Source organism: Malus sylvestris, chromosome 9 (genome assembly GCF_916048215.2).
Source record: "Malus sylvestris chromosome 9, drMalSylv7.2, whole genome shotgun sequence".
NCBI lineage: Eukaryota > Viridiplantae > Streptophyta > Magnoliopsida > Rosales > Rosaceae > Malus > Malus sylvestris.
In genome coordinates, this window is record NC_062268.1 from 29865394 (window position 1) to 30009572 (window position 144179).

Genomic DNA, 144179 nt, shown 5'->3' on the forward strand with positions numbered 1-144179 from the left:
TTGATACCACTGGGATCCACCGGCTGAATGTGGCTAATAAGGCATAGAACCTCCCTGATACTGAGGGTAACCACCATGATAATGAGGATCTTGAAAGTACTGATATTGTCCTGAAGTATAAGGAGCGGCGTCGCCCTGATAATGATAAGCACATCCTCGTCCAGTCTGGGCATAACCACTAGATCATGAAGCTTGCTAGTTCGGTAAGGGTGGTAGTAAGGAAGACTGTTGGGGCCTCTGCTGATTCTGAGAGCAATGAGCAGCCCTATGCCCCATTTGTCCACAAGTATAGCATGCACTGTTGCCTCTCTTACACTCCCCATAATGCCTATTATTACACCTGCGGCATAAAGGAGCACCTGATCCACTTGAACCACCAAAATCCCTCTGCCTCTGAAATCTCTGGTTTTCAGAAAATCTACCACCTCTCATCTGCAAATTAGAGCTCAAACTTCCACTAGAAGAGCTGGAACTGCCACCGCTTCTTTTAAAACTCTGGGTCTTACGAGGTCATTGAGATGATTGACTTTTACCTTTATCATCTCGCCTCTGGTTCCCATTCTTTTCTTCTCTTCTTCATCTTCACTTTCACTAGGCATGTTTTCTGAGTCCTCAATCCTAAGTAAAACCTCATAAAACTCCTAGTAACTGGCACAGGGAGTCGATGTCGCTATAGAACGCCATTTCTTCTTAGCACCCAACCTGAAGCGACGGAGCATCTCAACTGGATTAACAGCAACCTCCGGATCATATCGAGATAAATCAGTGAACTTCCTGTAATACTCATTGGCCGACATCTTTCCTTGTTTCAAATGGGTAAACTTTTGTTTCTTGCGATCAGTGTACTCAAGAGGAATGAACCTTTTCCGAAACAACTGCTTAAACACTTCCCAATCTGCTACAACCTCTGGTGTCATCTAATATGACTTCTGTCTCCACCAGGATGCAGGCTTCGGACCCAAAAACCAGGTAGTCGTCTCGACCCACCTATCAGAAGGAAGATTCCCCTGACTCTGCATCACAAGGAAAATCTTCTCGACATAATTAAGCCACTTCTCCGTTCCCTTATGTCCTTCATTTCCTATGAAGTGATTCAGCTTCAGATTATACACAGTCTCAAGAGGTGTCCTTTGAGGAGGACGGAGTGAAGACTGAATTGCATTAGCTATAGCTTCCCCTCATTGAGCAATATCAGGGAAAATAGGCTCAGCTGAGTGACATGACTCTCTAAAAGGCGGCATAGTTCTGACAGAAGACATCACAAGAATTAGAATATTCATGAACCATACAAGACTGCTAAACCTAGGCTCTGATACCGAACTGACACACTCTGACCGGGATCGAGGCATGATGGCCGTCACGTGAGCCATGTGCACAGTGTGGAAGCAATAAAGATAAGAGTTATAAGAATAAATAAAAACCGAAAGCTACTAAAGTGCACAAAATAATCGGAAGTGCTAAAAGTGAAATGCAAGTGTAAATACACCTAATCAGAGCGTAGAAAGTCTAGGTGCAGTCCAGTAGGACAAGTACTAGTCATACAATACCATAAGTTGTCCTCCAATTATTTTAATATGTCAGAACCGCTTGAATCCTCGTACGTCACCAACAGCTGCCTACCTAAAACCTGGAGGGGCGCAAAACAAAAAACGTGAGTGGGCAAAAACAAATGTTTTACAAAACCATTTCATTTCTCAACAGTTCTAACCCCTCGCCGTAAAACATGTATAATTTTTCCCATAAATAGAATATAAATATATGCATAAATGTATATATAATTATCTCAATTCAAATCTTGTTTCACATAATCATATAAATAAGTATGCCATGCCAAGATATAAACAAAATAAGTAATTCAAGTGAGAATAAATTCATGGAAGATAAAATATTAGCTGGAACCTCTGCATAAGTCTGTACGGCTGAATTCATAGCTCATTAGTCAATCTAGCCGGAGTCACTACTATGACCTATACGGCACTACACTGCACATAAGTCAGAACCACTAAAAAGGATTGTACACCTAAATTGGATCCAATGTGAGTATATGGAGCGGGAGGTGACATTATACTAACATGTTTGTACCATATCTTTGGCTAATCATTAACACCCTAGGTGCAGGTTTATGAGCTCAATGCTTCTCAAATAATCACAACCGTTAATCACATTCACAATTCATAACTCACCTGGGCTTACCTGAGCGTCCACAGCACCACAATTTTATATTATGCATCATATACTAATTCATATACAAAATATAATTTATATGCATGGCATTCAAGGCATACTTTCATTTAAATGCATTTTCTGGGAAAATATCAAGTATATAAGTATATACTGAAAACCAAAAGCCCACTCACTGGTATGTCGAAGGGTCGTAGACCCCGAGTCACCCTTGACTGCGCTCGTCCTCGGGATAAGCCTCCCCTATATGCGAAATAACTATAAAAACTTTATTTAAACCACATAAACAAAACTAGCTAATAACTTCTCATACAATGCTCAAATGGGGTGTTTGAATATACCAACGTGATCTATGCAACCTCACGAACATCCCCATATTTTAAAAATAATTTTCCGACCACCCACGTGCCGTCACGCGCCAGTGAGTGCACGGCAATACGCGCCACCACGCGCAGGGAACCCTAACGGAAACTCTAACTACCGTTAGGAATATTCCGTTAAATAGTAACAGAATCCTTTAGTTTTACATGATGACGGAATATTCTATCTTCTTCTCCGGCTAGCCTAGCCGGTCGCCGTCGTCGTTCGCCGGAAACTGGAAAATTTTATAAACCTTTATATCTCAGTCGATTTTCATCCAAATTCCATGAAACTAGAACCAAAATGATCTTTATAACAAGTAGAACAAAATCTTACCAATTTTAGAACCCAAAGCTCACGGGATCTCGCCGGAAAAGCTTCGATAATCATGCCACATTTTCAAGCTTGCAAATCTCCAGTTCCCGATGTCCAAATCGCTTGGTTTTTCTTCTCTGAGCTTCGTGGAGATGATCTAAAGCTCCCTAGAAGCTTAAAACTTCCTAAAATCCCCACAATAATTAGTGCATGAACAGTGCATGAAATCTGGGGTTATGGTTTCTAGGGATTTTGAGGGTTTCAAGATCTAAAAATGGTACGAATGGACTCAGGAGCTTGTAGGGAACAAGAATATTACCTTTTGAACGTCGATCCGTGCGTGAAAGCTTGGGTTCGAAGTTCGTCCGTATAGGGAGAAAGGAGAGAGAGTGAGTCCGAGGAAGAGAGAGCATAGGAGAGAAGAGAGGGAGAGTTTGTGTGTGTGTGTGGTCCACATGGGTCACCAACCAACCAAGGAAAACACTTTAAGTCCTAAGTGTTCCAAAACTTAGGGAAATTTTAGAATTTGTCCAAAAATTAAGGAAAAACATAAGTTTGGAGCACCTCTAACATGCCTAATACACACCACAACACTCATGTCCAAGGGTAAAATAATCAATTCACGTCATCGATAATTTATTTCGGGACGGGCTGTGACAACAGATCTTAACAAGAAAAACATCCTTTAGGACTAGGTCCCCACATAAACTCATAAATTCAGTTTTTAATTTAAATAAATAAATAAATATAGACATACACACACACAATGAAAACTGAAAGTAAAAGTTGAAAACATTTTTATGAGTTTTTCTTTATAATTTAAATTGATTTTGATTTCAATTAAAATAGTTATCAAACAAGTTTTCATAAAATTAAAAATTGAGAGCTGAAATATAATAAAACTACGATAAATTAAGGTGTAGATCAAAATATTTGAAGGGTGGTGCTTGTACCTTATTTATAAACTCTTGTTGTATGGAGACCCATTCAACCATTATTTAGACTATGTATAAGTCGACATTGTAAGCTTAGCCACTTTGATTTTTTTTTCTTGATCCAACATTACTTTCATTAATAAACTAGCTAGTAACAAGAAAGAGAGACCAAAAGGCCTCCCATAAACAACAGTAGGTAAGGTAAAAGACTCAAGCAAGATGAGTGCTGCAACCTAAGATACAGTTGAAGGCTCACACAAACTTTGGCCCGTAGGTAGAAAAACAAACAACAAAAAGACCCTAATATGGAGCAACATAAACCAAACCACTACAGTTGTCACATCCTCAAAAGAAGCCAACTCCGAACAGAGAAAGTAGACACCAGATCCAAATCCTCTTCACGAACCCCTGTAAATATATGCAAGCAAAGTACCATATAGATAGAAGGTGAGGCTAAGGGGTATGTGAAATACCTTTACTATGACAGAGGCTACATAACACTTGGCCTCGATGAGGATCCAGCATATGTCGATTAGGAAAGGGGAAGTGAGGGAGGGAAATGACACTGATATTCAATTTTGAATCAGGGCCTGCAGATCCGAGCACATGATGGGGAAGGGAAGGAATATCACGGCTAAAAAAGAGGGAGAAAGGAAAAGTAATAGATAGAAAACAATAAAAATGATAAGGGGCATGAAGCCCAAATCTAAGACAAGATCAGGGTCATTGAGACCAAACTCAAGGAAGCCTGGAAAATGGGAAGGGAGAGGGGATGGGAAGCTGTAAGAAGAAAGAGGCAAAGGAGATGGGAGAGAAGGAAAATAGGGAAATGGCAAAGGAGAAGGGAAATGAGGAAAAAAGGGAAAAGGCAGAGGAGATGGGAGGGAATGAGGAGGAGTAGTGGGAAGGTGTAGAGGGCTGTGAGAAAGAGGAAAGTAAAAGAACATAAGGGTGGGTTGCCACTGGCATCGAAGCCAAAGGCTAGAGCCGCCGACAAAGGAGGAACTAAGTTGGTGTTTTAAAGAGAGAGCTTTCCTAGAGAAAGAATGAGAAAATGCATTTCTAGCCTGGTCTCATACAAGAGAATTAACCACTTCGATTGATTAGTCATTTAGATAGACATGCAATACCCGTGGAAGATTGTGAAATTATTATGTCATTACAAACATTAATCATGGTTCATTTACCTTGTCTTTAACATGATAATTTTTATTTTACTAACCTCAATTTTTCAAAAAACGCACTTTATTATTCTCACATTTTTTTCGTCTCTTTCATACCTAAAATTTGATTTTTCTACCATTTTGCTACCTCTTTTAGTATTTCCATCAGATGCTTCATTATCTGATATCATGGTGTATGTGTTTGGCTCAAAAGCCTCAAATGATTTGGCATGTGAAGTACAAATTTAAGTAAATATTAAAACCAATTAACTGATAATTTTTTTTTTAGAAAAGAAAAGAATAATCCAATGTGCCACCCTCACCTTCTCCCCCGACCATAGTTCCTTCTTTTTCTCCTCCCTCTCCTATCCTGTGCCGCCTCCCTTATCCAACATCCCCATATCCCACCCTAGAAAATCCAACACCATATCCCCACCTTATCCTCGTCCACTGCAAACCCGAACTATACCTTCTCCATCGTCTTTCCCCATAGACGACTTCATGCCCCTTTTCCAATTGGAACCACCATAGGCCGTGCCTCTCAAATTACAAATCCCACCACAACCTCAATCCCAACAAACCCATTCAATGTCGCCCTCATTAACTTACGGTGAAAAGTAGCATTCGCTCCATAGCAGAAACCTCAAGGCCACACTGCAAAACAAGGTCAATATTGTATGTCGGTGATGCCCAACTGCTTCTTCGACGAAGATCGTCATCCAGTACTGTCGCAAGCAGATGAACCTTCTCCAATAGTTGGGAAAAAGGAAAACGAGTCTTGGCAAAGAGGGAAAACGAGTCTTGGCAAAGAGGATGAGAATGAGGAGAGTGATATGTATTTTTACCCCTGCAAAGTAGGGATAAAAACACTTTAAAATACTTGCAAGAATACAAGGTTATCGTAGCATAGCAGCTCAAACAAGGTCGTTTTCCGTAGGGGTTGAATGAATAATTTATGTTAAAATCAAATCTTAATTAATTATTTGAAAAAAAAAAGTTTGGAAGAAGGTGATTAAATGACCTAAAATATTAAAAATGAATTTAATTAAAAACAATTAAATAAATTGTGAAAGTAAAGAAAATAAAAAGAAAATAGTTTTGCAATCTATTTAAGCACTAGAGTTCCACCGTCACCTTAACAATCATATGTAGTTCTTCCAACTATTTATGACTTACACATGCATATTTTGAAGATTAGGTTTTCCTAATATATATTCTACTTGGAACCTCCAACATAGAATGTATATCTAACATGCAACCCATCAGTGGCATCTAGATCGAATGTGAATATGCAAGACGCATTAAGTTTTGTGAAATCCTTTTGAAAAACCATATAACCTTTAAGACGTGTCGTCCATCATAAGAAGCTACACATATTAACCACAAGAAGCCAACGCCAATTCCAATGACAACACTCCGCCAAAATTGCATCAAATTACTTTTCTAAATATCGTAATGGTGGCCAATCATCAAGACAATTAGATAGTTTAAAGCACAGTGATTAATAATTCAAAACTTGCATGCATAATATCATAAGCAAATTGAAAAGAAACTACATATTCTTACTAAGGCTCGTGGCCTCGCCCTAGCAAACGAAACTAGTTATGAATAATCATAAAATAAAATATTATTAAGAACATGGATAGAAAACACCTTGAAAATAAACTTGAATCGTCAAAAGCTCTCTAAAGCCAAAATGCATGCGTTCTCCCCTCTTTAACCCTAATAGATAAATATCTTATTTATAGTAATACAAAATAAAACCATAAAAGGTCTTAGAATAAAACTAGGAAACATAATAAAATAATAAAACAGAAAATAAAAGGTTTCCTATTTGAACTGAAATTCGGACTTCTCAGAAAATAACACTTTTTACCAACCAAATCAACTCCGATTTGGTCTCAAAAAATCTCTTTTTAAAGCTGAAGACGTCCCCTACAAATCCTCAGAAGGAATTTCCTCAAAATATGTCATCTTGACCTCCAAAATGCCCAAAACATCCAGAGACGTCAATCTGGAAAAGCTGCACGCTGAGCCTTTATTTCATCACCACGGTCAAATGGCTTGGTAGAAAAATTTGGAATCTTGACACAATCATCTTGAAAGGTACATGAACATCCTCCAATTTGAATCACTCCAAAATTCATCCGTTTGATTCAGAGGAAGTCGAATGTCCTACATTGAAAATATAATCCAAAGTATCAAAATTCTACCAAAATAACCGATAAATTAATACTAAGATTAAGGTAAAATATATAGTATGTTTGTACCATACTTAGGGCCTCTGTATTTAGATCTCATATAAATACTTGGGGGACTTAAATGTAATTATGTAATAAAGCAAGGGGTAAATATGTAATAAGTGAAGAGCCCTTATTCTATAAAAGGACTCCTCACCCTCACAATTAGGGGAGCCAAACCTTAAGCCTCTCCTATCTAGAGCAAAGCTCTCACACTCTCTCCCTCATAAATACTCTCAGAGAAATACAATCAGTGTGGACGTAGCCCAAACCTTGGGATGAACCACGATACATCTTGTGTTATTTACATTTCTTGTAGATTTACGATCGGATTTACGTTGTTCCAAGACCTCTGGTTTTGTGCATCAACATTTGGCGCCGTCTGTGGGAAACGATACAAAAAGCTGTGTCGGTTCTCTTTCATTTTTTTCACCTCCATCGTGAATCTGCAAAAAACCCCACTTCCCCAAGCTCAAACAAAAGGCCCCTCCCCTAGATAACCCATCAAATCCTCCATGGAAAACCGCACCTCGGACCTCCAAGCTGCACCGGTTGACACCACTTCTACGACAATCACCATCAAAGGCATCCTCAGCTTGCTGCTGCAGAATGTCGATGAAAACGACAGTAGACAACTGATTTCTTTGGGCATGGGCGACCCGACTGCTTTCTCTTGCTTCCACATGATGCATGTTTCGCAAGAAGCTGTAGTCGACGCCCTTTAGTCTGACAAGTTCAATGGCTATGCACCAACTGTTGGTCTTCCTCAAACCAGAAGGCCACGAAGCGTCGGATTCAGGGCAGTACCCTGTGGTGGTGAACACATGGCCATTCGTAGAGGCTGTTAGAGTAGCATGGACGGCTGCGGATAATGGGTTCTCCGCCGTGGATGCCGTCGTTGAAGGTTGCTCGGCTTGCGAGAAGCTCAGATGTGATGGTACAGGGTGTTGGTCTCTGTTATCATCGGTGATCCCAGAGTTGGGACTGACCTTCCAGCAAATTTTTGTCAGTTTGACGGCGTCGCGGTTTCGACTGTTGTCGGACAAGTTAAATTGAACTCAGCATGCTTCCTCTCGCCGTCTCCACAACCGACTTCACCCAGCTCGATTCATCGTCTCAACCACCACCTCAACATCGACCACGAGACCTTCCAACGCTCAAGACACCTCAACAATGCCTGCTGTTGGTATCGCCACTGGCGGGAACGGCAAGGCCTATGCCGAAAATCTCACTCCCTACGTTCTTGTCACATGTATCGTTGCAGCCATGGGTGGTTTGATTTTCGGCTACGATATTGGAATTTCTGGTGGTGTAACGTCCATGGATTCGTTCCTGAAGAAGTTCTTTCTGTTTATGTACCACAAGAAGGAGAAAGACAAGACAAACAACTAGTACTGTTAGTATGATAGTCAAATGTTGACCATGTTCACATCGTCGCTGTACTTGGCTGCCCTCATATCCTCGATCGTGGCCGCCACCGTGACGAGAAAATTCAGCCGGAAACTGTCTATGTTTTTCAGCGGTCTACTGTTTTGCTCCGGTGCTATCATCAATGCCGCTGCCAAAGCTGTCTGGATGTTGATCTTCGGCCGCATGTTGCTCGATTTCGGCATCAGATTCTCCAATCAGGTAGACTACTGCTTCATAGTCAACGCCATCTTAGATGCCGACATCAGCTCAGTGAGGATAGTAAAGAAAAATGGTAAAACTGCATTACATACAGCTGGAAGATATGGCTTGCTTGATATTGCGAAAGCACTTATAAAATGAGATCCAAGAACTGCACTCCATATGGCTGTAAAAGGTCAGTGTACTCTAGTTGTAGATGAGATATTGGACACTGACAAATTCCATACTGAATGAATGTGACAAGAAGGGAAATACAGCTGTGCACATAACCACAAAGGTTAAGCATCGATCCACGAGCTCACTGCTCTGTTGCTTTGAGTTGTCATCCGGAGCTTTACCCATCAACCATGTGATAAGTTCAGCACACTCAATAATATTTTGACCAAACTTTCTTGGTCTCTGGGATTGTTGTTGGTGCAGTCATGTGAGATGGATATGCTCATATGTCGGAAAAGAAACAATAAAACCAACAACGAGCATCACCTCTGACCCAATATGTCAGGAAAGCTTCGGATCCCATGCCCATTTGGCACAGTGCTAATAATGATGACAACTTACAGGACCTAGGGAGGCTCACTCAAGTCAAAGAAGGCAGCATGCCAAAGCTTCGGACCCGAGCAGTTTTTTTTTTAGACATTTTTTGAATGATGTAATTTATTTTTCGGAGACATCTGTATAACCCCATCAGAGGGTAATAAAAAAAATTTAAAAAAAAAGACAAAGCCCAAAATAAACGGGCTGGAATGTTGTGTGGAGAGCGAAGGTCCATAAGCCCAAAATAGCACCAACCAGGTGATCAAAAGTACGCCCAGTACTCCACAATTATTCGGCAACCTGCCATTATTACCACCAACCAGGTGATGAAATGTACAACCCGTACTCTAATATCATTTGGCAACTAGCCATTCATGCCACCAACCAGGTGATGAAATGTACAACCCGTACTCTCCTTCATGCCACCAACCAGGTGATCAAAAGTACGCCCATTACTCCAAATTATACATGACCATTACTCATGTCATTCATACATAAACATTCATGAGCATCACTCATGACAATCATACATAAACATTTATGACCATCATTCATGAGCATCACTCATGACAACATCCATGAGCATCACTCATGTCAATCAACATAAACATTCATGAGCATCACTCATGTCAATCAGCTTCAAAAGCTTCATTTACAGAGTTCTAGCTTCAAAAGCTTCATTTACAAAAGCTCTAGCTTCGAAAGCTTCATTTACAAAGCTCTAGCCTCAAAGCTTCACTTGCAAAGCTTCACCTACAAAGCTTCAGTGCAGGGTATACAAATACCACCTCCGAACAACCGCCACTTCAGCCCATACATGGATTTAATTTGAAATCTCCAGCCAACAGACTCTATTGATCGAAGTCTTTGGGGACTACACTATACACCATATATTGGGCCTCAACTGGGCCCCATGAAAAATACTTAGGGGACTTAGCCCATTATTTATGTATTGAGGAGCGAGCCCTTATTCTATAAAAGGGACTCCCCCACTTTCATTAAAGAGCACTCATGAAAAATACTTGGGGGACTCTAACCCATCATTTATGTATTGAGGAGCGAGCCTTTATTCTATAAAAGGGACTCCCTCACCATCATTAGAGAGCATTAACTCTAGCCCATCATTCATGTATTGAAGAGCGAGCCCTTATTTTTATAAAAGGGACTCCCCCACCTTCAACGCCACAAGCTGAGCCAACCAAGGTAACATAAGCGACATGCCGAGCAGCCTCGCAACATGTGCCACATCTAGTTGAGCCTCATTTCACATTGAGCGCCGTCTTATATCAAGTATTCAGCTCTAGACGACATCTAGTTACTTCGGCCCACACATGGACTGAATTTCAAGTCTCCAGCCAAAAGACTCTCTTGACTAAAGACTTGGGGGACTACTGTTTGTACCATACTTAGGGCCACCGTATTTAGATCTCGTATAAATACTCGGGGGACTTAAATGTAATTATGTAATAAAGAAAGGGGCAAATATGTAATAAGTGAGGATCCCTTATTCTATAAAAGGACTCCTCACCCTCACAATTAGGGGAGCCAAACCCTAAGCCTCTCCTATCTAGAGCAAAGCTCTCACACTCTTTCCCTCATAAATACTCTCAGAGAAATAAAATCAGTGTGGACGTAGCCCAAACCTTGGGGTGAACCACGATACATCTTGTGTTATTTACATTTCTTGCAGATTCACGGTCGGATTTACGTTGTTCCAAGACCTCCAGTTTTGTGTATCAACATAGTATAATATGGCATCATCAGAGAGGAGAATGAAGAGAACGATCAGGTTCACTGGAAGTAATGGTAGTTCAGGAAAAATTATTTGGAGGTCACATGTAAAGTTCACAAACAATTCTTAGACATTGTTTAGGTTAATATTTGAACATTGGGCTGCAAGTGTGAGGAAGCCCAGAGATACCAATTAAAATAAGACGGGCCCGAAGCCCAACTCCAGGCCCAGAGATAAATTGGCACCTCCCCATTAATGCATAGACCATGTGTCTATGATTTAAATGTCAAGTGATGGAGACTAACTCACAATTAGCCAAAAAACACTTTTTAGTGGCAATACAAGTAAAAAGATGATGAGTCACTACCCTTCAAATGCTTTCAGGCAAGAGCAAGGTCACAGCAGTCAGGCTAATTGCCTATAAAAGGAGGAAGAGACCCCAAAGATAAGGACACTCAACCAATCAAACAAACAAACATACAAACTCCATTCTCAAGCCATATTTGCATCCAAAAGCTGAAATCTACCTAGATTCAGTCCTTTTTAGCGACAAGCTATCTCTTTCTCTAGTTTAAAAGCTCTGATATCTCTCTCAGTGGCGTAGTATTGATTCCCTTGTGTAAACTTGTTTATCATCCATCCATTTTTAGCATATAAACCCATGTAATCACAAAGAGAAGTGACTGCAAGAAGTTCAACCTTGACACACAAGGTGAAATCTTGCCTGAAGTTCTTTGTTTGTTTTCTAAATTTATAGTTCTATTACGTAATGCATTCTCTAGTACGTATTCAAGTCATATCCACCTATTTTCCTACTTTAAGAGTCTCATTTACGCTTGGATCTGGTTAGTTTAATAGATATGTTATCCTTAAAATCAATCAAGAACCAATCAAACGGCTAAATGGCTTAAAGGGGATCTGGACTCCCTACACCTAAGGCCCGACAAAGGCACCTTTTAGAACTAACTTAGTTTGTTTTGATTGTTAGGTGTGCAACTATTATCTCTGTATAGCAGATGTAGAACAAGTGTGTTTTAGTCGATTACTTGACCCCAAGTTACTCGGACTTCTTGTTATCAAAGGATTGTCGTGGATGGTTAAGTCCACATTAAATTCTTTTTCTTGCCTTGTGACCAAAGACTTTTAGTTCATAGTCTTGTATGTTTGAATGAAGGGAGTCTAAATCCCCTTTAAGCCATTTAGCCATTGATAGGAGCATATTTATGCGACTTAGTTAGCTTGTTTCTTGGCATTTATGTTGTTAGTTCGTAGTTATTTTAGTATTTTAAGCTATTTTTGTGTGTTTGTAGGTCCAAAGGGTTAATATGGCAAAGAAGTGCATTTTGGAGCATTTTGGGCATGGAATGGATAGCATATGCTTGGAGCAAAAGGAATGGACGAAATTTGAAGTTTGTGCATCATCCTCTCCCTATAAATAACCATTTTAGCACACTCATTTCACCCAACACATCCATTCACCTACCACTACATCCACTCATTTCACACAACACATTCACCTACCACTACATCCACTCATTTCACCCAACACATCCATTCTCCAAACATCCATCTACTACACCCATTACATCCACTCATTACCACAACCCACTACACCCATTACATCCACTCATTACCAAACATTCACCCACTACACTCATTACATCCACTCATTACCAAACATTCATCCACTACACCTATTACATCCACTCATTACCAAACATCCACCCACTACACCCATTACATCCACTCATTACCACAACACTCACCCACTACACCCATTACATCCACTCATTACAACTCCATACACTCCTCTCCCTAGCCTATAAATACATCTACCCTTCACCATAATTTGAGGATTCCATCTCCATCCAAAGACACTACATTTTCACATCTCACAACTCCATACACTTACACTTTCATCCCTTGCCATGACCTCCATTTAGCCACTCCCCTTTCTTGTGCCGCAACAAGGTGGTGAAAAAGAAGGTCCTTGGCGTTTCAAGCTTGAAGATTGGAGCGTTTTAGGTGTACTTCGTTCTTGCTTTCAATGTCTACTTTGTTATTTTTTTTATTTTGTTGCAACTATGAGTGGCTAAACCCCTATTTAGTTAGGGGGAAGTTTGAAGCCATGAACATGCTTGAGATATGAATTGATTTCTTCCAATTGTGATTTGATAAATTGTGATTGCAATTCAATTATCTATTTTATTCATAACTTATTCTTGTATGTTTATTAAGGATGCATACTTAGTTTTCATGCATGAATTAGATGCTAGAATATAAATGAGTTTCACCTAATCGTTACAAGTTTATATTCATGAGTAGTGAAGGTTGTTTATCACAATCGTGTTAATTGAATTCTTGGCAAATGTATCATGCATTCATAGTTATAATTGCCTCGTCAACACTTATGATTTTCATTGAACGTAATGATCTCTGATTGTATCTCTCTTATGCATTCATATAGGGGACTTTTAGAGAATGATTTGGGTTGTCGCATGCATTCATCCAATTCAATGAGTAAAGGAAAATCTGAGGGTTAATTTGTGCATCACGGTTAATCTGGGGTGTTGAGCATCATAGTTTATTGAAAAGCAATTGGAAATCGATTCATGTACAAGTGTGTCATGTGTGAAGAACAGACCTCTAACTAATCCATCCATCATCGTATTCCTCAAATTTGTTTTACAATCTGCCTAGTTTTATAACTTGTTTGTTTGTTTCAAATTCATTAAAACCAAAATTCCCATTTTACTTTCTTGTTTCAAAGTGTTTAAAATCTATTTTGTTTGTGTTTTAGAGTGTTTTGAGTCAAGTCAAAACCCAAATTTCGTCCAAAGTTGTGTCAGAGTCAGAAACTGCCTAGTTTGTGTTTTTAGGCAATTTTGAGTGTTTTTAAGTTGTTTTGAGTCTTGTAAACCTGTTTTGAGTCCTTTAAGTCTATTTAAACATTTTTAACTTTGTTTTTATGTTTTTGAGTTAGTTTAGAGGTTTTAGCAAGCCCTCCTAATCCCCGATTTAGAACGATCCCTACTTGCATTTATACTACAATTTGACAACAAGAGGGTTTAATTTGAGTGCTTAACTATCATCGCATCAAATTTTGGCGCCGTTGCCGGGGATTAGCAATTTTGCTAATCCTTTGTTATTTCTTTTTGTTTATTTTCATGTGTTTTTGTTCCTAGTTGATGACTTTACTTGTTTTCTTGTTTTAGGTGGTTTATGACTCGAAGTTCTCAACCTATTCATAAGCACATCTGTGACTTTGACGACGATTTTGAACTACCTTTGAAACGAGCAAGGAATCAACAAGAACCCCAACCATCTCAACTTGCACCAGATCTTGGAGAAGACAAAGTAGAAGAGCAAGAGGAGCCCACGACACAGGTTGTAGAGGAAGATCCCAACATGGCAGCGGACAATCGAACAATCAAGGAGCTTTCCGCTTCAGGATTGGACAATGTTGCTCCCCTATGCATCCAATACCCCATGGCTGCCCTAGGGAAGACGAACGAGTTCGAATTGAAATCAAGTTTGTTGCATCACATTCCTAAGTTCCACGGGATGTCCATGGAAGATCCTAATAAACACTTGAAAGAGTTTGAGGTTGTTTGCTCAAGCATGACCCATGTGAACGTTGATGGGAGCATTCTGAAAATGAAGGTTTTTCCCTTTTCTCTCTTAGAAAAGGCTAAAGATTGGTTGTATGAGCTAGCCCCCGGAACTGTCACATCATGGGAGAGTATGAAACGGGCATTTTTGGAGAAGTTTTTCCCAACTTCTCAAGTCATTCTACTACGCAAAAGGATTAGTGGCATTCAGCAAAACCAAGGTGAATCATTTCCCACTTACTATGAGCGTTTTAAAACCCTTGTTGCTTTATGTCCACATCAGCAGATGAAGGAGGAGCTTCTTCTTCAATATTTCTACGAAAGGCTTCTACCAATTGAACGCCAAATGCTAGACGCCTCAGCGGGAGGAGCTTTGGTGGACAAAACACCTATGGCTGCCAAGACCTTAATTGCTAACCGAGCATTGAATGCTCAACAATATAAAGGCGTTGGTCAAAGGGACACCCCACGGAAGCAAGTGAATGAGGTAAGTTCTATATCCGACATTCAATCGCAATTAGCTAATCTTACTTCCATTGTGTCTCAGATGGCCGAAGGAATGAGGATGAAAGAACCAAGTGTATGGGGTGTGTGTTATGTCCAAGGACATGCCTCGGAAAAGTGCCCATAATTGATTGAAAATGGTGGATGGGAAAGTGCTAATGCAATTAGATTTCAAGGCCAAAACCAACCAAGGAACGATCCATATTCTAATACGTACAATCCAGGTTGGAGAGACCATCTAAATTTCAGGTGGAGGGAGCCCCAACAACCCCAACAACAAGGAGGCTTTAGGCAGCAACCTCCGGGCTTCTATACCAAGCAATATGCACCAACACAAGCCCCACAACAACCTGCCCAAAATACCTCAGGTACATCTTTAGATAATGAGACACTTTTTAAGTTACTCACAAATTTGTCTTAGGGGCAAGAAAATCAAGCCAAAGCAATGCAAAACTAAGAAAAAAGGGTGGACCAAATAAAGAAGCAAATTGGGCAGATTGCGGAGTTTGTAGGACAGTTCAGAGAGCAAGGTAAGTTGCCTAGTTCAACCGTTGTCAACCCGAATGGATGATTCGAATCTGCAAAAGCCATAAGTTTACGAAGTGGAAAACAAGTTGGATCTGATCCCCAACCGTCCAATTCAAGTTCCAATGAGGTTGAAGAGTTGATAATTGAAGAGGAAGAGCAAAGCACCCCCACGGAAAGGGTGGAAACACCTTTGCCGCAGGCCCCAAAAGCTCTTAAACCATCCAATTCGGCCAACAAAGGTAAGGAAGTTCCAATTTTGATTAATTCTAACGTTGTTCCTCCAAATGTACCCTTTCCTCGTAGGTTTATGCAATCAAAGAAGGATGATGCTGAAAAGGATATTTTGGAAACGTTTAGAAAAGTTCATGTTAATATACCACTTTTGGATGCAATTAAGCAAGTTTTAAGGTATGCCAAGTTTTTAAAAGAACTTTGCACAACTAGGAAGAGAATTTCAAGCAAGTAGGTTGTCAAGGTAAGTGAAAATGTCTCAGCTATTTTACAACGTAAACTGCCCACTAAATGCAAGGATCCGGGAAGTTTTACCATTCCTTGTGTAATTGGTAATACTCGTTTTGAATAGGCCATGTTAGACTTAGGTGCATCTATAAATATCATGCCTTATTCAATCTATGCATCTATGCACTTAGGCAAATTGAAAAATGATGGTGTGATTATACAATTGGCCAATCGTTCTAATGCCTATCCAAAGGGAGTTTTGGAAGATGTTTTAGTGCAGGTCAATCACTTAATCTTTCCGACGGATTTCTACGTGCTTGAAATGGACGAGTCGGACCACTCCCCTACATTGCCCATCCTCCTTGGACGGCCATTCATGAAAACGGCTCAAACCAAGATTGATGTAGCCAAAGGATCAGTAACTATGGCATTTGGTGGTGATATGATTAGCTTTAATATTCCTGAATCTGTTGAGAATACTAATGATGTTCATTTTTGTTGTGCCATTGATGTGATTGAAAATATAGGGCAAAAACGTTCAACACTAATAAAAAAGAAAGTACCTCGAACCACCATCGAGGAGGAAATTGGAGTGAACAACAAGGAGTGCACGACCACACCTCTCAAAACTCCAATTCTGACCGAGAGCAATCCTTCTGCATTTGTTGATAGTGCTGCCACTTCATTGCAGCACATTGGTACGTCACCTAACCCAATTTCAATTCCCATTTCAACTAATAGGTTGTTACCTTCTATGGTGCAGGTACCTAGTCGAATGCAAGGTAATAGGGAAGGGTACATCGATTGTTGGAAGCAACACACCAAAATCAGGAAGGACTACTATCCCGTTCCGTTCAAGGATTCAATGTGTGAGCACTTTGAGGAGCATGTCGTGGAGAATGTACCCCTCAATGTCATGGGCCCTGTACAAGCTTAAATGGAGGTATCGTTCGGCTGGAAGACGTTAAAGCAAGCGCTTCTTGGGAGGCAACCCATGTATTCAAATAAGGAAGATTTTTGAATTGCTCCACAATCAGTTTTGCGTTTCTAAAAACCTTCCCTTTTCTGTAGTTTTATTTTGCCATGATTGTCATTTTTATTTGTTGCTTGTTTAATTGTTTTTGGTGTGGGTTTATTTTTGAAACACTGACAGTTATGCAAGGTATTTTTACATTCATAAAAAAGGAAAGGAACATTAAGCAGATAAATACAAGAAGGAGCCTTCACAAAGGCTGCTTAGGAGAAGTCTCAGTAGTCGGCGGAGCCCCAGAAGGAGGAGGCATCGGAGATTGATCATTTGGAGCTTCATTACGCGGTACAGCCCCATAAGACGAAGGCAAATGCTGTTGGAACAAACCCACAAACCTCTGATGATCAAGTAAAATCTGACCATCAGATTTCTGGATCTGGTCAATCTTCCTTTTCATGTTTGTAGCATAATTATGTGCGAGCCTGTGCAACTGTTTATTCTCATGCTAAAGCCCTCTAATCTCCTGCTTGAGACTCATCACTTCAACCGCCAATGATTTAACTTGACGGGTTCGGGCAAATAGGCGTTGTGCCATATTAGACACGAAACCTGCGCACTGCACACTAAGAGCCAAAGAATCCTTAACAGCCAACTCATCAGACCGTTTGGCAAGTAGTCTGTTATCTTTGTGAGTGACAAGGTTTCTGGCCACCACCGCAGCTGTCATATCATTCTTCATCACCGAATCTCCAACGGTAAGGGGACCAGTAGGGGATATGAAGGATGGGCACCATATGTTGTCTGGAGAAGGCGGGACTGCCTCTTCACCAAGGTTCAAGTCAAAACAACGGTCGGAGGGGTCAGACATTTTCAGAGGTGTTAAAGAAAGAAGAGGTCGAACAAGTCAAGATCGTAGAAGTGCAAGAAGGGAGTTTTTACAGGCAGAAATTCCAGTGTGCTTTGAACGTCCTGCGTACTTATATAAAAATCAGCACTCGATGAGATTTCAGAGATCGAAGAGGCGAGCTCAGAAATCGAAGAGGCCAACTCAAAAATCAAAGAGGCGCTAGCTTTCTTAAAAGCTGGGCTTGCTCAGAAACCACAACCAATCTTCTTTTCCAGATTTGTCCGCACTTGTCACATGCAACCTCTGCACTCGACGGGATTTCAGAGATCAAAGAGGCAATTTCAGAAATTGGAGAGGCATATACTTTTCCAGACGTGTCAGCATTTGTCACATGCAGAGTCAGCTTTGCGGAAATCACGGGCAGTTTGTCGAAGCGTAGATTCCAGATATCGGAGAGGCATCTGCTTTTCCAGACATGTCAACATCTGTCACATGTAGAGTCAACTTTGCGAAAATCACGGGCAGTTTGTCAAAGCGCTTTTCCAGACGTGTCAGTATCTGTCACATGCAAAATCAGCTTTGCAGAAATCACGGGCAGTTTGTCGAAGCGATGATTTCAGATATCAAAGAGGCACTTGTTTTTCCAGACGTGTCAGCGCCTGTCACATGCACACTCAGCCTTGCAGAAATTACGGGCAATCTGTCGAAAATCTCTTGTGAAGTAGAAAGCACGTGAAGTTTACTATTAAATCATCCAACGGTTGCTGACAAGAGTGAAAGAATAGTACTGGTTATTAATTTCTATAAATGTCACCCCTCACCCTCCATTGCAAGGCAGACATACATAACCCTTCTTCTTCTCCGAGAATGCCTTTCCAAAAAACCCTCTTGAGTTACTCAGTGTTCCTTATTCCTTGGGGTACCTCTGCAAACAACTTATCCAAAGCAAAAGTATTTCATATCATGAAGGTTGAAAGCAAGAGTATTTCGTATCATGCTTTCTCCCAGTCCTTCTCCTTGTCGTTGTTTTGGGACAAGGAGAAAGAAAGCAACCAGCCAGCACTTGGTATCAATCTTCCGATCTGGAACCGACTGCTTGGAACCCCTTCCTGATTGCTTACCTAGCCTTGCTCTCGAGTACTCATCTTCATCATTTTATGCTTCCTCTTCGTCTACCACATCTGCCTGGGGAATAGATAAGGGAAGTGAAAATGATACCTCGAAGCATGTGGAGACAATTTGCCAATTCATCCTCAGCTAGGGACAAGGAGAAAGAAAGCAAGAGGTGGGCACTTGGAAAGATTGAAGAAAGAAACAGACCAACACCTTTACATCGTGCCTGCCTGCCGTGCAAAAGAAACAAGCAAAGAAGAATGCAGACTGCACAATCAAATCAACCTAGCAGAAGGAGTCTGATTTGAAACCAAGGAACTCTAATATTCCTCGCTCAGAATTCCAAACCAGTTCGAGATCAAAGCTGTGGAAAGTCAACAAGATCATCTATCTCCAAAACCAGATTTGCGTTCTTAAACTCTACTCTGTCTGTTTTTTTTTTTTTACTTTGCTATACTTGTCATGTTTATTCGTTGTTTGTTTATTTTCTTGTTTTTGTGTGAGTTTATGCTTGAAACATTGAGGACAATGTTTGATTTAAGTGTGGGGGGGGAGGGTAACCACTGTTTTGCATGAAATTCGTAGGAGCTTATCACCCATTACTTCTAATGTTGTTCCTTGCTGTTTTAAGTGTTTTTAAGCTGTTTTGACATAAAAATTTGAAAAATTGTTTTGAAAAATCCAAAAAGAGTTGTTTTTGTATGTTTATTTGTGTCTTAGGGTACCTTCCAACACAATGATGAGGATTTGGTTTTTAATTACATGACTGTTAAAGAGAGTTATAAACATGGATGAAAATTTGATTTACTCTTTGGTGTATTCTTGGTTGTGGTTATTATTTATGAATTCACATGCAATCATAAAGGAAAAATCAATTTTTGTAACATGCTTGAAGGAAGGAACTCAAATGAACGCTACAACCTTGTGAGACTTGAGCCTAAACATTTATTTGGAGAGTTAATAATCTATGCACTATTGTTTTCTAAAGTCGTTGCATGATCTCATTATTCTTTGCTTGGTTGATACTTAGAAGGCGTTTCATCATTTAGTTCCAAATGCTAGAACTCATGCTAGTTTCATTCAAAGCATGCTATTGATTTGCATAACACATATTCAAGATGAAGATGTGTAGTGACCACCACAGCCAAATTGACGTGCCCTATTTCATTATGTGTTTAAGTTTAACCCCGTTGAGCCTTTTGTAGCCTATGTTCTTTGTTAACCCACACTATCCTCACCTAGCCTAGATTAGGACCATCCATACCCTTGTTCTTGAAGCATAGTAAAACATAATTTAGAAGAAATTCCTTTTGTTGAACTTTTGCACTCAAATTAAACCCTCTTGTTGTTAAATTGTAGTATAAATGCAAGTAGGGATCGTTCTAAACCGGGGATTATGAGGGCTTGCTAAAACCTCTAAACTAACTCAAAAACATAAAAACAAAGTTAAAAACGTTTAAATAAACTTAAAGGACTCAAAACAGGTTCACAAGACTCAAAAGAACTTAAAAACACTCAAAACTACCTAAAAACACAAACTAGGCAATTTCTGACTCTAACACAACTTTGAACGAAATTTGGGTTTTGACTTGACTCAAAACACTCTAAAACACAAACAAAACAGATTTTAAACACTTTGAAACAAGAAAGTAAAATGGGGATTTTGGTTTTGATGAATTTGAAACAAACAAACAAGTTATAAAACTAGGCAGATTGTAAGACAAATTTGAGGAATACGATGATGGATGGATTAGTTAGAGGTCCGTTCTTCACACATGACACACTTGTACATAAATCGATTTCCAATTGCTTTTCAATAAACTGTGATGCTCAACACCCCAGATTAACCGTGATGCACAAATTAACCCTCAGATTTTCCTTTACTTATTGAATTGGATGAATGCATGCGACAACCCAAATCATTCTCTAAAAGTCCCCTATATAAATGCATAATAGAGATACAATCAGAGATCATTACGTTCAATGAAAATCATAAGTGTTGACGAGGCAATTATAACTATGAATGCATGATACATTTGCCAAGAATTCAATTAACACGATTGTGATAATCAACCTTCACTACTCATGAATATAAACTTGTAACGATTAGGTGAAACTCATTTATATTCTAGCATCTAATTCATGCATGAAAACTAAGTATGCATCCTTAATAAACATACAAGAATAAGTTATGAATAAAATAGATAATTGAATTGCAATCACAACTTATCAAATCACAATTGGAAGAAATCAATTCATATCTCAAGCATGTTCATGGCTTCAAACTTCCCCCTAGCCACTCATAGTTGCAACAAAATCAAAAAAAATAACAAAGTAGACATTGAAAGCAAGAATGAAGTACACCTAAAACGCTCCAATCTTCAAGCTTGAAACGCCAAGGACCTTCTTTTTCACCACCTTGTTGCGGCACAAGAAAGGGGAGTGGCTAAATGGAGGTCACGGCAAGGGATGAAAGTGTAAGTGTATGGAGTTGTGAGATGTGAAAATGTAGTGTCTTTGGATGGAGATGGAATCCTCAAATTATGGTGAAGGGTGGATGTATTTATAGGCTAGGAAGAGGAGTGTATGGAGTTGTAATGAGTGGATGTAATGGGTGTAGTGGGTGGATGTTTGGTAATGAGTGGATGTAATGGGTATAGTGGATGAATGTTTGGTAATGAGTGGATGTAATGGGTGTAGTGGGTGAGTGTTTGGTAATGAGTAGTGTTTGGTAATGAGTGGATGTAATGGGTGTAGTGGGTGGATGTTTAGTAATGAGTGGATGTAATAGGTGTAGTGGGTTTTGGTAATGAGTGGATGTAATTGGTGTAGTGGGTGGATGTTTGGTAATGAGTGGATGTAATGGGTGTAGTGGATGGATGTTTGGAGAATGGATGTGTTGGGTGAAATGAGTGGATGTAGTGGTAGGTGAATGGATGTGTTGGGTGAAATGAGTGTGCTAAAATGGTTATTTATAGGGAGAGGATGATGCACAAACTTCAAATTTCGTCCATTCCTTTTGCTCCAAGCATATGTTATTCATTTCATGCCCAAAAATGCTCCAAAATGCTCCAAAATGCACTTTTTTGCCACATTAACCCTTTGGACCTACAAACACACGAAAATAGCTTAAAATACTAAAATAACTACGAACTAACAACATAAATGCCAAGAAACAAGCTAACTAAGTCGCATAAATATGCTCCTATCAGCCATCTGCTTGGTTTTTAATTGATTTTAAGGATAACATATCTATTAAACTAACCAGATCCAGGCTTCAATGAGACTCTTAAAGTAGGAAAATAGGTGGATATGACTTGAATACATACTAGAGAATGCATTCGTAATAGATCTATAAATTCAGAAGAAGAAAAACAATAAACTTCAGGCAAGATTTCACCTTGTCTGTCAAGGTTGAACTTCTTGCAGTCACTTCTCTTTGTGATTGCAGAGGTTTATATGCTAAAAAGGGATGAATGATAAACAAGTTTACACAAGGGAATCGATACTACGCCACTGAGGGAGATATCAGAGCTTTTAAAATAGAGAGAAAGATAGCTTGTCACTAAAATGACTGAATCTGGGTAGATTTCAGCTTTTGGATGCAAATCTGGTTTGAGAACAGAGTTTGTATGTTTGTTTGTTTGATTGGTTGAGTGTCATTGTCTCTAGGGCCTCTTCCTTCTTTTATAGGCCAATTAGCCCTACTGTTGTGACCTTGCTCTTACTCAAAAGCATTTGGAGGGTGATGACTCATCATCTTTTTACTTGTATTGCCACTAAAAAGTGATTTTTGGATGATTGTGAGTTAATCTTCATCACTTAACATTTAAATCATAGACACATGGTCTATGCATTAATGGGGAGGCGCCAATTTATCTCCTAGGCTTGATGCTGGGCTTCGAGCACATCTTTTTTTAATTGGCATCTTTGGGCTTCCTCATACTTGCAGCCCAATGTTCAAATATTAACCCAAACAGACATATAATAGTCATAAAAGTTAAACTATAGTTTCATCAATCAAAATTTATAGAACAAATGACAATATAAATTATAATTATCCACAAGGCATTGTTCATATTTTGAAGATGCATTAATTTATAGTTTTATTATCAATGGAAGAAAAAACATTGCATTCAATAGAAACCACCATGCTCCATTCATTTATGCAATTGACTTTTAACAATATTCATAGCGAAAAATGATCTCTCCACTAATGTAGTAGCAACTGGTAGAATCAAAGTCAATGTGATTAGCCAATACATAGGCCTGGCAATTCCTGACACGACCCGATAACCCGACACGACACGACACAAAATTAACAGGTGCTCGGGTTGACACGATAACGAAACGGGTCGTTATCGGGTAACTCGATAAGCACCTGTTAAGATAACGGGTTGGTTCGGGTATACACGTGGGTAATACGATACACGATAAGCAGAATATTAATTTAATAATTTTATAACCCTAAAAAAAATACTATAATAAATATATATATTAATTTAACAATTTTATACCCGTAAAAACTATAATAATTATATATATATATATATATATATATTAAATTAACTATAATAATTATAATAATTATATATACTATAATAATTATACTCCCTAAATATTAACTATAATAATTATATTTATATATATATATTAAATTTTAAATTAAATTTTATACCCCTAAAAACTATAATAAATATACATACAAAATAAATAGATTTAAATCTACTTAATAAATAAATATATATATACACACACACACACACAATTGAACTTCATGGGATACGAATTATACGAAACTAATTTCAACGATCCAACCATCAAACTTGTTTGTATATGCTTCGAGATCGCATCAGCAAAAAATTACAAAAAAAAAACATTCACAGATCAAGTAACGGGACAAAACTTTTCAACGGTTATAAACAAAAAATCACGATTTAACGGTTATTTTAACTCCGATTTTGATGATTTTTTACAGCTACACTCCTTGACCCTATATGAATACAATGAATGAATTTGATCTTCAATTTAAAATATTTACACCAGTGGATATCACAAAATCTTATGTTATACTTAATGAAAGTATGAATAAACTCTTAAGTGTTAGTGAATCTATTGTTCTAATGGGATACACATTCTACGAAACTAGTTTCAATAATCCAACCGTCAAACATGTTTGTATATACTTCGAGATCGCATACGCCAAAAATTGCAAAAAACAAACATTTAGAGATCAAGTAACGGGACAAAACTTTTCGACGGTTATAAACGAAAAATCACGATTTAACGGTTATTTTAACTCCGATTTTGATGATTTTTTATAGCTCCACTCCTTGACCCTATATGAATACAATGAATGAATTCGATTTTGAATTTAAAATATTTACACTAGTGGATACCACAAAATCTTATGTTATACTTAATGAAAATATGAATAAACTCTTAAGTGTTAGTGAATCTATTGTTTTGATGAGATACGCATTTTGTGAAACTAGTTTCAACAAACTTGTTTGTATATGCTTCGAGATCGCAGACATCAAAAATTGCAAAAAACAAACATTCAAAGATCAAGTAACGGGACAAAACTTTTCGACGATTATAAACGAAAAATCACAATTTAACGGTTATTTTAACTCCAATTTTGATGATTTTTTACAGCTACACTCCTTGACCCTATGTGAATACAATGAATGAATTTGATCTTCAATTTAAAATATTTACACTAATGGATACCACAAAATCTTATGTTATACTTGATGAAAGTATGAATAAACTCTTAAGTGTTAGTGAATCAATTGTTTTGATGGGATACGCATTCTACGAAACTAGTTTCAACGATCCAATTATCAAACATGTTTGTATATACTTTGAGATCACGTACGCCAAAAATTGCAAAAAACAAACATACAGAGATCAAGTAACGAGACAAAACTTTTTCGACGGTTATAAACGAAAAATCACGATTTAACGGTTATTTTAACTCTGATTTTGATGATTTTTTACAGCTACACTCCTTGACCCTATATGAATACAATGAATGAATTTGATCTTCAATTTAAAATATTTACACTAGTGGATACCACAAAATCTTATGTTATACTTGATGAAAGTATGAATAAACTCTTAAGTGTTAGTGAATCTATTGTTTTGATGGCATACACATTCTACGAAACTAGTTTCAACGATCCAACCATCAAACATGTTTATATATACTTCAAGATCGCATACACCAAAAATTGCAAAAAACAAACATACAGAGATCAAGTAACGAGACAAAATTTTTTGACGGTTATAAACGAAAAATCACGATTTAACGGTTATTTTAACTCCGATTTTGATGATTTTTTTACAGCTACACTCCTTGACCCTATATGAATACAATGAATGAATTCGATTTTCAATTTAAAATATTTACACTACTGGATACCACAAAATCTTATGTTATACTTGATGAAAATATGAATAAACTCTTAAGTGTTAGTGAATATATTGTTTTGATGAGATACGCATTCTACGAAACTAGTTTTAACGATCCAACCGTCAAACATGTTTGTATATACTTCGAGATCGCATAAGCCAAAAATTGCAAAAAAAAAACATTCAGAGATCAAGTAACGAGAAAAAACTTTTCGACGGTTATAAACGAAATATTATGATTTAACGGTTATTTTAACTCCGATTTTGATGATTTTTTACAGCTACACTCCTTGACCCTATATGAATACAATGAATTAATCCGATCTTCAATTTAAAATATTTACACTAGTGGATACCACAAAATCTTATGTTATACATAATGAAAATATGAATAAAGTCTCAAGTGTTAGTGAATCTATTGTTTTGATGGGATATGCATTCTACGAAATTAGTTTCAACGATCTAACTGTCAAACTTGTTTGTATATGCTTCGAGATCGCATACGCCAAAAATTGCAAAAAACAAACATTTAAAGATTAAGTAACGGGACAAAATTGTTCGACGGTTATAAACGAAAAATCACAATTTAACGGTTATTTTAACTCCGATTTTGATGATTTTTTACAACTGCACTCCTTGACCCTATATGAATACAATGAATGAATTTGATCTTCAATTTAAAATATTTAAACTTTTGAGAAAGGCTTCACAACCTTGAAAACAAAAACGCTTTCATTTTGCATATCCTTGAACATTTAATATTTGTAATAGATTAGTAGTGTATGGATGTATTTTTTATGAGGCTCTTATTTTCGAGTATAGATGTAGTACTTAAACGACAAATGTGTTTTCATGTTTTGAAGTAATATTTATGTGACAATGTGTGGTATGTGCAAATTTAAGAAAAACAAATATTTTTCTTAACGGGTCATAACGGGTCGGGTCGGTAAAGTGACCCGACCTGTTAAGGACCCGTTAAGATAACAGGTGTGACACGACACGTTTGCCAGGCCTACCAATACATATGATTATATACTATATTACTTCCCGTCTCCACCATTTTTTTGCAAGACTACTAATTCTTTTCAATTGAGAAAATTCACTATTTGAACGCATATATAAAATCTAATGCCCAAGTTAATATTTTTTTTTAAATAATAAGAACGGCAACTAATCATTTTGTCAAATAGTTGAATGGCATGTATGAATAACAATTTCTTAAAAAAAAATAGCACCCAAGTTATCTATAGATATTCATTGAAACTCCAAAGGTCAACTACCTTTTGCCCCTTAATATCCGCCCGTGGGAGGAAGAAAGAGTGAGATTCAAGAGGGGGCAGTGTGCGAGGTGGGGTTTTTTTTTTTTTTTTTAAATAGTTTATTTAAATTAATTATTCTTTAAAATTTATTTAAATTATGTAGTAAATTTGGTAAGCCAAAGTTACACCGGTTCATCGCTTAATGGAGTAGTTCTTTTTTTTTTTTTTTTTTTGGGTAGAACATTTAATGGAGTAGTTGACATATGTTCCAATCAAGGAATAAAATATCAATGATATCAGAAATATCGGTAGTCCAAAAACACGGAAATTTCGATGGAAATATCGAGATATTATCGATATCGATAAAAAATGAATAAAAACCAAGGAAATTGTAAGAAAAACTTGAAAATTTTTATTGAAACTTTGCAGGATGTTTATTTAGACAATTATCTATTAGTTTATCACAAAAAATTGGAAGAAAATGCATTGCATGATAGATATAACTGATTTAAGTTGATTATATAGCAAGCTGACAAACATTGTGAGTGTAGAAAACATGTAGTAATTAATTAAAGAAGTTTAAACACACCATAATCATTTATATATAATGAATTAGTACAATATTTTACATTTTATACATTGCATGGTAAGATACATAAGTGACTTAGCAAGGTCTAAAATATCGATGATATCGGAAATATTGGTAGTCTAAAAAAATATTTGTAGTCCAAAAACACGAAAATTTCGATGAAAATATCGGGATATTATGAATATTTTAGACTATGGTTCCAACGAACGTATGGTGACCTTAAAACCAAATCATAGGTATGAGCGGGAGACGAGAAAAGTAAAAATAATAAAATGCAATTTTTGTAGGACTTGAGTGTAGGTATTGAAACTTACCTTTTTCAATAACGTAATATAAGTCATAATATTTAGTTGACTGAATCACAGAGCTAGATCAAGACATCACTTTTCTTTTCTTTTTTTCTTTTTTTAATAATCGATAGTTTAATATAAAGAGAGATAATGTATTTAGTCTCACAATTGGTTAACAATAATACGGTTCAAATTCGTTTTTAGGAAAAATGAAACCTAAGATTTCACACGTACAAGTGAAGAAAAATGACAATAGATCGTAATACTAAATGATAAGATATAAATTATATAAACTAAAACTCAGTTTCCCAACACTGTTTATTAACAGTGATTTGACGAATTTGCCCTTCCATCTGTTACCATCTTCAGCCCATTTCCCTGGGTTACACAGTAAATTTACTAATTTGCCCTTGATGTACGCGTGTTGGTATCGTGGCTTTTCCATTTGTTTCCAGAACAAAGCTTTTTCATTTGTTCCCAGACGCCTGAAATTGAAACAAAAGCCTGCGTTCATCCAAATCAACCCTACGATCCCAAAACCAAAATTTATCCGGATCGTTCCAATCTTCAACCTCAAATGGAAATCATAGAGTATCGAGAATGGCTCGCCTTCCCTATCTCAAAAACAAAAACGGATTCGAGGAAAATTTTGAAACCCAAAAAAAGCTTGGGTTTCCTGGTGAGTTCTCCCATTTTAGGAAAGATTGATGGGTTTGGTTTTTGGGTTCTCTTTTATTTGTTGGAATTTTTTATGATTTTAATTTTTGAAATTTGGGTTTTGTTTTTTGATTGGGATAAATTCTGATCGGGGAAGCCCCCTCTGCGTTTCTCGCTTCTCATCTCTCATATCACTTCTCTCTCTTCTATCCCTCCCACTGTCTCCGACTCTTGACCTTTTGCATGTGTATTTTGTTGGAACTTTTGTGAATATGTGGGACTGGAGTCCCACATCGTCCGTTTTCCATCCTAAAGTCATCTTTATAAGTGTGTGTTCGTCGCAGGAATCTCCTGGCGGACGAGCACACAGCTCCCCTGGGAGAATGGCGTCGGTTGAGGGTATCTGTCGTACTTCTGCTTTCTTCTCGGGCTCGCTCAGGCAAGCCTTTGTCGGGCAGATCTTGGTCGGGCAAGACACACTTCAGGCAAGGCTCGTCGGGCAGTTCTGAAAGAGAAGGACAGAGTTAATTTGAAAGGGTGCCTTTGTGGGGCCTTAGGTGTAGGCCTTAAGGCTCACAATCAAGATTAACTTTGTCGTGCTCAGGCGTGCCACTGCCATCTTCAGTATGGCAGATGTTGAATGGGTGTTAAGCTTTGATTGAATATGTATACGCCCGAGAAACCAAGTTAGATATAACAGGTGCCTTTGTGGGGCCTTAGGTATAGGCCTTGAGGCTTCCTGTCAAACTAAACCAGCGCTTGGATGTATCATATTTGGTCTTTTATGGTTGCCAGAGTTTTATCACTATTATACCTTTGATTATCTGAATCCAAGAGGTAGGACGAACCCAAATGAGTGCCTTTGTAGGGCCTTAGGTATAGGCCTTGAGGCTTCCCATCAGAGTTAATCCTTATACTCGGACCAACTAGACCGCAACATGAAATGAAGCTAAATAGATGCCTTCGTGGGGCCTTAGGTGTAGGCCTTGAGGCTTTCTATCAGAATTCACTCCATGCTTAAGCCTTTTCTACGAATCAAGATATAATAGCAACAAAACGGAGAAATAGATTGATTACTTACGCCCCAAGTAACTTCGGACTTCTCGCTTATCAAGGATTGTCGTGGATGGGTTGAGTCCACATAGAGTTCTTTTTTATGCCTTGAGGCCAAGGACTTTTAAACTGATCTTTAAATTACATGCCCGCCGGGCTTAAGACTTAGATCTGATTTGAACTCTGACGCGATTCAGATCGGATTCAAGTGCTGAAGACTCATTTTCATTATGACTTTGCTAGAAATAACTTGTATATAACTGGGAATATATAACATGTTATTGTGCTTTTAAAAGAAAGAAAAGACAAAGACAGAGCAAAGATAGTCGGGTAAGTTTGAACCTTATCGGCCAAGGCTGAACTTCTTACAAAATCTATCTTTGTGGCTCTGTCAGAGGTCTGAAAGCTTTTAGAGGGGTTGACGGGGGAGAAGAGGATACAAAATGAATCGATACCACCATGAACAAGGTAGCAGAGCTATTACAGGGGTTTGGGAAGGTTTATCCCGAATGGGATGAAGGCTTGTGCTGACTACAGCTTCGTTGAAGGCAAATCTGGCTTGAGCAGAGTTTTGGCTTTTGTTTGTTTGTTTGAGTGTCTCTAATTCTGTCTTCTCTTCGTCCTTTTATAGACGACTTCAGCTTGGGTTCCTGTAGCAATAGCGGTGCCCGAATGCGGTTTGGTGATGACTCACTAGCTTTTTTACATGAATGCCACCAATAAAGTACTTTATTGGGCTGTGTAGTGACTGAATAGCCTACCCCCTGTGGTCTTTGAGCAGGTAAGCAGGTGGCCTTTGTAACTTGTGCCCAGCCGAAAGCCTCTTTCCTGCCTCCTAAGTTTTCCTCTGGGCCTTGGGTTTGGGCCGACTTTCTCTCTGGCCCAAAGTTCAGATTTTATCCCAAACAGTGTGTCCTCACACTTATGGTTTGAAAAGAATTAAGCCTAGACCATGGACCTTTGGCCTTAGACTTGGAGGGTTTAGGTGTATATATTAAAATGTCAAAGATGGGCCTTAAACTGGAGCTCTTGGGCTCGGATGGACGAAAACACAAGTTTATGTTTTTGACTTTTTTGATTCAGTTTTTTCTGAAAGGATAAAACTGATTGAACAGAGAATTCAGTTTTTTTTGAAAGGATAAAACTGATTCAACAGTTATGTCTGTTCAATTTATGCCATTATATATATGGCAATAAGAAACTTAACATAGAATTTCCAACGCTTCCTTTTCATCTTACACAGAGAAACACACAACCAATTCACCAAGAATCCAAGTTCGAGTGCAAGAACTTGGATTAGATAGTTGTATCCGGCAAGATAGACGTCCGTTGAACTACTGCACGGGTGTCGGGGTGAATTTCTGTCTTAGGTGATTGCATTTGCAAGCCTCTATCTTCAAGAACAAGTCAGTGATTTATGATTTTATATGCAATTTACTTAAGTGTTTGTATTTTGATATTTATAGTATTTGTTATTGAATTTCACATTCGAAATAAACTGTGCAAAATATATATTGTGTCAGTGACATTTGATTGGTTTCTAACATATTTTATTGTGGAAAAGTTTGAACTTGAATGAATATTTTTAGTTATTTCTGGCAATATTGCATAATGGTTTGAATGTTTGCTTGATTTTGCACTTCCATTTTATACTTTTGTTCGTTTTCTGGATGGTTGGTTCTGTTTTGTCATTTATTTATAAATGCATGCATATATCTGTGCTTTTAAAGGTATGCGCGTTTGGGCACGAACACCCTCTCTTACATAGTTATCCTTGAGCAGATGCATATGAATTAAATTGCAGCTGAGGCAACTATTTTTTCGCTGTCCCAAACTCCCCAACCATGCCAGACATGTAAATTCATTATTGGTAAGTTAAAGTATGTTATGCATGTTAAACACAAGTTTTGGTTTTTTTGTTCCGTAATTAGCTATGTATTTGCCTTAATCTGCATGTGTGTAGTGTAGATAATTTTAACCAACATTGTAGAATTCATGTTCTGTTGAAACATTTGAATGTTCTAAGATGGAAAAGGTTACGATAAATTGGAAGGTAGAAATTCTATTATGAGTTCTCCAGTTGATTTGGGACGGGTAATATAAACTTTTTATGTAAAGTTGATTTGTATTTTGTTTTTTTTTTTTTTGGGGGATGCTTAATTTCATCTGGAAACAAATAGTGTTTATCATCACCAAGTGGTACAAAGAGTATTTACTGTATTTTAAAGTGTTTTTTAACCAATCTATTGTCAAGTTTTCTGGCGGGTTTCTTATTTTATTTTCCGTTGTTTTGCAAGAAACCAGAGCCTTTCCATGCTCGAGAGTTCCACAGGTATGTCACCACTCTTTTACATATTTCTACTTTGATTTCCAACACGAGGTTAAAGCCTTTGATTTCGAACAAATTTCAGTTAGGTAATTTGATTTCCCTTAAAAGTCATAAATTATGTGTTTTCTTTAATCATTGTGTTATAATATTCAACCCATTTCAATTTAATACCAACCGAATCCTAATTTGTTCAATTTCTTTTCATCAGGCGATTGAGTGTGGTTGTTTGCCGTTCTCTTTGAGGTGAGATAAAGTTTATATCTGTAGATATATGTATCTTAACAACAACCATGGGGATTGCTAATGACTTTTTTTTTTCCTCTAATTTTCTTTTTTTTTTCAAGTACTTCTAAAGAATTTAATCATTAAATTACAAGCTATGCTACAATCCCAGTTAGTATTTTAAGTTGTTAACTTACTATTTAAACTTTCAATTTTCCAGCCCCATTACGAAAATTTGCTAGGCTTTTTAGTGTTCCTAGTGCTGTACATCCATTGACGACTAGGGTCGCCTGTGCATCAAAGATACATATTTTTGTGTGTCTATTTACTTACCCTTTTCGAACATTATACTTCTCGAGTGATATGGTAATTTAATTTCTTAAGCTTACTGTTTCTCGCTGTAAAAGATGGCCTATTTGCTGAGCATTATAATGTCTACGTTTACACATTATCCAACTTGCTTCTAGGAAATTAAGATAATTAAATGCATGTATAGAATTTCGTTTTAGGGGAGAAAGAATTTTGAATTTTAGTCTTTATTTGAATCTTCTCAAATATATGTATAATTCAAGGAAAGAACATGTATGCTTCTTTGGTGGATTTGATTCAAATTGGTGGATTTCGGTAAGAAAGAAACTTTAATATTTTCTTTTGGTTTTAAGAACTGAAATGGACATGCAAGAGATTGAAGAATTTTTTGTTTATCGTACTGGGATGAGAGGGTATTGTCAAAACAATTGTTTAGCATGACAATATTAAATAATCAATTTGATAAATTAAAATGGTGTGATTAAATAAGATCATTTGTTGGGTGAACATATATATGCTTAATAAATTGTTTAATGAGTTTTCAATATGTGTATTTGAGATTGCTTTTTTTTTTCTTTTTTTCTTTTTAATTTAAATTTTATTTGTGTATGGTTAACGAAAATTCTGGTAACCTAATCATTTGACTTAATTTTGTTTCCACTTCTAAAAGGTTTTCCTGTAATTTTCTGTAATAAAAGGATTGTTTTGTTGCAAAAAGCAGGGCTACTCTGTTTAGGGCTTGAAGATTTCTACATTCATCAGGTTTATCTTCGACTTCAGGTATTTTGTTCCATTGATGACTTAAAGTCAACTGCAACTACATCGTTTGGTTATGATTGGGTAAAATAGGCTGATTATTTACATATTTCATGAGGATATCAATAGGGACAATCTACCAAATTTTTGTGTGTAAATAGTATGTATATACACATCAAATATTATTTTTTGTATGTAAATAAAATTACATACTAAAAATTTTGTACAATTAAGGACAGTTAAGAGTTTAATTTGTAAAAAATGTAAATATTAGAACAATAGCAATAGAACCGCCAAACCATATGGTTGTAAATAGATTTCTACATGTAAATAGTATTGCATATTGTATGTATTTAGAACTTTCTGCATATTTTATACAGTTTTAAAACTCGTAGCATCGCACGGACACCATTGCTAGTTATAATCTATTTGGCGACTAATTCCAGTTATTAAAGAAAGAAGTAGACAATCCCATAAGTACTGAAAGAATATTTCTTATAGTGACAAGGACCTCAATATCTATTTGACCAAATAAAATCTTCTGGAGTTGGGCCCTTATATTTTATTGAGAAAAATACAAAATTTGGCGTTTTGGGAATCTCCATCTTTTGGAGGGTTGGCACGTACCTGTCGCCTTCAAGGAAATCAGAAAGAAAGAAAAGAGAAGCAAAGGAACAACAAAAGACAAAAAGATATCGGTTGGAATTATATGCAAGGTTTAAAATATCGATATTATTTTGATATTTTCATTGAAATTTTCGTGTTTTTGGATTACCAATATTTCTGATATCATCGATATTTTAGACCTTGATAGGAACTTTATATGGTACTAAGTTACTCATGTATCTTACCATGCAATGTATAAAGTGTAAAATATTGTACTAATTCATTATATATAAATGATTATGGTGTGTTTAAACTTCTTTTATTAATTAGTACATATTTTCTACACTCACAATGTTTGCCAGCTTGCTATATAATCAACTTAAATGAGTTAAATCCATTATGCAATGCATTTCCTTCCAATTTTTGTGATAAACTAATAGATAATTGACTAAATAAATATTCTGCAAAGTTTCAATAAAAATTTTCAAGTTTTCCTTACAATTTTCGTGGTTTTTATTCAATTTTTATCGATATCGATAATATCTCAAAATTTTCATCGAAATTTATGTGTTTTTAGATTGCTGATATTTCCGATATCATCGATATTTTAGATCTTGATTATATGTCATCGAAATTTCTGTGTTTTTAGATTGCTGATATTTCCGATATCATCGATATTTTAGATCTTGATTATATGTGATTTGCAAGTGCAGCACTACAACTTAGCTTATATTAGCCCTGGTTCGATTTGTATTTATTTCTTTGAACTAGCAAAAGCCCAGTTACGAGCAACATCCATAATTGGATTGAGGGCATTTCCACAGATCCAAATTATTAGCCCTGGTTCAATGACATCCTAAATTAGGGATTGGTATGATTTGGTTTGACACAAAAAAAATTAACCAATACAATTAGCATTTAGCGGTTTGGTTTGGTTCAATTTTGACCAATACTAACATTAAAATTAAATCAAACCATACTTAATTGATTTGATTTGGTTTAATTTAGTCAGTTTAAACCTATTCAACACATAAATAAAAAAAGGTTCAACATTTCAAGAGTTTTAACCTTCTAGACATCCACACATCTAACGCATTCTAATTCAATTGATTTTTTTTTTTTTGGAATATAAAAAGTTCATCAAGCGGATAGAAAGAAGTTCCAATTAAATAAAGTCTCATGCCAGCAAACGATTTTTTAATTATAACATCACATAAAATACATACAAATCACCTAACAACTTATAATATGTTGAGTTGAATCAGTAATAAATCACGGAATTATTTATGTTCGATTCAAGTTAAATCCAAACTTGTATCCAAATGAATTTAAAAAAATAAAAAATAATAAAAATAAAGAGAAAAGTAAAACGAGATCTGTGGATAGCATCACCACCTTATTTTAATGGGGTTTGTGCGCGGGAAAAGACTTCTTTTTTAGACATAAGTCTTCTTGGGCATGCACTTTGATTACAATTTCACAAGTTCTCAATCTTCCTCACGAGCTTAGCCCGATATACGGCGGACAACCGGGCAGAGGCCGGTGAGGGCACCGTCATCGTAGGTTGCACCCAAGAGAGGGAGAGATGGCAGCGGGAGGTAGGAGATTTGTTGGAGTCGGAAAAGATTGCATAGAGCGATTGTGGGAGCAAAGCTCGTAATCAACACAGTAAAGAACAAGCATGGCAATAAAGATATAACTCTATCACAAGCAATCAAAGTCAAATGCCATAAGATACTATCTATACTTCAGCGCAGACACTGAACGCTGCCGGCCATAAACCTGCAGATCCAGATTCCACCATCTTATGGCATTTCTAGGAAATTATCACTGTTTGCTCCAAACCAGTGCATTTTGATTAGGAGGAGTTTCACAAATCATAACAATCTAATCTCAAAGTTCAGCCTCATGAAAACATCAACGAAATGAACGGGATACTGAAGGGCGTTCATCGCTACAATTAAAGATCCAATCAAACCACGTATCTAACAGCAACATAACATGCTAGATTCAGTAAAGATGCATAAGTAAGAATGCACGAGTATAATATGCATACGCTCCAAACGCTGAGAAACATTTAGATTTCACATTACCTACTACTTCTCAACATTTGTTCATCATACACGCACAGAATAATAAGTTGAAGGCACTACAAAGACGAAACTTTTGAACAAAGAAGAGTAAAGGAAATTAATTTTGTTAGACATCAGAGCATGACATAAAACAACCCCTAAAGTCTTGGACGAGAGCGGAGAGAGAGATCTAACTCAAGTGTTTCTATTGCTAGACAGCCAAGTATGGCATAAAAGCGCCATTAGTCTAGGAATTAGGTTTACAAATATACAAAAACCTTAGCATCTCTCAAACCATATATATGAGGACACCATACACATCATATAAGCCTTTATTCAATGCGTAATAATAAAACACACGCATAACAGTCACCCAATTCGAAGATAGATAGTTAAGTAATTCCTTTACCCTGACCATCCTCTCTGGGGACCCCCAGATGGATGTGCATTCAACCTGTCAATCACTGCATTAAAATCAACGGGTTGACCACTTTCTTCCATCCTCTGAATCACACTCACAACGTGATCACTCCTGAACCCCATGGGAACCAATTTCTCAATCAACTCATTGTAAGGGTGGTTGCCCGGGAATTGTGGATTCCGAGCCATAACATTTGGAGCTGTTGTTGGCTGTGGCATATGGTGAGAGATACTCGTAGGAGGATATCCATAATGGGCAGAATATTGAGTTCTACCCCCTTCACTGTCATAGACCGTATATGTACTCCCTGGAGGAAATGCAGGGTGAGGGCCAGCAGCACCATATCCCTCACCAGGTTGAGCTCCAAAAGCCCCCTTGATTTGCTGAGGTGGAGGCTGCTGTTGCATTGTTCGACCAGCTCCACCATATCCAAAAGGCATGGGATCAGAACGACCAGATCCTGGTTGAGGAATGTTGGAATATGGCACTTGCATCGGCATGCTGTTTGGTACAGACTCTGGAGGAGATGGATTTGTTTGTTGACCAGGAGGATAGGGGTAGACATTTGTTGGTGGTGGCCTCATCTGGGGTTGCATAGAGGGCTGTTGTGGAAATTGCACCTGCTGACTCTGTGGTAATTGCTGCTGATACTGAGGGAACGACTGGACTTGTTTCTGATTCACTTGCGATTGTGTTGGCTGTGGTGTCACCCTTGGCATTTCTTGCACTTGGGGGTTTTGATACTGAGAATCAGGAGGCAAATATTGATTCTGCGGATGTGCCTGAGGTGGTGGATTTTGTAGCTGGGTTGGTAAATAATAGGATTGTTGCTGAGTCACATTCTGTGGTGGGGGCTGCGTGGGAGCTGCCACAGGCTGCTGCTGTGGCGCCACTTGATGGGGCAGGGCTAGAGCTAATTGCTGGTTATGTGTTTCAGACGGGTTGTCAGCCTTTTGAGCATCAGAGGTATGTGGTGAAGCTCTCTCCTCATTGGATTGGGAATGGGTTGATGATCCAGATCCTTTCTGTGCAAGCTGAAGCTTAGCTAATTCTTTCTGAGTCTCTGCAAGTTCTTGCTTGTCCCTTAGGATCTGGACAGACCTATGGACCTGAAGTCGGCATCAGAAAAAGTTCAAAGAATGCTAAAATCATCTCTAGAAAGCCAAACTGATAAACAGTGGGTGGAAAGATACACTGCATGTTAAGAAGATGAGAACGGCCTGGCCCAGGTACTAACAACATAATAAAGTGTGCGAGAAGTAAAATATGCAAAATCCTTGGGTACAGAAGAGAAAAATCAAGATAAGATATACTGGGCAGGATGAATAAGACTAGTGCTCATAAATTGACTTTGAAGATCTCACATTCAGATTTCACACTCTATTCCGAACTCTTATTCCTAAAAGAGCTAAGAAAAAGGATGGTTGCATCCAAATCATAGGGCTACAGGATTACCCTCCTGTTCCCAACAAAATACTTTTCTACAACTCCCTTTTATGCCCAAGAAACGTATAGTAGAACCACTTTAGTAGAACACCAAAGCATCGTATCCCTAAACAAAAGTGGGTTAACGAAAACCTATAAATATTGGAAAACAGAAAGACCTATAAAATCACATTCCAAGCCAAACAAATTGACCATAATACCATCTGAAATGCTTAATTTAGAATTGCAACTCACTTCTTGAAGATGTTTCTCAAGAGACTTGAGCTTTGAATCTGCTTCTCCATGATCACGACCTAAATCAGTTCGCATCTCACCAATTGACTTATCAAGATTGTAGCAATACAATTCCAGCTGCGAAAGCCGTGAACTAATTCCTTCAAGAAAGCGCATGAGATTGTCGGCATACTTTTTCATGCTCTTTTCAACAGTAGCAATTACATCTTGGTGAAGAGATTCTTCCGGCTGGCTATAGGCAGGAGAAGAGAACATTGATTGTCTCGACATTCTACTTTTATGAAAATCCTGCCATTGGTATAGTGCAACAGCCACTAGTTAGCAAATCGAATAGGTTCAAACCATTTCAAAAGATTTATGATTACAATATATCAACACGGAACTTCGAATTTAAAGCGTCGTCGAACAATAAGTTTGTTAATAACGAATGGTTTCCCAATGTGCAAAAATTAATCTTTTGAAGGGAAATCAAATAATTTTCAAAAATATTAAATTCCTTTCCTTCTTTTGGGATTGAGTTACAACTTCAAAATTCAGAGCCTTACCAATCCAATTCATACCCATTTAATAAAGTTCAAAAAATTAAAAAGTAGAAACAAGAACCATCTAAAAAGATTAAACAAAACCCAGAATTTACCCAATTCCGCATACGATCCGAAACCCTAAATTAACAAAAATATAAACCTTAAAATCCCACAAAATTACTGCTCGGTCAGCTAATCTCTAGATCCATCCAAAAGGTAAGGGCAGTAAAAGTACCTTCCCGGGATTATTCCCCATGACTGGTTCGCTGTGGTTGCCATTGGAGGAGTCCTGGTTGCCGTAGTCCTCGTAGGAGCAGAGAATGTCGTCCGACCCGAAATCGAATCCCTGTGACACCGGGTTGCCCCGACCCGATGATCCAGTCGCCATATTGGAAATGATCGCAAGTGTAGAGAGAGAAAGTTAGGGTTTTTGTGGAGAGAGAAAATTCGAGATGGAGAAGAAGATAGGAATGATAAAAGAGTCAGAGACTTGGGCGTTTGGTTTTGGGTTAGCCTGCAGAACCAAGTTTCGTAGAAATAATCCAAATAATAAATATGATTTAATAAAAAATTATCCATTACTTTTATTTTATTGATATTTTAATTTTATTTAATTAAAAATCAGAAACACGAGGAGGATGGTGTTGGAGTTTACGGTAAGATAAGGATGAGCTGAACCGACCATGCTTTTTTATTTTGCAGATATGGGTTTATATAAAGTCCACTTTACAATATGGTCCTTTTATTTTCTGGAAATCCCAAATCTCTCTGTTACTCGAGTTTCTAGACTTCCACTAGTTACGGCCCACAAAGCACGAAACTCAGCAGGCTTTAGACAAACCATTAATTCAGCCCAATTTGATCCAAATGGGCCGTTGAACTAAGGGTAGGCCAGCATTCAGCCTATTTCCGTTAGGGTTCCGACCGTTTTTATTCGAAAAATTCTAATTCTTATCTCTGGACGTCCTAAATTTTTTAATAACCATTTTATCTCAATGTCAAATGGAAATTTGAAAGATTTTAATAAAATTTATAATTCATGAATTTTTATGGAGTTTAATTGATTTATAGAGATTTCATATAAAAGTTTTGATTTAATTCTCTCACAATCTCATGAGAATATGTGAGATTTGTGGATGCTTAAAATACACTATGAAATATTTCTAATTCCCTCGAATTCCTCAACTTTTTCAAATTATTTAAAATTAGTTTATGATTGAATACACCTGGAATGTTATAAACTTATTTAAAATTCTAATTGAATGTACCCGGATTTCTAAGGATTTTAATAAATTATCTTTAAATCCTGATTAAATACACTTTGAATTTCAGATAATTACTTAAAATCCTGATTGAATACCTTAGATTCATTAAAAAAAATTAAAATCCCTCAAAATTTCAATTGAATAGACCTTTTAATATTTTTTAGTATTTAGCAAAATAGAAAATGTAAAATTAAAAAATGAAAAGAAAAGAAAGAGGGAGGAAGTTGGTGTCTTCCCGTTCTCACTCTCAAAGTTAGGTTTTCCTTATACATATTTTATTCGTGACATTCAAGCTAGAACGTATATCTAACATGCAATCCATCTGTAACATCCAGATCAAATAGAAAGATGCAAGACTCATTAAGCTTTGCGAAAACCTTATGAAAAACCACACAACCCTTGAGAGCGTGACATTCGTCATAAGTGAACTTACAATTCTGAACCACAAGAATCACTAGTCAATTTCAGAGTGACATTACAACAAAAATTGCATCTAGTTAATTGTCTAAACATCCTAATAATGATCAAGCACTAAGATGTCAAGATGGTTTAAAATGGTGATTGATATTTGAAGTATGCATGCATAACAACATAAGTAAATTGAAAAAAAAAAAATTACATATTCATGCTAAAACTCGTAGCCTTGCCCTAAAATAGAGAATTAGTTAGACATAATTATAATGGAATATCAAAAAGGAATTGTTATTAGTACTCCAAAAATCTCATTTGGCACTTCAAACTTTCTATAATTCGAAAGAAAAATACATTTGTGAAGAGTGTAGAATAAGATTTTTGAAGTACTAATAACAATTCCCTATCAAAATTGTTATTGCTACTAATTATTAAAACCCTCTTTGTCAACCAAAAGAGGGTGAAAAGACAAATTAGTCTTCTATCACACAAAAAAAATGATGGGCAATAATGTAATTTCACAGGTCCAAATTTTACTGTTTTTTATTGAAACCTCACCTACAGATGATATTAAAATATCTTCAATATTAAAAAAAACAAAACAAAACAAAAAACAAAAAAACAAAAAAACAAAACAAAAAAAAAAAACCAAAAACAAAAACCTCCAACTCCCCCCACATTCTCTCTCTCCTTCTCTCCTTCTCATTTTCTAAAAAAATGTTTTCATACACATAAAATGTGTAGGTAAATTCTAGTTAAGATGAAAAGAGGAAAAAACCCCGTAGTGGTATAAAGTTGCAAATCGCCAAAGCTCTCCTCTTCCTAAGCCGAATTCCAAATTAAATCTGCATTGGCTGACAAACTTCAGTAATATATAATGGACTAGAGAATTTAACTCCTACATAAATTCGGTTCCCCACAAAATTTGGAAAAATCAGTAAAATAATGTTACATAATAATAAATCATAATTCAATGCATACTCAAACTATGAAGATTCTTTCTTTTGAATGATCAAATCTCCATAGATTTGGTCTCAATGAGGTGTCATCGGAAATCTTAAGACGTCCTCTTTAAAGTTGTAGAAAAAAAATTTCCCAAGAAAGACATTCAATAAATTTTCGCCCAAACAAGCCCAAAAGGTCAATCTGTCAATTACTTCACGCGTGCACTTTCTTAATCACCACAACCAAACGACTTGGATTTACTTCAGAGATTTTGACGCAATCAACTTCAATGCCTCGAGAATAGGCTCCAATTTGAATTACACAAGACCTCCTTAGTTTCCCCAAAAAAAAAAAAAAACCCTCCATTTTTTATCACTTTTCCACCAGAATAAATTCTCCTACACCTGTAATAAATTTACAAAAAGAAATTATCAAAAATCTCCAAAAGTATATATATAATTCATCTAAAAATAGGATAATATATAGTATAATAATGACTCATCAATAAGTATAAAATCTTCTTCCTTTATGTCCAATTTTAGATAGAGTTTTCTTCTTCATCATCTCTGTTTGTACTATACTTGACCAATCCCGAAACTACTGAGCATCGGTCAACGTTATACTGTCAAGGACCCAGAAGAGTTTCCCTCCAACCAGGAGGCCAATCACAGTGCGACACGTGTCGACATCAGAAGCCAATCATAGCATGACATGTGTCAACATCAGAAGCTAATTACAACACGACACGTGTCAATGTCACAATGAAACTAGAAACTTTCTTCTATAAATAGAGATCATTCTCTCACAATATTTCCTAATGTCATTTGTACTAAATCATTCACTAGTACCCACTAAAGGAGAGCTTGAACCTATGTACTTGTGTAAACCCTTCACAATTAATGAGAACTCCTCTACTCCGTGGACGTAGCCAATATGGGTGAACCACGTGCATCTTATGTTTGCTTCCCTGTCCCTATCTTATCCACACTAGTGACCGGAGCAATCTAGCGAAGGTCACAAACTTAACACTTTCTGTTGTACCAAAGTCCTCACTGATTTTGTGCATCAACATTTGGCGCCGTCTGTGGGAATGACACTTATTTCCACTCTCTTCAGCTTCGTCAAGATGTTTCCACCATTCGTACACTCTTTTTTGACCAGGCATCCCTCTCCAACATGGGGAGCGAATGAAGCCATAGCACGCAGAATGACACCCCTCTTGCACCTAGTGCAAAGCAACGAAGGAATGAACAAAAGAAGTTTGCTCTTCAGGCTAAAGTCGATGAGCTGGAAGCTCAGAATAACAAGATAGCGATGAAGAATAAGATCATCCAAGAGCAGTATGAGAAGGTCTTTGAGATGCTCCACGAAGCTAGATATACTAAAACACACGAGCTCATCACCCATGTGGAAGTCAACCATAAACTGGGTGCCCCCAACACGGAAGGTCATTTGCCCTCGACATGGGTATTCCTGTTGAGGAGCGAGATGCTCATCGAAATGGCAACCAGCATGAGACTTCTCTTAACCCAGCTGCTTCGACCCGAAGCATAAGGAGTGGAGGAATGCACCTCCTTACAGAAGGAGTGGAAGGATCGAAAACCGTTTTTCACGACTGTCCAGACTTTCTAAAGCAACGTCGAGACAATCTCATCCATGTAAGCTCAAAGATCAATGACCCAGGGGTCTCTGAAAGACTAGATCCACTTCCATGTCCCAAGCCAGCTACTAATTTGAAAAAGGGGAAACAAGTCTTAGAGGAACACGAAGGTATAAGGGACTCAAAGATGTTCCGATAGACATACCTTGTAAGTCAGTACAGCGAGTCCAGGGAAAAATCACATGCTCTTGATCAAACCTTCCTACTTCCAAGAGGAGATGGAGATTTACGAAAGAAAGCTCCAGTGGTACATGACTCCACTCAGGACCCTCTTGTCTTACAGCTCCTTAAGGAAGTAAACAAGTTGAAGGCCGAACGACAAGCTGAGATACATGATTGAAACCAACCTAGGCCTGGCCCTCTTACAAAGAGGATCCTCGACACCCCCATCCAAGCAAAGACAAAGCAGAAGTTTGGCTTGCAACTCTATACTGAAAATGAGGACCTGATTGAACACCTTAACCTTTTTAATTCCACCATAGCATACCGGATGCACACCAATGAAGAGCGATGTCTTCTCTTCCCCTCTACCCTCTCTGGTGGAGCTCTAAACTGGTATTTCCGTCTTCCACCTGAGACGGTAGACTCATTTGAGGAATTGATGAAACTGTTTGTTTCTCAACACATTTTCCAGACTGATTGCTTGCACTCTGCGGATGACTTGTACAATATTCGCCAGAAGCCAGACGAGTCATTACGTATGTATACTAGCCGCTTCAGCCATGAGTATTCCCGTTGTGCCGAGGCAAACGACAAAACTGCCCTCAAAGCCTTCACGGCAGGCGTACGTGACTGTTTCTTTAAGTACATGATCAATGCCAACACTTGGAAGACTTATTCTGAGGTAATGGCCCATGCTTATAACCATGCCTCCGTCGAGGCAAGAACATACCAAGGGAAACCCCACACAACCACCTTTTATCAGCAAGTAAGAGTGGAAGCCAGATCCAACCATATGAGAAGACCTCGACCTTCCAAACAGCAGCGGTGCCTCCCCCTACCTTACTTAATACTTCGCCAAGTTAACAGACATATCAATCTCAGGGAAAAATGAAAGATTTACATCCTCACCAGTCTCATTTTAGTAAAAGGAGTAAGGGACACTATCGCAATAACCAAGGGTATCGCCACGATAATGCCCACCCCCAGGCAGTCAACACAGTGGGCCAAGCACATGTCAGGACATGCCCTTTCCTGAGGTATGAGACATACACACCTTTGAACGTCACATGCGTGGCCATTTACCCCAGCATATCACATCTGATACCGAAGACAATGCTGATGCAGTCGGGTTACAAGCCCACAAAGAACACGGGCACGTTTTGCTGCTACCACGAGCATAACGGCCATGATGGCGAAAAGTGTATCACCCTTCGTGATCATATTGAAGCTTTGGCGCGTGAAGGAAAAATTGATCAATTCCTCCTTCACCCTTCAAGGGATAACCGTAACCAACGTCAAGTGAATGTGATATATTCCATAAGCGGCGACACACTCATATCTGAATCTTCCAACAGAGCCATGAAAAACAGCGAACGAGCTATAAGGCCTAGTCACCAAGTGTTTCACATGGAAGACATCAGGGGAGACAAGTGTCAAAAGCCTAACTGGGATCCAATATGTTTCAACCCTGAGGAAGAAAGAGGTATCATCTACCCTCACAATGACCCACTGATCGTGGAAGCTCACATAGCCAACTTTGAAGTACGACAAATCCTGGTAGACACGGGGGCTTCGGTCAATATCATGTTTGTTGAAGCTTTCAAGGCACTTAATGTAGCTGAACACTTGCTCGATCGCTCGATTTCTCCTCTGATAAGCTTCTCCGGTGATATCGTGCAACATTTAGGGAGCATACACTTACCTTTCACTATTGGTACAGGCCCTTACACAGCTACCATTACCACTAACTTCCTGATGGTTGATTGCCCAATGGCATACAATGTCATTTTTGGACACACAAGCATCAATGATCTCAAGGCCATGGTATCCACGCATATGTTGTTGATGAAATTTCCAACCCCTTATGGCAATGGTTACATCAGAGAATATCAACTTAGTGCACGATCGTGTTACAACACTTCGGTCAAGCAACAACATTTGCATGTGCCCAAGGAAACCCTTTCTATACATGACCAAGTCATAAAGACCAGCCTAGACGAAGCCAACTTGGATCTTCACGGTGGCAGCAGTCAACCCGACGATCGTCGAGATGACTCTTTCACCTAGCAAGCATAACCCGCTAAAGAGTTGGAGAAGGTCTCTATCTCAAAAGATTATCCGGATCGCATGGTGAAGATTGGCACCACCTTGTCACCACCCATTCAGTTGGCATTGATCTCTTTTTTGCAAGAGAACACCGAGGTCTTCGCTTGGTCATACGAGGACATGTCAGGCATTTCTCCCGATATCATCTGTCATCGCTTAAGTATTGACCCTAAGACCAAGCCAGTGAGACAAAAGCGAAGATCTTATAACGCTGAACGGTACGAGGCAATGAAAATAGAAGTTGAAAAACTCAAAGGCATAGGCTTTGTCCACAAAGTTAATTATCCAATGTGGGTAGCAAATGTTGTCTTTATTAAGAAGAATCCGACCAAGGAAAGTCTCATGCTCCAAAAGGTCTTGTGGAGAATGTGTGTCGATTACACTGACCTAAACAAAGGATGCCCGAAGGATAGCTTTCCTCTTCCTTTCATAAATAGACTTATAGACTCTACAGCATGGTGTGAACTCCTAAGCTTCATGGATGCTTACTTAGGATACAACCAAATCTTCATGAACCCTTCGGACCAAGAACACACAACCTTTACTACTGACAGGGGACTATATTACTATAAAGTCATGCCCTTCGGCCTAAAGAATGCAGGAACGACTTATCAGAGACTAGTCAATTCAATGTTCACCGAACAGATTGGGAAGAGCATGGAAGTTTACGTTGATGATATGCTAGTCAAGAGCAAACATGCTGACCAACACATTACCAACCTATCTGAAACTTTCACCATTCTGAAAATGTATCGAATGAGGTTGAACCCCAACAAATGTGCCTTCGACGTAGGCTCTAGCAAATTCTTAGGCTTCATGATAAGCCAACGAGGCATTAAGGCTAATCCTGAGAAGATCAAAGCAATCATCGACATAAAGGAACGAGTAACTTCAAAAGACATCCAGAGCCTTACTGGCAAGGTGGCAGCCTTAACTAGGTTCATCTCTAAGGCCACAGACAGATGTGCTCCTTTCTTCAAAGCACTTAAGGGAAGTAAGAAGTACATTACATGGACTGATGAATGTGCTGATGCATTCAAGAACCTCAAAGACTACATGAGTAAAGCCTATTTGCTCTCCAAACCTAAGGTTGGTGACACTCTCATTATCTATCTGTCAGTATCGGCGTCAGCGGTAAGTTCCGTTCTCATTCGAAAGGATGGTAATGTCGAACAACCTGTCTATTATGCTAGCAAGGCCTTACAAGATGCGGAGACACGATACTCCAACATTGAGAAATTGGCTCTAGCATTGGTCATGTCTGCTCGAAAACTTCGCCCTTACTTCCAAGCACAGTCCATCATCGTGCTTACCAATCATCATTTTCGACAGATACTCCAAAGTCCTGACACTTCCGGGCGAATGATCAGATGGGCGATAGCATTGGGTGAGTTTGACATCTCTTACCAACCAAAGCCAGCTAAGAAGGGCCAAGCAGTGGCAGACTTCATCGCCGACTTCACATATCATGTTGACATTGTTTCTACGCCTAAAGAAGTGGTCTCATTACCCTCAGAAGCTCAGAAAATAGAACCAACAGCCCCAACATGGAGTGGTCTCATTACCCGCGGAATTGTGCAACTTACAACAGGGGGATAGTTGGATTACCCCGATTTATAGATTCCTTGCTCATGGCACCCTTCCAAATGACAAAGTCCAAGCTAAGCAGATTCGATACAAGGCTACTCGTTACTTGATCATTAATGACCAACTCTACAAGCGGGGTTTTAACCAACCATACCTAAGATGCCTTACGCCCGCAGAGGCGAAAACTGTCTTTCGGGAAATACATGAAGGAGTCTGCGGAGATCATGCTGGATCTCGATCCCTAGCACACAAGGCTTTTCGCCAAGGATATTACTGGCTAACACTCCACCAAGATGCCATCAGAATATCTTGCTCATGTGATAAGTGTCAACGTTACGCAACTATTCCTCACTCCCTCCCGAGCTGTTCACTCCTATGATCAGCCCTTGGCTATTGGCCCAATGGGGACTTGATTTGATCGGCTCAATGCCTGCAGGGAAGGGCAAGGTTCGCTATGCAATCATTGCAGTTGACTACTTCACAAAGTGGGCTGAAGTAAAACCATTGGCAACCATTACTGAGGCAAAAATAGAAGACTTCGAATGGAAGAACATCCTTTGCAGATTCGGCATTCCCAATACGATAGTCACTGACAACGGGCGACAGTTTAACAACAATAAGTTCAAGATGTTCTGCTTTAAGTTCAACATCAACTTATGTTTTGCCTCCCCAGCTCATCCCCAGTCTAATGGACAACTTGAAGCCATCAACAAAATAATCAAGCGAACTTTGAAAACCAACTTGGACAAGGCTAAAGGTTGTTGGCCAGAATTTGTACCCCAAGTTCTTCGATCATACCGCACTTCGTATCGGACATCAACAGGAGAAACCCCATTCTTACTTGTCTTTGGTACAGAGGCAGTTGTCCCAGTTGAGCTTGAGCAAGCAACGTTCTGAGTCCAGAACTACGTGCAAAGTGAAAATGACAAACAACTTACCCTCAACTTAGATCTAGTCGTGGAACACAAAAACCAGGCTCACTTGAGGACTGTCGCCTACAAGCAGCGCATCTCCAACTATTATGACTCAAGGGTCAAACCTCATTCTTTCAAAGTGGGGGACTGGGTATTGAAGAAAAGATTACTCTTGCTACAATGTGTCTCGACACCTTGCCTTTATTCTCAGAAACCAAGTGATGAAATGTGAAGAAGAAACTCATCTTCATCTCACCAACCAGGTGATGAAATGTACAACCCGTACTTTCCTTCATGCCACAAACCAGGTGATGAAATGTACAACCCTTACTCTAATATCATTTGGCAACTTGCCACTCATGCTACCAACCAGGTGAAGAAGGAACTCATCTTCATGCCACCAACTAGGTGATGAAATGTACAACCCGTACTTTCCTTCATGCCACCAACCAGGTGATGAAATGTACAACTCGTACTCTAATATCATTTGGCAACTTGCCATTCATGCCACCAACCAGGTGAAGAAGGAACTCATCCTCGTACCACCAACCAGGTGATGAAAAGTGATGAAAGGTGATGAAGGAACTCACCTTCGTACCACCAACCAAGTGATGAAAACAACTCACCATTCATTCCACCTACCAGAAGACGAGTGGTACAACTTGTACATGTGAACTCTTAGCATTCACAAATAATCAAAAACCCTCAAGCTTGACAACTCAACTAGGGGATCACTTATACCCGACTAGAGTTATAGTCACCAACAAAGTCTTATTACAACAACTTCAATGCATGTCATACGAAGATCAAGCTATTCAACCCTCTTGCATCTGCTTTAAACATTTCTCCTCTGTAACAATGCAAACACTACAACTTGTAGAAAGCTTCACACATTCTTGATCAAGACAGTGTGAAGCAAAACCAATTTATGGTGCCAACAAGAGCTTCATCAAAGGAGTTCAACAACAATTCTCAAAAGCTTCACACACTCTTGATCAAGACAGTGTTAAGCAAAACCAATTTATGGTGCCAATAAGAGCTTCATCAATGGAGGGCAACCACAATTCTCAAAAGCTTCACACACTATTGATCATGACAATGTGAAGCAAAACCAATTTATGGTGCCAACAAGAGCTTCATCAATGGAGGGCAACCACAATTCTCAAAAGTTTCACACATTCTTGATCAAGGCAGTGTGAAGCAAAACCAATTTATGGTACCAACAAGAGTTTCATCAAAGAAGTTCAACCACAATTCCCAAAAGCTTCACACACTCTTGATCAAGACAGTGTGAAGCAAAACCAATTTATGGTGCCAACAAAAGCTTCATCAATGAAGGGCAACTACAACTCATAAAAAGCTTCACACACTCTTGATCAATACTATTCGAAGCAAATTCAATTTATATGGTTCATTCAAACCTTCGACTAATACAAGGTGTGGCTTGCATCACAATCTCTTGCTCAATAGTGTGGAAACAAAATTTGTATATGTTGTCTCTCCCACATTTTCAAATTTCAAATTTTCCCAAAAAAAAAAGGAAATTGGGAAATTCAACAAAGCTTCATCAATGGAGGACAACTACAAATTCTCAAAAGATAGTGTGAAGCAAAATCAATACATGGTACCCAACAAAAGCTTCACCCATCACAAAAGCTTCACCTACAAAAGCTTCACCCATAAAAGCTTCACCAACAACAACTTCACCCACAAAAGCTTCATACACCATAAAAGCTTCATCTACAAAAGCTTCACCCACAAAAGTTTCACCCATCACAAAAGCTTCACCCACAAAAGCTTCACCCACCACAAAAGCTTCACCCATAAGAGCTTCACCAACAAAAGCTTCACCAACACAAAAGTTTCACCTACAAAGCTTCAACTCTAAAGCTTCACCTACAAAAGCTTCAACACAAAAGTTTCACCCACAAAAGCTTCATCCAAAATAGCTTCACCCACAAAAGCTTCACCCACCACAAAAGCTTCACCCACAAAAGCTTCACCCACCACAAAAGCTTCACCTATAAAAGTTTCACCAACAAAAGCTTCACCCACCACAAAAGCTTCACCCACAAAAGCTTCACCTACAAATCTTCAACACAAAAGCTTCACCTACAAAAGCTTCACACTATCTTGATCAAGATAGTGTGAAGCAAAATCAATTTATGGTACCCAACAAAGCTTCAACCTCAAAGCTTTACCTACAAAACTTCAACACCCAAGCTTCACCTACAAAGCTAAATATATATACATATATATTCAAAAATTCAAAAATTCAAAAATTCAAAAATTTCGAAGAAAAAAAAAATTGCCTAGGTCTCCTATTCTTTTGGCCTAACAACTTTCATAACAAATATATATGAAGGAGGAGTTTTGGGCTACCACTTAGAAAGGAAATGCCTCATTCGTCAACTCCCTCGACCGGAGACTTGGGGGACTCCTACCATGTGCTACTGTACCTTGATACTCGGAAGTCTCACGACCACTTAGTGACTTGGATTTTTCGAGTCTCCAACCGAGAAGTTTTTCACTCGGGAAATTAAAGAAGCACTACCTCAACATACATGCTTCACTCTCAAACCTTCAACATACAAGCTTCAACAAAAGAAAAAATTCAAAGAACTTAGTGAAGAAAGCCTTGGTGTATTTAACATAATACGTTGAATGAAGCAAAGCTTGTTTATTGATATCTCCGATAAGTTACAAATATGTACATATACATGAATCAAAATAAACAAACAAGAGGGAGCCTTCACAAAGGTTGCTCAGGAGAAGTCTCAGTAGTCGGCAGAGCCCTACAAAGAGTAGGCACCGGAGGGTGATCATTCGGAGCCTCAGTACTGGGCAGAACCCCATAAGGAGGAGGCACCGAAGGTTGATCATCTGAAGCTTCATTACGCGGTACAGCCCCAGAAGACGAAGGCAATAAATGCCTTTGGAACAAACCCACAAACCTCTGATGATCAAGTAAAATCTGACCATCAGATTCATGCAGTTGGTCAAGCTTCCTTTTCATGTTTGTAGCATAGTTATGTGCGAGCTTGTGGAACTGTTTATTCTTATGCTTGAGCCCTCTGATCTCCTGTTTGAGACTTATCACTTCAGCCGCCAATGATTCAATTTGACGGGTTCGAGCAAATTGACGTTGGGCCATATTAGACACAGAACCTGCACACTGAACACTGAGAGCCAGAGAATCCCTAAAAGCCAACTCATCAGACCGTTTGGAAAGTAGTCTGTTATCTTTAGGAGTGAGAAGGTTCCTGGTTACCACCGCAGCGGTCATATCATTCTTCAGCACAGAGTCCCCAACGGTAAGAGGACCAGTAGGGGATAAGAAGGATGGGCGCCATATGTTGTCTTGAGAAGGCATGGCTGCCTCTTCACCAAAGTTCAAGTCAAAACAACGATCGGATGGGCTAGACATTCTCATAAATGATGAAGGAGAAATGAGGTGCAATAAATCTCTTAAGTACAAAAATAAGGGGAAAATTCCTACAAGCAATAACTCTCTTAATGTACTTTTTGCACACAATTGGTGCCCTTATAAAAGAAAGGGCAACATGGTCGTTGGTTCAAAAATCGAAGAGGCACCACTCTCCGAATTTCGAAGAGGCACCATTTTCCACACATAACATCAGCTCATTGGGTACCACAGATAACTTTGCCAAAGATCTCTGACAAAGTTTAGACACATAAATTTTGAAGGTCCAGCTACCCTACTATTACCCACAAAGGTAAAGGAACAACACCACTGCTTGATAACTGGAAAGTCCCTATATGTGTCAACCTCTGTGCTCCGTGGCAAGGCAGACTGGCAAAAATGCCCAACCTTTACTCACATCGAGAAAACACTCCCAACAAGATTACTTGCTCAAAAATCAAAGAGGCACCGCTCCCGGAATCTCGAGAGCCAAACTCCCACAAGGATTGTTTTCTCAAAAATCGAAGAGGTACCGCTATTCGACTCTCGAGAGCCAGACTCACAACAGGATTACTTTCTCAAAAATCGAAGAGGCACCGCTCTCTGAATCTCGAGAGCCAAACTCCCAACAAGATTGCTTTCTCAAAAATCAAAGAGGCACCGATCTCCGAATCTCGATAGCTAGGTCCCCGACAGGATTGCTTGTTCGAAAATTGAAGAGGCACCGCTCTTTAAACTTTGAGAGCCAGATTTCCTTGGATAAAGCTTATCTGCAATCTTCACACGCAACATCAGCTTTCTAGATACCACAAATCACTTTTTCAAAGTGCTCTGACAAAGTTAAAACACGTGAATCTTGCAACTCCCACTACATTGCTATGACCGAGAAAGGTAAAGGAACAACGTTACTACTCGATGTTGGGACAATTTCTATATATGTCGACATTCATCCTCCACAGCCAGCCAAACCTGCAAATAAAAAAAATGCTCAACTTTTCTTCACATCCGAGAGGGCACTCTCAGCAGAGTCTCTCAAAATACTCAGCTTATTTTCCCCCCGATAATACCTCTGCAAACAAGCCACACCAGAGCCAGAGTATCTCATATCATCAAGGTTAAAAGCAAGAGTATCTCATATCATGCTTTTTTCCTGTCTTTTCATTTGGCCTTATTCTTACCTGCAAAACAATGAGAAAGAGAGCAATCAGTCAGCACTTGGAATCAAGCTTCCAGTCAGGAACTGACTGCCTGGAACCCCTTGCTTTATTACTTACCTGACATTGCTCTTGAGTACTCATCTTCAACATCTTATGCTTCCAGAAAAGATACCACATCTGCCCGAGGAACAGATAGGGCAAGTGAGAAGGATACAAGGAAGCATGTGGAGACAAGCGCAACAAAACACATGTCGTTTCATCTATTACTTTGTCAATAACAAAAGTATCTCATATCATCAAGGTCGAAAACACTCTTGATTTGATGGAATTGTTTTGACCCTCAAATTCTTGAGTCGGCCTTATACTATGGAGGAAACCAAAAAACCCTTCAACCTAGTTCAAGAATAAGCCTTGGAAAGTTACTTCTTCAAAAGCAAAAGTATCTCATATCATCTCTTCTCCATTTGCTTCTCCTTATCCTTATTGCTGTTTATGACACAAGGAGAATGAGAACAATCAATCAGAAGCCGAAATCGAACCTCCGATCCAGGTTGCTTGCTTGGAAGTCTGATTGCTTACCTTGTTTGTTACATCATTCGGCAAATCTCTTAGCTCGACGACTTGGAGGACTCCTACTATAGGGTTTGTATCGCACTTGACCAAGCCCGAAACTACAAGTAAGCTTCAAGTGAAAGTGATACATTACCTTGTGCATCTTCATCGGTTAAAGATACCACCCCTGGATAGAGGAAAAGTACTTCCAGAGAAGATGCCACATCTACATATGAGACAGATAAGGCAAGTAAAATGATACCACACTTAAGTACTTAGAAGTTTCGTGATTACTCAATGGCTTGGATCTTGCAAGTCCCCAACCAAGGAGCTTCCCTCACTCGGGAACTTAGGGGAGCACTGTTTGTACCATACTTGACCAATCCCGAAACTACTGAGCACTGGTCAACATTATACTGTCAAGGACTTAGAAGAGTTTCCCTCTAACCAGGAGGCTAATCACAGCGCAACACGTGTCGACATCAGAAGCCAATCATAGCGCGACACGTGTCAACATCAGAAGCCAATCACAACACGACACGTGTCAATGTCAGAATGAAACTAGAAACTCTCTTCTATAAATAGAGATCATTCTCTCACAATATTTCCAAATGTCATTTGTACTTAATCATTCACTAGTACTCACTAAAGGAGAGCTTGAACCTATGTACTTGTGTAAACCATTCACAATTAATGAGAACTCCTCTACTCTGTGGACGTAGCCAATCTGGGCGAACCACGTACATCTTGTGTTTGCTTCCATGTCCATATCTATTTACATACTTATCCACACTAGTGACCGGAGTAATCTAGCGAATATCACAAACTTAACACTTTCTGTTGTACCAAAGTCCTCACTGATTTTGTTCATCCACAATCTCAAACCTAGGAAGCACCGATTCTTCACATCAGTGTCCATTCGCACTCCTAAGAGCTGGAGTGGGAGTGGGAGTGAGAACGACGGGAATCGTCGAAGAGCGGTGGGTTTCAGCTGGGGAATGGCGAGGTTCAGCTGCGTTCGACAATTTTGATCATTCTTTGATGCATCCCATTTTTCTAAAACGTTATCCCAACCACTGGTTTTCATTTTAAAAAGTGGAAGGCCGAGATTTATCAAGCCTACTCATGCGCAAGCCATGTGCAGGAGAGTAAGAGGTTCGGAGGAGATTAACATATGGAGAAATTCACAAAGGTAAGTATCTTGTTATTTTATTGCATTAAGCTTTATTGTTTTACACACTTCTAGGTATCTTGTTATTTCAATTTCATTTTAATACAAGTTCGTTTATTTATCGCCATTTACTTTACACAACTTACCTTTTTGTTCTTTATGTTATCGTTCATTATATTATTGCACTTTACAATCTTGCATTTTAATTCCTCGTTTGTCCGTTCAATTGTTTGGTTAGAAGTCAAATTCACGGCGTACAACATTACTTGCACATTCCATTGAGACCAATATGTGGTTTGGTGGCGGCACACCTACGTAATCCGAAAAGAAGGAAAGTCCTTCTCTCGACCCAACCCAGCCGAAAAGAGGGAAACATAATTTCAATTTGACTTCCTCAACTGCTTCTACTTTTGCATGAAGACTTGATGTGACTACTTCTTAAGTTGTATACACTCAAAGAAGAGTTTTGCAAATAGAGTTATTTTAGTAGTGTGATTGTGTAAAGTTAAAGTAGAATCCAATAAGATATATATATATATATATATATATATATATATATATATATATATATATATATATGAAATCTTGTCCTATTAAACTTGTATTATTTGGGAGTCAAGTAAAACCCTACCTATGAATGTTAGTATAGATAAAGGGACAAGGCCAAAGGGAAAACACCATCTCACAAATAATTGAAGCCCTTCTCTCCCTCTAACCGCCCCTCTCTTTCTCACTCTCAAAGGAAACTTTTATTCAAACCCGTTTGTTGTATCTTTACACCCAACTTATCAAATTTCTCTATCACATTTTCAAATTTGCATAAAAAATTATATTAAAACCCAAAACCCGTGAACAACAAAACACTATTTTTATCTCTACACCCATCCATTTATTCATGTAAACTCAACTTAGACGCTGGTTACACTTTCACCGACATTGTCAATGGCCACCATTCCCTTTCACCTTTTTTCCTTTTCCTTTGTTTCTTGAATTTCCTTCGGTTTTTGGGGATTCAATCAACTCTTGTTCATGATTATGCTTAACTTCTATCTCACCCTTGTTGTTCAAGGACCTTAAACGAAGAGCATTTGCGGAGAAAATTTCTTGTCTGGAGTCAAGATCTTCTCGTTCTGTTCAATATAATCATTATCATCCTCATACCTAGCCTTTATGAATCTTCTTTGCTGTTTGATATGTGAAATTTAGCACTAGCAGCAAGTTTAGCTCTTCTTGCACAAATGTTTCCCATCCCCATGCTTGATTTACTCCATGATCACAGTGAAGAGGTATGGTGGCTGTCGAAAACGTCGGGGAATTGTAAACAGCTCTTGGGCTAGGTTCACCGGAATGTATGGAAGGGGTGTAGAGATAAGAATAAAGAACTTTTTTTTTAGGAAAAATTAGTATCCGGTCCCTAGTTCTTACTGTTCATTGACTAAGACCTTATTAGTTCTCAAATTTTGATTCAAGTCCCTAGCAATAATGTGATAATGAATTTACATGTTTATTATATAATTTTTTTATATAAAAATTAGTAATTAATTTAGGGTTTAATACTCACACCTCTATTAAACTTCTAATTAATTTTCAATTCAAACATTTCCAAAATAATAAAAAATTAAATTAAATTAAGTTTGTACCTATTACTTTTTTTTATATATATATATAAAAAGATTCTCAATTTTTTAATCTTAAATGTACCCATTCATATAATTTTTCAATTTTTTTAATCTTAAATGTACCCATTCTCAAATACATCAATTTGTTATATGTAAAATGTACCCTTTTTTTTTTAATATAAAATCCATTCAAATTTTTTAATCCATGTTTAAACTTATATGGGTACATTCTTTTTCGTTGATTTGAGAATGTATCCATGTTTTGATACAATAACTTTTTTTGTTAATTTTGGTTAATGTACCCATACATATATGTACACACACACACACACACACACACACAATATAATAGAGAGTATAATTTATATTTTATTATTATAATTTATATTTTATTATTTTTAATCCCATAAATTATGGGTTTTATTTAAAATCTCATTAATATAAACAATTACAAATTTCAATTTTTAATTTTTAATTTAAAAAATATAGTAACTTACATTATTATATTAATGTCAGGGACCTCTATCAAAAACTAAAAACTAACAAGGTTTCAATTAAAGAATATTGATAGGTAGGGACCGCATCCAAAGTGTCCTTTTTTTTTTATGTTCGCGGGTTTTAGGTCTAATCTAAATTTTCTCTGCTATTAATTAAGGGCAAAACTGGAAGTTTGGTGAAGAAAATTTATAAGTTGGGTGTAAAGATACATAAGTAGGGTTCGAATAAAATTTCTCATTGTTTTATTTTACGACAATTTTTTTTTTCATTACAGTGCCTAATTATAAGCATATGATTTACAAAGAAAGGGTACTAACTAATTATATATTGGCCTTCAGTGTACAACACACAACTAATAATATTTACGACAAAATAATTATTGTTTATTTATTTTTTTATCCAAATGGCACAAATTTGATGATTGCGTCAGCAAATATGTGGAACCCACAGTTACTATGTCATCTCTTAATGATCAATTTACGGATATATGCTACAACTAAAATACAATTTGTGCATGATGTTGTAATGTTTTAAAATGAGGTATGTTGCTGTGGTTACACCTAAACTTAAGGGTGCAAACTATAATTAATTAACCCAAGAACAAGGTAATTACATATGCACTGGAAAGATAAAACTGATGAGATCCAACAAGACATTTTACTCCTTGAGAAGTTAAGTTTTTTTCAAGAGAAGAGGATCCAGGACAGTGTGGATGGCATACAGAAGCAGCAGCAAATATATTATGAGGCCAACAAAGCTTGAGATTAGGGCTGCCTTTACTTGGTCACAGTATTTGGGGACTTGCCCACATATCGGTTGCCAACCTGCATATGAATTTCCATGCTTCCCTACATCACCAATAGCCAAAGCTGCTGAAAAGCTTGAGCTCAGTAACACAGTGATTACCTGTTCATAGTCCAAACAATTCATTGCAGCTTTTATTGTTAAATTAAATAGAAAACTTCATTTTAGTCCCTAAAAAAAGATGAGTTTTAGATTATAACCATATGTAAGATTAAAATCCAATTTTAGTCCCTAGCACATTTAATCATATCATTTATTAGTTGTATTTTGATGTTTTATTTTATCTTTTTATTTTTATTTTAATGTATTAATTACATTTACATTTAATTTTTATTTCATTCACCATAATATATTTTAATGTCTACATTTAGGCAACTAAATTTTTTATAATATATATTCCGATAACAATTTTGTATGTTCTTCATTTAGGTACATTAATACATTTGAATATTTTGGTATATCTATCGGTACAAACATTTAGTTACATTGATTTAATATAATGCATTTCGATCAATATAATGCATTTCGTTACGTACACTTTGATACACACATTTGAGTATTGACTTTTAGGTACATTAATTCAATTATTATTTCGGTAAATACATTTAGGTACATACATTTTGGTATTGATATTTAGGTACACACATTTTCGGTATTGACATTTAGGTTCGTACATTTTGGTACATACATTTCGGTATTGACATTTAGGTAAACTTGTATTGACATTTTTTTATTTAGGTACATACATTTTCGGTATTGACATTTAGGTTCGTACATTTTGGTACATACATTTTGGTATTGACTTTTAGGTACATTAATTCAATATAATACATTTCAGTACATACATTTAGGTTCATTATAATATATTTCGGTACAATCATGTAGGTACAAATATTTTGGTACAAAAAAGTCAATTTTATATATTTTGGCACAATCATTTCTGTACACTTATGTATCTATATATTTTTGTATCACAAATTTTTTTTTAATATTTTCTCATTTACGTTCATTTCTAATTAAAACAAATTAAATATGTGCATATTAATAAAATTAAAATTTAATATGGAGAGATTAAATAAAAATACACATTAAATAAGAAAAATTGATTGTAAATTTTGATAAAAGTACACTCAAGGGATTAAATTAAATATTTAATCTAGCATCAGGTTTTTTTTAAATTTTAATCTTTTGCAAGTACTAATGTTCAAAAACCCCAAAATTAAATTGGTTGGAATTACAAAAAAGAATTACTGAGAAACATGAGCAACCTTCAAATGATTAAGAAAAAAGAAATCTAGCTACAGAGTTTTAAGTTATAAATTCATATGATTACCACATCCAAAGCCACAACTAATCTCCATAGCTGACTCTCAGAAGGAAGAAAAAGAACCAAAAACCCGTATACAGTTGCAATCGCATTTGCTATCACAAAGTACCTTGAAGGATAAAAAGAGTATGTTTAGCAATACGTACATACGTAAAGAAAATGTATAGAAATTATGCAAGTAGCAATGCGTGTTGCCAGACTATTAATCCAAACTATTGATCATCATGATGTTTTTTGTCTAGCAAGAAAAACCACCAATCCTCTACAAAGTATATGGCGTATATAGCGTGCGCCGTTGAAAAGGCTGAATAAAAGCTAAATACAAAAAACTTACTGGAAGGCTGGTGTGTGGTTATACTTGACTTCAAAAGATACTCCAAAGATGCTGGTTCTCTGATGGCTTGTAACCATGACAATTGCAGCCAAAAGGGTAGCGGCGGCGGCCATCAGCCGTAGTACTAGGGTGCAGACTCTCTTAGTGATCTTGGCCATGGATTCTGCACTGGAGTTTGGGTGCATGCACAAAGAAACTGATGCATGCAGGTTTCTTTGCACGGTAATAAGCATACGTAGGGTTAGAATGTTGGGAAGGAAAGTTGGTGGGGTTTGGTTGCACTTGTAAAAGTTATTCATACTTGTTTGTCTTTTGTTAGTTGAAAAGCTCAACGGTCACCACCAGTACGGTCCACTAGAAGCTCATCTACCTTAAGGCTTCAATAGACTTTTGAGCCATCTGTGATTGTTTTACTGTACTAATCTCTTTTTTTTCTTTAAAAAATGTTACTCTTAATACATATTTGTGCCGAGTAATGTTAGAAAAATTAAATTTATAGACTAAGTTTGCAAACTAAATGATGAGTCACTAATAAGAAATAAACATATTAATCAACACTTAACTAATAATCCAATCACCAACTTCCATGTCATTTAGTTTATATAATTTAGTCTACACATTTAATATCCCTAACATTACTCATTTGTACCATAATCTGGATCATCTCATAGAGGTGGGACCCACATATATTGGTGGGTCCTACCTCTATTAAAGAGATGAGACAAATATGTGGTAAGGCGATAATCATTCCGTTTTAGTTATTAGTTTTATTTGTTGGGTGTAAATAAAAAGGAAATACAAGGAAAAATGACGGATGAATAAGAAGAGGAAGAATTGTGGGAAGGGTTGAAAGAAATGCACATGCAAATGTAATAAAAACGACAAAACAACTTTAACAAGGTTTCCTTTTCTAATTTTTGCTCTCATTTTGTATACCATTTCATATGAATTTTTCTTCTTAGTTCATTATTCATTTCAAGTAAAATATCTACGTTTAATGGCGGAGTCAGAATTTTCAAATAATGAAGTCATGATGTTGACCCAAAAATCTTCATTGGGCCATCTTGTTAAACACCTTGTATAAAAATGTAGATTCATGCCAGTATATGTTGATAGTTTATGCCAACATATGTCAACAACTACTATGATATATAGAGGCTTGTCAATGGTGACTACAGAACACTGTAGAGTAATGTTGAAAAAGATTGCCAAAAGTTGTTAACTAAGGCATTTCATCGAGTATTTGGTGTGCACAATAAAGTCGCACACAAGAAGAGAGAAAGAAAACAAGAATGATAAGAGAAAATGGACGAAGAAGTAGGAGGAGAAGATTGTAACTTCATTTGCCCTAACTATTTATAGAGTCGAGTACAATACACATACAAACATACATAGTTTTTTGAAGTGGTTGACAACTTCACGTAATCATTAATCTATACAAATATACATAGGTTGTTGTATCCATCAATGTAAACATTAATCCAACAACTCCACGCTTACTTTCTCATTTACGACAAACGATTCATTCAACTGTCTCGACAATTAATCTCCTGCATGCTTTGTTTAGGCTTTTCGGGTTATCAACCGTGAATGACTTCTTAACTAACTGACTAACTAATAAAAAATTTATATGATTGGATGCTTATCATTGTGAACGAACAATGCGAATGTACTTTCAATTATTCATTCACTGGGGTTTCTATTTTTATTAGTTTGAATTCCCTTTTGAACTACTAAATTATAAGTTTAGTCAATTTGTATTTCTAAATTATATTGCTATGTGCCTTCGGATGAGGCAATATTATATCAGATACTTTACCCTAATTTTAGTATTAATTTATTGGTTATTTTGGTAAAATTTTAATACTTTGTTATATATTTTTAATGTAGGACATTCGACTTCATCTGGAGCACCCGTTTGACCGTGACGATGAAATTAAGGAGTAAAAAGTGATCAAACGGATGAATTTTGGAGTGATTCCAATTGGAAGATGTTCGTGAGTCTATCAAGATGATTGTATAAAAATTTCAGATTTTTCTACCTAGCCGTTTGACCGTGACGATGAAATTAAGGAGTAAAAAGTGATCAAACGGATGAATTTTGGAGTGATTCCAATTGGAGGATGTTCGTGAGTCTTTCAAGATGATTGTATAAAAATTTCAGATTTTTCTACCTAGCCGTTTGACCGTGACGATGAAATTAAGGCATTTTTCTACCTAGCCGTTTGACCGTGACGATGAAATTAAGGCCCTCCGCACAGCTTTCCCAGATTGATGTTTCTGGACGTTTTAGGTATTTTGGAGGTCAAGATGGCATATTTTCCAAAAGAGACCTTTTGGGACCAAATCGGAGTTGATTTAGTCGGTCAAAAGTATGATTTTCTGAGAAATCCGAATTTTAGTTTAAATAGGAAACCTTTTATTTTCTGTTTTATTATTTTATTATGTTTCCTAGTTTTATTCTAAGACCTTTTCTTGGAAGAATTTTATTTTGTAGTAGTATAAATAAGGTTTTTTAGCCATTAGGTTAAGGAGGGAACGCACGCACTATTGGGAAATTGCTTTGGAAGATTCAAGTTTATTTTCAAGGAGTTTTCTATCCATGTTTTTAATAGTATTTTGTTTTATGATTGTTCGTAGCTAATTTTCGTTTGCTAGGGCAATGCCTTGAGCCTTAGCATGAATATGTAGTATTTATTTAATTGCTTATGATATTATGCATGCATACTTTGAATTATTAATCACTCTGCTTTAAACTGTCTTAGGGGTTGCGTGTTTATATTTGATCTAAATGTCAATCACATTTGAAAAACTACATAATGAGTCATGCTATTTGATCTAAGACGTGGTATTCATCCTATTTGAAAAACTGCATACTTTGAATAATGAGTCATGCATGTTTATATTTGATCTAAATGTCACAGACAGATTGCATGTTTGATATACGTTCTAGCTTGAATGCCACAAGTAGAATGTGCATAAGGAAAACCTAACCTTCAAAGTTGCATGGGTAATTCATAAGTAATTGGTAAATCTACATATGATTGTTAAGGGGACGGCAGAACCCTACGCCTTGTACAATTTGGTTTTCAAAAACGTTTTCCTTTGTTTTCTTTACTTTGTCAATTTATTTAATTGTTTTTAATTAAATTCGTTTTTAATATTTTAGGTCATTAAATCAACCTCTTCTAAACTTTGTTTTCAAATAGTTAATTAAGAATTAGTTTAAATACAAATTATTCATTCAATCCATACGGAAAACGACCTTGCTTGAACTGCTATATTACGATAACCTTGTTTTCTTTTAAGTATTTTAAAGTGTTTTTATCCTTACTTTTGCAGGTGGTAAAAATTCCTATCACCTTCAGTAGGTAATTCCCTCTGGTTCTTGGCCAGGGTTTATATTTAAGCTAATGTAATTACAAAGAAGGCACTTGGTCTTCCACCATAATAGGTTTATATCGAGTGTAACCAGCAGTGGACTGTCTTCCCCTTAACACGGGAAGGGAGTATAAAGTATGTGTCTATAGATGAGCGAGTTTATGTCCATACATTACATGTCGCGAAGGTAGACAATGAGTATGACCCTCTCATAATTCATTACATGTCGCTAAGATACTTGACAAACAATGTCTTAAAGACCACATTTTTGCATCGTGGTACCACAATATCAAATACCCATGATCATGGAGAAAACATTTTTGCTAAAATACTTTATAAGCCCCTTCCTTATGTTCCTCCTGGTAGTAAGGATACTCAAGCTCTGTCCTACCTTATGACTTCCACATGAGTGAGGAGCTCCAGAAGTAGCATGAGGAGATGAGCAGTGCACCTCCATAATTCTTCACTTGCAGGAAAGAGGAAACATGCGAAAGAACATGTAACCGTCGTATCACCAACATGGACTGAAGACGATTGGATTCATCAAACAATTAAAGAAGTTGGGAACTCCATGGGATGGGGGATGGGGAATTGGCCTAAGCCTTCATCCCCGCATCCCGCTCTTATTTATTTTCGAAGCACTTTTAAGATTTTACAATATGAAGAAAATGGATCACGCTCTCTAAGAGATGCTAAACTTGTTAGTCATTGTTCATAAGCCAATGGTGGAGTCGAGAAGAAGGCGGCGATGGAACTCAAAGAAACTTGTAGGAAGAACTTGCACTGAAAGTGGAATTGTAGGAAGAAGTCACCTTGCAACTCTCAAGGACAAACATAAAGGTACAAGTTCTTCATCAGTGGAAATTACCGGAACTGATTGAAACCAGTTCCTACGGAGACTACTGGTGAATTTCCAAGCAGAGGAAAATAGAAACGCTACTGATTAAACAGAGGAAAGTAGTTAACATATTCAAGCAATTGAAACGACTCTGACTAAACTTCCAACTTCCATAGATAGCAAGTTCTTATGTGGCTTAGCCAAACTCCAGCACCCCATTGACGTAAAACATCAGTTTATGAAAAAGAGAAGATGAAACAGCGAGCAAATTATTATAGCTGACCTATTATGCAGACTTCAAGCATGGTTTTATTCCATCACGACGCTTAAACGAAAAATGGCCAATTTATCAGATCTTAGTGCACAACAATGCCTAATGAATAAAAGGACGTGAATATCTCAGGTAACACAATCCTTAAAACCTTGACCAATTGATTTAATATCCACACTTATACAACTCATATTACAAATCACTTTTTTTTCACCATAATAATTATTCTAGTTTGTCACATAAAAATGAAGAAAACAAGAAGTTATTCAATATTAACGGAGGAAATGGATGAAGTAATTGCCTTGGTTCGTGGATCAGCATTCTCCAAAGAAACACCTTGAGGATCTTCTCTAACTAACAAGGCCAAAACATTGAATGAACTCCAAGAATTCGACACATGGCTTCCAGCATCCCCTAAGGTAACAGCAAATACCGCATCAAACCCACCTGCTCCAGGAACTCCAGCCAACAAAACTCCTTCCATACTCATCGTAGCATCTAAAAGCTTTGTTTGTGATTCTGGTTCTATCTGAAAATTTGTGAAGCCAAGAAATCAATCAGAGAAGAAAGTAAGAAGAAAGAGGAAGTATGACAATAAAAAATAGTGTGAATCTTGATGAAGAGAAACAGTTTGAATTTAAATATTTGGATTGACATCATCTTATTCTTTGTTCAAATGACTGGCATCGGTTACTCCCTATTGTGATTCTAGTTTCTGGTTTATTTTCTTTATTATATTTGAAGCATCAGTACCAATGTACTTAAAACTAGTTTTTGTGGTCCACCTCAAGGCCAGCGGAAGAATAATGCTATAATTCGTATTCTGCTTGGGGAACATTCCAAAACACTAGAAAGGGAATTGTTGAACTGTATTGATTCCTATAAAATATTTTCCTATAATAAGCCTGTTGTTATTCTTCATTAAAAAAAACCATATATTTTTATAGGTAAGAAACAAGAATCCCCAGTTAAAAAATGCACATACCGGAACACCTGCAGCCTCCCCCATCTGATGCATATGATACCTGATCCCAAGCATAGCATCTCTTGCTCCTAATAATGCTTTAACAATTACTTCTTGGTTTGGTGTAGTGACTTGCTGTGTCCACTGTTCAATTTTGTAAAAATTGTAACAAACATCAATATGGGAAAAACAAGCAGCAGGAATTTATAGGGTAAGGAAAGTATTGACAACATATGAAGAAGCAAAAAACTCAGAACTTCATGATGGGAACAGTTAAGAGGTCTAAAAAGGCTACAGCACGTTTAAGATGGGTGTCTCATAAGTCATAACACAATCTATATTATATTGTTCCAGGCACGACATGATACAACCCGAAAGTCCAATTATTCTAAAATGGGTCCCATGTTTCCATTTTGATTTTATCATAATAAATTCCGTGCTTTTGAGAGAAGATGAGTTAGAAATACCTTTTCTGATTTGAGAATGCTGCAGCTGTTTATCAAGCTTTTATATTCTTCCCAGTGTTCTTCTGCCAATTTGCTTAATGTATTGAGTTGCATTTCAAGTGATGAATTGGCCTCTGACAACTTTTTCCATGTCTCCAGGGATTTTTGAGGGTCAGACTTCTGCCACTTTTTCACGGCACCCACCATTGATGGAGTGGACGATCCTCCAGTTCCTGGTTCTCCAAGTAACTGCAAAAAGCATTCGAATCACTAAAGAAAAAAAGAAACCCTTAATATGATTGTGCCGTTGTTTTATAAATTATGCACAAAAGGATGACAAGAGGAAGCACAAAAGCTACACTTGAATTCAAGCATCTTTTTTTTTTTTTTTGACATTTCATTAACTAGTAATCAACCTTCAGTAATGCATCATGTCATGTCATGTCCACTTAACAAGGAACCACAAGGATCCATGAAGGAGCCACTCCATAATGCTCACATGCTACACATAATAGTTAAGAAAAATACAAATGAAAAATACAACCTAGCATGCATAAGGTCATATGATGAGCACTTTGCAGATTTTATTTTACAAAGTTCAGGGTAGGTTTGTGGATTTATTGTCTTCATGCATATGATACTCTTTTGCATGGATAACCATATTTACAAATGTAAGCAAGCTATAAAATGGATCTCGACATGCTTACAAGAGTCATCAATGGTGGCAAGGAGAACTTAGTCCTATCATGGTCCCACTTTCCTTTTAGAATTTGTGGAACGACTTCTTGTAGTGGAGTTCCCGTCACTGCAACCTGAAAGCATAAAAAAATGAACTTACAAATTGAAGGTGTTAAGAGATCACTGACATTATCTGCTATGTGGCATACGAAGAGCAAAAAGAATATTGAATCAAAATTAATGAAAATGGTCTTCGATTTTACAGCATGTCCTGAATGGAAAACGGTGGATATTGGTATATCTGGACGTGACAACAAAATCAATGTGTTTGAAAGGTAATCTAATGAGGCCACGTGACAGTCTTGATACCAAAAGTAAAAAAGGATAGAACATGGTAAATGGGGATATTTGGCAACCAATGTTAACATATTCAGAGAGACCATTATGGGAGAGTAAAAATTAACCACAGGTGACCGGTAATAATTTCATAAGCTTTGATTTACACGTAACTAACATATGCCAAACTCCATTGTGGACATTTACAAGTCGTCGTACCCAGTGCACAAGGCTCCCGCTTTACGCAGGGTCTAGGAGAGGTGAATGTCGGCTAGCCTTACCCCCATTTACAAGTAACTAACATATTCAGAGTGACTACTAGGTGCACTAGTTTGATCCAAATTGAATGCTCTAGCAGAGAGAGAGAGAAAGAGACCTGAGCAGAAGAAATAACTTCTGGTGAAAAGCGGACATAACGTTGACTTCCATAAACTGCAGAACTAACATCAAACCCGCTGCCCACTTTTCCCTGTGCAATACAGTGAGCAGTTTGAGCTATCACATGCACCAAATCAAGATCTGCAGTGTACTTTTCATGTTGATGATCTTTAAACGTGGATGAAAGATCAACAACTCCAAGGTAATGAAGCAACGCAGCAACAACAGCGGTTGTCATTGCCGCAGATGAACCCAATCCAGTTTTTGCAACTTCAGGCTTACAATTTTTAACATTTGATCCTTCATCATTGAAAGTAATTGATGCAAAAGGAGGTAGTGCAGCCAATGCGTCTGGAGTCAAGGGCAGACCACGGGCTTCAATCTGAGAGGGCACAACTCAGCAAAATTAGGAACTTGGATTACAATTAATAAAACAAGAAACCTTGAAGTTTCAGCAGCAACTGGTTATTGGAAGGTGAATGCTGTAAAGTTTTTACTTTTTTCTTTAATTTTTAAATTACATTTTGACTCGAAAAAAATGTGGGCTTTTGGTAAGAAAATTAATATGATACTATCACCAATTAAAGTAAAGAGAGCAACAACGATTACTCAACTAAATTACAAACAAAACTATAGAAATTTAAAAGGCGTAACATACCTGATTCCGATACGAATAAAAGTCATTACTACCTAAGATGGTGATATCAAAACCTGCATGACAAACCCAGTTGAAATATTAGAACTTGCATTGATATCGAGTTTGTTTATCTATTTAAATGATAGGAAACATATGGGGAATGAAACATTACCATGCAATAGTAGTTTTTCTAATGAATCCTTGTTCTTCTTGTCAACTGTTGCACGGGCAGCAGCTACACAGTATTGCACTGCTTGTTCCACAAAAGGGTTCCTTGAGTCACTGGAATTGTGTTTATATGAACTAAAATTAAGCATGTTTGAAGCTGAATATTTTTTCGATATAACCTCATAAGTGGTTAAATAAAGCTGAATGATGATCATATAAGTTGATAACTGGTAGCATTGTTCAAAATTGACCATCATTCAAGAAGCTTATATCGAAAATGAAAAAACTCACCCAGAAGAAACATAATCAAGTGATAAATTTTTTAGGGAGAGCTTGTAGATGCTTTCTCTGCCGAGCTGAGGAGACGTCAATTTCACATCCGTCCAACCCTGAGACACATAACAGATACGCATCTCAATCAATCCAGGAGAGAGAGAGAGAGAGAGAGAGAGAGAGAGAGAGAGAGAGACTCACCCAGGCCCAACTATCAGGCTTGAGAGGCTGGTAAAGTGGTTTGACAATGGTGAAGAAGCGGGCGTTGGTGCTGAGTACAAGGCCTGCATTGGGTCTCTCCAGAATTAGGTAACCTCCAGTCAACAACACCTTCCCTGGAGCTGAAGCAACTCTGTAATTCAACAACAATCAATTTCCAAATCAATCAATCAATCAACTTCCTTTCTTTCCTTCTAATTCACAAAAATTCATACAAGAACAAATATTTGATTCAAAATCCAAAACTTACACGGCCTCCATTGCAATTGCAGACTCAGATTCTCTCTCTCTATCTCTCTAGCTCTCAAGTGTGAAGTAGGTTTCTTGTTCTCTCTCAGCTATGAGTTGTTGGGTTCTGAATTTTCAGTTGCGGCTGAATGAAATTAAAGAAAATAAATATTTGAAAATATTTGGGTAGAAATTCAAACAAAAGCCCAAACAGTTGTACTGATACTAAAATGCCTTGGTCTTCCATGGAAGAAATTGAAAATTTAAACCACCCATCAATGCAGAATATTACGAGGGAGAAAATCAAAATGTAAAATCAAATCGTTACCTGAGACCCGAGGAGAGAGATGGAGAGAGATGCAGAGAGACGCAGGAGGGTGCGAGAAGATGGGAGGGTTTTTTTTTTATCAGATCAAGTTGTAAAGATGCTGGCAGCGTAGGTCGGTGGTGTGCGCGAGGGGAGAGTGAGTTTTTTTTTTTTTTTTTTGTTTGCTCCTTCTTACTTTCAAAAACACTAGCATATAAACCCACCTCTGTGTAAAAATAATTTTTATTTTTATTTTAAAATGGGAAGAAAAAAAGGAGAAAAAACGAATGTAGATTTAGAGAGAAGGTTTTTTTTTTATATAATTTTTTTTTAAATTAGAGGACGTTAGGATTAGTCTTGGGTGGAGCTTTGAAAAAAATTGTAAAATTTAGTTTATGTAAATTTACTTTACTGCTCATGATTTTGTTTTATAGTAGAAGACAAAATTGTCTTTTTACTCTCTTTGAATTGACAAAGAGAATTTTTTTTTAATGTAGTTTAGATTATAGGCCGAATAAGACATAATTAGATCATTTTCAAAGGTAATACCAAATCCTATTGAAACGTCATGTAAAAAAGTTTGCAAATAACAATAAGTTATAATCGATATGTCATTTTTACGTGAGTTAACATATAATTGACGTAATTAAATTTTAAAAATACAAAAAAATAGTCAAGTGAGCTTAGTTTGACTAGCATGAAGCAAGTGGAGATGTGAAAAATTGCGGTACCTTTTTTCGTTCTGTTTTGTTTTGCTTTGAGAGCCCTCCAAAGCTGACCAAGTTTCGATGGTTAGGTTAGGTATCAATATTGGTTTTCAACAAAAAATAGAAAATTGAAGGGTATATTCGTTGCAGCAGAATTTAGAGAGGGAAATGCACCTTTTATTTATCATCTTCCCCCACTAGTAAATCGATGGTACAGATGTACTCAAGTCTAAACATTTACGAGATAGGTGGTGATTCTTATTTAGGATGTTGATGCACAATACTGGATCGATTTTGGACCAACTTATATTCGGCATTGAATCGCACAAACGCATAAGAATAAAAAAAAATTTCATGGTTCATCCCAAGTTGAGGTTACGTTAACATTGGTGTATGTACGTACCCACAATGTAAATATGAGTTACATTGTACAAGAGGTTGTTGTCAAGACTTGAACAACCAAACAAAAGCATTAGGGGATGAAGGCACGAGGAAGAAGAGTGGCTTTGTAACCCAGGGGTAGTGAAGCGTTACAATTACCATTGTACTATGCACTTGAATTCAAGATTCGGAATCCAGTCTGTGTGACAAGTTTTCTTTTCAAACATGGGCTGGGTTACAAGTCCAATTTAATTGGACATAACCCATCTCATCCGAGCCACCAAACGAGAGTGTTTTCACTGGAAATTAGCCCACATCTTGGTAAAATTGATTGCCCATAATGATTTACCCTCACGAATGGAGCAGATAGCATACCATACTTTTACGTTAAGCATGTCGTGTCAAATGTAGCATCTCCAAATTCCTCATATATCGTTGTACTTGTATGCGCCTAAGTACATTTCTTAATCGACTTTCTTCATTAAATCAAGGGTTTTTATCACAAATGATCCCTGAAATTGACCCTCACTATCAAGATGGTCTATGAACTTGAAAATCAATCAATGTAGTCTCTGAAAATAGGTGTCGCAAATCAATGTGGTTTTTTTGTCACAATTCTGTTAAAAATTATGTTAAGTGTTAATGTGACACATAAATGGACCCCACAAGATTTACGAATTTTTATCACAAGATGGTCTCTGAAATTGACCCACATCATCCAGATGGTCTCTGAAATTGACCCACATCATCAAGATAGTCCCTGAAATTGAAAATTGATCAATATAGTTCTTGAAAATAGATGTCGCAAATTAATATAATCATTCTGCCACAATTTTGTAAAAAAATTTGTTATATGCTGATGTGAGTTTAATAATTAATTAAAAAAGTAGTCTAAGTACCTTTTTGCACAATGGAATTTTTTTTTTCTTATAGTAGGGCCTACTACAAAGAGACCTAAATTCTCAAAGACACAAGACCTAACCAAGGTCTAAGAGGGGTCTGGAAATATTTTTCAACCAACAATAGATGCACCTTGGTTATAACCTCATTATGTCAAGGTAGACTTCATTGTTCTTTGTATCACCAGACCACCAGGGAAGCGCTGAACAAACTCTCGAAGATTAAGGTTGTGAGGATGTTGATCACCTAAATGTTAAATGGTGATGTCCCATAAATTGTTGCCAATCGGCCAAGGTTTCACCAAAGGTGATCTCAATCCAGGTTCAATTCGGTGAAAGGTGTCGAAGTGTGTAAAGATGGGTGTTGAGATTTTTCTTTGAGAGAATAGAGAGAGAATGAGGTAGAGAAATGTGGAATGAGATCGGAGGTGATTGCAGGACTAGGTGATGTTAAGGGTCAATTTCAAGGATCATATGTGATAAAAACTCTTAAATCAATAACATAGTAGAAATTTGAAATTTGAGCCTGCATTTAAAAAAAGAAGGTTTGTGATCAATTCAGAGACTTCCTACCTATAATCGGAATTGTCCATTTTATAAAACACTTGACAAAAATTATTTCTGCTAAAAATTAATAAATACCAATGTCTAATCAGTCTACTATTAGTAAATAGATAGATAAGTTATAATACATGTATCTATTTTTTCGTATCTTTTTATATAGTTTAATAAACAAACGATCTTAGATTTTCTAGAATTTGTACAATTATATCTATCCGTCGAATGATGATAATAATAAATGCACATCTTTCTTCTTGTTTTATTTCATTGGATCTCATCGATTCTAGTCAAACACAAAGTTGAGGGTTTTTCTTGCCAATTCCACCGAACCTTGAAAAATTTCAAGTACTCAAGGGTCCCAACTTGTGTTGCATCCGAAACAAACAGAATGGCGGTTTCACTCTCAAGAACTCCTCAACCCTGTGTTGGACAAATCTCAATCATGAACAAGTTTCACACCATCTCATCCAAAACCCTCCGCAGTTTCAATCCCCTTTTCAAGCCCTCCACTCAAACCCTCTTCCTCAGCTCCCAAAAACCCAAAACCAATCGCCAATATCCTCCTCGCAACACAATCCGATGCCTTTTCACCGGCATCGTCGAGGAAATGGGCCGAGTCAAGCAACTGGGCACGGCCCAAAACGGCGGTTTCGACATGAAAATCGGCGCCAAAACCGTTCTGGAGGGCGTTCACCTCGGGGATAGCATTGCCGTCAACGGAACGTGCCTGACCGTGACTGAATTCGATACCCAGTTGTCGGATTTCACAGTCGGGCTGTCCCCCGAGACGCTTAGGAAGACGTCTCTGATCGAGCTCGAATCGGGATCACTTGTGAATTTGGAGCGGGCGGTGCAGCCCACGAGCCGAATGGGCGGGCACTTTGTGCAGGGTCATGTGGATGGCACAGGGGAGATAGTGTCCATGGAGCCCGAGGGCGATTCGCTGTGGATCAAGGTAAAGGCATCGAAGGAGGTGTTGAAGTATGTGGTGCCGAAAGGGTTTATAGCAGTAGATGGAACTAGTTTGACGGTGGTGGATGTGTTTGATAAAGAAGAGTGCTTTAATTTCATGTTGGTTGCTTACACTCAGCAGAAGGTGGTGATTCCGTTGAAGAAGGTCGGGTCGAAGGTTAATTTGGAGGTTGACATACTCGGGAAGTATGTCGAAAGACTTCTCAGTAGTGGGTTTGTTGAGTCAATCAAATCTTCATGACTCATGAGGTACTACTTAGTTATAGTTTGTTTACTGCAATCCTGATTTGGTTTCGTGTATTATTACATTTTGTAATGCATACTTGTTCTTGTTTTCTTTCTCTTTCAATAAAAATTGAAAAGGTTATTTGCGTAAGAGATTCAGATTTTTAGTGGTTCGGATTGATTTTTAGTGGGAAAGAATATTGCAGTTGTAAGTTACGAAATGTGTAATATGTAGGATGATCTTTAGCGTAAACATTCCTACATTTATCGCAACAGGCGAACAAGATTACCCTTGAGGTCAATGAAGATAATTCAAGTGTTGGAACTGGTGTTTGAAAACAACATACTGGATAGTGCATCTTTAACAGATCAGAAGCCACTTGATACAGTTTTGAAATGTGGAGTTCACTATGTTGAAATTTTTCTTGCTGAAGCTCTGATGGCAATTTGTTCTTTCTTTCTGCCAATTTGGTCAATGGTTTCATGTGCGACATCTACAACAATTATATGAGCTTGGGAGAAAGAAAAAAAGAATGCAGCAATTAATTAGCTTATAAAAAAAATCAATCAATTAGCTTCTTGTGCTTAACTCCTTTAGTGGTATCAAGTGTTTTACTGTTTCTGCTCATTTTCTTTTCAAGGTCATCGCCTGTGTGGGTTGTACACGCTTGTGATTGGGATAGTAACTGAACCAACTGGTGGCTGTAGGAATGCTGTTCGGAATTTTGGCCATTTTTAGCTTCTGTTTTTTTTTTATTGGAAGCGTTTTTAGGTAGTGTTGCACTTTGAATAGCTGTTATATCTCGATTTTAAAACTTTGTTGTATCATTGTTAGAGATGTATTCTATTGATTACTCTATATACTAATTGGATTATGATAGTTTTATTAAGTAATAAAAGTTTTGTTGTATCATTTTTAGGGCTTTATTGTACACAGACACATGCATGCCCTCACACGCACATAGATTTTCATTCCTTCGTGTTTGCAGCACCAAGGGCAAAACTGTAAGCCTCTGATGCTCCTCAAGTGTCTTTCGGCATCAAATTGCACAGTAGAAAAAACATGCTGCAGTAGTCTGATGATGATCTCTCTCGTACTCTATCCAGTTGGGCATCTGATATAAATTATGTTAGTCTTGTAGCTCCCCGTTGTTGTATAGCAGGCTGGCAAGTGCCTTCGCCCATGAGCGGTAGGTCTCGGGTTCGAGACTTGGGAGCAGCCTCTCCATAAATGGGGGTAAGGCTAGCCGACATTCACCTTTCCCAGACCCTGCGTAAAGCGGGAGCCTTGTGCACTGGGTACGATCTTTTTTTTTTAAGCTTTTACTCAAAACCAGTTTTTGATATATCATATACCCTCAAAACTCTCATCTTCCTTTTTTAGAAACGCAAGTATATTATTCTCTTAGTCTCTCTTTACAGTGATTAGCGAGAGAAATTATTACGTGGTGTTCTGGACTACAGAAAGTAGGTGGTTCCACCCAATTAAAATATCACATGTGTTTGTTTGAAGCTCAGTGGGAGAAGGTCGCCTCTCTGTTGAAGGTAAAGGGTTGAGGTAAGTTTCTTTTCGCCCTCGTGTGTTGATTTCTTCTACTAGTAGTTCTATTCTCCTTCCTCCCTGAGTACTGAGGTCTGTATCTCGTTCTGCTTTTCCTGCAAATTGAGCACCCGACTCTTGTTCGTAGTGCTTCATGACCAATTTTAGGCCCTTTTTTTTCAAACGAAAAACTTTCTGCTCGTAACATCCTCCAATTCTCTCCTGTCTTGGTCATAATTTTAGGAACAGCAATGGTATTTGTTCCCAGGGGAGTGACTGGCTCTTTATTGTGTGGTAATGGGCCGACCTGCTGTGTAAATTTTGCAAAAACTACATTTGTCAACAAAGTCTTATCGGACTGGATTTCGAGAGAGTCTGAATAGCAGATCTCGATATGAAATAGCTCGAACCAAGAATCACCATTGTTAGTGATGGCCTGATGGGGAACTGTCGTCATCGCTAACTTTTCTCATGGTAGAGAGCAGACGCAGCTTGCTCAACATCAAGTTGCCAAGTTGGAGGTGGAGGGGACTCAGTTTTCATGGGGATATCATTCTACTTCACTTTAGTCCACTTGCACAATTTGCCAAACCAACCACTCCATTTCTCCCCATCTCAGCCGAAAGTGAGAACCGGTTCTCCTCTTTGTGAGCGTGGACGGATGAGTAATGTGCGTGCCATATGAACATTTGGTACAGTTGTACAGTATTTGGTTGAGTTGGGCAAATGAGTTTGACTCCAAATTTAGTGGATATGGTGATCTGATCTCTCTAGTGTCCATGTCGGCAAGACTTTAATTTCTTTTTGTTATCCGTCCACCGGCAACTTTAAATTTGATTATCTGCTCCATATTTAAATAAAAATAACAAATATATAATTTGTCAAACTTTTTGTTGTAAATTTTTTTATCAACATCCTTTCTTTTCCCTTCAAAAAAGGAACCACTTGGTAATTTCATCACGATAATTCACCATTTCGGGGGCCAAAAAGACTCACAGAGACATTTTAGCCTTATTTTAGCCAACATCGTGTGATTCACAAATAAAAAAGTAACAATATTCTGCACTTAGGTGCGGTCATAACACCTTACAATCTACTAATGTTACAACACATATTTTATATACCTTAAACAACATTAAACTCGACTATACGTGCAACGGGGGTTATTATTATTATTATTTTTTGGGTGTGCAAGAAACTTTGATACGGTTGCTTAACTACGTAGCTTTCACACAAAATGAAGATTGATGTAGTGGTGAGTGACACAAATTACAAAGCATATCATACTTTTGTGATGGGTACCAAAACGAGGTTGGGGTCAGCCGTTTCACGACAATGACAATGAAGTGTGGTAATAAAAGCGATTGTTGGGGCTAAATTAGTAATTGGAGCCGCATCTTCCAAATTGTCAACCCACTCCGCCACCGGCCACTCCACACATCCCATTCCAAACCCAAAGATAGAGGCCTATAATTTACTCGTGAAAAAAGTGGCGCTTGCGTGGCACAATCTGGGCCGTTCACGTGGCCTGGCACAATTGAGTGCGACTAGAAAAGATCGGCCTATGAGGGCTAACTTCGTCTCGAGAACATCAACATCGACGTGCCGCTAAAATACGCAAAGATTGAATGACGCATTTACCAACTTGCCCCTCCATTATTCTTGCCTTTCTGGAACGACTTTCCCCACTCTTACAAGACTAACCCTATCCTATCTTTTCTTTTGGGGTTTCCTTGATTCTTTTTCCCCTTTAAAGTTGATAAAATAATAGAAAACAACACACACAATATTACATCCTTGATTAACTCTTGTTTTTGTCTCAAATATCGGATTATATTTGGTATTTATAAATGGATAAGAATAAAAATAAAAACATATTTATCATAATTAGTCGTAAGACCTTATAGTTAACACATAAAATTAAACATTTAAGTCAATTAGGAGATAATCCTAATATGTTCCCACACCTAACTTATTTACATGTGCATATTCACTTTTGTCAACTCTCGACAGGTAAAAGGTCATGATCTTAATCTATTAAGCTTGATTTTTCTCCATTAACTAAATTTGATTTGAACAATTACACCTTACATTTGAGACTAACACGTTAAAAAGTCTTGAGCTGTGGAAACATTTACATCCAAAACTGATGATATTCCAACGATAAGAATCTCCCTAACGAGTGGAAATATTTACATTTAAAACTGACGATATTCCAACGATAAGAACATCCCTAACGAGTGGTCAGGTGCAGGTGCAAGTTGGGGTACAGTTGAAGTTGAAGATGTACACAACCCAAGTGGTGCCGGTGGAGCCCCTTTTTGCTTTCTTCCTCGGACCTCAGCGCCATGACATTACACATCGAAAATGATACCCACGGGAGGGTATTTTAGACAATTGCGAACATCTGAGAAAGAAAAGTGAAGAGGGCAAAATAGGAATTCCAGGCCCAAGTTGGGGTGTAGTTGCCGCGTAAAGGTTCGAAGTTAACAACGACCAGCAGCGGCAGTTGTATATATGTGCCTGCCGTCAAAGCCCTTCCAACTGCCCACTCAACTTTCTCTCATTCATTTTCCCACCATACAAACAGTCAGTCTCCCAACTTCCAGGCTCTCCATATCCAATCAATCTTCCAACTAGCTAGCTACCTAATACTCGTCTCTTCCAGTCATGAACAAGCCAGGCTTTTTAGCGGCCTCTGTCGCCGCCGCTTCTGCCACTGCTCTCTCCGTCTCCGCCACTCCTTCTTCTTCTTCTTCAAGCTTTGTGTCTGATTCAACCATGCGATTTTCTCACCAGGTAATTAAATAATCTTAATTTGAATTCATGGGTTCTTTTTGTCTTTTCGTTTTCCATGCTTTGTAGTTAGTATTCAGCTTTAGATGCTCTGCTTCTATTTGCCCTGTTCTGTTTGGCTGCTGAGAAAAAAAAAATGGAAAAGGACTGAAATCTGGGATTTTGACCCTTCAACTCATATTTTATCACTTACTAGTTAACCTTAACCAAACAAGTACTAGAGAAACAAAATATACGCTGGTTGTTAATTTCTAATTTTATTCTTGAATTTCTGCTATATTGTGTCTACTAGAAATGTTAGGACTCTCAAAGTGAAATTCTTCATATACATTAACGTTAAACTGTAAGGTTGCAGAAAGTTCATGAACAACTACACTTTTCAAAGCTCCTTTAGCATTTCTCGTGTCTACAGCTTGATATTCTTACTTCAATAAAAATATTTGGACACATTTATCGACACGGTTTCTAATAGGGAGGACTCTATCATTGTTTGTCGATTCCACTTGTCTTAGGAATTGTTTGTTAATTTTGTGTGTTTAAATAATATTATTTGACGTGTTTATATAAAATTGTAATTAAGCAGGGAGAATTCTATTGATTTTGTAGGAGACTGGGTGTAAGAGAAATCAAGCAAAATCATCGGCTTCGACCGAGAAATTTGCGCCCAAGTTCGATGGGTTGAGATTTATTGAAACACTGGTTACTGCTCATAGATAAGATTAGGCGGCCTCTATCTTCTACCTGTTGTAATCTAAATATTTTTGTTTCCTTTGATGATTTGATCCATCTTCCATCTCGAGGAAACAACTTCAGGATTGGATTTCGAATCTTTTGGTAATGAGATGAAGTTAGTACTAAAGGCTACTTACATGGTACATGAAAAATATTGCGTTGCATGCCAATAATACGTTAGATGAAAATAAATTTATATTGTATTATTGACATAAAACGTTAAGATGACAATAAGTCTATGCCAAGTAAATCCTCTTAGAATTAAAGGAATTGTAACTGTACATACTAGGGCTGCCCTTATATATTTACGTGGAAATTAATATAATACTTTTTACTTTGTTTTTCTAGTCCTAGTCAATAATTCCAAAGTCATTTTTCCACTTGATTTTTTAATACAAAGATATCTTTACACTAAAAGTGAGAGGAATAAAATTATTACCGAATTCGCTATTTACATAATTAAATTTAAAATCTCTCACTTAAAAAAAAAAATTAACTTGTAGTACCAAGTGTCACTGATTAACTAATGATTTGATGTCAAAGGATATGTGGTATAGCTATTTTGATTTTTAATGAAATGATGTGGCAGAAGATAGTGTATGTATTTATTGGTTGTATTCTTTCCCATTCTATTTGGATTTAGACACAAACTGTGGGCAAAACATTATCTATATTTTTAGAGTAAACTGTCGATTTGCTCCCTAAACTTTCACCTAACTTTCACCTAACTTTCGATTTCCCCCTTGAACTCTTCGATTGGAAAATTAAGGACTCAAACTAATTTTTTTAGCCAATTTGCCTCCTACCGTTAATTTTTCAAACATTCCATCCATATTTCTGTTAAGTGAGACCATGTGCACAACATGTGAGGGTAGTTTAGTCATTTCACTCTTAAAAATGATTAAAAAACTGAAAATAAATTTAAAAAAAAAACTTAAAATAATATAATTAAATTTAAATTCGTTGTTTACATAATTAAATTTAAAATCTATAACTTAAAACAACAACAACAACAACAAAGCTTTTTCCCACTGAGTGGAATCGGCTATATGAATCCTAGAACACCATTGCGCTCGGTTCTGTGTCATGTCCTCCGTTAGATCCAGGTACTCTAAGTCTTTTCTTAGAGTCTTTTCCAAAGTTTTCTTAGGTCTTTCCATACCCCTTCGGCACTAAACCTCTGTCCTGTAGTCGTATCTTTTAACCGAAGCGTCAGTAAGCCTTCTTTGCACATGTCCAAATCACCGTAACCGATTTTCTTTCATATTTCCTTCAATTTTGGCTACTCCTACTTTACCTCGAATATCCTCATTCCTAATCTCTCACTTGAAAAAAAAAATTAAAAAAAAAAAACTTTTTAACTTGTAGTACTAAGTGTCACTAATTAACTAATGATTTGATGTCAAAGGATATGTGGTATAGCTATTTTGATTTTTAATGAAATGATGTGGCAGAAGATAGTGTATGTATTTATTGGTTGTATTCATTCCCATTCTATTTGGATTAAGACGCAAACTGTGGGCAAAACATTATCTATATTTTTATCCCCATTGAACATGACTCATATGTCACCATTTCCAGTGCCAGAAAGTGCGTCGACCACCATCATTGTGCCCGAAGTATTTATCCATTCGTCGGAAAATTTCAAGTCATTGTTCAACAGCGACGTAAAAAAAATATTATGCAACTTTTTCATCTTCAATTTTGTATTGTTGTGTGAGTGATCATATGTTCTTTTCGGTACCGTTTGGTACGTGGAACGGGATGGAACGGAATGGAACAAGGCATTTCGTCCCACGTTTGGTGTGCCTAAAACAGATGGAACACGCTGTTCCACGGGACGAGTTTTAGGTGAATTTTCGTTCCGTCTTATCATCTAGAACGACTTGTTCCACATCCGTAGAACACAAAATTATAACCTCTCTGTCTCTTTCTTCTTCCTCCTTGTTTCCATCCGAGGGCATATTTGCTCCATCTTCGTTCCATCTCGTCCTGTCCCGTCCCATTCCGTTTCGTCCCGTCCATCTGCATACCAAACGATACCTTACATATATACACAGTAAAATTAGAGAACTTTTGAGGAATTTGATCATACATGTTTATAGCGTGAGTTTACAATTACTTAATATGTTTTTTTATTAAGTTCACTGTTGTACAGTGACACTAAAACAGAAAAATTTGACCGGCTAGTTGTCGGAAAATTTCGTCAACCGGTCTAAAAGAAAAGTTGGTCGGTCAAAAAACGTGGTAGGATTAATTAGTGTCGATCATGTAAATTATTTTGAATTACAGTAAGTATAGGATTGTTTTAGTTGACTTTTGCATTAGTACCTAAACTAAAAAACATAGTAGTTTAGCTAAAAGTTTTTTTAACCCATAGTCCAAAGCGACTATCAAACTGTAACTGAGGAAGTTGTTTTCACATGACATATATATATATATATATATATATATATATATATATATATATATATATATATATATGCAATAATAACACTCTCTTAATATATGGACCTCATATATGCAAAATATGGATGGGATGCATCGTACCAACAAGTGGTGTCATCAATTTCATGTGTTTTAGTATGAATGAACGATATCAAATTATATTTTAAAGATATATAATTAATAAATAGGATAATGTATGTGTTCCTCTATGGAGAACTTACTTGTCCCCTATATATGATTAACATCTCTTCACCGTACAAACATGATAACATCCATATGGTAGCTATATGTAAAAAATATCCATTCATTACGAAGGTTCTCTACCTTAGTAAGGATAGGTGGTGCAGGTTATCGTACGACCAGTTTTCGTCAGGTACTATTTATGTTTAATTTTAAATAAAAAATTTCAAATGATTTATGTACACACGACGTACGATGAACGGCTAGGATGTGAGGATCCCTAGGATCCCCACAAAGAGGATTCGGAGAGGATCCTCATCCAATCAAAATCGTTCATTGTCTTTATTATCATCTAAAGATTATATCTGCAAAAACTCATTCAGTTTAAAGATCCTTTAGCCATTAATATATATCAAACATATAAATGATCCATCATAAAAAAAAATAAAAAAATAAAAAAATAAAAAAAAAAGCTAATTGATACCAAAATCACCAATTTCACACAAAATGAGCTAATTGCAAAGTACACCATTAAAATTTGGCATCACTTTCATAAAAAAGAACACAGCATTATTCAACTACTTGTATTTTGAATGATCAATTTAGCGTGAGGTCATGCCACAATTAGGTATTTGACTAGGCATGCACCGTCCCATCCGCTTTGCATTATATTTTTAGTATTAAAAAATATTTTTGCTCAACTTTTTTTCTTTTTTAATTATTGAATTGAACTGATCAAAGAAAAATTAATAAACAAGCTTTATCAAGCATGTTCTTATTTTAGGAAAATGCAAAGATTTTCTCTTACTTACATACCATTAATTCAACCCTCTTATTGAGTCCTTAACACATACCAGAAAAGGAGAAGATAAAAAGCCGTAAGTTTCTATACCGGCGATTTATATTGTCTCATTTTAACAAGATCATCCTTGTAAAAAAAAATATGGATAAATGCAAATTAGATGTTTAAATAAAAACTCTTGAGCAACTAGTGTGTGATCAAAATGATGTGCTAAAACGGGCATATTGCATTATTTGGAAGCAATTTCATTGACTAATTAATACAGAAGGAAAGTATATTATTTGTTACTACCAAGCACCAAAATATGTCACCTTTTGGAAGCAAAGTATAAAACACTTTAAGTATTGGAGCTAAAGTTTGACGTAGATAACCAATTTTAGCTTTTTGTTGAGGAATTTAGCCCTCACAAAAATATTCCAAGCGCAATGATGTGCAGTCACCCAAAAAGGATGATGAAAAATTGCACTCGATTTCTTCCACAAATATTTCATTCGTTTTTCTTTTGTTCTTCTTTTGGTAAGATATTATTTCGATTTCTTGGCATACTTTTATTGACTGCAGATTACACCTTAGGGGGATTTTGTTTGATCGGATTAGAACTGGGTTCAACGATTTAATATATTAGTTTCTATTTTTTTGAACAAACGATATTATCTATAGGTTTAGCTTTACAATGGGCTAACAATAATGTGGTTTAAATTCGTCTTTAGCGAGAATTGAACCTAAGATTGCTTACTTATAAATGAAGAGGAATACCACTAGACCATAATACTAAGTGACATTTAACAAAGTCTTTGAGTCTTGGACTAAGATTAGGTTCATTAATAACATGTTGAGTTGGGATTATCCTTCCCTATCTTGGACAATCTGATGTATTAAACGTGCCCTTAAAAGTATAATCGTTTGAGGAACTCAATTAACAAAATGACTTTTTAGTTTCCACTTTGATGGTTGAGTGAGTTATCATTTTCTGTTGACTTCAACAATTTTGGGTTGACCCGTCGAAGTAACACCCTTACTCTCGACCTGGAATGCAAGAATGCACAATCTCTCGACATGAATTGTCTGCACTGATACCATGAAAAAAAATTATGGGAACTTGACGAGGCTGAGAACATTATATATTGTAGTCAAGGTTTTACATTCATTATGTGAAATATAATCTCAGGATCTGAGTTCCGTTTGGTACACATGATTAGATTGGAATGAAGAACTCTCAAATTTTAACTCATACTGAAGGTGGAAGTGAGTGGTTTTTCATTTGGAGGGGACTAGAAGATGATTAGCTATGAAGAAAATCCAATCATATGTACCAAACGAGCCCTTAATGTGATCTCTCGTGGATTAATGGAAGTTAGATTTAAACTTGAGGTGTAATTTGGGTTTTCCATGTACAATGGCAATTATGCATCCTATAGGAAGCAAAAGAGCTTGTTTCATACCAGACTTGGTGATAAACTGCCAAGTATATAACAAAATTATACTATTGGGGCAGTTTTATAATTAGAGATAAACGTTCAAAGCATACAAATTGGTGGGGAAAAATAATTGAATGGTTACAAGTCAGGTTGGGTTCTTTTCACACTTGACACCAGCTCAGAACCTATGGAAGGATGATAATACAAGCAAGGCAGCAGTTAGTGCTAGCATGATGGAGTGAGTAGCTGATATGTGACCTCTGCTGCTCTTCTGATCAGATTTCGGTGCCTCAGCGGGACATGCGAGACCTTCTTTCCCTTCGCGGCATTGAGACGCAAACAGACCGGGAGGGTACTTCCCGTAGATGTTTATGTAGCTGAACATGGTTGAAGCACAATCATTTTTCAAGTCATTGATTTCTTCTGTAAAAGGACAAGCAAAATCCTTCAAAGCATCACAGCAGCTCTTTGCTGGGTAGTTTGGTCCTTTGCACTTGCTTGTAATGATTGTGTAGTTCTGATTCTCAAAGTTCACAGGACAATCTGCAGATAGCCCAACAGAATACAAAATAAAGAATGATGACCGCAACTTATAGAATGCCGATGAGACATAGCATGGATTTTATAGTAGTACTAATCCTCATGCGTTGTTAGGTTTACGAAGGATTGTAGTTATGTTTTTAGTGAACCAAGGTTTAAAAATACTGAAAATTGTCAAATTTAAAAAGGAGATAAAAAATGCTTGATGAAATTATTACGTGAATAGTCAGAAAAATTACTAGAGAGTTGGCAACTAGTTTGTATTAGATATATCTGTCGTCGCGTAATGTTTAACGTACCATGGTTTAAGACCTTCTCCTGACATAAAATTAGGAATGGGAAATGATCAATGAATAAAAGACTTGAAAAATGCCTCACTAGCAATTTGGTAAGAGCTAGTTTTCATACTCAAATGCCGATAATCAATGATTTCAGTGAGATTTCCAAGTTTGCTAAGACTCCGTTACTAAAAGGAAGAGAGAGATTCTTATCCAAGATTCCAAATAGAACAGATAACAGGACAGTTAAAATTCAGTGAGATTTAGATAATGCAACAATGAAGCCAGTGCCAGTCTATTTGTTCTAATTGTATTTTGTCCCGATGAATTCTCGTGTGTATTTTGGTTATTAACTAGTTAGCTTGACGCGGAGACAAATAATATCATGAATACATACAAAATTGAATGTTTCTTGGTTATGTAATGTTTGTTGAACACAAAAGCATAGTTATTTATGCTTTATGTTCCAACCCTATCTTCTGCAATATAGACAACCACATTTCCTTAACCTATATATTCAACTAAAATTATGCATGAGGTGACAAGAACTAAAGAGAATTAGAACATCCAACTCAAAACCAATACGCAATCAGTTACATTGGTTTCTCCGACGTTGGATAATACTCTTGACAAGACTGACGAAAAATATCAGCAAATTCATCAACAGTCGTATACAAACGCATTTTTAGCACATGGAATTGATGGGCACGACGAACAAATTAATTATTTGAAAACTAAAGAAGATATGATAACATAAAATAGGTAATTAAAAGGAGAAATTAAGTGTAATTACTTACTTTTTTTGGCCTGAAGAAGGGCACGTCCTCCGGTGGATGATCCACCTGACTCGAAGATATCATCTGCAACATTTATACAAAAATAATTAGATGAAATTGAATTGAATAAGTAGAAAGGAAATGAAAGAAGAAAAATAAGAAATGAAAGGGGAATTACAAGAGAGGAAGGTGGTGGAGGAGGCAAAACCCAATACAAGGAACAAGAAGAAGAAAAAGGGATGAAATGAAAACGCCATTGTAATAATAACTTCAGAGACCGAAGTACCAATGACCTATGTCAAGTCGTCGTCGTCGATCTCTGCCTTTGGCGCCTCTCAGTCTCAGGTCTCAGCCCCACTTTTCCCCTTTCTTTTTTGGTTGATGGTTTTGGTTCCCTCTCTCTTTCTCTCTCTAGGTCTGTATGTTTGTTTAAGGGAAGAGAGAGAGAGAGAAAATTGGAGGGAGGAGAGAAAAATGCTGCATGAAATTTGGGGAGGGTAAAAGTGGCAACATACATCACTTCTGTGGGTTGTTATCATTGTTGTGGCATGCCTTGTCTATTAAGGCTATCTTCAACTAGGCCGGCCAAAGGGTTATAGGTTTAAACATAGTTATTTTGACACCAAACTCATTTCCAATGGAGGGTTGGCAAAAAAAATTTGGGCCAAAATCCAACCAAATGGCCAACGGGCTGGTCAAAGATAACCAGCCAGTCAGCCCAAAAAGTTGGGCCCAGCTGTGCTGTCAGTTGAGGTCATGTAGCCCTTTTTTTTAAAGACAAAATTTAAAAAAAAATTAATCTCTATTTTTTTTCTTATAATACCTAAGCCATTTCTACATCCCTTCTCACATCTTTTTCACCCTTCAATACTATCTTACTTCATTTTAATGTTTAAATTGTTAACATGCAAGCAAAATTAAAATATTTAACAACCTAAAACTTAAAACAACATTTAGCAACAAGTGACACTCAAAATATGTTCGGAAATCTTGTTTTAATATGGTAGTTTAATTCAATTAACTAATACAATTAAAGAACAAACTTAAAATAATAAATTATTGAGGGGGCTAAAAAAGTAGCCCCATACGATTGGAGATGATATATAAATATGATATGACATTGTTCATTAAAAAAAATTCTTACAAAGTTATAATTTAGACAAAAGTTAAATATAACTCATTCGATTAGAGATGACATAAGTTCCTTGAGCTGACTTGTGGATCAATATCTTGATATTCCTTTTATTCTAATAGGCTCTATTGGCCTATCTACCTCGTTTAGGCCCAACAACAATTATATAATATTTTAATGGGTCTAAAAGGACCTTGTATTAACAGATGACACTAAGGTGTTTTTGGCTTAGGTTTTTCTCTTTTTTTTTTTTCCGAAGGACAAAATTGATTTCATTTAGCATATGAGAGAAAACACAAGGAGTATAATCCTCTTGTTAATGATGTAAACATTCCTCTCAGAGAATCTAATGAAATTTTTATTGTTTAACAGATAGAAAACCGGTATTAATGCGAGTCAAACTTAAAACATTTCATTATAATTAAAAAAGAATAAGAATACCATTAAACTATATAATTCTAGTTAGTAAATCCTTTAAAAATCTATCAAAAAAATCAAATTGAATGCACTCATTTGAAGGATGTCAAGTTTTGCTGTTGGGCCGCTCAAGTATAAAATAGTATTCTCCCTTTCCTTCCCTCCATCATATCATCCAACCCTTTCCGATGTCGATCCACACATTTCTCTCTTCAATGTCGACCATAACTGAATCAATCGCTATATATTCTTCGGCTCCAACTTCATATTGCCGGACGCCGGTGGTGTCACGGTGGGTGCGTTGCCGGAATTCATGTGCTTGAGGGCTGACCGCCTCACAAAAAATCGCTCGCTTCCTCCAATTTTCCAAAAGCCCGGCGTAATCCATCAGCTACCGCCATTGTTTCCCAAGCTTAGGACACCACTGTCGATGGTAAGCGTCCCCCTCCCCCCGCGCGCGCATTTAAGTTTCCTATTAAAATGTTGAATCTTTTAGTCGTGTTATTTTGGTTTGATGGTGTGTTATGGTGTTTTGGAAGTAATGTAGCCCAATAAAAACAACAAAGAAAATTGAAAGGGGTTTTAGGGATTGATATTAGCTGTATGCGCTGTCGTTTTGCTTGATTGGCTGCATCTTTGCTCCATTGTCCATTCCTAAGCGCTGCTAAATCGACCTTTGACAATTTTGTGTCATTATTTCTATGAGTAGTTCAATTAAGTGGCCCCTATAAAACAAACAAATTATGGGCTGATTGTCTGTACCTAAACAAAAATGTCACCCCCATTTCATAAGCTGTAACAATCTTCAGTATTATCACCCTTGTTTCGGACCATAAAGTGGAGCAAGTCGTGATCAAATGAAATATCCGATTGTAAGTGTTATTATCTGAAGTTGATTGTGTTTGAAGAATTTTCCTGCTTAATTGTATCAATAATAATACAAAATTATGTATCGTGCTTTTGGTACGAGAGTGTTCTCTTATTATGTTTGATATTATTGTGCAAGTTTCATAATTCCTATCTTTTGACAGATTATGAATGATAAGCTATCTTCAACCCTTGCCAACTTAGGAAGCAAACAGATTTTGAATCCTGATGTATTGTCCCAGTCCTTTTTGCCAAAATTAGTAAATCTCGATAGAGGTGTTTCTATGCATTGGCATTCCTTAATCAACGATAAGTTAATATACACACACACACACACACACACACATACATACATACATGTATGTTATGCATATATCCTTCTGTCTGTAGAGAATGCAGAAACAGATAAGAAAGGTGCATGTAACCATACATATTTTTTATGTACCATGCAACCCCCAAACATTCCCCGAACCAGAAAACGTCTATTTCCATCCTCTGAGATTCGTCTCTTTCCTAAGTTGTAATGGAAATAGCGATAACTCTGTTGTAGGACTTCCTCAATGGCTGAGGCAAGGATAACTTGGGCAAGTTGATGCTCAAAGACCAATTCAAGTCCAACATTTGGGTCAGGCAGGCTGTGGGCCAATCCAACTTACCTTCCTTAGGTTTGTGTCAAATAAGAGTTGCGAAGGCTGGAAATGTGGGCAGGCTGGACTAACCACTTTTATACAAAGTGGATGCTCTCATTGTCCATGAGAAAATATGGGTTTGTTGGTAGAAAACCCTGTGGAACTTATGTCTCCCACTTCGCTAAATGTAAGTATTCTTTATCATTAAATTGTCATGTTTTGGGATTCCATTTCAATGCTACGAGCATTGAATGGTCTGGATTCATGGGACCATAATAAAAGCAATAACCCAAACCAATCCAGGCCATCAAATGCTCGTAGCATTTAATGCTACATAGCATGGAAAATTTTCCCATGTTTTGATGAAGATGTGCATGCACATTTTCTCACTAAGATGACCATGTTAAGATGAAGATGGTGTTTGAGATCATTTAGGATCTTAAAGAGATTAATCCCATTAACTATCCAAGAGAGTCTGTAATAGGGATGGTCGTTCATGCAGGTTGGATTAGGAACAAGCAAACCATTAGATTTTGGGGAACCTTAGTCATTGAGAGTTTGAAGTATATTGTCTGCTTCTTAGAACTGCCAATAAATGAAAGTATCGGTAGAGAAACTGGCCCTAAAATACATACTAGTAAGTTCAAACCCACACATAGACAAATGATTATGCTTCCATTTGGCAATTCAGATCTTTCCTTGATGGTTGGTTTAAAGGAAGCATTACATGTAAACTTTTGACGTTCAAATCTGTGTATCCTGTCAAATATACCCTGAAGTTATGACTTCTTAGTTTCATCAACCAACTGGCTTAGTACTTGTGTGATGCATGTGTTTAATGATATTTTAAAAAAGTTAGCATATATTATGGTAAATTCCTATTTGATAAGATAAATGTGTACCATTTACATGCTGGAAATTAAAAAAAAAAAAATTTCAGTAAATTTTTACATAAAAAATTTATTGTGCAATTGTGCATACATTGATTTAGTATACATATATTTTGTATACATTGCTTTTGCAGTTTTTGGAAGGCATTGTATGCAATCGATTGCTCAATTTATCAACTTTCCAGTGGGTGTTTCTAGATGAAAATTTCTTATAAGTTGTGTTGTCTTTGTCCTACTTAATCGGAAGCTTCTTTTGTCAAACGTATTTCCTCTTTTAAAATCTATAGCCTCCAATCAATTCCCACAATGCAACCTGACAAAAATATTTTCTACCACTGTGCCAAATTCAATAATTAGCATGTCATCTGGCCCTTATGGTGGTGAAAAGTCATACTTGTAGGGTTTAAAGGAAAGAAGATGCGGTCGGAATTTAATCTCTCCTGATTATTATATATGAGTTTGAAGTCATTTGATCAAGTATTCAAATATATGATGAGTTGTTCTCCATCAAATTTTATCTCATCATTTTTAAACATCTCACATCTATTACGTCACAGTACCACTAAATTCGGAATTGAATTTACCTTTGAAGTTTTCAGCATCACCTGATCCATCGTAGAAAGTCAGAGATCTCAAATTAATTTTTACAGGTCTTTAGACTTCAGATGAAGTGTATCAATGTGAGGTTTGTCACACGTGATTTGATTAAAATTGCAAATTTTTACACTAAAATGGTGAATAATGAAAGAAAGGGTCTCAAATTTATTCATACGTGATTGCAAATGATATTTTGTTCTTATTTGATATAGTGACATGTGGAAAAAAACTAATACATGTCCTTATATCATTGGCATGGGACGCCATGTGGCGGTGAACCTGTGCCGTGCAAGTCCTTCTCCCAAACATGGCATTCGGAGTGCCCCAACTATCATGATTTTCATCGTCGGTGAGAGAAAGGACACGATAATTGGTGCTGCGCCTAAAATCACATTAACTAGCACCATAGAGAAATTTTTGTAGAGCTGGATACGGAAACCCTTTGCAAGATTTCTGTTTGTAGTATTCTTTTCCTGTTGTTTTTCTTGTGATGGTTACTACTTGATTAGTTTGTCAAATTCAGAAGCTTATTTTATCGCCTTTTTTGTTGATTATATTATGTGTGTTGATCATCTGTGTTAGTATGCATCTCAAACTTCTCCAATAATGTAGCCTCGCAGAAAAATTCTTACCCCACTAAAGTAGTAGAGATTTTAGATGGTCAACTTCTGCAACTCTGAAAATCTTCCACATAGGACCCTACTATGACCCGGGTACTGCCTTTATAAGTTGCTTTTTTCATATTTTCTACAAATCTAGAACTTTTTGAACTTGACTTTTCTTTTGAATCTAGAAGCTAAAACTGAACAGAGACCGTTGAGTCATTGCTTATACTGACGTTGATGTCTTTGATCCGAAGACCAAGACTGTTTCTCTTGTATATATAGATTCAATCAAACTGAGGACTTGATTCCTATTGGCAGCTGAATTATAAAGAGGAAATGGGGTGGAAGTTACTAGTTGGTTTATTCTCAAATATAAGAAACAGAAAAGAATGTCTATATGAATATGGAAACAACACCAACATATTGCTCTCTGTTCTTTAATTTCATTTCCATCAGCTATTTTGAGAACTATTTATCCTATTGCAGTCATTTTGTCGTTCATTTGAAAGTCTATAAAACTACAAATATTAATGTCATTTAAATGAACTAAAATCAGGAGTGTTTTCTATGTATCCCTAACATAGTGTGCCCGATTCTAATAGAAACACGAGGAACCCTTTTAATTTTTCTATTAGAGTTGGAGAGGTTGTGTCTGGCACACCAAGCACGTTTTGCTAAATAGATTGTGCACAAAACTAGATCGTTCCTTTTATCAAATAGTAGCATGTATGGTTTAAGAAAGGAACATGCATTATTACTTTGTTTTTTCTTTTATTTGTATTCAATCGATTTTCTAATCTAATATATACTATGGGAAGGGGGATTCGAACTTGGGTGTAGAGGGGGAAGCATATTGTCGTAGCCAACTGTGACTACGGCCAAGTCTTCTATTACTTTGTTTGCTTTGAGTATGCTGAAAGTAGTCAAATGAGTCGTATGTAAAGTTACTAAGGTGCACCTTTGTGTGATGTTTTAGGGAATTCTGCCATGGATTTTACCAGTGGATTGCTATCATAACTGAGAAGCCATAAGCTGCCTCCTTTTGCTGGAAAGAAGAGGACGTTGTGAATAAATCACCGGTAATAACAAGTTATTCAATTTATTTTTTCTTTCTCCTCTGGTAATGGGGAGGCATCTCACATATTTGAAATTTGTTTGGGCATACATCACAATCGCAGCCAATCAGCCTTATCTTGAAAGAATTATATAGAGATAATAATAATAATAAAAGTAAATCTAACAACGTGGAGACGGCATTGATGTGCCGGAATGAATTAATCGATTAATAATCTGTCCTTTATTTGAATTTTTCTGAATACGTGCAACTTAAATTGTTGAATGGGAAACCTTGTGACATCTTACCAAGTCCAATGTCAGATGACTAAAATGACATGCGACCTCTAATGATTCTCTAATTTTCTATTCTGTATTTGATCATTTGATTTTGTTGATTAGTGTATTTAGCCCATATTACTGTAAGAAAAGAGCCGCTTGGATGTCTGGTCTTTTGATTCTACATAAACTCTAAACAAAATATGAGTGTTGCTGAGCTCAACTCTAGATTTTGGAAACATTCACATATCATCAGCATGCAGGTCAACTCCCAATGCCACACTAGTTTAATTGGTGGTTTGTGTTTGCAAACCGAGAAAAACTTGTGTATGGGCAGCCGGTTCACGTATACTGCCCGACTGCAAATTAAAAAACTTTGTGTAGGGGGGGCATCAGACCGTGTGAGAGTCTCACGAAGCACACAATCACTGTATTTTGGTAAATCCCATCCGACCTCACTAGTCTCACCCCCTTAAGAGCCGTCCAATTGCGGCAGCCCTACTGAATATTTTCTCGTAAAATCCGGTCCAGATTGATTACATTACATGCATTTGTAAGTAGCCACTTGGATGACACAAAACTAGAGGGTAGGTTATATTTCTTGGAAAAGATTAGCACTGCTTCCTACTGTTTGAAGCTGCATCCACTTGTGTATTAGAAAAACAAAAGTGACACGAGGCCAGCTAACTCGCTAGTAGCGCCTTATCTGTTTTTTGATATATACATATACAATATGTTGTTTGGGGGAATCATCGACAAGCCATGCAAAACCCAAAACCCAATGCAAAATTAGTTTAACTTCTAGTTGTGAAGTTGTTGATTGGTCTATTCGATTAACCATTTAGAAAGACCAATGCTAGGTTACCAACTTTTACGCCTATATAACAAGCCAACGTATTTTTTGATATTATCATGCATATTCACAGTACAATAACGTAACATGTGGACCCATTTAGCACCATAACAGGTTAAATCGTTCGACATGATTATCCGGGATGCAGTGAGTTTGAGAAGGAAGGTCCTAACCATTAGAGCAATCCACTGCTTGCGATACAAACACATAGTTGCGTGCAAAAGTTCTTATATTCCGAACGAAAAGATAGAGACAATGTCGTTAACCAACGTTGGAATGAAAGGGAATGAATGATTTTGCAAATCAAGTGACGCTCCCAATCCTATAATAATCACATGATTATCCATAATTAATTGACTTATAAATTTATAATTCGATTCAAATAAATTCATATACGCTATTACGACCCTGGAACTTGGATTGGAGATGTGGCACTTCATTTTCACCACGCAATGAGCTTATCAGGTCTCACCAATATAATTTTTTTTTTAAATTACATCATGCTTATCATAATCTAATTTAATTTAATTTATTCATTTTCCTTGTTCTAGAATCTAGAAGAGTAGCTTTCCTCTTATCTAAACAAGAAAGGTGTCTCTTGTCCAACGAGATTGAGAGATATTGTACATGTTTTAATTACTCTCCACCAAATCCAAAAACTAAAATTTAAACATTTGTTAAAATTAACTTTTCAAAATAAAACATAAAACAAAAAGCCACAAGGATGGACTCCCAAAATGGGAAATAGGAGGGGCCGGTAACGGGACGGGCCGATGGCTACATTCATTGTTGTTTTTCCTCTCTTTGTTTACACAACCGACGCTTTATTTATTTTTTTGAAGAGTACTACTTGGCGGCAAAATTTTAAAATAATAAGTTCTTAAACTGATTAAAAGCTATAAATTTCATCCTTCCTATAAGATTCGGAGCTATTATTTTCAATTTTTCATCAACTTAAGTCATGTGACTTGCATGTAATACATTTTAGAGGCAGATTGACAGTTTTAATGAATGTAAAAACTTAATTTTAACTCAAGTATTAATTCAATAAGCAAATCAGCAGTTTACGCAAGATTGTCACAGTCATGAGTTTGAGAGTTTCTCGACAAAATAGAAACAGAATGTCACATTCCAGACCAGCTTCGCCGTAGAACGATATTGTTTGATTTGGGCCCCGACCACACCCTCACGATTTTGTATGGAAACTCAGACAAGAACTTCCTAGTGGGTCACCCATCCTGGGTCCAAACTCGTTTAACTTTGGAGTTCCTATAAAATCTGAAGACAGTGAGTTCCCAAAATGCTTTGTGCTATAGGGAGGGGATCATGTACATATAAGACACATCACCCCCTCTTTGTTGGTCGATGTGGGATCTTACAATCCACCTCCCTTAGAGGCCCGACGTCCTTGCCAACACATCCATATCAAACACGATATTGTCCGTTATGGGCTTACCATTTCTGCACGGTTTTATTTCTGGAAACTCAGATGAGAACTTCCCAGTGGGTCACCCATCCTAAGATTGCTCTCACCCGAACTCGCTTAACTTTGAAGTTCCGATGGAATCCAAAGTCAGTGAGTTCCCAAAATACCTTGTGCTTTAAGGAGGGGAGCATGTACATATAAGGCACATCACCCCCTCTCTGTTGGTTGATATGTGATCTTACAATCCACCCCACTTAAGGGGAACCCGGCGTCCTTGCCGACACATTTGTACCCAACGGCAGAGTGGCTTCGCCGTAGCAATTGTAAGATCCAACATCGACCAACGGAAAGGGGGAGATCTGCCTTATATGTACATGCTCCCCTCTCTATAGCACGAAGCTTTTTAGGAACTCACTGGCTTCGGATTCCATCGAAACTCCGAAGTTAAGCGAGTTCGGGCAAGAGCAATCCTAGGATGGGTGAGCCACTGGGAAGTTCTCGTCTGAGTTCCCAGAAACAAAACCGTGCGGGAATGGTAAGCCTAGAGTGAACAATATCGTGTTACGGCGGAGCCGGAACCGAGATGTGACAGAATGGTGGCGGGCCCCGGCCACACCCTCACGGTTTTGTTTCTAGGAACTCATACGAGAACTTCCCAAGAGGTCATCCATCCTGGGAATGCTCTCACCTGAACTTGCTTAACTTCGGAGTTCCAATGGAATCCGAAGCCAGTGAGTCCCCAAAAGGCCTCGTGCTATTGGAAAGGAAGCATGTACATATAAAGCACATCACCCCCTCTCCATTGGTTGATGTGGGATGTTACACAGAAAGTTTGGAAAATTTTGATTGAAGGTAGTATAAACTCTCTCTCTCTCTCTCTCTCTCTCTCTCTCTCTATCTCTCATATATGACCATTCCCCCCCCCCCCCCAACAAAAAAAAATTTAGATAAAACCTACCTAAGATTACTTTTTCATTATAACTGGGTGCTTTTATGAATATAATTTTAGTCCCTAAATTAAAAACTCATTATTACATCATATTAAATACCCCAACCACTTTTATTATTTTCAAATTTTCTTTCTAGAATTCTAAATTTAATCACCAATTAGGCCTTAACATATGAATTTTTATTTCCACAAATCAAATTTAGCAATTTAAAATGGAAGATTTTTTAAAACATTTTGCTAATGAGAATTAACCTGTATATAAAAATTTGTACAGACAATCATAAAACCAAACAAATGAACTATATGAGAGACACAATAAACAATTTACACTATAAAGGTACCTGAATTTATGTAGGTACACATTTATACATAGGTTCATATGTATAGGCACACAAAATGTATATATAGGTGCATATATCGGTGCATGAATATATAGGTACACAAATTATACATATATATATATATATATATATATATATGTGTGTGTGTGTGTGCATATAAACACATACATATCGTCCAGGGGAGTGATCCTTAAATGTATATTCTCATCCCTACCTAGCACGAGGCCTTCTAAGAACTCACTGGCTTCGGGTTCCGTAGGAACCCCGAAGTTAAGCGAGATTGCAGCGAGAGCATTCCCAGGATGGGTGACCCATTGGGAAGTTACTCGTGAGTTCTCGGAAACAAATCCGTGAATGCGTGGTTGGGACCCAAAGCGGACAATATTGTGCTACGGTGGAGTCGAGCCCGGGATGTGGTGGGGGCCCGGGCCAAGATGAGGCATTTTGGGAGCTCACTGGCTTCGGGTTCCATGGGAACTCCGAAGTTAAGCGAGTTTGTGCGATAGCTATCCATGATGGGTGACTCACTGGGAAGTTCTCATGTGAGTTCCTAAAAACAAAACTGTGAGGGCGTGGTCGGGTCCCAAAGCGGACAATATCATGCTACGGTAGTGGAATGGGCCCGGGAAGTGGTCTGCCCCGGGCCGGGATGTGACACATATGTATTGTTACCACTTCAGAAATTTTTTTACGAGTGTTGAATACACATTAAGTAAAAATCTTCTATTTATAAAACTCAAAATAAAACAAAACAAAAGTTAATAAAGGATCAAAAACAGTATTTAATATTACACCCAACTTTAGTGAAAAATTAATCTTATTTAGGGATTATAATCTAGTTTCCTAAAAAAAATGGGAGTTTGTTGCGTTTAATAATGGAGTATGGCAGAAAGGGTTCTAGAAGCAATATTAACTAATAACTACCGGCCGGTGATGAGTACATTAGTTTATTCCTTTACATAATTATATAAATAATCAGCACGTTAAAGAATAATAAAACAATTCCTCAGAGTCAGCCTCAGAGTGCAAGGGAGAGAGAGGAGGAGAGGATACTCAGACCCAGCTCAGTCGGCGGCATAATTTGGGGCGGGAGTGGTGGGCCACTGCCACCTCCTCTCCCTCGTCCCTACCTTGTGTAAATCCCCATATAGTATAGGTACAGAGAATATGTCCCCATTCTCATACATGATCGAGTTGCTTGAAATCAACTTACGAGTTATGATTAACATGTTAATTAAGTATTAACACTCACAGGGCCCCTAACGATATATATAGAAAACTTAAACAAGGACTCTCCTATCCCTGCATGCTAAATACACTTTTTCAAAATGAGACTCTTTATGAATTTAATTGTTCTATCACAGTCTAACATTACTTCACGTGCCAATGGTGCAAAAAAAAACGTAAAGTGACAAATAATTCATAAAAAATCTTACTTTTCAAAGAAGTTCTTTAGCATTTCTCTCATGTGTATGGAGTCAGTGAATCATGTGAGAATCAGTTTATCAAATAATTTGATATTTAAATGACAATGTTATGTGTTGCATGTTATGGCTGCAGTAATCCGGAATTATTGCTTCCAATTGTCGTTTCGTCTGTCCTTGGAGATATAAATCTTATATTACTATTTACATTGTGCATTGAATACAAAATTAATAACCACATATCTAGTTATCCTATCTTTTTCATAGAATTGTGGTATTTTTTTTCTTTACTCATATGTAAAAGGTCTTACGTACAACTTGCATGAAAGTTAACGTATTATATTTATGTTGAGTTTGAACCTAATTAAGGAGAAACAACATGTAAATTTTTCAGTGTAGCATTTTATAAAACAATCGGCGGGCTATAGTATCCTATAGAGTGTTATTGCACAGTTATCAACAAATGTCTATAACTTTTGAGGGATTATGTCGACATCTCTCTGAAAAGGTATGTCAACAGCAGCTTACAGATAGGGGCTGCCGGGTCTCAATCAGGAATTTTGTAAAACAACTTATATGCACAACTTGGTTACGCTTACGAAGAAGATAACATTAAAAAAAGATAGAATAATAATAATAATAAGGTACGCTTATGAACAAGGCAAATGAAGGAGACATAAGAAAGAAATGATCTGCAGTGCAGTTTAATAAAACTTTCATGCATGAATGATGGTCTTGGAAACACGACGAGTTTGCATTGCAACCGCAACAAATTATGGGATAATCCGGTTAATTAAGGGAAACTTATAAATAAATGGAATTTCATTCCTCTGGTTTATGCATATTTTAATTAGCTTGAACAATGGCTAGAGTTGCTACTTTTGCAAGTCAAACAAGTCAAATCAAGTTGCTCGTGCTAATGCTCTAACAAAACAACGAATATGAATTAAATTGTCTCACGATATTCTGAACTCAACTCGCATACTACTTTACCAGCGAATATGTTGAATATAAATCTCACATTGATAAGAGGATGAACTTTGTATGTGCATATAAGTAGTTAGGCTACTTTCTATATTGTCATTTGGTTTTATGGTGTAACCTTAACTTTCTTTATGATATCAGAGTGTGTTGTCACGCATGTGAAGTCCAACAACAATACGTACTTCATATCACCCAAGTTGATGACCATATGTACTTCATGCCACCCGAGTTGTGTTATCCATATATGAGGCTTGAAAATTTACCACAAATGAGAGAGCGTATTAAGAATGAATCTCACATTAATAAGAGGATGAACCTTATATGTGCTTTATAAGTATTTGGATTGCTCCCTATATTACCAATTAGTTTTATGATAAAACATCAACCTTTTTCACAATATGCCAACTATTAGAACATACAACAAGCTTTAGTTGGCAATGAGTTGATATTAAGGTGTCAAAACTTTTCTGTCAATGTGAGCTCTTGAATAAGATGAGCATGTCATTCCTAAAATATTTTTCATTCGGCAATGCCGGATCACAAATGCCGACTCCGTCCATTCGGCACTGCCGGATTCGGAATAATAACCCCGAGTTCAGTTAAACAAAACTTACCCGCAATTTTGTTTAGGATGATTTTGGAATGGATGTAGTTGTCGTTGGTGTTGGTACTGTTGTCAAACAGGTGGGCCCTCGTCAATGCTTTTTGGACCACCACCAGTGTCATTTCCACATGCCTTCTTCTAGACTTTCAACCCCAACGTGCAAAAAGCAATAAATGAGGAGACATTTTTATTTCTATCTTCTAGAAGGTATTCAGGATTCTCAGTTGATCACGTGACACTGACCTCCACTTCTGGAATTGAGGAACCAAAATTTGTTTCCGATTGGTTCAAATTAAAGTGCTGAGGCACACTTGTCCAATAAATGGTCTGCTTGATCATTAACTTTTGAGTGGTCCCATCTTCTAGAAAGTCTATTTTATTAAAGCAATTTTTCAAATTTGTTTCTTAGTCCCTTTTACTTGGTTAATGTTTATTTCTACTCCAATTTTTTCTTTTCTTTTTACAATAAGCGATACAGTGATGTTGATCTAAACCGAATATGTTCAAACAAACAACTTGAGTAAACTCCTAAACAGCTACCACACGAAAAATATACAATCGTGACCAACACTAATCTGTCACAAAAACGAGAGATGCAACGAATTCGTGTTGACAACCATAGTCGATCATTGCCTAGGCCACACATAGTCATCATAGAATAGCAAGACAACATAAAGCCATCAATGGTAGACGAGACTATATACATCAACGCTCAAGCACGAAGACCACATCCAATCAATGTTATAGCGCGACCACATCACTAGTTAGGCGAGACAACAAATACCATAAGTCGAAAAGAGACCCACCAATCAACTCATCGATTGTAAGCCAAGATCACCTGCAACCTCACTATTCTAATATTAGCCACTGCATAGAAAACTATTTCCAAACCCCCCTTGAGGCATTGATCAAGCCTTGTGCCTTTGAGAATTTATGAAAGGGATCTCTCTTCGGAGTAGGTCCTACTATAAGAAAAAAAAAATTCTATTGTGCAAAAAGGTATTTAGACAACTTCTTTAATTAATTAATTATTAAACTCATACCAGCACATAACAAATTTTTTTATAGAATTGTAGCGGAAAAATCATATTGATTTACGACACTTATTTTCAAGGACTACATTCATTGATTTTCAATTTTAGGGACCATCTTGATGTTGTAGGTCAATTTTAGGGAACATCTTGATGTTGTGAGTCAATTTTAGAGACCATTTGTGATAAAAACCTGTAAATCTTGTGGGATCTCTTTATGTGCTACATTAGCACTTAATGGAATTTTTAACAAAATTGTGACGAAAAGACCACACTGATTTGCGACACCTATTTTCAAGAATTACATTGATTAATTTTCAATTTCAAGAATCATCTTGATGATGAAGATAAATTTCAGGAACCATTTGTGATAAAAACCCTTACTTCAATTGAATTAAAAATAAAAGACTATTACTATAATTTATTTCATTTGTGATACAAATCGAAAAGAGTCAGTTATGGATCTTTAATTACCATATGACCACTTTGCTAAACATTGGTGTCGACGCGGTAAGTGATTAGTTGCACACATGGTCGTATAAGTCCCATCCTACACTATAGCATGGGACCCACTTCCACTCAAATGGACAGGAAGAGGATCTTCTCCTGAGCTCAGGATGAAGATCCTTCTTACCACGAAATTCTGACCATTTAAATTTAATCCAACGGTTCCAAACAGGAATTTCTTTAAAAATTATAATAATTACAACCGTTGAATTAAATGTGAACGATCCAGATTTCGTGATCAGGAGGATCCTCATCCTGAGCTTAGGAGAGGATCCTCTTCCCAAATGGAGTGCTTCTTTCTTGGTGATTTCTAAATCATCTAGAAGGACCAATCACCCGCCCTTGCATTTTATATTGACTTAATTCCTCCATCTTCACGGATTCCTGTTACTTGTCGATTCCACCTGTCCTTGTATTGGTCTGCAATGTCGGTTGTGCTCTGCTGCTACGTGTGGCGGTGCTTATCCTGCGCAGTGGCTCCCAAGCCACCCCATCTGCCACGTGACCACGTCCACGTCCACACCCTTTTTTTTCTTTTTTGTTCCTTCCAAATCATGCAACAAAAAGAGTCAAAACCAAAGTAGGAAAAAGCGCTAGATGTTAGTCAGACGACGGAAAATGATGAGCCTCTAGATGTTTAGACGGATTTAGGTGGAGGTTTAGGGGTTTATTTTTTTAATTTTAATTAAATTTATTATATGGCACATGAATAAATGTCTACTAAAAAAATACATAATGGTATTGAGCTATATAAATTATAAAATAGAATAATAAATAGATTATAAAGTATTAAAAAATATTGAAATTTTGAAGAACAAATATATAATGAATGTTCATCCAAATATTCAACAAATTTCTTACATTTTATTGGAAAAAGAGACAAAATGAAAGTTTTTTTTTTTTTTTAACAAACGATAGGAGAGTGTGTTTACCACTAAATCGTAATACTAAACGGCAAATGTTATTTATTTTTTGTCTAAATAAAAATTACAAACTAGGTGGACCTTTAAGCAATTTTAGACTTGTGTTAATTTTCAAAAGCTTAGAATCAACCGGACGATAGCTTGGCTAGGCGAATTTTTTTAAAATAGTGGTCTCAAAACCCTTATCAGACATAAAAAGGAAAAGAAAAAAAAAAGGACAGAATCAGATAAATAAATAAAATAGGACGCCAAGTGATATGGTTTTTCGCAGTTAGAAGAGAAAACAATTTGAACAATTTGCAAACTATACGCAGTTGACTACTTTGCATGGGTTTTTTTAGTAGTTGATGACCAAGTACTAGTGCTAAGTGTATATATAATATCATCAGGCTGGGGAAGGAAGACAATGCCTTTTATACCGTTGTTTCTCTTATATCAAAACCATTAAAATAAATCGTAAACGTTAATCAACTAAATAATTTCACATCACCCTATCAAGATTAGAGCTTGGAATCTATTCACCAAAAGAAAGACTAACATGGTTTCCACATACGTACGTACGTTAAACATTGTGACGTGACTCGTTTTACAATTTTATACTGTGCATATAGCATGGAGACGATCTAAATCTTAATACATTGCTCAACAGAGGTGGGACTCGCTTTTATACAGATATGTGTATGATCCACTTCTATTTGAAATATGTGCGTAGAATGTTTGACGATGGTATAGTAGACATGGACACGGAAGCTGTTCAATTGGAAGCACTTTAATAATCCTAGATATGGTTTGGTATTGAGGTTTTTTTATAAAAAGTGGATATAAAAAAAGTGAGCTCAACAAAGTGTTTGGTAAACACTTAAAAACAGCTTATTTTCATAGTTTTTTGGTGAAAAAAAAATTGAAAACGTTAAGTAGCAAAAATGAGTTTATTCTTACAACACAGCAGAAACAGTTATTTTTTTCAAATCACAACAATACCAAACCAGTCACCTATAGGTTGGGCTTGGCCCTTACCCCTTGGGGATTGATGGGTTGTTTATTTATTTATTTGTTTTGTCCTAAGGGGTGAATGATGATAAAACACTGTAAAAGTATCCGAGCAACTCCTTTGTACACTTACGTATTATTTTAAAAAGTTTTAACGAAAAATATGCGGTACTGTTTATTTTAATAAAAATTATATTTTTATATTAAAAGGTTAATCTTGATACTATTCACCTTACTCTTTATTTTGTTCTTAACGTTAAAATTTAAAAATTTTAAACCATTTTCATTAGTTTTTCTATTATTTTATATGTAATAATTTTTCCTTGCTTCTAGATGATCGGTGCTAAAGAAGTCAAGTTCCATTTAATTAATATTATATCGGTGTACTATAGTTTATTCATACAAATATTAAACTGTTTACCAACTAAAAAGTAAAAAGCTTACGAAATTGAATCCTTGTGAATTAAGAATAATTAGTACTGAAACAAATCAAAACTTGAACTTAGTAATATAGTCCATGAGGGATTTGGATCATCTCCTAAGCTAATGGAGAGGATCCTCCTGACCAGTTATCATGGACCGTTGGATTTTTATCCAACGGCTACAAACAGGGGGGTCCCTTTAAAGTTATAATAATTATAGCCGTTGGATTTTTATCCAACGGCTCATGATAACTGGTCAGGAGGATCTCCTCCATTAGCTCAGGAGAGGATCCAAATCCGTCCATGAGTGGTACCAGCGGAAAGAAAAATTAACATGGTCACATAGATCTTCAAATTTGCATTTGACATTTTTCTTTTAACATCTTCATTGCCCAAAAATATGCCTTTCCTATAATTTTAATGTGCTTAATTGAATTAACGTTTGGATTTAAGTCTCAGACGATCATTAAGACCAAAAGATGTCATTTCCCAATCATTTATAAGGGCTGAAGTTCACATGTGACATTTCTTGTTGACCTAAACCTAATTAATAAATAAAAACTCATTGACCTTGTCTAAAACCAAAATTAATTAACTCTTGATATATTCCTAGGTAGTAAAGATTATATTGATCTAGTTTGTTAAAAAAAAAAAAGAGGAAGTTTATATTGATCTTAAACTAAATTATTTTCCCCCTCAAAACAATGAATATCTCAAACAACGATCCGAACACCAATAGGTCTGAATGCTCTTGTAATTGTCCAAATGAAGATGTTTTTATTAAGAGCAACTCTAGCACATCAAGGTCCCTTAGGGCAACCGGCAATTGAATAGCCTCTAGTGAACACTAATTACCTTTAATGAACATAAATTGTCTTTTGCATCTCCACCCCTAAACTGAATAGCCACGGTAATATGCAATAAAATATTAGTACTTGTTATTTTATAAAAAAAAAATTTATTTTATTTTAAATTTCGGATATGATTTTAATCGGTCTCATTGTCCCACATTTCATTAAATAAGAAATTACAACCCAAAGTATTTGAGAAAATATAAAATTGTGGTATAAAGAGGAAGATAATGATAAGATATTTATAGAAAAATTAAATCTTTTTTTTTAATTTTTAAATTTTTTTAGGATTTTTTATTAATTGTTTACATTTTAAAAAAAAATTTATTAATTTTTTTACGTGGTTGACGTCAACCATGCATCACACAGGCCTCAGGCTCTCAGGCCATTAATTCGAGCCGAGCCTCTCACTTGGGCCCCCCCTTAGTCCAATTGCCCGCATGGGTTGGAGCAGGGAGAGGGAGGCAATTGGATGAAATCATTGCCATTCCATCGGGCTATCCACACCGGTGGAACTACTCTAAGTACATTTTATTTGAATTATAGGTAGTCTGTTCAAAAGTTTTTCTATCGAGGAAAATATATCAACATAAAATATAAAAAATGTATCAGTTAATAACAGTGAGAAGCCAAATTAAACCGTCGTTTAGATGTACAATGCATTTGTTTTCTTTTTAAGAAATATATGTCACGAGGTTTGTAGTTCAGTTGTTTAGTATCCACCTTTGTTTAACAAGGTTTTGGGTATAAGCAACTTTCTAGTGTGTCTAAAACACGATTATGTGGTGTTATCATGTCAAATTATAACATGTGTATTTGATTTTATTAATATCTTTAAAAGTGAAATATATTAATTACATCGTTTGCTCTTACTATAATACGTGAAATAACATAACACATAACTTGTGTTCATGTTACTCTTAAATTTATTTTTTCCGGATTCTCAATCTTCAATTTTGCTTATATCCATACAGCTTCGAGGAACTTTCGGGTCCCAAGAAAATCTACATTAAGAGTTAAAAGTTGAAAACATCTAGACTCAAGATTTCTTTTGTCACGTTGAATATTCTTCTTCTCCCTTCGTCCGAGCTAGTGGACAACTTTGCCACTTTTGGTAACACAGAGGAAATGCTCAATTGATGTTGACAAATCACCAACACAAGATGATTAAAACATAAAAATAAAAAGATAAAAATATACAAGATTACTCTCTTAATTTTAAATTAATAGCTCTAAATGTTAATGAGTTCTTTCGTGATTTTATTAGGGATATTTTGGTGCAGTCAAAACATTCAGCTGCTTTCGAATTGAGTGCAATTTCAATTTCATTTGATTTTTTGTTACGTCAGTTTTGGTCTTGAAAATAAAATATATTTAAAATCCTTACATTTAAATCTTTAAATGCCTTTATCTACAATAAATCTTACAGAATTTTTTTTTTTTTTTAAAAACTCGTTTACAACAAATCTTGTAAGTTCATCAAAACTTAAAAAGAAACATTGTTTGAGGTAGATAAAAAAAAGTGTATTGTAGTTAGATATTATAATTAATCTACGATAGAGGTAGATTATAAAAGAAATGTGATATAATAGATAAATAATTTGTGTTACTGGTAGATTATGAACAAAAACCTATCATATAGATCTATACATGAGAGATGGATTATAAAAAAAAAAAAAGAAAGGGAAAACTTGATATAAGTCCATTTTTTTTAGCAAATAGTAGGAATAGTCCAATTTATTAAAAATAAGTCCAATTCCTTAAATTTAATTATTTAATTATTTAATTATCAATAATTATCTATTCAACGATAAAATTTATTTTAAAAATCAAATTTCTTCCTAATTATCTCTTTGATTATTTCTTTTTATTTTTATTTTTTTGTTATTTTAGGTCCTCCTACTTTAAACCCTATTTATAGATTTTATTTTTAATTTTTATAATCAACCTATATTACAGGTTAATTATTTTTATGTATATATATGACATATTCTTTTTTATAATCAATGTGTCACAAATTAATGTGTCTTGTTTGTAGGTATATTATGTTCTTTCCTACCTTTTAGTTAGATTTCATATCTCACTCACATGTATTGTAACATCCCACATCGCCTAGGGGAATGGATTCTCTAAGCCTTATATGCATATTCCCATCTCTACCTAGTACGAGGCCTTTTGGGAGCTCACTGGCTTCGGGTCCCATCGGAACTCTGAAGTTAAGCGAGTTCTCACGAGAGCAATCCCGTGATGGGTGGCCAACTGGGAATTTTTTGTGTGAGTTCTCAGAAACAAAACCGGGAGGGCATGGTCAGGTGCCAAAGCGGACAATATCGTGCTACGGTGGAGTCAAGCCTGAGATGTGGTGGGGGCCTGGACGGGGATGTGACAATTTTGTATTAGAGCCAATCTCTGGCTGAAAATGTGCCGACGAGGACGTCGGGCCCCTAAGGGGATGGATTGTAACATCCCACATCGCCCAAGGGAGTGGATCCTCTAAGCCTTATATGTATATTCTCATCTCTACCTAGCATGAGGCCTTTTGGGAGCTCACTGGCTTTGGGTCCCATTGGAACTCCGAAGTTAAGCGAGTTCTCACTAGAGCAATCCCATGATGGGCGACCCATTGGGAAGTTCTCGTGTGAGTTTCCAGAAACAAAATTGTGAGGGGGTGGTCGGGGCCCAAAGCGGACAATATCGTGTTATGGTGGAGTCGGGCTAAGATGTGGTGGGGGCCCGGGCTGGGATGTGACATATATAATATATATTCATATATTTGTTACTTGGGTTAAGGTAGAATGTTTTGTAGATAATATATGTTAGTATATTAGTTTTTTTTTTTTTGTTGTTGTAAGATATTAATTAGATTTTTTGGAGTTGAAAAATGCATAATATTAGAAGATTTTAATTGATTTATAATATTTTTAAAAATATAAAATAAGTATAAAAAAAATAAAAACATGTAATTAGATAACTGGACTCACTCCTAAAAATCATCTATGTTTTTGGACCTAGATCTAAAAGCCCCTAAAAAAATGGTGATACGTAGGCAATAATATGTAATAGAGGTAGAATAAAAAAAGATAATGGTAAATTAATAACAAAAAAAAATTGTGGAAAGGTAGATTAAACCTGTGATGGAGGTAGAATATACAAAAATTAACTACTTCGAATAAAAATATTTTCCCCTGCACTTATCAAATGATAGTAGTCAACATATAGCAATGTATAAAAGAAGAACGACCATCAAAATTAACACAACAAAAACAAAGAAGAAAATTATCGGCCTTCTTAACCGAGTGGATAAGTGTGCAAGCGTTATTCCTCTCGGCTTCATCGGAATTAGCCGACATGTGGTTTCGTTCTCGGAGTAGTTTGGTTTAGCTAATTTTAATTTAGTTTAGTTCTGCCGTCTCGCCTAGCGAGGTATTGTGTGGTTGGATATGGTTTTCGCATTTGAGTGATGTGTGATTTGATGTCGTCTACCTTCAATGGCTTTATGTGGTTTCATTTTCACGATGATTTTATGCGGCCTCGCAATTCGGCGGTGATCTTTTGCAGTTGCTGATACAAGTCTGTTATACCTACCTTCAATGTTATACCTACTGTTGTCTTGTTTGAGCAAATTCACCTTAGACTATTTTCTTGGTCAATGTAATATTATACCCACGTGACACCTATGTATTGTTTTAGATGATTAATAAAATACCAACCTATCGTTGCTTGTAAAAAAAAAAAAAAAAATCTCATCTTCCCAACCGATGAACTCAAACAATCTCTCTCTTCTTCTCTGCCATTTCAATACGACATCTTTCTCTATATTTATTTATAGATTCTTGAAGAAATAAGGAATTTGAAATTTTGAACTTGCTTCTTGCTGGAGAATGTTGCATAAATTTTAAATTTTAATTTTCTATGAGAATCTATGCAAAAAGTTGGTCCTCTTATGGCTGCCAATGGCCATTCAATCCATGGTTACCGACTGGAGTTTTTACGATTGTTGCCTCTGAGTCCATTGGACAGGAGAGACGAGACATGTAGAGAAGAAGAAGAAGAAGAAGGAGAGAGAGAGAGAGAGAGGGAGAGAGAGATCGTTTGAGTTCATCATTCATCGTGTTAGGGTTAAAGAGAGGTTAGAAAAGAGAGAACAATTTCAACATCTTTACTTTTATTTGAGTGGACCCAAATAAGAATGTTAATTGCAGGATAAAAATGACACGCGTTCAACAAGACTTATTTTTGAGGCGAGTCCGTCTAACATCTCTTTTTAGTGAAACACAATTCATACACAACAAAAGTACATTAAACTTGTGCATGTAAGATTAGTGTAATATTGTAGTGTTGCATGCATATATCACATATTTGTAAAAGTAAATTATGTTTCATATATGACTTTTATTTGCAACTTTTCTATTATTATGTGTCACTAAAGTACTACAATCACATAAAAGACCAAATACTCATATACATTCATATTTTGTTTTGTTTGCAATGTTTATTTCTTTGAACAACGATTTAGAAAGAAAAAAAACAATGAGTTCAAATTCGAGTCACTAAAGAACTACAAACATTAAGACAATAGTTTTTATTTATTTTTCGTTTGACTAAAGGACGGTAAATTGAGTAAAAAAGCAATGCTTCCAATCTTCTTTATATTTAGAAATCCTGTCTGGACCAAGAATCGTAATTAGTTGCTATAAATAATTCATACACAAATTAGATAATTACATAAAGGAATATTCAAATTTCAGCGTAAACAGAGAACCAATGCTTTAAGCTAATTCGACCAAATTCATATACCAACTACAAAACAAGGTTAACAAAAAGAGAAAAACAAACAATAACATAATTCAATGGAAAGAACGAATAATAAAAAAATTAAAAATTAAAAGAAATGATTTTTAAAGGAAAAAGAAAAAAAGGATCAATGGATGGGTGCCACGTATGTGAGAGAGAGAAGGAAAGGGGAAGGAGAAGGGAACCGTGCGTGAAGAGCAAAGTGGTTGATGGATTTTTTAATTTTTTATTATCAAATAATGGTTTCTCGAAGACGGAGTATGTTTTGTCTGTATATATATCCCTCTCCCCTCCCTCTTTCCTCCTCATCTTGCACCTTCCCATTCCCTTCATCCTCCTCGCTCTCCAATCTCCATATTCCAAAACCCATTACCCGCAGCACTCTCTCTCCTCTCTCTCTGTTTGTCCATTGACGCTCTGCTTCCAAAGCTCACAGAGAAAAGAAAACCCACCAAAACCCACCTCTCACATCTTGCTGGTATGCACTCAACTTCCCTCTATCTGTTCCTTGTTTTGTTTGTGGGGCTTCCTTCTCTTTGAATGGTTTTTCCTATTGGGTTGTTGTGTTTTTGGATTCTCGAGCTGATTAATCGTCCAGGGATTTCAGCTCAAGGATCAAAAGGGATTCTGGCCTCTTCTTTTTTGCTTTGGGTTTTGGTTGATTATATGTAAAGCAGGATTCTGGAACTCTATTACATGTACAAGAACAGCAAAAAAGTGACACAACTTGCATACAACATTAGTTACTTTGATCTGTCGTGTTTTAGGCTGCCTAGTTCACCTGTTTTCTCAAACAAGATTGTCTCTACTAGTCAACCTTAAGCATTGAAAACATAGGTATTGCTGGCCTTTCTGTTCGTCTTCGATTACGATCTGGTTTCTGAACGTTTCTGCTCTATGAACATGGAAAATATTCATTAAATATTGAGAGAGAAATTAAAATGTTTTTTGTTGTTTAAATATTGAATAAATATTTGAGAGAGAATTTAAAATGTTTTTGTTGTTTAAGCCCTTCTAGAAGGGCTGCTGATAATTGATAAATATACTCGATCTGATCTTACCGTTTGGTTTAACTTTTCTGGACTAATTTGATTATTTATATATTGGTGGTGTTACTTTTGTTTCAACTTTTCCCCCTTTTTTTTTTCTTTTTTTTTTTCAAACTTTTGGTCCAATGGTTTTTAATCGCGTAAATTTTGATGCTTTCTTGTTGTCGTCTCGTTGCCATGATTGATGCTTTGAAGTCTTGTTGATTGCATTTAGGCATCTTTCTCTAGCCTTTCGCATGGACGGCTTTGAACTTTCGTTAGAAGCTGATTTTTAGACCATGTTTCTAACGTTCTTTGTTTTTCCATGTCTCAGATTTACGCAGCTCCCAAATACTAGTTTCTCGATCGGTTAAGATGGCTACAGAGCAGCTTTTTCCAGTGGTTGTGGCTCAAGATAACTCCATTGGACAAGATAAATGTTCCTTTGAAAAATGGAATACCGTATCTGATGGAGTCGCGGACTCCGACAACAAATCCTGTGGCACCTTCGACTGCAGCATCTGCTTAGACTCTGTGCAGGATCCTGTGGTCACCCTCTGCGGTCACCTCTACTGCTGGCCTTGCATATACAAGTGGCTTCAGTTCCAAAGCCCGTCTTCCGAAAACCAAGATGAGCAGAAACAGCCCCAGTGCCCTGTATGCAAAGCTGAAGTCTCCGAGTCCTCTCTAGTCCCACTCTACGGCCGGGGACAAACAACCAAACCCCCAAAGCCCTCGAAAGGCAAGGCTCCTCATCTTGGTATAGTGATTCCGCGAAGACCCTTTCGTCCTTGTGGGGCTGACACACCGCGATCAGCCCGTACACCCACCAGTCAATACGTTACTCCGCAACTTCATCATCGGAGTTCTCCTTACGGTTCACAACTAAACAGTCCCCTACAAGACCCAATGAATAGTCCTGGCGTCGCCACAACCGCGATCAATCCAGGAGCTGACATGTTTGGTGAAATGGTATATGCAAGGGTTTTTGGCAACTCGTTAACAAACTTGTATACCAATTCGAATTCGTATAATCTGGCGGGGAGCGGTAGTCCGAGGGTTAGAAGGCATGTAATGCAGGCTGATAAGTCGCTCAGCAGAATATGTTTTTTTCTCTTCTGTTGCTTTGTGCTGTGCCTTGTTTTGTTCTGAACAAATTTTTACCTCCCTTGCCCGATTGTACCCCTGTAAAAATGAGTAGAAAGATTATATGAAAGACGTGCGGATTCAACCAGATGAGTGTGTTGCTAATTTTACGTCAATGGTTGAAATAGTTTCTATCTTCTTCTTTTTTTCTCTCGTCGCACGTTTAGGAGAAACCAGATAGCTCCGGAGTTCCGGGTGTATACGTCTGGTTACAAGGCAGATTCTCTACCAACATACACACTACAATATAGATGTTTAATTTGGAATGATTAGATTGCAGTTTTGGTTGGTTTTGTTGTTGTGATGAATGTGGGAAGCTAATTCTTGCTTGATTGGGATTAGCTTCCGGGGAAAGAACGAGTTCCGGACAGAGATGCTGCAATTCTGCCAGGCCTAAAGGGCTATAAGGCACGAAAAAGACGGAATATCCAACAAAAATTAACATTTAATTTAACAAATTTATTGTTCCACAAAAAAAACTAAAAAGAAAAGAAAAGAAGACAGAATATTATGTAGAAAAACTAGAGAAACAGAATAACTAACATAGATATTATTGATCAATAATTCATCAACAATATCATAACTAATAGTAAATATCATTCAAACTTGAAAAGAAGCATTCTAGCCAAGTTTTAACTTAAGCTTGGGAGATTTCTATTGGTGAAAACTACGTGTTCTGATATCCGACTCGAACTTCATTTCTTAACAATTTTTTTGCACACTTCATTCCTTAACTATTTCTACTGAAACACATACATTATCGATAATATTTGATCACGAATAGTGTGGATTCATTACCTTAAGCACACGCCACTGTATATGAAGACTATGGATCCGCACATTAACTAAGTTAAGATGTGGTCCATCCAAATTACATAATTCTTGAGATGGTTAGATTTTCTTAGATTAGCTAGTTTATTACCATAATTATGCTTCTTCAAAGGTAGTGATGGAATTGAGTATTTAGATTGACCTTATAATTTCAATCTATAATAATTTGTGGTGCTTTGGAATATAAAAATACTTTAGTTTTTTTAACTATTAAATCTTGATTTTCATGAATCAAAATAATAATAATAATAATAACGCTTAAAAATTCAAAATATCTGATACTCAGAAGGATAATAGAAAATCCTCTAACTCTAATCATTATCCTTATCAAACTATCCGACGAGGCATGTCCTCCTCTTTCCTACCACCTCTTTTCAAGTTTTCAAGTAACACATAGGCCCACCCATTGGCAACACAACCTAAAGCAAAACATACACTCGTGGTGGACCTTGTAGGGTAGGCACCTAAACATCAAAGGTGTTACCAAGAAATTATTTTGGAAGTTTAGTATATCACGTAACATACTGACCTAAAGCAAAACATATACTCATGGTGGACCATGTAGGGTAGGCACCTAAACATCAAAGGTGTTACCAAGAAATTATTTTGGAAGTTTAGTATATCACGTAACATACTGATATGGTTCATAAGTTTATCAAAATTATAATATGTGTACAAACCAAATTCTCAAATGAAAAATTACAGTTACATCACGTGGTGAATCAGATACATACAAGAATTCTTCCGAGGGATAACCAGATGGCAGAGAACCCTATAGGAAAAGTAGTCGACTCGTTTTGAAAGCCTTCGGCGACTTTGGGTAAATGACAAGTCTACGCTTGGATGGTGCCAAAACCAAAAGGGCCACCACCACTTAGGTTGTGGGCAAAGGATATCACGGATAAGCACTCACTACATGGCCAGTAATATGACAACCAAAATATTAAAAGACATCTGGATCTAATTACATGGGATACTTTTTGTGCTCTACAAAAACAAAAAACATAAAAGAGTTTTCTACCAGTGTATATCGAGAAGCCATGGCCCAGCGACATGCTTGGCCCCATGAATCCGGCTGTTATTGAAGAAAACAGGCGAAACGCACAGAAGAAGACAAACAGGCAGATGGGGTCGTGAGACCAGCATGCACTGGATCACCATTGTGAACACGGAATTCTGAAAGACATGTCACCTAACAACTTTTTTAACATCATCAGTGCTTGCATATTACTGTAGAATTATTAGAGAGACGGGTCAAAAGGCCCACTTCCAGCAACACCGATATTGTCTTTTAACTTGTTAATTACCAACTGCATAATCCATCAGGTACATCAATATTGTCCACAACTTGTTAATTACCACATGCACAATCCGTCAAGTGTGATGTTTTATCACAAAGGCCTCGGTGTTAGTTAGAGTGGTGTTAGGATATTTAAACTCTTCTTTTCTTAGAGATACGGTTGATGTGGAATATTTCAACAATTACTAGGTGTGTGATTTTATTACAAAAGACCTCATTGATTCTAGATGCAAATTTTCCACATATAACTTGTACGTTGTTTTTTATATCTCCGGTGTGTGGTTATATTCTCCAATACAAGACTATTGCTAATGCATCAATCACATTATTAGTGATATTTTGTTTTTGTTTCTTGTTTCCGGATGAACAGAATCAAAACCAATTGTGACAATGTGGCATATGAATCGTTATTTCAATCCCACTGGGGATAATAGAATTTGAGATTTATCAACAGTTGCATGGTCACCTCAACCAAATTCCAACATAATCTCTAATATAATTGCAGGCCTAGCTTTGAAGGACAATGATTTCGATTTCTAGCAAATGCAAGGACTTCACGTCAATGCAAGTTGGTGAGAGGATTAAATCATCCGTTCATCACTTCATTCTTTCCGCAACATGATATTCGCACACTCGTTTTTATTTTAGGAATTTTAACAAAAAGTTTCCGGTATTGTTCATTTTAACGAAAAATCACATTTTTACACTAAAAAGTTAATCATAGTACTATTCACTTTACCCTTTATTTTGTCTTTATCATTAAAACTCAAAGTCTTCAAGTCATTTTCATTAGTTTTCCTTTTTATTCGATTGTCGGATTGAATAAATTGATAAACATCAAAGGGCAGAAGTTAATAGGGGTATGTGAATAGCACCACCATTTTTATTTGACTAATATACGACATCATTTCTCTTTACATGCAAATTAATATATATATATATATATATATATATATATGTGTGTGTGTGTGTGTGTGTGTGTGTAACTTAAGTTAGTTATTAAAAGTATAAGAAGAAAATGATTGCTCACATGTCATATTTGATTTGTGAGTAAGAAGTAAAAATTAGTGATGCAAAAAAACCCTCAATAATTTTGAAAATGTGTCGACAATATATTGATATTCTTATCCACGACTATATTATTTAAACATAACGATTAGATATTGACCATTAGAAACATTTATTTTAGAAATAAAGAGTCTTAAGTAAAAATTAACAATGCAAAAAATCCTCAATAATTTTGAAAATGTGTTGACAACATATTGATATTCTTATCCATGACTATATTATTTAAACATAATGATTAGATATCGACCATTAGAAACATTTATTTTAGAAACGTGTGTGGGTTGTATAGCTGGAGTAAAGAAGTTGAAGTATTTTGCAAAAGGAGATTGTGACAACAATTTTGAGTCTAGTGGGGTTTTTGGACCGTTTGATGTGCATTTGGAATCTATGGCAGTTTATGTTGTCATTTTCTCGTTCCCTCATTTGTGTTCGTTGGTTTTCTAAATGCCATAATAGCCTAGAGTTTTTTTAATACGTCGATAACCTTGATTTTTTTCTTTCAAAAAAGTAAAAATTTATACTAAATAGAGAACACTTTACATGTACAGATAGATTACCATGTAGCGTCTCGTACCAATAAGAACATGGGAATAAAAAATTCACACATTTTTATTTCATTGCAAGACGTTACCGTAACAATGTACTCATGTCATATAAGTTTTTATCCACACAATAATCCAACTTTAATAAATTAGTATCAAATTTGTTATAAATAAAATTCGAATCCAAAATCTCTCTCTTATAAATAAAAATAAATACCACTAAATTTGAGAAAATGACTGCTTTGAGTGAGTACTTTGATTAAACGATGATTAGCCAACGTAGTCCAACACTGATTTCGTCAAATGTCAAAAAATCACATCAACCTTATTGACTTGCTACCCAAATTGCAGACTTTGATCTCCATGAAATAATGCCACTGGACCGGCTCCCCATTATTTCTGAAAGAATTTTACATAATTTCTTATCCCTGTTTTCCTCATCTTTTGTGGGCCCCGGTTGTGTCAATTAAATGAAAACTTATGCCATATGATGTCATTGTAACGGTGTCCTAAATCAATAAACGCGATTTCATGTGAACAAGTTAAAGTACACGGCATCGTGCAATAGGCTTAGGACATCGTCATCCCGGCCTACCAGCTTTATATTAGGCAGAGATTTATCTGCATCATTCGATATCCTTAGTGACAAACACCTCGTATCATTCAGTATTTGCATTCTCTGAATCATTAAATTAAACGCTATTGTGATTTATCCGAATGCGATTCTAACTTCTGTAAGTTTTAATTACACAGCATGCATAAGATTATATGTTATAAGAACCAATTACGGACAATAGGCAATATATGTTATAAGAACCGATAACGAACAATAGGCAATGACGAAAAGAACAACCCACACTTCATTTCCTCTTTCGCATTGTTCTTGATGTCAGCTTATTTTAAATTTTTGTGGTTAAATGAAAATCTGTACAAACGTACTCAATCCACCTGAAATACAACGATGACACGAAAGAGAACAAACCTTCCTTTAGTTCTGCTGAAAAAGAAATATGGCGTGGACGTTCGCCTTTTGTTGGTTATAGAACCAAACACCCTCTACAGAATGAAAACTGGTGCTATTATCAACCCCTCTGCAATAGTAGATTTCATCAAATCCTCCCAGATGACTATCCTTTTTCAATTTATCAATGCCATAACCTTAGATTCATCATATGTGTAATCTTCAACCTTATCATACAAATCGGTTGAAAGATGATCACTCCCTGTCAACAATCTCAAAAGTTCTTGTGATACTTCCCCATCTCTTCTATGAAGTTCACCAATAACATACTTATCTAATTTATCACACAAATCAGCTGAAAAATGATCTGTTTCTCTAATTAATCTCGAAAGCTCTTGTGCTACTTCCACGTCTCCCTTCTCTTTCAAGTATTCAAGACACGCAGCCAAAGTTAGATGATTGAACTTCCATCCTGCTCGACTTGCTAATATTGCTTTTTTCATTGTTTCCACTGCCTTATCCATCTGACCATTCATATGATATCCGGTTGCCAAACGAGTCCAAATGCTTGCATCCAGCTCCTTACCGCTCTCTTCAAGCCGCTTTATATATAAATCAGCCTTCTCCAAAAGATCTTTCTTGCAGTACGCAGTGATCAACAAGTTGGGAATTCGAATGTCAAAGAACTTGGCCACAGATTCCCATTCCTCCACGATCATCTCAGCACTATCAATGTCACCCAGCCTTACTAATGAACTTAGCATACAAAGATAGCCAGAATTGTATAATCCCACCATATTTTTGTAAATATTCCAAATACGATAAACCTCATCTTTATTCCCAATAGTAGCATATAAAGTGAGGAGGACTTCATAAGCAAATTTACTTGTTTTATTGCTGATGAGCTGCTCTGATCGCCTAAGCATTGTTGAAGCCTTCTCTAATAAGCCAGCTTTCAAGAACCCATTTGCTGCAATAACATAACCATTCCAGTCTACATTGACCAAAGGATCGGCTTCTATCTTCATTAAAAGCTTCTCCATTCTGTCTATCTCAGAAATGGCTGCATACGAATTCAATAGAATCTTCAATGTATAACTCTCATAATCAATGCCCTTTTCTTCCATCTCCTTTACTAGAATATCTAGTTTTTCATGTTTACCTATCTGAGAATAGAGGGTCAGCATAGCATTATAAGCTACTGATCCCTTCAAATAACCTAACTCGTTCATCTTCTCGAAAATAATCTCAGCCTTTTCTGAAGATTTATTCTCTACATAGCTGAATAAAAGAGCACCATACACCTTGAAGTTTCTCAGTTGGTCTGGTATGCTATTGAAGTACGCCTCAGCTTGTTGTAGGCCACGAACCTTTGAGATCAAATCTAGCCGAACCGCAATATCTCCCGGAGTTAGATACTGGTTCCGTGCATCACTCATCCATTCTGAAATCTAAAAGAATAACAGTTCAGGGTCTTCCAGTTTTATCATTTATTTTATTATTGGTCACAATTCAGGGTCCTGTTTAATAACATGCAGAACACATACTATCAACTTGAAATGATTTGAGTTGATCATTGCTTAAGCAAAAACTTCCTAAGAATTTACAAGCACATGACCAGAATCATCTACCACGGTCATCAACACACAAGCATTCACTAGCATCCACAAAAGGAACTACATCATTATGGATTTGTGCTTCATATTATTACATTTTCAAAGCATGGTCTTGAGAAACTTTACAGGCTGAAACGTGTGAATTCTAGTAGAATTGCATTCTTAGCAGAGTGATGACAGTTGAAAGTTATAAATATCACAAAAAGAGAGCATCTATCGTACACAACCCAAGTACACTTGAAAAGTATACTAATGACAACCACCCTAGAGATGATAAAACGATCCAAATCTAGCAGTGTAAAACATTTGTACCAGAACAAGGTGTTGCTTTTACGACGCTTGTTCTTCAACCTCTTGCTAAATGGCAGTCTCTTTATTTGATAAGAAAACAAAGTGTTGTTTTAATGAAGCTCGTATTGTGTATACCCTGTATAGTACACATAAACCGCACTCATCATATCCGCTTCTCCATCCAAACAATGTTATCTTTTGCTAAAAATGATTTAACGAATTGTCCGATAATGATTATGGGTTATCAGAGTTCATTTCACAATCAATTTTCACGTCAACAACCTGCACTATATATGCAAATTAGCTCATACTTGTGAAATTTTATAATTGGGTTATCTATTTTCCATCATAATCTTTTCTATACGAATATTTCTACAAAATTTAATCTCACCGGATTCTGTGACTGAAATCAAAGGCTATGATTGACTCCATTTCACATTCATTCCATTTTCTATGACAATATTATACAAAAACTTAAAAAGTTATTTCTTTTTCTTTTACCTGGAGAGCGTGGCTGTAGCGGCGATATTTACGGAACAGCTTGATGAAACTCTGGAGTTCCCATTTCTTGACATCTCTCCCTTCTTCCACCCACTGATTGAGAATCGGTACAACGGAAACCCTAGGATTTCCGGCCCGGGAGATCCTAATGTACAAAGGCTCAAATGGGGGTTGGGAGGAGGCCGCGGCCTTAATTGAGCAAAACAGTGCACGAGAACTCCCAGAAATGGCATTGACACGCCGTGGATTTGAACCAAGAAGCTTAATCATCGAGCCCTAATTTCATAGAGGGTTTGGGAGAAATTGGGAATTTAGGGGTTTAGGGTTTAGCAGTGGACCATGCTATCTCGACTTTTCTCATGTTTTATGTTTCATGTTTGAGAGAGCTCATACCACATGTTACGGTAAACCGTCACTTGGCATATCATGTCAATAATATAACAATGTGTCAAATTATTATTATTATTGTTTTAACAAACGATATTTTATCTACACTAAGCAGATGGGGAAGTGTGGGAGTGGGCTAAGTCTTACAATGTGTTAGTAATTGTTGATGCACAAAACCAGAGGTCTTAGAACAACGTAAATCCGATCGTGAATTCGCAAGAAATGTAAATAACACAAGATGTGTCGTGGTTTACCCCAAGATTTGAGCTACGTCCACACTGAATATGTATTTATCTGAGAAGTGAGGGAGAGAGAGCTCTGAGAGTGAGAGCTTTGAAAAGGGGTGAGAGGGCCTAGGAATTGGCCCTTGAAATGGCTTCCCCCTAATTGTGAAGGTGATGGGTCCTTTTATAGAATAAGGACTCCTCACTTATTACACATTTGCCCATTCCTTTATCACATAATTACATTTAAGTCCTCCAAGTATTTGTACGAGATCTAAATACGAGGCCCTAAATATATTTTAAACAATAGTTCCCTAAGTCTTCAGTCAAGAGAGTCTTTTGGCTGGAGACTTGAAATTCAGTCCATGTGTGGGCCGAAATAACTAGATGTTGTCTTGAATTGATGCTCGATATGAGGCGGTGCTCAATTTGAAATGATGCTCAACTAGAAGTAGCACATGTTGCGAGGCTGCTCGGCTTGTGGCTTATGTTGCCTTGGTTGGCACGGCTTGTGGCTTATGTTGCCTTGGTTGGCTTGGCTTGTGGCGTTGAAGGTGATGGCGTCCTTTTTATAGAATAAGGGCTCGCTCCTCAATACATAAATGATGGGCTAGAGTTGATGCTCGCGGTGAGGCAGTTGCTCGGTAGGCGGCGATGCTCTTCTAATGATGGTGAGGGAGTTCCTTTTATAAAATAACTCGTTGTAGACTCTAGCTTCTGCCGGTGGTGGCGAGGTTGCGCCTGCGATGACAGCAACGCTCGGGAAAAGCGGAAGTGGAGTCTGAGCAGAAGCAGCTTCAAGAGGCGATCAAAAATGCAAGAGAAAGAGATAGGATGAGTCTATTGTTGGACAATCTACGGGGTAGCGAAAGCTGCAAGCGAGAAAGGAGGCAAAGCAGAGGACCTGTTCCCGTCTTTCTCTCTCTCTCTCTCTCTGCCTTGGTTGTGTTAATGCTATTTTCTGTAAATCGGTTGAAACCGTGACTCTAAACATTTGAAAAAGAGAACTGGACTTGTTGACACGTGGGGGACTACAGAAGCTCAGAAAAGACTTGGGGGAGCCTCTGAGTTTGAGAGACTTTTTGAGGTTTTGTTTTGGTTTCTGTGTGGGTTTTTGCAGATTCACGGCGGAGGTGAAAAATTGAGAAAGAACCGACATAACTTTTTGTTTCGATTCCCGACAGCGCCAAATGTTGATGCACAAAATCGGAGGTCTTGGAACAACGTAAATCCGACCGTGAACCCGCAAGAAATGTAAATAACACAAAATGTATCGTGGTTCACCCCAATGTTTAGGCTACGTCCACATTGAATATGTATTTATCTTAGAAGTGAGGGAGAGAGAACTCTGAGAGTAAGAGCTTTGAGAGGGGGTGAGAGGGCCTAGGAATTGGCCCCTGAAATGGCCTCTGAAATGGCCTCCCCTAATTGTGAGGGTGAGGGGTCTTTTTATAGAATAAGGACTCCTCACTTATTACATATTTGCCCCTTTCTTTATCACATAATTACATTTAAGTTCTCCAAGTATTTGTACGAGATCTAAATATGAGGCCCTAAATATGGTATAAACAGTAATAATGTGGTTCAACTTCATCTTTGACGAGAATCGAACCTAAGACCTCTTACTTACCAATGAAGAAGAATACACTAGACTATAGTACTAAGTGACGATAAACTATATTTTTTAAAGTGACTTGAGAATGAAAAAAAGTATAACAGCGTTTGGTAAATTTTAATGTAAAAATAGTATAATTGTGTATAATGACAAAAACAAACATGGTAATTGAGATGGCCGCAATGATGGTTGTGGTAATGACGATGGTTACAGTGGTAGATGGCGACGGCGGCTATAGCGGTGATGGTTATAGTGGCAATAGCAGTGGCCGTTGTAGTGGTAAGTTGTGGCAGTCAAGAAATTTTTAAGTACGTTATTAAGACCAACTGGCTGGTCCGGCCCACACACAAAAACACCCTACCCACAGGCACGCACCATTTTCCAAATTTTGGCTCCGCTTCCCGGCACACAACACCAACTCCAATTTATGTCAACTCCATGAGGAACTAAACATCGTTTTTTGGACTCCCCGGCACAAATGGAGATATCACCATCTGTACTTACAGTAAGAAATGTGAAAGTTCATTTGAACTGGCGAGTTTTATCACTGCTGCCATCATTGTTACATTATTTACTATAATACAAACTGTTTATTCGTATATGTCATAGTAAGTGGTAAATCAATTTATTGGATTGTTAAAGGTTCGTTAAAACCCGTTTAATTTAAATCACCATTTAATAGAAGTGTGATTGGTAGTGGTGACGATGGTGTAGGTGAAATCAAATTAAATGGGTCTTAATGAGTATCCATTAACAACTCAATGAGTTGATTTGCCAACAAGCCACCAGCTTCCAGTTGGTTTTCCAGTTTTGTTTTCTCTCAATCTCCTTGACAAGTTAGAAACTCTCTATTTGTTTCTGTTTGAAATAAAACCAACTGATATGCTGGCATGTTATGCAAGTTCACAATTTCGCTTCCATTTCAGTCATACCCTGAAAATAATGCGCTTATCCAACTGAAGTGGAAGCGAAACTGCGAAGATGAAATTCATCATTTTAATTGTCAACACAAAGAGAAAAATGCATTCGAAAAACAGAAGATTACACCATCACCATGCACAGGTACTTACAGATAACATCCAGGATTCAAAGTGATATTTGTCACTACCTAGAAAACAATCATAAAGGATTTGCACCAAAACACTGAGATCTCTAACTTATAAGATCGTTAGTACATTCATATATTCAATTTAGGCGGTTAGCATTGATGTTATTTATATGAGATTAACTTGAGCTGTAGTTGTTTGAGGTGGAGAGAGGTCTGAGAACAGGCATATGAACCAAAACTAATAGATCACCCATAAAGATCAGATTACTTCAACGTCTAACCTGAGTTCATGCACTGCGTAATTTATCAGATTACAACAAAACAACTCAAAAGATTTACGATTAGAAAACCTAGAGATTGAAATGCAACCCATCATCAAAGGACAGCAGAAAAGTAGAAAGCAACTAAACTTCATTTTTTCTTAAAAAAAAAAAGTCAACTATGCTTTCTGTAAGCCATTTGCAGCTACTATGCCAGGAAATAAGTTCTCTACAGGACAACTACTGTAGTTTGTATAGAAAATACAAAAGACGGGTTGGAGTTGAACATAAATTTACAACAAAATACTAACATGTAGATTTATAAAACACTGATAAAATTGAAAGCCGTTAACAATTAGGATGACTTACTTGATAATATAACCATAATAGTGAGACCAAGTACAGAATATCCCAACTCTAGTAAAAAAATTGAATGTTTGGCAACATTACTTGATGATCTGCGACCAGCTCGTGTCTTCATGAATTTGATGGGAATGTGAGATCTAGCAAGAAGAAAATTCCCACTGGAGTTGTTTAGCGATTGTTCTATGGAGTTTAAAGTTCTGCTGAATCTTTTGAAACTTCTCCATTTCTCTCACAATGATAGGAGTTCCAAAAAGCTAACTTAGGCTTGTTTCAATGATCTTATATGCTTCTTCGTCAGCAGTAAACCCATCCACTTTCATCTGATCAAGAATTATAGCAACTGATTTTCCAGCTGCAACACTAGCCCTCAGAAGTCTGTGATACAAATCCTCGGACAAAGGACCCAAGTTTTTTAGTAAACTTATGATCTCTTCAATTCCTTCAATATCTCCCTGCCCTTCCAAATAATCCAAACAGGCCGTCAAAGTTGGGGAATGCGGCACCCAGCCTCGCCTACCCACTGAGAGTGCCTTCTTCAACATTTCAACTGCTTTAGGCATTTGCTGCTTCTCTGTATAACCTATTGCTAACACATTCCATGTGCTGGCATAAGGGATTCTTCCTTCTACTGCCTTGTTTACAACTGATTCTGCCTTATCAAAAAGACCCCTTTTGCAATAGGCAACAAGAAGCCTGTTCAGCACCCGAAAGTCGTATATTTTGCATTGTGACTCCCATTCCTCAAATATCCCTTCAGCCCCCTCAATATCATCCAACTTCGCCAGAGATGAGATCATGCAGCCATATGGTACATCCACTGGTTCATTCGATGGCTTGTATGTATCCCAAACTCTGTAGAGCTCCTCTTTATTGCCAGTACTTGCATAAAGAGTGAGAAGAAATTCTACTGATTTCTTCCCTTGAAGAGGCATCAATCCCTCCAGCATCTTCAGCATTGAAATAGCCTTCTCTGTTAACCCGACTTTTAGATACCCATTTGCTGCCATTGAATATATTTTCCAGTCGACGATTAAGTTTGGATCTTCCTCCATCCTATTTAGGATAGCTTCCATCCCAGGCATGTCAGATGCTGCAATATATGCCATCATTCGATTTCTCAACGTGTACTTGTCAATTGGAATTCCATTCTCTTCCATTTCTTGCATCAGTATGTTGATCTTCTCATATTGTCCATTTTGGGAGTAAAGATTGATCAACATGTTGTAAGGGAATGAGGTTTTTGCCATACCCATCTTCTTCATCTTCTGCATGGTCGCTTCTGCTTTCTCAACAGACCGCTCTTGCACATAAATGCATAGAAGGGCGCCATATGCGTTAAGTGATTTTAAACTTTTTGACAGATTGTTGAAGTAATTTTCTGCATGCTCTAGTCCATGAACTCTGTGGATTAAGTTCAATCTAGCAGCAGCATCACTTGGAGATAAATCAAAATACCTACGATCCGTCATCCATTGGGATATCTAAATAACAAAAGGATGACACAGAATAATTAGAAGCTGGCAGCCTAAACCTAAACATATTTTGGAAGGCTAGAATTAATCTTGAGCACAATTCAACGGTAAAATTCCAAAACAAACCCTCCATGTTGTCATATGATAAATACTGAATCGTAAAAATGATTGAACCAAAGATATGTCATCTCATATGACTAAATGAGGAAACTATAAATTCCTTTCATCTTAAAGAGACAAACTAGAATAGATTAGAATTTTACAGGTCCTTTTGGTTATTTGGCGACACTGCAATCTATCATTTGTAGCACCCAGTTCACCAATTACATATTGGATCTTGTGGTTCTAAAATGCTCCGAGATTTTAATATCTAGATTGCAGATGCCTTAATTTTTCCTCCTAATACAATGCTGACACCTGAATAACATAACATTCGCAAGCAGATGACGAAACTTACAAAACAGCGAGAACTCCGAAAACTTACAAAACAGCGAGGACTGCCACATGCTAAGAGAGTTCATTTTGATTCAACAATTATAAAATTGAATGCAAACAAATGAATATAAACATTGAATTTAAAATCCCAATATTTATGATAAATAATCAAACCTATAGATACAAAACAAAACAAGTTGCAGCAACAACAACAACAACAACAACAAATGTCAACAAAAGTAAAAATAAAAAGAAAAGAAAAGAAATTGGGAAGTGGGTAAGGAAGATATGAACCTCAAGAGCGTGATTGAAGCGTCTAAAGTCCTTCAAGAGCCGAACGAGCGACTGAAGCTGCTGCTTCTCAACAGCCTGACCCTCACTGACCCATTGTTCCAGCACCGGCAGAACTGAGGCTTTTGGGTCTCTGATGACCTTTATGCGGTCATGGAGAGAATTCGACCACGAAGGCGAAGAAGAAGACGAAGAAGAAGAAGAAGGGCGGATTGAATTGAAAAGAGCGTAATTCTTTCGAGGGTTTTGAAGGGAGAAGGAGATGAGCTTGCTCATGCAATTAAGCTTCATCCTCTCTCTCTGCTAATGCTAATGGGGAAGTGTGGCTTGGGTTTTAGGGGTTTAAGATCCCTTCAGTTTCTGTTCACAGATTAAAAGGAGTCAGGACAGGAATAAGGGCAGAAGATATCCTCCCTTGATAGGCCGTGGGCTGATGAGCCCAAATTGTTCTATTGATCTTTGTTGCACCTCCAACCACCCAATATTTCTTCTCTTCTATGAACTTTCAACAATGAGCTCAGTCATTTACACTATGTTTAGATGAGTAAAATAAACTTGGAATTTGGATAAAGAGGTATTTGTTGATTTGCTCCCTGAACTTGCATGCAACTGTCAATTTCCCCATGAACTTTCATTTTAGCCGATTACCTCCTTCAATTTTTTTAATTAGCCAATTTCCCCTTTGAACTTGAATTTTAACCGATTACCTTATTGAACTTTTATAAATAGCTAATTCCCCCTGGCATTAGATTTTAAAAAACTTTCATTCAATTTTTCATCTTTTTTACCCTCATACAGTTGTTGACACACCTCGACCGAGATCAAGGTATGCTGGTCGTCACTTGAGGGTGACAAAGCCATGTGCACAGTGCGGAAGCAATGAAGATAAAAAATATATGAATAATTAAAAACCGAAACTACTAGAGTGCACTAACAAACAGGAAGTGTTAGGAGTAAGATACAAAAGTAAATACTCATAATCAGAGCATAGAAAGTCTAGGTGCAATCCAGTAGGACAAGTACTAATTATACAGTACCATAAGATGTCTTACAATTATTTTGATAGGTCAGAACCGCTGAAATCCTCAAGGCCACCGACAACAAGCTTACCTAAAACCTGGAGGGGCGCAAAACAGAAAACGTGAGTGGGCAAAAATAAATGTTTTACAAAACCATTTCATTTATCAACATATCTAACCCCTAGCTGTAAAACATGTATAATTTTTCCCAGAATCAAGATATAAGCATATACATAAATATATATGTAATTATATCAATTCAAATCATGCTTCACATAATCATATTCATATGTATGCCATGCCAAGATATAACAGAGTAATCAATTCAGGTAAGAATAATTTCATAGAAATATAACATTTTAGCCGGAACCCCTGTGGTAGTCTGTACGGCTAAATTCATAACTCAAAAGTCAATCTAGCCGGAGTCACTACAATGACCTATACGGCAATATACTGCACAAGAGTCAGAACCAAATGAAAAGGTATGTACGACAATAATGGGTGTAATATAATCATGCTCAATACTACTCTCACATAATAGCTGGGTGATAAATCGCTAGTCACCTACGAGTCAAAACCATAATAAAGGTCTGTACGACAAGACTGTGCACCTAAATTGGATCCAATATGAGCATATGGTGCGGGAGGTGACATTATATATACAGGCCTATGTCATATCTTTGGTTAAATCACAATCACCCTAGGTGCAGTTTGATGAACTCAACGTTATTCAATCACATATCACATCATCGATAATTCACATAACCAAACATAACTCACCTGAGCTTGCTTGAGCGTTCATAGCACCACAATTATATATAATGCATCATATACCAATTCATATACAACATATAAATTCATATGCATGGCATTTAAGGCATACTTTCATTTAAACACATATTTCTAGGAAAATATCAAGTATATAAATATATACTGAAAACCAAAAGCTCACTCACTAGTATGTCGAAGGGTCGTAGCCTCCGAGTCGCCCGTGAACGCGCTCGTCCTCGGGATAAGTTTCACCTATATGCGAATTAACTGAATAAGCGTTAATTTAAAGCACATAGACAAAACTAGATAATAACTTCTCATACATAGCTTGTTGATGCACAAAACCGGAGGGTCTTGGAACAACGTAAATCCGACCGTGAATCTGCAAGAAAGTAAAGAACATAAGATGTATCATGGTTCACCCCAATGTTTGGGCTACGTCCACACTGATGTTGATTGTATTTCTCTGTATGAATGTATGGATTACAAGCGTGAGGAATGAGTCCCCCAGAGAAAGAGAGGGTTTGAGAGAGCTTCTCTGTAAGAATGAGTGCTCTGAATATGAGAGCCTCTGTTTGGGATGTGAGGCCTCAGGATTGTGAGGGTGAGGAGTCCATTTTATAGAATAATAGGTGGTGTCCACCATAGCATCAAACATACGCATGTGACCACTGTTTCCTCATGAGTGTTTTCAGTGGGATACTTTTACATGTTATCCCGTGGGTTTTCTTTTTTCAGTGGGATAGTGGATGACCGCTGTCCAGATCCGCAATCATGGTTCCCATGCTTGCTGACAATGGTAGGGACCAGATTTCTTGAGATCCCTCTCTAATCTCCTTTTCCTGCTTTCTTGAGATCCCTCTCCAATCTCTTTTTCCTGCTTTCTTGAGATCCCTTTTCCAATCTCCTCATTATGGCAGTTTTCAAAACCTTTTTGACGGCGTGGAGAGCGACACCGTGGCCACCGACGCCGGCGCCGATGATAAGCAAGTTGTAGTTCCACTTCGGCAGTTCTGATGGGTCTGTTACTACTCCAGGCTAGCTAGCCTGTGCAGCGAGGATCTCATCCACAACCACGGTAACCTTATTGAAATGCTCATACTGTCTGTTTCCAAGGCCAAACATTTCGTAGTTAAGATTCTTAAGCCACTCCCCTCTTTCTTCACCCTCTGTAAAACCTCACAACATTGTCGGTTGGCTCACCATCACCATATGTGGCCAGGAAAAAAAATACCAAGCTATCATTTTTCAACTTCTCCTCATATGCTTCGTCGTCGGCAACGTAATCGTCAAAATCAACAACTTTGAAGGTGACATTCTCATATCGAGCTTTTGCTTCCTCAGCCAAAGCCTTGGCGAAACCTTCGGCGGTGCCAGTTTGAGTGCTGAAGAAGATGGTGACCTTCTTGCTGCCGTTGCCAGCCTCTTCTGGCTCCGGCTCCTCCACGATCAGGGGCCTAGGCGGCTGGATGACGATGGGGTGCTTCTGGCACTAGATCGTCGCAAGACCAAAACGACGACGCAACCGATGAGGACAGCAATGGAGGTGGTCAAGATCATGACGAAGTTACGGTTCTTGAGAATGACTGAGGTGACTTGGGCACCGGAGAAGTCGGCGGGGTCCATCTTGCCCTTGATAATCGTCGCCATCAGATCCAACGGCGAGATTTTCATCGAGTTAGAAAAGGACTCCATCTGCAAAGAAACTGATTGTAGCTGCTAAGGAGGTTTTGATGCACGGAATCCGGTGGCGGAAATGGAGGTGTGAGAAACGGAGTTGCCCGATTCTGGTGACAGCAGAGTAAGTTTAGCAGGAAGTTTTAGTGGTTGGGGTAATTAGGGAGAGATGGGGGAATGAGTTTTAGGACTTCTCCTTTGTGTCATTCTTCTGGGTGAGGCACCAATTGCAGATTTTGTAGGACTCAGCATTTGGGTAAAGATTGCTGCAGTACCTGTGCTGAGATCTGAGTTGGCAAACCTTGCAAAGGAAGAGCTCATAAGAGAATCTAAAATCCCCACACATGCAGCACTCACGGCTGCCTGCTGCTTCCACTTAGACTACTGATGGTAGGGTGGTGGTGTTTCCTTTGCATCTGTAGCCGTTTAGTCTATCTGAAATCCCTGGTTGCAGATCGAGTAGAATCTCGGGTTGTGCAGATTCACGGTGGACAGTGGTGAGGTTGTGAAGGTTTCACGGTTGTGAGATGAAAAATTGAGATAGAACCGACATAGCTTTTTGTGTCGATTCCCACAGACGGCGTCAAATGTTGATGCACAAAACCGGAGGGTCTTGAAACAATGTAAATCTGACCGTGAATTTGCAAGAAAGTAAAGAGCACAAAATGTATCATGGTTCATCCCAATGTTTGGGCTACGTCCACACTGATGTTGATTGTATTTCTTTGTATGAATGTATGGATTACAAGCGTAGGGGGAGTCCCCCAGAGAAATAGAGGGTTTGAGAGAGCTTCTTTGTGAGGATGAGAGCTTTGAATATGAGAGCCTCTGTTTGGGATGTGAAGCATTAGGATTGTGAGGGTAAGGAGTCCCTTTTATAGACTAATGGCTCCTCACTTATTACATATTTGCCTATTCATTTATTACATAACTACATTTGAGTCCCACGAGTATTTATACGAGGTCTAAATACGGAGGCCCTAAGTATGGTACAAACATAGCTCAAATTGAGTATATGAATATACCACAGTGACCTACACAACCTTCCGATCATCCCCAAATTTTTAGAATAATTTTTGGACCACCCACGCACCGCCACGCGTCGGCCAAGGCACGGCAACACACGCCACCCACGCGTGGGCACATGCTAGGCACGCTAACGGCGTCAGTTAACGCCATCAGGAATATTCCATCAAATCCCAGCATATACTGTTAGATTCTTAACGGTGTTAGCCAACGCTGTTAGCATATTCCGTCAAAACTGACGGAATATTCTCTGTCTTCTTCGGCGAGTTACCGGTCGCCTGTGACTTCGCCGGTTTCTGGAAAACTAAATAAATCGTCCTAACTTCTTCATTTTTGCACCATTTTCAACATAATTGGTACGATTTTAAAGATCTCAACAAGATGAACAAAACCATACCTGCCCCGACCTCCAACTCGTCGGAAATTCGCCGAAAAAAGCCTCGATAATTCCGGCCACACTTGAAACTCTTCGTTCTCACGATTCCGACGTCCAATTTCTTTAAACAAAGTACTCCGAGCTTCGTAAGGACCTCCTTAAGCTCCCTATGAGCTTGAAATTCCCTGAAACAATCATATTTACGTCCATATGAACAATGCTAAATTTTTGGGTTACGGGTTCTAGGGTTTTTCGAAGCATTCACGTCCAAACAAAGGTACCAATGAACTCAGGAGGTTACAATGAGCAAGAATCTTACCTTTAAAACTTCGATCCGTGCCTGAAATGGAGAGTTCAAAGGTTGTCTGTACAGTTTGTACGGAAGTTGCAGGAAATTCGAGAGAGAGCACGGGAGAGAAGAGAGAGAATGAGGTTTGTGTGTGTGTGAGTCCCACGTGGTCACCAACCAACCAAGAACATGACATCCAAGTCCCAAATATGTCCCACACATACACTACAATTTCAACGTCTAAGGATAAAATTGTCATTTCACGTCCTCGAGAATAAAATAATACCTATCTCTGGGACAGGCTGTGACAGTTGTCATGTGTTGTTTCCGTAATCAAGATGAATGGAAAATTGGATGAAATTTTTTAAAATCTAACACCAGGGGAAATTGGCTATTTATAAGAGTTCAAGGGGGTAATTGGCTAAAATTATAGTTCAAGAGGGAAATTGGCTAATTATAAAAGTTCAAGGGGTAATCAGCTAAAATTAATGTTTAGGAGGGAAATTGGTAGCTCCATACAAGTTTAGGGGGTAAATCGACAAATATGCCTTTGGACAAAAGTCAGAATTTATAAATAGCCACACACAAATTCCATTGTTTAGATTCATAAACATAGAGATTTAAAATTTTTGTAGGGAAACAGAACATGGAATTTATGACCTCCAATTCCTAAGTTTCTTTTTCTTTTTTAAAAAGGGGGACAGATGAAGCCCGTAAATATAAATTACATGTAAATAGGTGTGTCATTTCCCAAATTCTATGAGTGAGAGTTTAAAAATAACAAATTTTGTATTCAACTTCCATTTTTTTTTTAGATTAACCAAACAAGGAAATTCACAAATTCTAAAAAATAAAATCTCATCATTTTAAAATTCCTTATCCAAATAGTGTTATGGAATTGTTTTTTGTTATTTTCGGAGTGATTTCTACATATTTTTTCCTCGTGAACTCCCTTTTTTAAATTTTTATTTTTATTTTTGAACAATGGAGATGGCTAAAGGTCTAAAAGGCAATAAATGGTCTGATTTGTTAAAAAACCTTATCTCCAACAGATGGTTGGGTTATAATTTTATGGAGCCCACCAAGCTATTATTTGCCCAAAAGGGCATCAGGCTGGCCAAATGTAGCCCCCTTCTTTTAGCCATTTTCTTAGGGGCTAGCTCATCAGTTACAATAATTGATTCAAATTTAACGGCTAGATTTGAAAGCATCTAACATTAATTTTATTAAATCAACTAATAAATTTAAAATATAAATATAAAATTAATAGGGACTATATTTAGCCTATTTGACTGGAGATGAAAAATGAGTATGGCTTGACAATGTTCGTATAAAAACAATTTTTTTAGGCTATAATTCTAGATGGGGCTATATTTAGCCCTAGGAGGGGGCTTAGCCTCACAACAGGCTACCAATAATATGTTTCAAATTTGCCTTTGGCGATAGTCGAACTGAAGACCTCTCACTTACAAAATAGGAACACCATTAGACCATAGCACTAAGTGACTTTTATTTCAAATCTTTAAATTGAATAAACCATAACAGAATTAACGTACAAAGGATTTAGGCTACATAATCACGATACATAAATTGGTGTGTGTAAATCATTCCCCTCTCTTTATCATGAGTAATACAATTTTTAGGCAAATTGCAATCAACTTGTCTTCTGTTTTTTCTTTGTTTAAATAGGTGTGTAAATCATACCACCGATGGCTACCTCTTCTTTTATGTTGGAGCTCTCAAATACAAGTGATACATAAAAGTTTTCACACAAAAGGCAGAGTCAAGTTAATAAGTTGCAGCCTGGAATAAATTTGAAAAGAGATAGCACAAACTAATATACTACTTGAAACGATGAATGATGAATACATGCCGTATGATACTTGAAACGTCGATGCTATCTGTTAAATACAGTACAGAATAATATACATACCTAGATACGAAAACATATATTAAAATTCAATAGTGTCCCCCAAATTGTATACAACATATATATCATTTATGTACCTGTGTTAGCAACAGGTATGTACAACATATCTCATTAAGCAAACTAATCCAAACTATCCACAAAAGCTAACTGTCACCACGCCACCACACCACCACCTACGCCTGTCTGTCCACTCCCAAGTCCTACTCATATGAGAAACATGAGGCCGAGTGCAAACACACATGCTACCGTGAACTACATACAGCTACATGGTTCCCAGTATTCTCGACACCAACTCTATTCAATCTGCTCTGTAAAAACGCAGCAACTTCAACGGTTTCACCTTTTCCTAGCACAAATAAATCAAAAGACTAAAACTTGAATTTTCTATTGACTGTAGTTAATCTCAATTTTTAAAGGAAATCAGGTGCAGTAACCTACAGAAACCTCAATTCCTTCTTCAGATTGGGAAGGGAAATGAAATCCCGTCGAGCAATTCTCCAACATTTCGGGACTCTTCATCCATGCTCTACGTGCATCACTCACCTTTATCTTATACTTGAATAGCTGTGATACAGACAAAATCTACGGATTAGAGAAAGCAAACTGCTAAGGTCATTTCCCTGCCTAGCTCTCTTTGAGAATCATAAGTGAGTTTTCTGAAAAGATTTATCTCTACATAGTTTCTCTAATCTATGATAGCTGGATATCACGTGCATGCTCTGTCACATTACAGGTATGAAAAAAATAATAGGTTTGGCTTGCCAAAAATTAATAATGAAATCTTTCATCCTTGATTCCCATTCCCCAAAACCGGAGAAGTAGTTTTCATGTATTTCAAACTTTAAGTTAATGTAGAAACTCGAAGGAAGCAAAAAAGAAAGGAAAAGTATAATATAGTAGAATTCAACCACGTAATTGTCGTGCAATCTGAATACCTGAGACAAAGGGAGATTTGGTTTCTCCAGGTCATCGTTATCTATGAGGATACCAGTGCCCTGACACTCTGGGCAGAATACAGAATGCATTTGTGAGCTCAATGCTATCAACTGATCATCTTTTCCATTGCACTTAGCTGCAGTTTTTCTCCTCGATCTTCTCCTCACTTTTGAACTAGCGGACTGATTCGTGATCATCTCAACTTCACACAGAAGTATCCAGTGTATAAGGCAGGAAGTATGAAACACATGAAAAGCCTGCATGCGCATAAATAAAAAATGATGCTAACTACTTTCTTAGAGAAAGAAAGATAAAGAGAAACAAACTCTCTTGAAATTAAATACATAGATTTACGATATTAAAAAGATAAGAGGGTCAAGATGGGTGGGGGTGTGGAGGACAGGAAGAAAAAGAAAAGGATGCAAGTTATTTGGGACTCACCCCATTCGCATTTCGACTACTGCAAGCAAGCCTTCCTGTCTTCAAATTTATGAGAGTGGCTACATCTTTCCCAGGAAGCATCTTCTGTTGACAGATATCACACATTCTGCCCGAAGCTAAACGCTGTTGCCGTCTTAACTCTCTCCTTATAGACTTGTTAATAAATCTTGTGTGCAGAAGCTGATCATCATACCGTTCTAAAAGCAATCTTGATGTTGCACCGCTGGAAGCAGATGAATCTTCCCCACATGAATCAAACTGATTACTTAGAGATTCACTAATATCTTCAGGGTCAGAGAAGAATTTCTTTCTCTTACTGCTGCTGCATTCACCATTCTCTGTTTCTTCTGTAGGACTGGATGAAAGAAGCATCTTTACATCATCAAGTAATCCCTTCCTACCTAAATCAATATTGTAACTGAAGGCAACGACCGCAAAGTTGTGCTCAGGAACCGTGAGTAAATCATTGCTCTCTGTCCTTTTCCCCAACCATTCACACCATATTCTACTAATACAATTTGACAGCTCATCCTTCTCGAGGAGCCTTGCAGCAATTTGTCCAAAGCCTACCTGCTTCACTTCTATGTCAGTAATTTCATCCCTAAACAGAATATGAGGGATTGCCAGAGAGGAATTCGCTCCATCAGAATGCTTATTACATTCATGACCATCAGCACCAAAATTCCCATTGCCATTAGATATCAAATTTTCCCTATATTTGACAACAGCAAGATTGTTTTCATTGTCATGAGACTCCAAAATCTTACGTTTATTGCCATCTGGAACCACCAACTGCTTATCAGTCTCATCTGAATTATGAAAGAAAACCATACCGTCGTTAAAAGGCCACGGGTTTGATTGCAAGAGAGTAACCTTAGCAGCAGCTAACCTGTCATTGTGAAGATTACCCTTCAAGTGATCAAACAGCACCTTATCACTATAACATGGCGCAAGGCACAAAGTGCAGAAGAAAATGAACTTTTTCCCCTCTTCTCGTAGCTCAACATATGTGTGCCCTTGTGACCTCACGTTGCGAAGAATTGTTCTTGTGGCTTGCTCTCTAAGACTACTAGCACTAGTCCTTGGAAACCCAACGTCCCACCTTCCCGCCATCAAAGTCTGCTGAAAACTAAGTTCAACTTCGAATGCAAAAGCGCCCTCAAAACCACCCAAAATTCAAGCTTAAATTCGAATATATCCACTGGTATCCATAGATGGAGAGCTTTCAACAACCATACGAAACTCGATTAAACTCAAATTACAAGAACTTCTTTATATTCCCAACAACTCAAAATGAAACTTTCCCTAGGGTTACTCAATAGGTAAAAGCCCCGGTCAATTGACAATTCTAGTGAAAACCTAAGAAGCTCAAACCGGACAAGAATTTTCTAGAAACCCTAGAATTCATATACGAACCTCCGTTCTTCACAAAGATAGACAGAACTTCCAAAAAACAAAAATTATCCGAAATTCACCGAAACCCTAGAGTTTCCGTTCCCAATTCTTTAAATTCGAGGGCAAATACAGCAATACAGGAAGCGAAAACAGCAAGTACAACCCTAAAACAAGGAAAATCTAGAAATTAGCAGAGGAAACCCTAAAATTACATATTCGTAGCGTACTCTGTATAGGATCCTTGAGGAAGCGCGGAGTTCGTCGGTCGGATTGAAGCGCGTAACGAGCGATGAAGAGAAGCGAACAAGAGGTGGAGTCCTCCATAGCCATCTCCATTGCACTCGAAGCTCGAACTTCGTAGCTGTTTGGAGAGGGAGAGAGTGGGGGAAATGGAATGGGAGAGAAGGAGGAGAAGGAAAGCAAGACTGCTGAGATTTCAATTTCCAGATTAAACTTGTTTTCTGCTTCACGTTATCTTTTTTGAATAATAATTTGTGATTGGTTAGAAATACGAAAGGAGAGGAAAGGAGAGGAAAGGAGAGAGGTATATTCGAATTTCGGACAGAACGGATAAGAGTGAAAATTTTATTGTTTGTTTGTTTGTTTGTTTTTTTTTTTCACAAGACCCTAATTTGTGGTTATTGTGCTTAAGATCATCTTTAATTTTTGAGTTAAAATTTAAAAATTTTAATTTAAAAGTAATTTTCCTGCTTCAACTGTTCTGGGTTAAAATTTTAAATTATTAAAGAATGAATTTAGGATAATTTTCTCTCAAAGTAACTTTTGAAAAAAAAAATATGTTAATTTAATTTTATGAAAATTTTAACTTAGAAATACTTATATTCCAATAAATATTAAAAATTCATTAAACTGACATTATGAAAATTGTATAACACTATAAAAGAATATGAAACACATTTAAATTTGGACATTTAGATTATTTTTTTTAACGTTAGATTTAATCATATTAGATCTTAGTCATTAGATTTAATGAATTTATGAATATATAACTAAAAAAACACATATATGGTGGGTTAGCCCCCTAACCAAAGGGGAATTTTGGTCTAAATCTGTCCTAAAAACGAGTGTTGGGTTAAAATTCATATTTGGCCCAAGAGTTGACCTACTTTGTTTGGATTTTTTATTTTAATTTTTATTTTTATTGCTAATTGCCTGCTTTTTTATTTTATCTCCACAACTTCTCTCCATCTTCCCTGATTTGCTTTGGCCCTTGATTTTTGGTCTCTTTATTTTGAGCTTGTGTTGAGTTTAGTTCAAAGCTTTGTCTTAGTTTATGTCGGTGTTTGTCCCAGATTTGGGTCTTATGTCCTCCCTCATGCTCGAATATTGCTTCTTGTCACTACTTTTCAACCATTAACCACCGTCAAAATGTGAATTCGGATTGCGCACGGCCATTGGGTTTCTTGCTGGGTTTGCTTTCGCTTGATGGCATTGATATTATTTGTTCCCGGTGCCGTCATCTTGGTTTTGGGCTTAGTAATTCTCTGTGATTTCGATTTTGTTTTTCCTCATCGTCTTCCTTCAAGAAAGAAAAAACAGCTAGATTGCGGTTTATGTACGAACCAACATAATGTGCATGTGCTCTTTATACATGAAGTTATCAACATATATTTGATATGAAATCATTTTTGGTTATATTTGATATCAAAATTTGCTTTCTTCTCACATTCTCTCTCTCACTGTTGCTCTAAGAACATTTACAACATACTCTTCAATGCGACACTTGTGGCTTATGTTTTGTTTCTTGGTGCTTTGAGGCTCTCACCAAATCTCTGGTAGTATTGCATTTGCTGTTTACAAAGCAATGGAAAATGGAACTTCAATAATCGTGTTACGAAAAAGAAGAAAAAAAGAAAAAGAAAAGAGAAGGAATTGTTTAGTTGAAGGTATTAGGCATGTGAAAATCAAGCATTGGCAGTACTTATCCGTACCTGGTCAGTTACAGATGGTGCCATCTTAGCCAGTGCTTGCTCAAAGTGAGATTCTTTTATCGTCCATGGAGATGCATCCGAACTCCTCTCAGGCAATGTCAATTTCTCTTCAAGAGCAGCCATAGCAGCTTCATTCATCTGCACCAATTGATATGTTAGAGAGAATCCCAATCACATCTCCTCCCCTTTTTTTCCTCCCCGCCAATCAAACAGAGGTAAGGAAAACTCAACTCCAAATGAAATATTAAACTTAAACATCACAAACAAAAGACATAATAGAATAGATATTTAAGCATAGACGAACCAGTGCAGCAAGATCTGCTCCACTAAAATTTTCACATGTTTCCCTTTGTCCAATCTCACTCAAATCTACACTGGCATCAATAGGCTTCTTCCTTGCAAGAGCTTTCAAGATCAAACCACGCTCATCTTTTGTGGGAGGGGCGACATAAATAAGTTTACCAAATCTACCAGGCCGCAGAACAGCACGGTCCATTACATCGGGTCTGACACAAGGTATCACATGTAAGAGATGCAGAATTATATTCCTTCATATCAACTAAACCTGAAGAATAAATAAATGAGCTTTACCTATTAGTGGCACCAATTACAAATACACCTCGTCGCTGCTCTGCGCCATCTAACTCTATAAGTAGCTGCAATTGTAGGCAGTCAGTTCATTCTATTCATAAATGAATGAAAAACGAATAATTTTCTAGGCAGTCAGTTCAAGACTACCTTTGCAATTAATTTACCTGGTTCAGTAGCCGCTCAATAACCCATCCCCCTTCTTTCCCCCTCTTTGTTGTTAAAGCATCCACCTGTCAATAAGTGAAGGAAAAAGCTTTAATAGGCTATGAAATGTAGGACATCATTCCATGTCAAGATACGTGAGGACATGAAGTGTAATGCACCTAGTTTCAAACAATCATTTGGATACCTCAAAGAAATTCAATGTAAAGTGTTCAGAAAGAGTTCTAAAACAAATGAGATATTAAACATCATTAGATAGATCTGTATCCTATAATCCTATAATAAACTTATAATTAAAAAACACGCACACATGCATTGTCCTCGTGTCTGATTTTTGTAAGTAGACAAGGTGGACATCACATCAGTGTCAACACCCGGCAATAATGTCGATGCTCACAAAAGTATGTAGAAAGTTCAGTTAAATCAGTGAAATTAAAACAACTCCTGCTATTACACACTGTTCTCTCCAAGCAGGTCCCCCTATCAGTTTTTACAAGAAGCTACAAACATGTAGGTGAATGACACAAGAAGAACGCCAAATGTTCAGAAGGGTAATGAGCTCAAGAAAATTTCATTCAGTTAACTTCTCAACCAGTGCATTCGGAGGTCAGAAAGGAAATTCCAAAGGTTTAGCTTTCTCAAATGCTATGGTGATGTGAAATGAGGCTCATTCTAGCACTATGTAGGACCAACAGTTGTTAATGACACTCCAACGCAATCCTCTCTACATAAAATTGAATCCAACTTCATCATGATAATCCAGTAATCTATTCCTTTATATAATTAAATGTTCAGATGAAATGATACAAGCCTATGGAGCCGATAGTATTAATAACATTTGTCAATGAGAGAATCACAAACCTCATCAAAGAAAAGTATACACGGTGAGCATGTCCTCGCGCGACTAAACAATGTCCGAACTGCCAACTCACTTTCTCCAACATATTTATTCAAAAGTTCAGGGCCCTAACCAGTTAAAAAAGCCATGTCAACCAAATGGATCCTCTCAACTTATGCAAAAACATACATTGAATGTCCACTGTTATTGCAACCTACATTAATAACTCAATATTTCAATAACATTCATCCGGAAAAGTCAATGGCCGACCTTAATGTGAATGAAATTTGCTCCTGCTTCATTAGCGACAGCCTTTGCTATCAGTGTTTTACCACATCCAGGAGGCCCATAGAGCAGAAATCCTGTTTCTAAATCTACTCCAAATTCCTGAAAGCACAAATCATTTCAAAATCATAATTAGCCACTTGACTGCAGACTTAAATAAAACAAATAAATAGACGAAGGTACATGCAGAAATACAGTATGAAGCAGTGACCCAACAATATATGCCATATAATACTAAATATTCACATATAGCATGTCGCGCAATACATCAATAAGTCTCAACCGAGGGTAATGTTTTTATTTAAGTTTCTCAAAGTTCACAATGTGTTTCAGTAAGAATTACATCAAATTTCTCTGATAGTTCTTTCTGGTGATAGTCATGTTTTAGCGAAGCGAGCAACTTTTTCGATAAAGTTAAAAACAGCTAATGAAAATGTTTGGCATTCTATTCTTTTCCATAGATTAGTAAGTTCTCCAAAACCTCACCCAAGCAAGCCATTTCACCAATTGAGATATGTTTAAGGTGACATGTTAGGCTCTTTTTACTTGCAATTAGTGAACGGTATTGGCTTACTAAGGAATGTGACGCCATCCTGTAAATATTGTATTTCACTAGCCATAAATGCCGCAGAAAATATGTTCTGAACGAAAATTGGGTTAAAAGTACCACATGCAGATGAAAAATAATTTTCTATCGAAGTATGCACCATAATCAATGAGCTATGAAGTGTGGAGAGTTGAGCATCATTAGTAAAATTTAAAAGTAGAAGAAATGGGTAAAGAAGATTCATGTTGATCATCAGTAATTATGTCCTAGATCTTTTAGATCATATCAAGCCATTCCAAGGCACAATTTTTTAAACAAAAAATATAACTTTCTTCTACAAACACACAATGTACTTGCCATTCCGAGACAAAGTTTTGAATAAAAGAAACAAACATCTTAATCTGGAAACACATACACAGAGATTAGGAAAAAAAGATAAAACAACAGAAAATGAAAATAAGAATTACCTCATAGTTCTCAGGATATTTAACACGCCTAACAATATAGCGATCAAATTCCTCCCTTAAAAGATCTAACCCACCAACATCTTCCCATTTTACATTAGGAATTGCAGAGAACCCTTCTCTTTTGGACGAGGGCTGAACCACTTCAACTGCTTCCTGCAGAAATGAACATGATAACACCATTACCACGAGAAATTTAATGCACAAATAAGAATAACTGGTTTTTACCTCAATAGGTAACTATCTAAGTCAAAACATGGGGAGAAAGGGTAAAGGTAGTTAATTTTGGAAAACCTCAAAATCAGCCATAATAATACTGAGCTTTTCCATTTCTTCAGGCAACCATGGTTGCATCCACCACTCTTCATTGCATTCCTCGTCCATAGTATCTATATACATATCAGTCTTCCTCTTGTGTATAATCCTTTTCATGGCAATATTACCGGCCCTGTCAGCCAGGGCTTTCAAATCAGCCCCAACAAACCCTGGTGTAGACCTGGCTATTTTAAGAAGATCAAAAGAACCTTCAAGTTTTAGATTGCGAGTAAGTACAGAAAGAATCTTAACCCTAGCATTTTCATCTGGAACGCCTAAAACAATCTCACGGTCAAATCGGCCAGGTCTCCTTAAAGCATGGTCAACAGCATCAGGCCTATTGGTTGCTCCAATTACAAGAACATAGCCAGACTTGTTATCTGAAATTTGCGAGTTGGAATCTTCATCAGCCGGTTGTACAAGCCTATGAGATTCATCCATACAAGTCATTAGTTGTGTGACAATTCGCCTCTCCATCTCACGCTGCAAACTCTCTCTTTTCGAAGCAATTGCATCAATTTCATCAATAAATACAATTGAAGGGGCAGTTCTGTAAGCTTTAGAAAAAAGATCTCGTATATTTTCTTCAGATGCACCTACAATTTATGATACCCATGGCAACTTATTACAAATTACAATTTTACAACACAGATTTCACAAACATAAGAACCTTAACAGCACAACATTTTTCAGCTTGAATGATTCAGTCATCGAAATTATGAAGTGAGTAATGCTAATACCTGAAACACCAGAGACTACTTCGGTGGCAGAAATCCTATAGAAGGGAATGCCGGTTTCATTGGCAATGGCATGAGCTAATTTGGTCTTGCCACACCCGGGCGGGCCATACAACAGAATCCCAGACATTGGCCTAACTCCGAGCCACCGTGGGAGCTCCGGATGGCGAAGCGGCACAATCACCTCCATCTTCAGCTCCTCTATCACCTTCTCCAACCCACCCAAGTCTCTAAACCTCGGCCCCTCACTCCCCTTCACCTCAACACCTCTGGAAACCGATCCCTTGGCTTCAGGTTCCTGAAATGTTTCTCGCCCCCCTTGCCCTCCGTTTCCGCTCATCAACCCAACTTTCTCGCGACCAGGAAGCTCAATTTCTACATTCTTCTCCTTCTGGTCCTCGGGCGCCTTGGGCTTCAAGGCACTGTTGGATCCCATATACGATGCTCGGAGGCTCGATTTCATCACATCAAACTTCGGTTCCACATTCTCGCTATATATGGCGTCGTCCAATGTCGACAACGCCTCCTCCTCATAATCATCATCAGACGATGTAGATTGACGGTCACCATTGCTTTGGCGAATCCTTCTGACGTGCGCAGTGTCTATCCGCTGCAATCTCTCCTCCATTTTAGTGGCCCTCCGCCGTCTCTTGGAATTGCTATGGTCCACTTCTTCATCTTCGTCTTCGTCGTCTTCTAGGTCGCTGACATGGATTAGGGTTTTGGATTGCTTGAAGGAAGGCGAGTCTAGGGTTTTCTGGACCAACTTGATGAAAGACTGGAGCTTGATGCGGTGGTAGTCTTTGTAATTAGTGCGAAGTTTGTCGACGATTTCGTCGAGAGAGGTGGAGCGGAGGTGCTTGAAGGTCTCCAGACGACAACGGAGAACCTTCTGCTTTTGGTCGGAGAGGGACCTCCCTTCTCCGTCGAACTTTCTCCCAGTTTTCTTCATCTCTACTTTGGCTATGTTGGTACACACACAGTGAACTCAATTGAAACGTGAGGCGCGCTTAATTAGGGTTTTGGGTTTAGGTGGCGATCAAAACGGTGCTGTTTGGTGGTTTTGATTATAAAATTTTTATTTTAACTTATTTTTAACTACGTTCCTTGAAATTTGATTTCGATCTCACTTTACCTCTTAAAATTAAAAAATTGTCACTTTTTACTTCTTGAAACTTGATTTTGATTTCATTTTACTCCCTGAAATTTAATAGTCGTCACTTTACTTCATGAAACTCAAAATTTTATTGCATTGTTTCTATTTTTTTTTTAAATAAGTTCATTCGTTCAAAAATTTATAATTAGTAATTCTTCAAACTTCCCTCTGAAATAAATGAATAGTGAAAATGAACATAAATAATAAGGCCCAATTAGGGTTGGGTTTAATTCGAAACGGTTCAGTTTTTTGCCAAAATCGAAACCGAACCGAAATTTTGTTTTTTCCATGATTTTTTTTTAGTTAATTAGAATTAGATGCCTCATTTTAGACTTTTCTAAATTAAACATCTATTACTTTTCAACTTATGATTAAAGTGCTTTTACTTTTAATTAAACTTTATATTCAAGGTATATTCTTAATTTAAGTATTTTATAAATTCTTTTAAATCCATTTCTATGTAAAAAAATGCACTCAATAATATTAATTAATTTATTGCTATTTTTATGGAATCTCATCTGACACACCCCGACCAAGATCAAGGCATGCTGACCATCACGTGAGGGTAACGTAGCCATGTGCACAGTGAGGAAGCAATAAGGATAAGAATATACGAATAAAAAAAAACCGAAAGCTAATAAGGTGCACTAATAAATAGGAAGTGTTAGGAGTAAAATACAAAAGTAAATACTCCAAATCAGAGCATAGAAAGTGTAGGTGCAGTCCAATAGGACAAGTACCAATTATACAGTACCATAAGATGTCCTACAATTATTTATTATGTCAGAACCGCCGAAGTCCTTAAGGCCACCAACAGCAAGCTTACCTAAAACCTGGAGGAGCGCAAAACAGAAAGCGTGAGTGGGCAAAAACAAACCATTTCATTTCTCAACAATTCTAACCCCTCGCCGTAAAACATGTATAATTTTCCCAGAAATAGAATATAAACATATGCATAAATATATTTGTAAATATTTCAATTCAAATCATGCTTCACATATTCATAATCATAAGTATGCCATGCCAAGATATAACAGAGTAAGTAATTTCAGGTGAGAATAAATTCATGGAAAATAACATATTAGCCGAAATCCATGTGGAAGTCTGTACGGCTGGATTCAAAGCTCATTAATCAATCTAGCTGGAGTCACTACAATGACCTATACGACACAATACTGCACACGAGTTGGAACCAACGAAAAGGTCTGTACGACAAGACTGGGTGTAAAATAATTGTGCTCAACACTACTCTTTCATAATAGCTGGGCAATAAATCGCTAGTCACCTACGAGTCAGAACCATAGTAAAGGTCTGTACGACAAGACTGTGCATCTAAATTGGATCCAATATGAGCATATGGTGCGAAAGGTGACATTAATAACAGGCATGTGCCATATCTCTGGCTAAATCACAATCACCCTAGGTGCAGGTTTATGAGCTCAAAGTTACTTAATAACATGTCACATTATCGATAATTCACAATTCATAACTCACCTGGCTTACCTGAGTGTCCACAGCACCACAATTATATATATGCATCATATACTAATTCATATACGAAATATAAATTTATATGCATGGCATTCAAGGCATACTTTCATTTAAATGCACTTTCTAGGAAAATATCAAGCATATAAATATATACTGAAAATCAAAAGCCCACTCACTGGTATGTCGAAGGGTCGTAGCCCCCGAGTCGTCCTTGACTGCGCTCGTCCTCGGGATAAGTCTCACCTATATACGAATTAACTATAAAAACATTATTTAAAGCACATAGACAAAACTAGCTAATAACTTCTCATACATTGCTCAAATGGGATGTTTGAATATACCAACGTGATCTACACAACTCCACAAGCATCCTCATAGTTTTAGAATAATTTTTCGACCACCCACGCGCAGCCACGCGCCAGCCAAGGCACAGCCAGACGCACCACCCACGCGCGGGCATGTGCCAGGCACACTGACGGTAATCTTAATGGCGTTAGGGAATATTCCGTTAAAAAGATAGCATATATCGTTAATTATTAACAACGTCATCCAACGCCGTTAGTATATTCCATCAGTTTTGATGGAATATACCTTCATCTTCTCCGACGAGTCGTCGATTTCTGGGTTAAATTTTAAAACCTTATATCTCTCTCGTTTTAACACCAAACTTCATGAAAATTTAACCATTTTAAAGATCTCACCAAGACGAACCAAACCACACCTGAGTCGAGCCCTGAAACTGTCGGAAACCCATCAGAAAAGATATTTCGGCAATTCTTAAAACTCGTTGTTCTCGCTATTCTGACATCCAAAATCTTCCAACGAACCACTCCTAGCCTCGTGAGGACCTCCTTAAGCTACCTATAAGCTTGAAATCCAAAAAAACATGATATTTTACATTTGCATGAATAGTACCTAAATCGGAGTTCGAGAGAAACTAGGGTTTTCGAAGGAGTTCTTACCTAAAAATGGAACCATTCAACTCGTATGAACCTCAGGAACACGATGGTGTACTTTAAACCCTTGATCTGCAAGCTTTCTTCTAGATTTGATGTTGATCCGTACGTGAGGGAATGAGAGAGTATGAGTCCGAGGGAGAGAGCACGGGAGAGAAGAGAGAGGAAAGGTTTGTGTGTGTGTGAGTGTTCCATGTGGGTCACCAACCAAAACCACAAAAACTCATTTCTAATTTGTTCCAAAAATTAGGGGAAAAAATGCAAGTTTAGACCCCCCATTTAGATGCATAACACACCACAACGCTCACATCCAAGGGTAAAATAGTCAATTCACGTAATCGATAATTTATTTTGGGACGGGCTATGACAATCTACCCACTTTATAAAATTTCTTCATCGAAATTACACACAACAAATACATCCACTAATAATCATAAAATAGACGTGGATACATCTCTCTCATCCGATCATCTGTCACCCAAGTAGCTTCTTCCACTAAATGATTTCTCCATAACACTTTCACCAAATGCACTGTCTTATTCCTCGGTTCCTTATCTTTCTAATCCATAATAGTCATTGGTTCCTCATCATAAGTCAAATCTGGATTAATTTCCAAAGGTTGAGGAGGAATCACATGTGAAGGATCTGAGACATAATGTCGAAGCGTCGAAACATGAAACACATCATGTACCTTGGACAACTCTGAAGGCAACTCAAGCCTTTAAGCAATCTCACCGACTCGCTCGGTGATCATATATGGTCCAATGTACCTAGGGCTCAACTTGCCTTTCTTTCCAAATCGTACAACACCTTTCCAAGGTGATAGCTTCAGAAATACCCAATCACCTACATTATACCTTCGGTCAGTGGCATGCTAATGTGGGTCACCAACCAAAACCACAAAAACTCATTTCTAATTTGTTCCAAAAATTAGGGAAAAATGCAAGTTTGGACCCCCATTTACATGCATAACACACCACAATGCTCACATCCAAGGGTAAAATAGTCAATTCACGTCATCGATAATTTATTTTGGGACGGGCTGTGACATCATCCCTTCCTCAATTTAAGGATTCAATTATATCTACTGGGGTTCAAGATTAATTGGATGAAATATAGTTTTTCCAATTTCCAACTCAACATTTTATATAGATTATAAAAAAAACAAGAGTTCGTTTATAATTAAAATTGAGATGTCAACTAGATTACTTAATTTCATGCAATTGAAAATAAATTTGAATTTTTTAACAACTACTTATAGTAGAAACGTGAACTAAGAGTTTTCACATTTTTATTTTTATTTAAAATGAGTCCTTATTCCAATAATTAATTATTAAGAGCTGACAAAATATTTTTTAGTGTGTTTTAATGTGAAAAGTTATCTTTTTTTTAGGTTACACAACTTACACATAACGTACCATAAGTTTTGTACGTACCAAAATAAGGATAATACAACGTACTAATAACTTGGTACGTACTAAATAAATAATTGCATAACGTACCAAAAGCAATATTTTATAATGTACCAAAATACTAATATGTACCCATATTAAATTTATATAATGTACCAATAATGACACACCCCGACCGGAGTCGAAACGTGCTGGCCGTCACGTGAGAGTGACGTAGCCATGAGTGCAAAGCGGAAGCGATAAAGAGTAAGAGAAATACTAACAATTTAAAACCAAGCAACTAACAATCCCAACTAAGAAAGGATACTAGTGAGAGTTTAAGTGTATAAATACACTTTCAGAGCAATAAGAAAGTCTAGTTGCAGTCAAGTAGGACAATTACTAAGATACAACACCAGATGGTGAATCCTACTTTTTCGGGATCTGTCAAAACACCGTTGAATTCCTCGTGGCCACCAAACTCTGCTAATTAAAACCTGAAGGGGCGAAAAACCAAGTTGAGTGGGTCAGTAAAACACATTTATATGAAAACCTTATTTTCCTTTGAATATCCTAACCCCTCGCTGTAAAACAAGTATAATTTTTCCCAGAATTAATATATAAGAATATACATAAATATATATGTGTAATTATATCATTTCAATCATGCTTCACATAATCATAAACATATGTATGCCAAGCCACGATATAATAGAGTAAGCAAATCAGGTAAGAATAATTTCATAGAAATATAACATGTTAGCCGGAACCCTTGAGGTAGTCTATACGGCTGAATTTCATAGTTCAAAAGTCACTCTAGCCGGAGTCCCTATAATGACCTATATGGCAACATATTGCACCATAGTCGGAACCAAATGCAAGGGTCTGTACGACGATAATGGGTGTAATATAATTATGCTCAATACTCCTCTCACATATTAGCCGGGCGATAAATTGCTAGTCACCTACGAGTCGGAACCATAAATAAGGTCTATACAACAAGACTGTGCACTTAAATTGGATCAAATGTGAGCATATGGTGCGGGAGGTGACATAATAAACAGGCCTGTACTTCATATCTCTGGCTAAATCACAATCACCCTAGGTGCAGTTTTATAAGCTCAACATTATTCAATCACATATCACATCATTAACAATTCACATAATCAAAACATAACTCACCTAAGCTTACCTGGGCCTCCACAGCACCATGCGACAATATGCATAATTATGATGTTGATGCACAAAACTGGAGGGGTCTTAGAACAATGTAAATCCGACCGTGAATCTGCAAGAAATGTAAAGAACACAGGATGTATCGTCGTTCACCCCAATGTTTGGGCTACGTCCACACTAATATTGTATTTCTCTTAGAGGATTGGGAGAGAGCCTCTATATGTGAGGATGAGAGCTTTGCTCTGAATATGAGAGGCTTCTCATAGCCTAGGAATTGGCATCCCTTAATGAGGAGAGTGAGGGGTTCTTTTATAGAACAAGGGCTCATCGTTTATTACATATTTGCCCTTTCATTTATTACATAATTACATTTGAGTCCCCTGAGTATTTATACGAGATCTAAATACGGAGGCCCTAAATATGGCACAAACAGTAGTCCTCTAAGTCTTCAGTCAAGAGAGTCTTTTGGCTGGAGACTTGAAATTCAGTCTATGTGTGGGCCGAAGTAACTAGATGTTGTCTTGAACTGATGCTCGATATGAGGCGGTGCTCAATTTGAAGTGATGCTCAACTAGAAGTAGCACATGTTGCGAGGCTACTCGGTTTGTGGCTTATGTTGCTTTGGTTGGCTCGGCTTGTGGCGTTGAAGGTGAGGGAGTCCATTTTATAGAATAAGGGCTTGCTCCTCAATACATAAGTGATGGGTTAAGAGTGATGCTCGTGGCGAGGTGGTTGCTCAGCTGGCGGCGATGCTCTCTAATGAAGGTGAGGGAGTCCCTTTTATAAAATAAGGGCTCGCTCCTCAGTACATAAATAATGGGTTAGAAGTGATGCTCGTGGAGAGCCGGTTGCTCAGCTGGCGGCGATGCTCTCTAATGAAGGTGAGGGAGTCCCTTTTGTAAAATAAGGGCTCGCTCCTCAGTACATGAATAATGGGTGCTCTCTAATGAAAGTAAGGGAGTCCCTTTTATAGAATAAGGGCTCGCTCCTCAATACATAAATAATAGGCTAAGTCCCCTAAATATTTTTCATGAGGCCCAATTGAGGCCTAATATATGGTACATAATGTAGTCCCCTAAGTTTTCAGTCAATAGGGTCTGTTGGCTGGAGACTTCAAATTGAATCCATGTATGGGCCGAAGTGACGGTTGTTCGGAGACGGTATTTGTATACCCTACACTGAAGCTTTGTAAGTGAAGCTTTGCAAGTGAAGCTTTTGAAGCTGGAGCTTTGTAAATAAAGCTTTTGAAGCTGGAGCTCTGTAAATGAAGCTTTCGAAGCTGATTGACATGAGTGATGCTCATGAATGTTTATGTTGATTGACATGAGGGATGCTCATGGATGTTGACATGAGTGATGCTCATGAATGTTGACATAAGTGATGCTCATGAATGATGGTCATGAATGTTTATGTATGATGAATGTTTATGTATGATTGACATGAGTGATGCTCATGTATAATTTTGGAGTACTGGACGTACTTTTGATCACTTGGTTGGTGATAATAACATGAGTGATGCTCATGTATAAATTTGGAGTACTGGGCGTACTTTTGATCACCTGGTTGGTGATAATAGCGGCAGGCTGCCGAATAATTTTTTGTAATACTGGACGTACTTTTGATCACTTGGTTGGTGGTAATAGCGGCAGGCTGCCGAATAATTTTTTGTAGTACTGGACGTACTTTTG

General features: G+C 37.2%; 12 protein-coding genes and 1 long non-coding RNA gene across 24 annotated transcripts; 5 read left to right on the top strand and 8 right to left on the bottom strand.

The window, feature by feature from the left end:
- The first annotated feature begins 14760 nt into the window (after positions 1-14760).
- On the top strand, positions 14761-76305 carry LOC126582068 (uncharacterized). 2 transcript variants are annotated; one of them, XM_050246049.1, is made up of 3 exons: positions 14761-14773; positions 75222-75449; positions 76053-76305. In XM_050246049.1, the coding sequence occupies exons 2-3, from the start codon at positions 75321-75323 to the stop codon at positions 76161-76163; spliced, it is 240 nt and encodes a 79-aa protein (XP_050102006.1). In that variant the 5' UTR covers positions 14761-14773; positions 75222-75320; the 3' UTR covers positions 76164-76305. The 2 variants fall into 2 exon arrangements, with proteins under 2 accessions (XP_050102006.1, XP_050102005.1); XM_050246048.1 differs by lacking the exon at positions 14761-14773 and having other exon boundaries at positions 75172-75449.
- On the bottom strand, positions 35677-38845 carry LOC126582054 (protein HOMOLOG OF MAMMALIAN LYST-INTERACTING PROTEIN 5-like). The gene is made up of 3 exons (XM_050246027.1): positions 38541-38845; positions 37782-38069; positions 35677-37210 (listed from the first exon to the last, which is right to left on the bottom strand). Exons 1-3 carry the CDS (start codon positions 38691-38693, stop codon positions 36086-36088), a joined length of 1566 nt encoding a protein of 521 aa, XP_050101984.1. The 5' UTR covers positions 38694-38845; the 3' UTR covers positions 35677-36085.
- LOC126582064 (CASP-like protein 1C1) lies at positions 56292-58462 on the bottom strand. Its single transcript, XM_050246045.1, has 3 exons — positions 58242-58462; positions 57914-58016; positions 56292-56682 (listed from the first exon to the last, which is right to left on the bottom strand). Exons 1-3 carry the CDS (start codon positions 58424-58426, stop codon positions 56449-56451), a joined length of 522 nt encoding a protein of 173 aa, XP_050102002.1. The 5' UTR covers positions 58427-58462; the 3' UTR covers positions 56292-56448.
- Positions 62747-67546, bottom strand: LOC126582056 (phosphomevalonate kinase, peroxisomal-like). 2 transcript variants are annotated; one of them, XM_050246030.1, is made up of 11 exons: positions 67387-67546; positions 67081-67203; positions 66813-66963; positions 66630-66727; positions 66343-66452; positions 66192-66244; positions 65532-65915; positions 64849-64953; positions 64163-64390; positions 63717-63839; positions 62747-63260 (listed from the first exon to the last, which is right to left on the bottom strand). In XM_050246030.1, exons 2-11 carry the CDS (start codon positions 67089-67091, stop codon positions 62994-62996), a joined length of 1530 nt encoding a protein of 509 aa, XP_050101987.1. In that variant the 5' UTR covers positions 67092-67203; positions 67387-67546; the 3' UTR covers positions 62747-62993. The 2 variants fall into 2 exon arrangements, with proteins under 2 accessions (XP_050101987.1, XP_050101988.1); XM_050246031.1 differs by lacking the exons at positions 67081-67203; positions 67387-67546 and having other exon boundaries at positions 66343-66420; positions 66813-66962.
- Positions 70169-73415, top strand: LOC126582061 (riboflavin synthase-like). Of its 5 annotated transcripts, XR_007609259.1 has the most exons (3): positions 70169-71134; positions 72533-72668; positions 72894-73415. XR_007609259.1 is itself a non-coding variant. In XM_050246042.1 (2 exons), exon 1 carries the CDS (start codon positions 70302-70304, stop codon positions 71124-71126), a length of 825 nt encoding a protein of 274 aa, XP_050101999.1. In that variant the 5' UTR covers positions 70169-70301; the 3' UTR covers positions 71127-71134; positions 72533-73415. The 5 variants fall into 5 exon arrangements, 4 of the variants coding, with proteins under 4 accessions (XP_050101999.1, XP_050101998.1, XP_050101997.1 ...); XM_050246042.1 differs by having other exon boundaries at positions 72533-73415; XM_050246041.1 differs by lacking the exons at positions 72533-72668; positions 72894-73415 and adding an exon at positions 71346-71699.
- A 4750-nt stretch (positions 76306-81055) lies between the features above and the next one.
- Positions 81056-83065, bottom strand: LOC126582067 (GPI-anchored protein LLG1-like). The gene is made up of 3 exons (XM_050246047.1): positions 82799-83065; positions 82642-82704; positions 81056-81569 (listed from the first exon to the last, which is right to left on the bottom strand). The coding sequence occupies exons 1-3, from the start codon at positions 82875-82877 to the stop codon at positions 81205-81207; spliced, it is 507 nt and encodes a 168-aa protein (XP_050102004.1). The 5' UTR covers positions 82878-83065; the 3' UTR covers positions 81056-81204.
- Positions 83066-84025: 960 nt separating this feature from the next.
- On the top strand, positions 84026-89306 carry LOC126582070 (uncharacterized). Its single transcript, XR_007609261.1, has 2 exons — positions 84026-84602; positions 88734-89306. It is a non-coding gene; the product is annotated as an uncharacterized LOC126582070 (long non-coding RNA).
- Positions 85874-87738, top strand: LOC126582069 (thioredoxin M2, chloroplastic-like). Its single transcript, XM_050246050.1, has one exon. It carries the CDS (start codon positions 87369-87371, stop codon positions 87573-87575), a length of 207 nt encoding a protein of 68 aa, XP_050102007.1. The 5' UTR covers positions 85874-87368; the 3' UTR covers positions 87576-87738.
- Positions 89307-105477: 16171 nt separating the features above from the next.
- LOC126582062 (E3 ubiquitin-protein ligase RMA1H1-like) lies at positions 105478-107450 on the top strand. 2 transcript variants are annotated; one of them, XM_050246044.1, is made up of 2 exons: positions 105478-106025; positions 106551-107450. In XM_050246044.1, exon 2 carries the CDS (start codon positions 106592-106594, stop codon positions 107366-107368), a length of 777 nt encoding a protein of 258 aa, XP_050102001.1. In that variant the 5' UTR covers positions 105478-106025; positions 106551-106591; the 3' UTR covers positions 107369-107450. The 2 variants fall into 2 exon arrangements, with proteins under 2 accessions (XP_050102001.1, XP_050102000.1); XM_050246043.1 differs by having other exon boundaries at positions 105479-105666.
- A 4490-nt stretch (positions 107451-111940) lies between these two features.
- On the bottom strand, positions 111941-114873 carry LOC126582055 (pentatricopeptide repeat-containing protein At2g20710, mitochondrial-like). Of its 2 annotated transcripts, none has more exons than XM_050246028.1 (2): positions 114473-114873; positions 111941-113515 (listed from the first exon to the last, which is right to left on the bottom strand). In XM_050246028.1, exons 1-2 carry the CDS (start codon positions 114740-114742, stop codon positions 112241-112243), a joined length of 1545 nt encoding a protein of 514 aa, XP_050101985.1. In that variant the 5' UTR covers positions 114743-114873; the 3' UTR covers positions 111941-112240. The 2 variants fall into 2 exon arrangements, with proteins under 2 accessions (XP_050101985.1, XP_050101986.1); XM_050246029.1 differs by having other exon boundaries at positions 111941-113508; positions 114473-114607.
- A 3358-nt stretch (positions 114874-118231) lies between these two features.
- On the bottom strand, positions 118232-121036 carry LOC126582057 (pentatricopeptide repeat-containing protein At2g20710, mitochondrial-like). The gene is made up of 2 exons (XM_050246032.1): positions 120574-121036; positions 118232-119853 (listed from the first exon to the last, which is right to left on the bottom strand). The coding sequence occupies exons 1-2, from the start codon at positions 120859-120861 to the stop codon at positions 118627-118629; spliced, it is 1515 nt and encodes a 504-aa protein (XP_050101989.1). The 5' UTR covers positions 120862-121036; the 3' UTR covers positions 118232-118626.
- Positions 121037-127553: 6517 nt separating this feature from the next.
- LOC126582052 (uncharacterized) lies at positions 127554-130953 on the bottom strand. Of its 4 annotated transcripts, none has more exons than XM_050246024.1 (4): positions 129036-130953; positions 128594-128851; positions 128103-128222; positions 127554-128026 (listed from the first exon to the last, which is right to left on the bottom strand). In XM_050246024.1, the coding sequence occupies exons 1-4, from the start codon at positions 130146-130148 to the stop codon at positions 127901-127903; spliced, it is 1617 nt and encodes a 538-aa protein (XP_050101981.1). In that variant the 5' UTR covers positions 130149-130953; the 3' UTR covers positions 127554-127900. The 4 variants fall into 4 exon arrangements, with proteins under 4 accessions (XP_050101981.1, XP_050101980.1, XP_050101983.1 ...); XM_050246023.1 differs by having other exon boundaries at positions 128097-128222; XM_050246026.1 differs by having other exon boundaries at positions 127554-128004; positions 129036-130952.
- A 1082-nt stretch (positions 130954-132035) lies between these two features.
- Positions 132036-137325, bottom strand: LOC126582050 (cell division control protein 48 homolog C-like). Its single transcript, XM_050246019.1, has 10 exons — positions 136325-137325; positions 135564-136180; positions 135273-135425; positions 134244-134360; positions 133997-134101; positions 133138-133203; positions 132974-133038; positions 132687-132888; positions 132383-132520; positions 132036-132241 (listed from the first exon to the last, which is right to left on the bottom strand). Exons 1-10 carry the CDS (start codon positions 137271-137273, stop codon positions 132182-132184), a joined length of 2472 nt encoding a protein of 823 aa, XP_050101976.1. The 5' UTR covers positions 137274-137325; the 3' UTR covers positions 132036-132181.
- Positions 137326-144179: the final 6854 nt, after the last annotated feature.

What these genes read in the sequence shown, in the direction of transcription:
- LOC126582054 (XM_050246027.1), bottom strand. Translation starts at nt 38,693, where the DNA reads ATGGCGACTGGATCATCGGGTCGGGGCAACCCGGTGTCACAGGGATTC. An exon ending in TGGGGAATAATCCCGGGAAG is followed by an intron (nt 38,070 to 38,540) that starts GTACTTTTACTG and finishes TACCAATGGCAG; the next exon opens with GATTTTCATAAAAGTAGAAT. An exon ending in TTGAGAAACATCTTCAAGAA is followed by an intron (nt 37,211 to 37,781) that starts GTGAGTTGCAAT and finishes TGCCGACTTCAG; the next exon opens with GTCCATAGGTCTGTCCAGAT.
- LOC126582064 (XM_050246045.1), bottom strand. Translation starts at nt 58,426, where the DNA reads ATGCACCCAAACTCCAGTGCAGAATCCATGGCCAAGATCACTAAGAGA. An exon ending in AACCACACACCAGCCTTCCA is followed by an intron (nt 58,017 to 58,241) that starts GTAAGTTTTTTG and finishes TTATCCTTCAAG; the next exon opens with GTACTTTGTGATAGCAAATG. An exon ending in TAGTTGTGGCTTTGGATGTG is followed by an intron (nt 56,683 to 57,913) that starts GTAATCATATGA and finishes GACTATGAACAG; the next exon opens with GTAATCACTGTGTTACTGAG.
- LOC126582056 (XM_050246030.1), bottom strand. An exon ending in AGCCTGATAGTTGGGCCTGG is followed by an intron (nt 66,728 to 66,812) that starts GTGAGTCTCTCT and finishes TATGTGTCTCAG; the next exon opens with GGTTGGACGGATGTGAAATT. An exon ending in GGGAGGCTGCAGGTGTTCCG is followed by an intron (nt 63,261 to 63,716) that starts GTATGTGCATTT and finishes ACAAATTTTCAG; the next exon opens with ATAGAACCAGAATCACAAAC.
- LOC126582061 (XM_050246042.1), top strand. Translation starts at nt 70,302, where the DNA reads ATGGCGGTTTCACTCTCAAGAACTCCTCAACCCTGTGTTGGACAAATC.
- LOC126582068 (XM_050246049.1), top strand. Translation starts at nt 75,321, where the DNA reads ATGAACAAGCCAGGCTTTTTAGCGGCCTCTGTCGCCGCCGCTTCTGCC. An exon ending in CCATGCGATTTTCTCACCAG is followed by an intron (nt 75,450 to 76,052) that starts GTAATTAAATAA and finishes TTGATTTTGTAG; the next exon opens with GAGACTGGGTGTAAGAGAAA.
- LOC126582067 (XM_050246047.1), bottom strand. Translation starts at nt 82,877, where the DNA reads ATGGCGTTTTCATTTCATCCCTTTTTCTTCTTCTTGTTCCTTGTATTG. An exon ending in CTCCACCACCTTCCTCTCTT is followed by an intron (nt 82,705 to 82,798) that starts GTAATTCCCCTT and finishes TAAATGTTGCAG; the next exon opens with ATGATATCTTCGAGTCAGGT. An exon ending in CCTTCTTCAGGCCAAAAAAA is followed by an intron (nt 81,570 to 82,641) that starts GTAAGTAATTAC and finishes GGCTATCTGCAG; the next exon opens with ATTGTCCTGTGAACTTTGAG.
- LOC126582069 (XM_050246050.1), top strand. Translation starts at nt 87,369, where the DNA reads ATGTGGAAAAAAACTAATACATGTCCTTATATCATTGGCATGGGACGC.
- LOC126582062 (XM_050246044.1), top strand. Translation starts at nt 106,592, where the DNA reads ATGGCTACAGAGCAGCTTTTTCCAGTGGTTGTGGCTCAAGATAACTCC.
- LOC126582055 (XM_050246028.1), bottom strand. Translation starts at nt 114,742, where the DNA reads ATGATTAAGCTTCTTGGTTCAAATCCACGGCGTGTCAATGCCATTTCT. An exon ending in GCTACAGCCACGCTCTCCAG is followed by an intron (nt 113,516 to 114,472) that starts GTAAAAGAAAAA and finishes TTATTCTTTTAG; the next exon opens with ATTTCAGAATGGATGAGTGA.
- LOC126582057 (XM_050246032.1), bottom strand. Translation starts at nt 120,861, where the DNA reads ATGAAGCTTAATTGCATGAGCAAGCTCATCTCCTTCTCCCTTCAAAAC. An exon ending in GCTTCAATCACGCTCTTGAG is followed by an intron (nt 119,854 to 120,573) that starts GTTCATATCTTC and finishes TTTGTTATTTAG; the next exon opens with ATATCCCAATGGATGACGGA.
- LOC126582052 (XM_050246023.1), bottom strand. Translation starts at nt 130,148, where the DNA reads ATGGCGGGAAGGTGGGACGTTGGGTTTCCAAGGACTAGTGCTAGTAGT. An exon ending in CAAATCTCCCTTTGTCTCAG is followed by an intron (nt 128,223 to 128,593) that starts GTATTCAGATTG and finishes TCTGTATCACAG; the next exon opens with CTATTCAAGTATAAGATAAA. An exon ending in AAGAAGGAATTGAGGTTTCT is followed by an intron (nt 128,027 to 128,096) that starts GTAGGTTACTGC and finishes TTCAAGTTTTAG; the next exon opens with TCTTTTGATTTATTTGTGCT.
- LOC126582050 (XM_050246019.1), bottom strand. Translation starts at nt 137,273, where the DNA reads ATGAAGAAAACTGGGAGAAAGTTCGACGGAGAAGGGAGGTCCCTCTCC. An exon ending in AATATCCTGAGAACTATGAG is followed by an intron (nt 134,361 to 135,272) that starts GTAATTCTTATT and finishes TTGTGCTTTCAG; the next exon opens with GAATTTGGAGTAGATTTAGA. An exon ending in GAGCAGATCTTGCTGCACTG is followed by an intron (nt 132,521 to 132,686) that starts GTTCGTCTATGC and finishes CAATTGGTGCAG; the next exon opens with ATGAATGAAGCTGCTATGGC.